The 144,179-nt window shown below is 41.2% G+C and overlaps 3 protein-coding genes and 2 pseudogenes across 3 annotated transcripts; 2 read left to right on the forward strand and 3 right to left on the reverse strand.

The window, feature by feature from the left end:
* Window positions 1-31,662: 31,662 nt before the first annotated feature.
* Window positions 31,663-32,065, reverse strand: LOC147465056 (uncharacterized). Its single transcript, XM_086510791.1, has 2 exons — window positions 31,925-32,065; window positions 31,663-31,854 (listed from the first exon to the last, which is right to left on the reverse strand). The coding sequence occupies exons 1-2, from the start codon at window positions 32,063-32,065 to the stop codon at window positions 31,663-31,665; spliced, it is 333 nt and encodes a 110-aa protein (XP_086366917.1).
* Window positions 32,066-32,136: 71 nt separating this feature from the next.
* On the reverse strand, window positions 32,137-70,321 carry LOC147465057 (uncharacterized; annotated as a pseudogene).
* Window positions 70,322-78,316: 7,995 nt separating this feature from the next.
* LOC147465058 (uncharacterized) lies at window positions 78,317-79,859 on the forward strand. Its single transcript, XM_086510803.1, has one exon. It carries the CDS (start codon window positions 78,351-78,353, stop codon window positions 79,059-79,061), a length of 711 nt encoding a protein of 236 aa, XP_086366929.1. The 5' UTR covers window positions 78,317-78,350; the 3' UTR covers window positions 79,062-79,859.
* A 1,475-nt stretch (window positions 79,860-81,334) lies between these two features.
* On the reverse strand, window positions 81,335-82,327 carry LOC147465059 (uncharacterized). Its single transcript, XM_086528461.1, has one exon. The coding sequence runs from the start codon at window positions 82,316-82,318 to the stop codon at window positions 81,335-81,337; it is 984 nt and encodes a 327-aa protein (XP_086384587.1). The 5' UTR covers window positions 82,319-82,327.
* Window positions 82,328-87,182: 4,855 nt separating this feature from the next.
* Window positions 87,183-89,315, forward strand: LOC147465060 (uncharacterized; annotated as a pseudogene).
* Window positions 89,316-144,179: the final 54,864 nt, after the last annotated feature.

Here is a 144,179-nt window from a genome sequence, read left to right on the forward strand (position 1 = left end):
AAATCCCTTGGGTTGGTGATCCCTCGTAGACGCATGTGTCCAAACATGAAAACATGTTGAACGATTGTCACCGTACCCTTGTATCTTACTTACTTGAAGCCTATTAGTCTTCCCTTCCAATGGAGATCAACGTTTGTTCTTTCACGAACACGATGGGGACCGATTGCAAAAGGCTGCATGTAGACCCACGCACCTTCTTGCAAAACCTGAGGTTCCCATTGTTGCTCCTCATTCTTCGAGTTGTGGAGAACCATACTTTGAATGATGGGTTTGGGGCGTCTATTTTGACCATTGTTTGCCATGGATGCTTAAGTGGGAGCTTGAAATTGCAATGGAGAGCTTGGGGAAGGAGGAGGGAGACAAAGTTTAAAGAGAGAGTGGGAGCTTACAGTTGCAATGGAGAGCTTGAGGAAGGAGGAGGGAGACAGAGTTTAGAGAGAGAGTGGGAGCTTAAAGTTGCAATGAAGAGCTTGAGGAAGGAGGAGGGAGACAGTTTAGAGAGAGAGAGTGGGAGCTTAAAGTTGCAATGGAGAGCTTGAGGAAGGAGGAGGGAGACAGTTTAGAGAGAGAGAGTGGGAGCTTAAAGTTGCAATGGAGAGCTTGAAGAAGGAGGAAGGTGTAAGAGTTTAGAGAGAGAGTGAGAGCTTTGTGTTATCGAAAGGGGCTATGGGGGAAGGGAGTCTTGGAAAAAAGGTTCTAGAGTGAGAAAATGACTTTTTGATCATAGGGTAGGTCTGGGGGGAGTTTTGGATGGAATATTTTGAATTTAAATTTTTTTTGAAAATTTTAAAATTTTAGGGTTTTTGCAAAAACGTATCTGTGGACCCATCACTCTCCCCCTCCCTTTTTCCCCCTCCCTCTTTTACCCATCCATCTCCCTCTAGGATACAAAGCAATAAATGAGTGGACAACCCTATTATTCTCTCTACTTTCTTAGGTTCTATACTTATATACATTGCTCTCTTCCTATTGGCTGGAGCCTAATTAACCTTAATCCTATATGGCCCAAGGAGAGTCCACATTTTTCCTAATGAGCACATGTAAAAGCCATGAAAAATCTAAAGGAGTTGCTCCAATCAGCACCAACTTTGAGAAAGGTAGACTATGAGCGTCAAAGGTCAGTAATTGTAACAGTAGACACCAATCCTACATGAATTGGATAGGCAATAGGGCAAGATGACAAAGAAGGACACACGTATGTGGTGAGATTTGGAGCAAAGGTACTAACTTCTCACCAAAGAAACTATCCACAACTAGTCCTTAAATCCCGAGTTTAATCATATTGTAGGTAAAGACAATACAGTGGTAGATATTCTATCAAGGGCAAGGTATGAAGATGAGTCACAGATGATTGACGAGGGAGATGATGTAGGCACAAAATTCTATTCTATCTCTCATGTCAAAGGTAACAATGTTTGCATGACTAATCCACTTGAATTGTTCTTGAAAGAGCTTTATGAAGGTGATTGGCTTGTTATTGGAAGCTACTTGAGTACTCTAGCAAAATAGGATGATTGGTCTGAACAAGAATTCAAGAGGATACGCAGGAAAGCATATGGGTACTTTTTGAAGGATGATTACATGTGGAAGCATCCTAAACAAAAGGGTGCTACACCACAAAGGATTATATGTAAAAAAGAGACTCAAGTTAAGATCATGCAAGAGTTTCATGAGAGTCTATGGGCTGGACACAGCGGTGTGTGGGCAACCTTCTCCAAATTCAAAGAAAAATACTTGTGGAAGGGTATGTGTAAAGATGTATCTCAATTTGTAGAGTCATGTGTAACTTGTCAAATGTATTCAAATGTTCGACATCATGATGGATTGCACCCTACATATCCACTAGCCATGCACTATAAATGGTTTGTGGATCTAGTCACAATTCCTTTAGGACTCTGGCAGATAAGATACTTGGTTCTCGCATGAGAGGACATTGGCTCAGGAGTAGAGAAATTGACAAAGGTGACTGGGTTTTAGTGTATGATAGTGAGGCGGTCCGGGCCGGGCAACAAGAGAGGCGACCTCTAAACACCCCTCAAGGCTCCCGTGCTGCTCAATTGGGGCTGGGGCAACCACAAGCACAACAAAACAACAAACCCACAACCAAACCCAAACAAGATAGGGGCACCACCTAGTTATGGTATGCGAACTAGGACGCAAGAGAGATTTTGGCACAACCAAGAAGATGCACCACACAACACACACAAGAAACCTCACACCAAGACACGCACAAAATGGACCAGAGAGAGCTAGAGCAAAGGGAAGAGAGAGAAGAATGGATCTTGCGTAATACCTTATTTGTGACTTGCAAATGGAGATGGTTCGTTATGATGCTATCGTAGAACTTGTACAAAACTCACTCGATGCTTAGTGATTGCTAAACATTGCCAACACACATACACTGTCTTAGGGTGTGGGAGACCTCTCACCACAATACCCTCTTACAATGGACAAAAAACTGGCAATGAAAAACACATTAAAACACTTTCTAAAATCAAGATCAACCGATAAAAACCCAAAATACACAAGTCACCTTGAATTCACCAAACCGTATTGCACAAATGGAAGGACGAAGATTTGAACGTCGAATCATGCCTTTGATGCACCAAACCTCAATTTATTGATGATGAAGGAGCATATACAATAGTGGTTTTGAGATTTGTGGAGCTCACGCTCTCTCACTTGCAATGTGTAGCTCGAAGGCTTCTCTCACACCAAGAGTGAAGCTCACAAGTGGTTGCTACACCTAAGTCTCTCCTCACGCATAGAGTGTTGGGGTGCTATGTGAGATATTGGAGGTTGTTTTACAAGAAGGAGAGGGGCCTATTTATAGGTTGGAGATCCCTCATTAAGATTATTGGAAATCCTAATTTACAAGCTAACAAATCAGGATTATGATTTTTTTGAATATCAAAACATTGTGGGCCTTCTTTGTCTGCTTGAGTCATGCGTGTGGGCTCAAAAGAGAGCATTATTGATGGTAGATAAGGTGAAAGTAAGTAAGGAGAGAGAGAGAGAGTTACTTTGTACATGTTTTGAGGTGAAGTGTCTTTTATGGTTAGGTCAATGCTATTTTGTGTTAGTATGTTAGTGGTTAGTGTTAGTAATCACTAGAAATTTAATTATATATTTACAATGGGTAGAATGGGGTGGATGGTTGGAGTAAGATGGTTGAATGAAGTGAGCAAATCCTTGTGATGGTGAAGCTTGAAGAATTTTTGGACTTACTTGTGTAGGTTCTCAAAATGACTATCGATCTTCTTCTTCGTCTTCCCTTCTTTACGCCACCGCCGCCAAGGTTGATTATCGTGATGAAAATGGTAATTCCGTTGATAAGATATCTTGATTTGCAGAGGTTAAGCATGGTACACATGCTGAATTTATATATATATATATATATATATATATATATATATATATATATATATATATATATATATATATATATATATATATATATATATATATATATATAATATATATAGGGTTAAGATGGAATTGTACTTTGGAGATAATAGAGAGAGGCATAGAGATGGTGTATGTACATGTGGAGCTCATATGAGAGCTATGGAAGTAAGTGGGGAGGTTAATGGTGAAGAAGGTGAGGGAAACCATTGAAGGTGCAGGTTTGAGTGAGGGATTGAGAGGAATGTGTGTGTGTGTAGAAGTGTGGAAAGAGGTGAGAGAAGACTATGGGCTACTTGTGAGAAAAGTGGGCAGACTGGGGTCCACTCAAAAAATCATATCTCACCGCTGATAGCTCCAAAAATCATGAAAACATTTGAGGTCATTATTCAAAGCGTGGGCTACATTTTCTCTTTTGACCATCGCTCTAAATTCGGAGTGGAGATGGATATTAAAAATCCCACCAAAAGACCTGTTTTTTCTTCACAAAAAGTCTTCAGTGGCCCCCTCTTTCGTTGAATTTGTACAATGCATCCAAGAGTGAGCCCCTCCTTTGTCATATCATAATACAAAGCATCCAAGTTTCCCTTGACACATGCATGGAGGAGGATTATTGGTGAATAAAGAAATATATACATGGTGGGACTAGTGTATGGACTATTCATGGACTTTAGCTCAATGAGCACATGGTGTTGGAATACTGAGTAAAAATACTAATAAAAATATGGAGGAGTTATGGATATAGAAAGATATTGGAATCATATGATATGGTCCCTCTTTGAATTATTTTGGGTGAAAGAGAAAAAGGTATGCAAGTAAATAATATAATAACCGTGACCAATGAGTAGAAATCAATTTTTTGTTTTCACGAGAGTGAGGGTGAAAATGTGGGAGTGATTTGTATAAAGGAAAAATATAAGGTTAGAGTATGTACATATTGGAAAAAAATATACTTATGGTGTAAGAGGATGAAAGAAGGTGTACATAGGTTTAGTAAAACACACACCTAAGTATAAATATTTAAATAAAATACAAGAATAATTATAAAAATCCCTATATTTAGGCCATATATATAATGCAATATTTACATACAAATGGGCCATAATATATTTTATTTTTTTGATTTTATTTATTTTTTTGACTCAACTAGCCCAGTGACTAGCTAATTGAGGGTTTTTTAAGAAAATATGGGGAAATCCCCCTAACTCACACACGCCTATGTACAGTGAAATGGTAGGGATAGCCATAGTGTTTGGGTGAATTTGGTAGGGTGAGGTAGCTTACTATGGCAATTATGGAAAGCCGAAAAACGGCTATCAATAGTAGCCTTGATAACCAACACACAGTCATGCGTAAGTTTTCAAAAAGATGGTTTGGACCGTATGTTATAAAGCATGTGCATGAAAATGCTACGTACAACTTGTCTGAACTAGATGGTACAGAATTAAAGATTCCCATTGAGGAAAAATGATCAAAATGTTTAAGAGAAGAGGAGACAATGATCTAGAAGATGTTGATGAGGAGGAAGAGCAAAACACAGGTGAAGATCAAAGTGAAGATGAAGCTTTGGAATCATCCAGTGAAGAAGAAAGCAAGGAAGATGTACAAGAGGGCTGATCTTACAAAGAGAAAATGTGGCACATACCGGAGGTTGTGCAGGTTTAGAGGGGGTGGATGTCGTGCGTTGTGACATGTACATACTGGGAATACATGCTACAAGATCTATCTTGTAACTTTTTAGATACTTAATTATATTTCCTATAATGTACATATGCATATCTAAGTATAATAATAGGCTTTCTATCTCATCCTATTATTTATCTCAAGGGTAACATATTCTTACTTTACTGCCAGAAAATACTATGGGAAAAGCGTTAATAGCTCCACCTCTTTAACTTTTGGGGCAAAAAGCATTGGTTATTTTCTTTCTACTATCTCATTATCATATCACACCCTAGGTAGATCCTATATCTAGGGTAACTTCCAATATATATATATTCTATGTATTTTTCATATATTTCTTATATTCCTTTGTAATAGCTACTAGTAAGAAATCATATCCTAGTGGGACACTAGCTTGTATGATTCTGAAAGATACACATATTTTAATGCATTATTGCAAGTATGATTACAAAACTTTGTCAAGTAGAAATGTCATGCTTTCATATTGCATGAGGTGTCCATTGGAATCAAATGAAAGTCTAGGCCAAGGGGACCACAAGAAGACTTTTGCTGCCAAAACTGTACCCTATTTTGATGATTTTTTTACACAAGGTTCCAATCCGAATTGGAAAAAGTATCTAAAATGGGAGTCGTAGCTTATGAGCTGAAATTTTGCCCATGTTTTTACTGTTTTTTTTTGGAGCCACGATTGAGGAGATATGATCAAAATATTGGACCCCAATCTGCCCACATCATGCAGGGACAACCCATTTCAAACTTTTCCAGTTTCTATTCACACTGACACTTCTCTTCTTGTGTAAACCCTTGGGGGTTCCTTCCACCTATAAAAGGAGACCTCTTCTTCCTTGAAAACCATTCAAGCCATTCATGAGATGAATTCATGAGGGAGTGAGAGGATGATGCCTAATTATACTTAGCCTTAAACATAAGCCTAAGCCTAAACTTGCTCTTAGAGGAAGACTAGCCATTCTTATAATCTATCCTTGGAAGATCAACTCTAATCAACTTGGTGCATCAATCAAAGCTAAAGTCTTCCCTCTTCTTCTCTCTCCATCATAATGGTGAATAACTCCCGAAGGGTTTGTCAAGTAAGATGTGTTCTACTTTGATATTTTTGTTGATTTCTTGTTGTTTTCTTTTTCATCTCTAATCCAACATATATCTCTAATTTCTTCTCCCTCTCTAACTAAACCTATCTCTCTCACTCTATAAATTTATTCTCTCTATAAATTCTAGGTTCTCCTTGCTATAGATACATCTCTCCCCGTAGTATCCTTATTGCATACGGACAAGAATAGGGCTTGAGTGGGAAACTTCTCATCTCTTCACTTCTCTCATATCTACATTTGTCACATACTATCCTAAATGAATAATCCAAATGATGTGAATTTCTATCGCTTCCACTCTCTGCGATCTATTAGAATTAACGTACGGATTAGCCATAAAATACACTTTCAACAACGTATAGTGTTTTTCTTTGGTCCAAAAAAGCTCAATGAAATACTTCTTTCATCGGATTCCATCATACTACCTCATAGACTATAAATTTTCTTTTTATGAAACTATAGTTATCTTGCTATGAACCAAGTGGATTTGTACACATAATTAATCCAAATCACTAGACAAAACATATATATTATGTAAGCACAAAACTACAATCCCAAAGAACAATTCCTAGCCTGTTTGGTCGGCAAAGATTGAACGCCATTAACTCATCTATTAACCCTTTCATATTACCCATGATATGATATAACCGTAGCCTTGATGTTTTCATCTTTGTGTTGTTTTGATATTCTCTTTTGTGTTCTTTCTTTGTGTGTGTGAGTGCAAGAGAGAAAGAGTGGGGCTTCTTTGATTGCACTTCCTCCCAAACCCTAGACATCATGGAATCTATGGTTTTAACTCTTGCATATAGTTTTTTGGAGTTCTCTCACAAACTCTCACAACCAGAAGCCCGATGCTTTCTGGCAAGATCGCAGATTTCTCAAGAACGTATACACGTTATCTCATTATACATGCTATGACAAAAGAAAACTAATGCTATCTGGCTATGGCTAGACTGACGTCGTCTGATCAGACGTCTCATCGCATCCAAGCGGCGTATCTGTCAGATTTTGCAAAAAGAAAAACAATAAGACTTTCTGTAAGTATAAACATATAATTACAAAACAATCTATTTTCTTAGCTTATCATTAAAATACAACAAATGTAAAAGAGTAAAGTGAAATACTAACCATGCCGTCGCAAGAACTAAGAATGTCGATCTGGACGTTTAAGACCTTTCTGCCTGCGTACTCGCGCTCGTACTGTGTGGGGTCACATCTTGTCATTGACCACTATTCAAAACATACAAGAATCCATTATGTTAGAATTTAAAAGTACAAACAGACGTAACTACCAAACCTAAAGAGAAATACAAAAAAATTTACAAAATTGGCCTCAAATGATGCCCACCCGCTGCTCCCCAAGTGGTGCGAGCTCCCTGCCTCTACTGGCACTTTGGCTGCCTCCTTTTGTTGCTTCCAGTACTTGTCAGGATTCTCGTGTGCTGCTGGCTTTGCATTCTTCCAATCTTCTTTGGCCAGCCAATCTGGTCTATTCCACCCATAATTTATTGCTTTTTGTACTTGAGAACGCTTGTGCTTGCAGTATTTGTGCATTCAAACCTTCATCAGTCCTTCATTGAAGCACTCATCTTGATTTGACATGGGAAACTCGTCATGCAACATGCTAATACTCTTTCTTTTAATACATTTGGCACTTCACTCTAGGTGTTTAGTATGTAGTGTCGAAACACCTGAGAGCAAAGACCGCGCATACGCGAGATCACCTTCTTGCCTTCGTCATACAAGATGATGTCGTCGCTAATGTTGACCAACTACGACAAGCCCTCTCGCTTGTGACACGTGAATCTGGGTGTCTTAGAGGGTCTCTAGCGGCGTCTCGATGGGGGTATGGAGAAAGATGGTAAACGTGCTATTCAATGGACAAAAAGGCACGTGAATACAATATATATTATAAAACGGATCAAAATTGTTCAAATACAATGTTTATGGCTTTAAGAGGTCTCTCTCTCATCCTCGCATAGCCAACATAACTCCCTATGTATATATAGAGCTCTTCATTCAGGCAGATGTCCTCCGTTTCATTTTGTAGATCCTCTGAATGCACTGCATAGAGAGTAGCATCTTGATGCTCGTCTGGCACCGCCTCAACGAATTCTGACTGAGCATCTTCTTTGATCTCCTCCATTGATGCCACTGTGATTGGCACATGGTAGCCCTCATACATCCATGCACTACGAGGGGCTACCTCTATGATGTACCACCAGTTTGATGCAGACTTTGTAGGATGAAATATCACCTGCCAGAGCCACACAGCTTACATGAGAGCTTCCAAGCACATAAATTCTAAAATTGGATGTTAAATATTTACAGACTTACTTGTTCACAATGCTTGGGTAGTACGGAAGTGTCTCTTAGGTCGGTCCATTTTTTAGTTGAATCCACCTCAAGGAAACCAGACTCCCTCTACGCACAGTAACATTGCGACCCTCCATGTTTATCTTGAACCATTGCACGTTGAACAAGTTGACAAAAAATCCTCTATAATAGATCCTCAAAATATCTTTTAGCGTGCCAAAGTAAGTGAGTTCCACCACCACAGAATCTGCATCAAAGGACCGTCATCGACTAGATTGTTCAAATTTTGCCATGATTCCACAATCTTGTTCAATGAGGTCGACAAGCAGTTGGCACAAGTGAGGAGTGACGACATGATGCCGTCTGTGCTTTAGCAAATACGGACTTAGTGAGGAAATCAGCCCAATTGTGTGCAGTGGGCACATATTGCATCCTCAAAAGTCCATTGGCCACCAATTCCTTGATGAAGGGATAGCTAATTTTAATGTGCTTAAGTTTCCTGGAGAAACTTGGGGAAGCAGCTAGGGCAATTGCAAATTGGTTGTCATAGTAGAGGATTATTGGTTCTTTTGAGATAGGGTATGGGAGCTGAAATTCGTGAATGAGCTTAGAAATCCATAATTATTCCCTAAAAGCAAGGGTGGCAACAACATATTCTGCTTCACTCAAGGAAGAGGCAATTGAAGATTGTCATTTTGTTTGCCAAGATATGGGTGTACCTGAAATAGAGAAGATATATCCACCTGTCAAGAAGCAATGGGGATCGCCCCCGACCCAATTGGCATTGACATAGCCACTGAGGGAGATGGGTGAAGTGGGATCATAAGCATAAGTGAGAGCACAGTGTTTGGTGGTGAGTAGATAGAAAAGTGTGCATTTTGCGGCTTGTTTGTGTGCTTTGCATGGCTGTGACATTAACTCTAGATAAAATGTGGACGGTGTAACAGAGATCAAAACGAGTGCATGATATGAGGTACCGACGCTGGCGACAGAACTTGGGATAATGAAGGAAGGGCCAATAGAGCTCATTAGTGGGAGTGTAAGCATGGAACTCATGTGCTAAGTTGTGCTTCAAAGGAAGGGGGCTTAACTCAAAAGAACAAGTGCTCATGCCATATTAATTGAGAAGATCTTCCACGTATTTTACCTAAGTGAACTTTATCCATTTTCCATAGGGGTCACGAAGGATTTGAATGCCAAGAAAGTACATCATGGGTCCCTTGTCGTTGACAGGGAATTCTTGTTGAAGACAGTCGATAGCGCGTAGTAGCATGGTTTTGATGGTGCCGATAAGCAGGATATCATCCACAAAAAAACCCAAAATTGCAAGGCCATCACTTGTATGCCAGATATAGATATTGAAGTTGACAGTGAGTTTCTCTTAGACACATGCAATGAGTAATCTTCACAAATGATCACGTGTGAACACCGCTAGTAGAAGCCGCCTGGTCGAGATGTGTTGCAAATGGCGATGAGTCTGAGGATGTGCAGGTTGTGGGAGATGTCGCCGAGGTTGATATAAGGGGTGTTACCTCATCGATACCGAACGAAATAGGCTGATTTGAGGGGGTGGCATGAGAACCATCCACTGGAGATCAAACCGCCGGTGAGGTTATTGGAGCTGGAGGTGACTCAAGGGTAGGATCTGCCAGCAATGAGGCGGCAGGGGGGGAGTTGTACTATTGTGGGCGGTTTGTAAGTGCGAACCATTGTGGGCGAGGCTGGGGTTAACAATGTTGGTGGTCGAGGGTGGGAAGTGCCTCCAAGAGGTGGGGAAATTGAGGTGATGGTATGCTGATTGCGAGCTGGGAGAGATGTGGGTCAGATGATGGCGCAATAGGTCAGTTGACTCTATGATAGTGCAAGTTGATGGTGGAGGGTGAGTGGGTCCCAAGAGGTGGATATGAAGAATAGATGGTTGCATGATGGTAATACCTAAAGAGGTGAGCTCGCTAGAGCAGAAATAATATTTTTCTTTAGGCCAGGTATATAATAAACTTCAGAGATAGTAGTTCATAAGACATTGGGTAGATTGATGGTTGCATCACCATAGGCTATAGCGAGTTGGAGGATATTATCCCTGAGACAGACTTCTAGAGGAGTATTTAGATAGGTTAAATTTAAAAGCCAATGAAATTAGTAGGTCATATGGTGGGTGGCACCAATGTCAAGTAGCCAAAGAACAGGGGATGAAGTATGGATAGTAGCGGCATATAATTGTATAGGGTAAGAAGGATTATTATCATATGGAGAGATATCGACATAATGAGCTTTTGGCCATGAGAAGAAGGTGCGGGCAGAAGGGGTCTAGCCCCCCCTTGAGGGTATGAGGGATAAAAATGAGAATATGCAGCAGAAGGGCAAAAATTACCTTGACTACGAGGTTGCAAACAATCCTTGGCAATATGACCAAACCTATGGAATTGGTGCATTGCTTGTGGCTTTGATGATGCTTCCTGCCATGGTTGTGATGCTAACAAGGAGGGCTAGAGTGGTTGTACGTCTTCTTGCGGGGTGAGGTTCGTGAGGTTTAGCCATAGTGACTAATGCTGTGGACTTTTGCGAGCCGTTAGTGTGGTTGCGAAGGGTTTCTTCATGTTGAATCTTTGATACTACATTTTGTATCTATAGATTTTTTGTTGTGGATTTTATGGTGATGAAGTCCCACCATAATGCGGGAAGGGAGGCCAACAAGAGCATAGACTACAGCTCTTCAGGGATTGCTAGCCCTGATATAAGCACTTTGTCTAGAAGTATCTGCCAAGTTTCTAAGAACTTGGATGAGGACTGACCTTCATGCATAGTGGTTTTAACAGTTTGTTCATCAATGAAACTTGGTAAGGGAGGTCGGTATGCTTGTAGTTCTTCTAAAAAAACTTTCAAATGGAGTTGGCGGTGGTGAGTTTCTTCACCATTTGGAAGGCTCTGGATTCCTTGATGTGAACAAGCGAACCTACGAGTGCTTGGAAGGTAATGGAGAGGGGCTCTATGTGCTAGCATTGACTGAGAGATGTAAGGGGATAAATCATGTTCCTAAGCTCTACGACGCTCTGATACCATGTGAAGCAAGAGGAATTAACACTAAATAACAACCTAAACTAATCAATCTTGAATAAAACATTGCAGTGTACTTAAAGACAGAGACTCAAAAACTCAATGTATTGGCAACAGAAAAGACTTGCACACACTTAGCATATCAACATATCCTTATATACATTGTAGTCAAGACATGCTATTTAGGTAGGTGCTAGATTGAAGGGTAAATGAGCTAAGTTAGGGGCTCGTTGATTGGGGCTAGTGTTTGAGAGAATTCAAGGCTTATGGAGTGTGCACCGTTATACCAAAAAGGTATTTCATGCAAAGCACTAGGGGCTGCTAGCGCATAGCTTATAGATTGATGCCGTTGCTTAATATGCTATGACATCATAATGTCCAAAGACATGGAAACATTTGCAGTTTGCTTGACGGGTTGTAGGATTTGCGTTACAAATGTAAAACCCATTTCTTCACGATTAATATATTGCCTCTTCAAAATCACACACGGCGATCGGGCGCCTTGAAAAGAAAAAGCACATGGCAATCTTTCCCTGCAGGCTGCAACATTTCAACAACAGCTAAAAGATGTACGCAGATTAATCACACACCCGTGGCCGTGAAATCATGACACCCTTATCTTTGAACCATACTTACTCACGTTCTGTTAACCCTTGAAAACCTATTGAAAAAGCAAGCGAGAGCCTTTATCATTTTGTACCATTGCAATACCACTTCACAATGGTACATGGCCAATATCCCCATCTCCCTTTAGTCCTTGAACTCTTGTTGCTACAAATGTCTTCTTGTTGATAAAACCCATTTCTTTACGTTAAATATATAGCCTCTTGAAAAGCATGTGCTCTAAGGCACCCCTAAAAAGCAAAAAGCACACGAAAATCTTCTCCTGACTGGAATATTCCAACAATAGTAAAAAAAGTGGGGTTAATCTTAGATTAGCAGATTAATCACACATGTGCAGCTGCAAGATCAAAATGAAAATGGTCATTTTCAGCGGGGAAAATTTTCACTGGGGATAAACAATGAGCTTAAGAGAACACTTTAATACCCATATAGAACCACGTTCTCTATTTAATCATACCCCTTATTTGACTATTTATTTACAACTGCCTTCTCAAAACGTATCACAAGAACTTCATGACCAATTCCGTGTTGGAAAAGTAACCCATTTTCCTATTGACATTTCTAGTTTCAAGTGGAAATATATAGGGGTATTCCGATTTCCGTTATGAGAAAATAATGGTGTTTTCATTTCCATGTTGGAATGTTTTCCATTATCTAAAACACTTCTATGAATCTTTGCCATAAGGAAATCAAGATTTTTCCTCATAGGTTTCTTTGTGGCATGTAGGAATCTAGTTTTCCTAATGTAGAAAAATCTTTCCCTCCCAACTTGAAAACGTTTCCACTTGACATATTTAAATTTCCACATGAAAAACTAAGTTCCCATATGGAGAAATTAAATGTGCTCATACACTTCAAATCATATAAGAAGAGTTACCGTTAATTTTTGATACCGCCTTTGTCCTTCACTTTTTTAGTGTTTTCCATTGCTATAACTCAACAATATTACCCCAAAATTGTACAACAAAGAGCAAACATGGCTAGAGTTTATTTAGTGACCACTAGACCATATCCATACCTCATCCCCTCATGCATCTACATGTCATTTTCTTAACTTTATTTAGTGAAATACAAGTGATGTGTTTCTTTTACTAACCTACATGACACACATATGAAAGATTATACTTCTAATTTATAAACAAGTTGGTCTCATAAATGCTAAATGCTAGAAAAAAATCACATGATCACTTTGAAACAACTCTTTAAACAACCATTTTTGTTTCCTTAAAATTATTTTGAAATATTTAAGAGACAATAAAAGAAGAGACTTACCAACGCTTCATTCTTGAAGTGATTGAAATTAAGTAAAGCCTTCAAAAAGCTTTAGTGGAAGCAGTCCACTCTACATAACATCTCAAAAGTGTTCTTGATTTAATTTGCTAGTATAATGTTTGAATGTGCTTTGTGTGTGATCTTGAACACTAGAATGGTAACCTAACAGGACATAAAAGTGTCCTTTCAGGGTTTTGGGAAAAAATTCCAAAACCATAGTAGATCCACTCATTTTGAAAAATCCTTTCATGAGCTTATAGTTCAATAACTACTACATATGGAAAAAATGAGAAACTTGTAATTTTTCTCATCCCTTGGTCACTACAAGTCTCCAAAGTTGATGGACCAGTGCATTTTGCCCAAAACTGCAATTTCTTACAGTTGACTGCATATAAATAAGAGTGGGGATTTTTGTAGGACATGAGATAAAATGCACTGTTAACTTCAATGGGTTGGTGACCAAACCATATGGTTGCTTTTACCTCACTAATTTGTTTTTGGGAAAGAAAAATAGTTACAAAAAAGTTGCATTTTTGCCATTCTGCGGACCCATCATCAAAGTTTCTATAGTCACGCTCAATACAGATACTATATACATGTTTTATTAGTTCCCTTTGGGCCTTTGGATTCAAAAGGAGCCATGGAGCATGTCAAAAGGATAATGGATCTCTTACAATTGGAACCTTGGGGGCAATGATAAAGTGCTAAATACAGCAAACATGAAAAAACTGGGTTTAGCATTATGACCTCTAGAAACCCATAGAAACTACTCAATATCTAGCTAAGTTTGTAGTCTATGATTAGATATGGTTAATACCTACAAAATACACACAATTGGCTTAAGAAACTAGCAATATTGAGAAAGTTATACTTGCTACTCTAAAATGTATCGTATTCTTCAGCAATCAAAAAACTCAACCATCATCATATACTATGCTATATAGCATATTAGGTCCCCCAAAACTCAAGGAAGATTAGCTTTATGTTATACATTACACTTACACAATAAAAATTGAATTTGGATATCAAGAAAGCCACCAAAAAAATAATAAAAGTGCTAATTTTGGCAAAAAAATAGGATTAAGCAATTCTTGTAAATTGGTCATAACTTTCAATTTTAACACTTAGCTCTCCCTACAAGCATCAAAACATGTTGAGAACTATGAAGGCCTAACCTCTAGCCATTTAAACCTCACAAACATGAAGTTTAGAGTGGTATAGTTGCCAACAATTGAAAAAAGGCCAAAAACAGGACCCATTTTTTCACACAGTTTACGTTCAAAAATGTTGTGCAAGAGTAAGGTTAATGGTGAGATCGATACTCCAAAAAAAATGCTAAGTTTTTTTCAGCTCATAAGGCAACTTTGTGGATATATAGCACCTAGAAATTCATTTTCATACTCTTCAAATAATTCGAGCAAAATGGTCACTTAACAGGACACAAAAGTGTCCAAGGACATAAAAGTGTTCTGTTACCATTCTAGTGTTAAAACCCTTATGGTTGGCCAAAGTGATCCATAAATCTCATCTACATCATTTAGTCCAAGTACAACCATTGCAATTTCCTCCATGCGATCAATGCTCAAGAGCTCCACCACAACCTTAACACTAGGTTGGTAACCTAACAGGACATAAAAGTGTCCTTTCAGGGTTTTGAAAAAAACCTCCAAAACCATAGTAGATCCACTCATTTTGTAAAATGCTTTCATGAGGTTATAGTTCAAGGCCTACTACACATGGAAAAAATAAGAAACTTGTAAAATTTCTCATCTTTTGGTCACACCAAGCCTCCAAAGTTGATGGACCAGTGCATTTGCATCAAAACAGTCATTTCTTACGTTTTGTTGCATAAAAATAAGATTAGGGATTTTTGTAGGACTTGAGATAAATTCCCTAGTTAACTTCATTGGGTTGGTGATCAGAACATATGATTGCTTCTCACTCACTATTTTTTGTTTTGCCAAAATAAATAGGTACAAAAAAGTTGAATTTTTACCATTCTGCAAACCTATCATCAAAGTTTCTATAGCCACGCTCAATACAAATAATATATGCATGTTTTCTTAGTTCCCTATTGTCCTTTATGTTCATAAGGAGCCATGGAGCATGTCAAAAGAATAATACATTTCTTACCAAGGGGAATCTTAGGGACAAAGATGAAGTGTTAAATATAGCAAACATGAAAAAAATGGGTTCAACATTATGAGTTGTAGAATCCCATAGAAACTATTCAATATCTAGCCAAATTTGATCCTTAGGACTAGATATGGTTACTACCTACAAAATGCATGTAGTTGTCACACGAAACTAACAATATTGAAAAAGCTATACTTGATATACTAGAATGTTTCGTTTTCTTCTATAATTGAAAAAAATCAACCATCATTGTGTACTATGAAAAATAGGGTATTAGGTGCCCCAAAACTCAAGGAATATTAGCTTTATGTTACAATATGCGACATAGAAAATCAAAAATGCATTTGGATATCATGAAATCCACCAAAAAAATCATAGAAGAGCTAAAATTGGCTAAAAGACAGGATTTGACAATTTTTGTAATTTGGTCATAACTTACAAGTATAATATTTATTTCTCCCTAGAAGCATCAGGACATGTTGAGGACTACTAAAGATAGTTCTCTAGCAATATAGACCTCACAAACATGAATTCTAGAGTGGTATAGTTACAAAAAGTTGAAAAAAGCCAAAAACAAGACCCGTTTTTTCACACAGTTTAGGTTGTGAAATGTTGTGCAAGGACAATGTTAAAGATGGAATTGATATTCCAAAAAAATGTCGAGTTTTTTTCAGCTCACGAGACAACTTTCTAGATAGATAGCACCTCAAAATCCATTTTGAAACTCTTGACATAACTCAAGGAAAATGGTCACTTCACAGGACATAAAAGTGTCCCATTACCAACCTAGTGTTAAACATCCCATAACACAATAGTTAATGATTTGAGCAAGACACTAGTTTTCAATAATTGGTTGATTGTACTTTGAAATTCACATTTTTTAATTCCCACTTCTTCTTCATAGCTTTCATTGAACCTTGGTGGCTTTTCAATAATTCTACATGACCTAGTTGCCTTAGGCATCTACACAAGAGGAAACCACTAATCAAAGGGTAGCATTAGCTTAAGTGAAAACATCTTCACATATTCAAACATGAGTTTAATTTCACACTCAACTACTGGATGATTTTCATTGCACATGGAAGGTAGAATTTGATTGGAGAGGTCACATAGTGCCTACACAAGATAGAGAATATTGACATTTCATGTATAATCTTGAAATATAAGTTTATCGCACAAGCGCACTTTCCGGACTTTCACTTGGAGGTGGTACCTTATTTCTATTTTTAATAAGCTCCAAGGTGATCTAAGATAAAAATTTATTGTTAAGTGCAAGGCATACATCTCCTACAAGCATATCTAAACAAACATAAAATTAGATCAACTCAAGGTGCCAATGGTTACCATCACTGAAGATAGGCTTGCGATTTTTTTTTGTCTTCTTCTTGGTATTGATTGATTTTTCCTACGAATCATAACTACAATTTAACAAATAGCTCATAACATTTATGTAAATGGAGAGAGAGAGAGAGAGAGAGAGAGAGAGAGAGAGAGAGATGGGGAAAGAAGTAAAGAAATTTCCATACTCATATTACTTAAAAAAGTTTCTGACTGTATGCTACAAATCTTTTGTTGAGAAAAATCATCCCTCACACTTGAATGCTCATTACCACCCAAACATTGCACATTGGAATCGTCGCTTGGCTCATTAAGCTCTTGCAAGGCACTTGTGTGAGAGGGAAGTATGGTTTCCTACACATGTTTGCAATGAATTACTTATAAAATAAGTTTTTAAATATTTTAGTTTTCAGAGTTTATTAGAACTTAGTTTACTTTTAACTACAAATAAGCCACTTAAGGAAGAGAGAGAGAGAGAGAGAGAGAGAGAGATGTAAGAGGATAGTGCTTTTATTTTGGTAGGAGGTGTCGAGTGAACATATCCCTAAGTAAATAAAAAGAAATGGTGAAGGGAAAGAATTGTTTAGTCTAATTGATATGAAAAGAAGTAAAAGGGTCACGACGGCTTTCAAAAACAATAAGAAAGTGATACAGTTGTTAGGTTGAATAAAACTAGTATCAGTGTTTGGGAAAGGATTGCCTCAGCTTAGTCTTGAGCCGATTGAAAATTCAGACTAGCTAGCTGCAAACCATGATAAACAGAAGAAAAACCGATGAAATATATGAGAAAGTCGTCCACAAATTTTGCAAATCTCAAAATTTTTGCTAGTATTTCCGGTTTTCTTCTTTGTTAGGAAGAAACTCGATTAGCAGTCAATCGCTTAATAAAAGAGACTTTCTTGAACATTAACACTGACTGGAATCAAGCAATAAAAATGCAAGAAATGTAATTGTGAAGTTGTGAAATGAAAGGTGAAATAAAAAGAACTAATTAATATATGTGTATGTGTGTGTACAGAATTTATTAGAATTATGGAAGGTGAAGCTTCACTATAGGAGTCTAAAACAATAGAATGCAAAAAAGACATGTGTGTGTGTGTGTGTGTGTGTAATTTATTAAATTATGCAAGGTGAAACTTCACTTTAGCAAGAAAATTAAAGACATGTCAAGATGTGAAAGTTTCACTTTAACATTCTAAAACAATAGAATGCAAGAAAATTAAAGACATGTCAGGATGTGAAATGAAAGGTAAGTCTCCATCGTGCACTGAAAACTATGAAAGTCTCCCTAGCCCAACCCAACACTAAGGGTTTTTTTTAGAAAGATGAAAAAAAGATTGTTGCCTTTTCCTATTGTACTAATGCATATTGATAAAGGCATAAACATGGACATACACTTTGCAAAAAAGAACTTGTGGAAAAGAGAGAAGACGCCCTTTCCTATTTTACAATAGCATGAAGTCATAAAGCATGAACATTGTTGAAAGGACGCCCTTTCAACAATGTTTCCACAAAGATTCCATTAAGATCCCTCAAAGATTCTGTAAAGATTTCACATGAAGATGGTGATGAAGTAATGAAGATGAAGATGGACGCTGTAACATGAAGATACGAGTTCATGGACGTCATCGAATATCCCGTTATTATTATTTTGAGCCATTACGACCACTTTTGTAATGTTTACGGGAACCTCATATTTTAAATCGACACTTGTATTTTGGCCGCAGATGCTTGTATAATGAGTAAAGCCAACTCAGTTTCTTGTAATTAAGCTCTGTAGAAGCCTAGGGACAATTCAGGTCATTTGGCCGGACATTAGGTTTGAAGGCTTTGTATATAAGCTAAAACCTAAGGCTTTGTAAAAAAGACATTACGTTATCTCAAATAATATACAGTCGTGGGTTCTGCAGCACACAGTAGTGAGCTTCACACACACACACACTATCGTGCACACTAATCACATTGCAGATATGAGAGTAGGAGCGTGTTAGCATCAAGGAGCTCTCTGCGTCGACGCAAGCAATGCAAGCCAAGGACCACATCGCGAGCCCGCCTGCTACGAGCTATATTTGGTCATAAGTACCTCAAACGACATCCGTTCTGAATGATCAGGTAGTCGTTAGAATCAGGGCGAGAATCTCTTCGTGTTGATGTCTTTGTAGATCAGTTTCGGACACTTTGGAAATTTTTGTTTTGAGTCTATCGCGACAGCGATTAGAGGTCTTACAGTTATGGTTTTCAGGGTTTAGGTGTTTGACCATATAGGATATGTCCTTGTGAGTCTTGCCCTCCGATTTTGAGTCATTCCGATATGATCTGAGACTGTTTCGAGCTTGTAGTGTTTCATAGGATGCGTTGTCTGTTTCTTTGCTTTATGGTAGTGTTGTGGTAGGATCAGTGGCTGTAGAGTGTTGTTCGTGTCTAACTCAGGGTTGACAACCCAGAGATTGCCTCCATGCCCTAGTCGGGTCAGCTGCGTCCTCGGATTGACAGTTTGTTGGTCTGTGTTCTCGCTGTGCTCCATCGTCCGTCGCGGCGTACCCGCTAACATTGGCGCCGTTGCCGGGGACGAAGCGCCTAAACTAGCGTAGACCGCATCACTTGTGTTTGATAGTATAGAGTTTCTCTAGAGTTTTCTAGAGTGTTGTCACCATTTGCCTTCTTAGTGGGAAGTCAGAGAGCGGATCTCTTGACTGAGGGATAGCCAGGGAGCCTGCGTCTCGCCGAGGTGGTCCACCATGAGGTTGAGGTATGGTTATATTATTTTGTTGTGTGTTTAGATTATGTTTTATGGTTAGTATGTTTGGTTGTGACTTATGGTTGTGAGGAACTTGAAAGAGAAAAAATCGCAAAGAAAAACGCAAAAGGTAAGCAGGAGGCTGTTTGCTTGCCAGAAAGCAATAAAAACCATTCAACCATCCAAAGTAGGACTTTAGGTAGTGTAGGACATCTGATGTTGATCTAGAGCAATTTTGACATAAAAATGTGCTTGAAAACACAAAAGGCGGAATTGTGCTGATTATGGTAAAAGTGCTCTAAAATGGTCATTTGAAAGCCGATTTGAGTGCTTGTTTTTGCATTGGAGACCTTAAGGTAGGGGGAAAACATAGATTTGGTCCAATCCAAAAAATAAAAAAAACTCTAAAAAACCCAAAAAATAAAAATCTGAAACCAAATCTGCAATTTTCAAAAAAGGTTTTACCTCAAGACCTTGTTTGGCATATGCTCTAGAGCTTGTATGTGAAATTTCAAAGCGTTTGCATTAGTGCTTGTGCATCTAAGTGGGAATTTGCTTTTTCTGAGTGTAAGGAGTATTTGGGTAAAAAACTTGAATCCAACGGAAAAGAAGTCCAAATTGAATGAAACTTTGGGGATAGGCTTCTAAGGGCATTGGGAACCAAATTGTCCAAAAACAGAGAAAAAAATCACTTCCCAGTGGATCTCTGCTTAGTCTATCACGATAGAATGATGAATTGGAGATAAACTCACAATCAGGCAAAATCCCTCATACCACAGGTAAAACACATCAATACAAGGTTGCTCCCAAAAATTGAGTGTACTTGGACACCTACTTGACCACTAAACCTCAAGTCTGGTGTTTAGAGTCTAAGTTCAGAGACACAGTGGTAAAAAGACCTTGACCAATAGCCCAAACATTGCACAACTTTGTGTATTCACTATACAGAGGATAAGGAAACTAGTTGTGAAGAGAACTTTGTAAAAAGACCAAAACTAGGAAACTTTATGAGCCTATCGCGATAGGTTGGGGATATTTAGATGTGGACCTTATTCTGCAAATCCCTCCTAGGGATAGCTTAAGCAGGGCCTACATAGCATACACACAAATTTCAAGGTGTTTGGATCACTAGAAGTGAATCTAAAGCCCAGATAGAGATTCAGGTTCTGACAAAAACACTAAAAATGGCCCAAAACACAAACCAAGTGTCCAAATTGCATGAAATTTGAGGGATAGACACAAGAGAGTAAGGGGAATCTAAAAGTGAAGTCACAATTTTGAGTTGACTTTTCCTGCACAATCTGCTGTGTCTATCGCGATAGACTCATGACATTTTGAGTGGGACAGTTTTTGGAAATTGTGACTAGATAGCTTGAATCCACTCCTCACCTAGACCTTAACCATCATTTCAAATTTGAAATTGGACATCAAGAAGACCACCAAAGCACTTGTCTGGTGTTTTGAGTCAGACTTCAGAGACAAATTGGGTAAAGGGACTTGACCAAATTTCCAAACCTTGTGAAACTTGGTATACATGATCTACAGTGGGTAAGGAACACATCTGTGAAGAGAAAATTTGAAAAAAGTGTCATTTTAGCATACTTGGTGAGTCTATCGCGATAGACTAAGAATCCAGTGATAGAAACTAAAATTTTCAAAAACCTCTGTGGCATAGCTTCGAAAGGTGCTATCAAGGACACATAAAAAATTTGAAGTCATTTGGACAGCAGAAAGTGGGTCTAAGACCATTTGAGAGGATTCAGCTTGTAGAAAACACCAGATCTGGTCTAACTGACAAAGTAAAAGTCCAAACCACTTGAAAATTGGCAGGAGGACTAAGGAGAGGTGCTGGAACACAGTGGTATAGTCAAAATTCAAGTTTGACCTATAAAAGGGGTACTTGCTGAGTCTATCGCGATAGACTCAAAGCAGGGCCAAAGAAATTGAAATTTTCAAAACCCTTTGGAGCATAGCTTGTTTAGCCTCTCAGGAGGTTACACACAAAATTTGGTGGATTTTGGACATTGGGAAGTCATCTTATGTCTATTTTCTAGTGATCAGATAGACTCAGAATTCTAGAGTTGGAGTTAGAGACCTAAGTAAAAGTCCAAAACAAGTAAAAATTGGTGAGCAAGGTGTACAGAGCATAGGGAACACAATGGTGAAGAGAAATCTGGAAAATTTTCGAAACTGAAGAATTTACTGAGTCTATCATGATAGACTAGGGTTTTTTCACAAAAAATTGAAAATTTTGAAAACTGACCTTAGGGCCTTGTTCTACATATTGTTGTGAGCCTATGGTTAAAATTTGAGTAAATTTGGAGCATTGGAAGTGCACCTAAGTGGATTACTTCATAAGATCAGAAAAGAGACTGTTGTTTGATGCAAGTTACAAAGGAAAAGTATTCCAAATTGGTTGAAACTTGGTGAGTAGTATCTCAAGAGAAGGGGGAACTCAAATCTGTGAAAATAGTTGAAAAACTGTATCCCAGTAACACTCTGGTGAGTCTATCGCAATAGACTCAAAAATTCATTGTAGAAAAATCAAAATTCAAATCTGACTTCATATTTGGGTTCAGAAGGCCCATTATACCCTGTACACAAAGTTTGAGTACATTTGGACATCTGCAAGGGGTACTTGGTGAGTCTATCGCGATAGACAAGTGAGGAAAAAATTTTGAGAAATTTTTGGAAACCAAGTATACCACTAGGTCTATCATTGCCTAAGGAGTGCACACACCAATTTTGGGCTCAAACTGACCACTTGCAAAAACATTAGATAGAGCAACTTTCCAAATTACATCTCACTGTTTTGGTCATAACTTTCACATACAGACTCCGATTCCAAAACTTTTTTTATAAAAACGTAGCTTGAGAGCAACACTACAGATTTTAGAGTAAAATGACCAAAATGGTTGCCACCGGCATGCATTTTGGTCAGTTTTGAAAAAAACGCCGTTTAAGGACTCAAAATGCATCCGGAAGTCAGGGGTGTCTAAAACCGACAATTTGAGAGAATTGTAAGAAAACGCTCACGGTTTTGGACATAGTTTTGGATTTTCCCTGACCAAAACACTTGAACACATTAAGAGAGGTATTACTACAGCAAGCTAGAGCTATTAAGCCTAGAATTCATGTCTACATCAGACTCAGACTCAGCTTATAGAAGCACATGGATTGCAGGGATAGATGAGCACCCGCCCAGAATAGATCTTCCAAACCTACAGTACATAAAGACCAATTTTGTGGAGAGATTTTGGACGTATAACCATGAAAGTGAAGGACTATATAGATATATTAATGGAGATCAATTCAACCTTTACAGTTGCTTAGAGCCTTACCTAGATGAGCTGACAGAGTACAAGCTCTTATATGTCTGTACATACGAGGTCGACCGACAGTGGACATCTTTATTTGTTGACAAGTATGGACGAGAATATAGAGCTGTAGAAAGCACAAATCCGCGAACCAAATTAGAGATGAGTGGATATTTGGTCAATGAAGGACCTCAGATACATCCACCAAACATAGGAACCTCTAAGAGAATTCCAAAGAGGGGACCACCACCTGGATTTCCTCCCTGAGCGATAATGAGAGATGAAACGATACCAGAGAGGAGTATGGTTCCATACTTTGCACCCCAAAGTATAAGACCATCTCAGCTAAGAAAATGGGTAAATAGAAAGTACAATGGCATAGGAGACCCATACGCCCATGTCTCAGCTTTCAAGCAAGTCCTACGAGCAGAACAAGTAGAGGAATTCCACACGCAGTATGAGGGTTTTGGACTTACATTGGAGGACAATGCACAAGCATGGTTTGAACTATTGAACCGAAGAGAGTTCACAACCATTGAGAAAATGTTGGATGAATTTGTTCAAGAATTCACCAAGAGGGGCATAAAACATAACACCCTTCCTAAGATTCAGGAATTTAAACAAAGAGAAACAGAAACGTTGCGACATGTAATACTGCGTTTCAAGCAATATGTTGCTAGATGTCCTACCCAAGAGTTACCCATGCCAGAATGTCAGATCCTATGCTTTATCAGAGGGCTTAGGAACGAGAATCTCCAAAAGGACTTATACATGAAAAGATACCAAACCTTAGAAGAGGTGACCAAAGCAGCAGTTGACCTAGTTGACAATTTCAAATTCTATGATGATGGTCAGAAGAAGATGAATGATGCGAGTGAGAAAAAGAAAACCGCTGATCTTGAGGATCAAAGAGGGAATCTAGGACAAAACCAAGTAAATGTTGAGGAGCAAATCATAGAGAATGTGATGCAACGCATCAACCACTCTGACAGAGTACCAGTCTATAGAGTTCCTCAACGACGCAGGTGCATGACATGTGGAGGGGACCATTTGATGCAACATTGTCCAGACTATAGACCTAAGACTCCACCAGGGTTTGAGCATGTTATGCTTAGATATCATCCTGTAGCGGAACAAGTGTTCTTAAGTGAAAGATCCATAGCTGCTAGAAATGCATATGTGAGTCATGAGATTCAAATAGAAAGAAATGTGGTAGATCAGAGGCCACTTCTAGGTCAACATCAAGTATTGCCACAACAACCAATACGTCCATGTGACAGATGTGGTAGTAGTGATCACTTGATTAAGGATTTTCCACACCATGATATCATGATAAATGTATATTGTAATGAGTGTGCAATCACACATATGATTTTGGATTGTCCTAAGCATCCAAGAAAGAAAGTTAAAATGCAACCACATGTTACCTTTACTTCTACCAGCGAATCAGAGAAAGAACGAGCTGCAACAAAAGGAGAGACGACGGCAACAATAGAGCAAGAAACAATTGCAAAATAACAGGTTCTTAAACAACAAGAACAGGTGCTCCAGTAAACGTTGTCACAAGAGCACAAGCAAAAGTGCAAGAGCAGAATCCTACAGATGGAGAGACTAGTAAGAGTTCCAAAAGCCGTAGAAACTCTAGACGAGCAAGAAGGACTAGAATGAAAGCGGGACTAGAAAGGGAGAAAGGAGAAGAAAAGGCTGTTACAGCTGAGTTGGAAACAACTCAAGAGCAACAAACACAGCAAAGGGAAGTTGAAACCCTTAAACCAGCTTAAGCACCCAAGAGTGCTAGTTCAGGAGGATCTGTCCTAGTGGACAAAGTGAATGAGCCTTTAGATGCGATTTTACAGGCTTATGAGGCTAGATTGGCAAATAGACAGAACTTAGAACAAAGATGGAAGACTTATCCTTATCCTGAACTAGAGAAGCAGACGCTAGAAATGTGTAAGCAACTCATTGAAACTACTCAAGCATTGCTAGAACCACCTCCACCAGAATTGAAGGATAGGATAGTCACCCCAGTGCACAAAGATGAGAGCATTAAAGTAGATGAATTTCCTAGAGAAGAGATGGATCATAGGGAAGAACCACTGCCAAGGTCGCAAGGCTCGAGGGTAGTCCAAAATACAACAGATGAATCAATGAGGGATTTCCCACCCTATGTTCCTATAGTTGAGGATCAGTGGCCAGAGGAGTTATGGAAGGCTGTCCGAGATGCCCAAAAAGGAGAAGAGGAAGCTCGACCAGCACCATTTCCTGAAATCACATTAGATAGACCACAAATGAGTGTTGATGCAAGGTCATATCATGGTGACGTAGGATCAATAGCCTCCGAAGACAGTAGACCTGCATTGTTAAGAATTTTGCCACAGTACATGGGAGATTTTGAGGCAAAGTCTAAGATTGTGAGAGTTCCATCACAGAGGCTAGGAGGGACAAACGAATTGGACACAAAAATTTTGACTGACTTACTATCCACGCCAGTGAAGGGCACAATTACGTTGGCAGAACTTTTGAAAATCAGGCCAAGTATGTGGACGGATATAGAAAAATGCTTGGAAAAAATTGGGATCAAAAGCCCGTTAAGGTTCCTAGAAAAAGAGCTAGATGAGATCGAGAAGCCTAGATCAAATGTAAGACCTATACCTCTGAACAAAGTAGGAGAGTACTGTGAAGGAGAAGATGGTAATGCCACTTTGCCTATCGAGTACAATGGGATTGAAACAAAAGCTATACTTGACAGCGGAGTAGGAATTTCCATAGCAACAAAAGAAATATGGGAGAAATGGGGTAGGCCCACCTTTAGAACAACCAGAATAAAATTGAAGTTAGCGGATGGGCATGTGGAAAGACCCATGGGATTGCTAGAAGCGATAGTGGTGTCTTCTTGTGGTATAGAGTATGCGCATACTTGTGCCATAGTTGACTTTGGCAAGAAAAATAACTATGAAATCATCCTTGGAAGACCATTCATGAGGTAGCTCAAGATGGTACAAGATTGGGGTTATGATTATCTATACTTGAGACATGTTGAAACCACAACACGTGTAAATATGAGAAATCATAGTTACCAGGATGTAACTAGAACGCCCGTGGAAGATTTTGATTCTGCAACACAAAGTGGATCAACAGACCATCCGTGGATGGGCAAAAAGAAAGAAATCTGGATGTGCGGAGCATCGGAGTGTAGTGACTTTGGGAGAAATGAGAATTCCTTAGAGAGGGTCTTAGAAGATGATGCTTACATAAGAGAACCTTTTCCGGAACAGGCGTTAGAACCGCTAGAGTGGACTCAGATATTGGCTACTTTGGATGTCTGTGTTAATGAGAACACACCAACAAAATTTTGCGATGAGAATGGGTATGACATAGTCCCCTACTACATGCTAAGGGTTATGGGTGAGACAGATGACGAATCTGAGTATGAGTTCGAAACAAGGTTATCAGCTATGGGGATAGCACAAAACCAGATACCTAGCCCGAATACTGGTCATATAGAAATAGGTGCTCTTTGTGATCAATGTGCGATAACACACTTGATTACAAACTGTCCAACTCGAATGCATATTACAAAGGAGGAGCCGCAAGTCAATGAAGCAAAGTTGCAGGAAGAAGGGCTAAGATCCAAAGAAGATGCTTCAGGTCCGGCGCCTACAAATGAGCAATATGAAGACTAGGAATCAATCAAAGAAGAGGTGCAGCAAGTGACAGGAAGTTCAGACACTATTGGTGACATTTCAACAGCTGAAGTCGAGGCAGAAGAGCGTATGACTCTACAGGAACCAAATGCTGATTTTGTCTCTCCAAAAGACATATCAGAGGAAATGGTGGTCAAGTAGGATCTAGAACACACAGATGAACTCAAAAGTGTGAACAATGAAGAAGAAGAAGATAAGGAGTCCAGGCCAAAGATTGCTCAAGTCACTCAAGAGAACACAGGCAATCTAGTACCAAAGAAGATCAACGTTTTGCTAAGTGCACAAGACGGAGTCAAGATGAATTTTATGACAGAAATTGATACAAATTCCACGACTAATGTCATGTCATATGGCATGTGGTTACTTCTACGTAAGCCAAAGCTTTATGATATTCAGATAAAGGTAAATCTCTCACCTGAAGTAGATGTTATAAGTATGGGGATTGCAGAAGCTACTCTCCAACTACACTCACAGAATGTCAAAGAAAAATTCTTGGTGGTAGATTCTCGAAAAATGGGAACACACTTGATTTTGTCCAAACCATGGGCACAAGTCTTTGAAAACGAGCCCGAATCTTCAACAATGGTCATCACAACAAGCTATCAATTGGCAACAGAGGTCAAGCCTACAACAACTCAAAGATTCTTGGCTATTGAAAAAGGAAAACCTAAAGTAAGCCCACAGTCTCTAGCCCAGCCAATGCAAGTGCAAGACAAAGCCTCTACATCAAAATCCAAACCATCAACAAAACAATGGAAACCCAAGTAAAAAGTCTATCAACTGAAGTTTCCATCTCCCAAAAGTCTCCAAAGGAAGTCAAAACAGGTCAACCAAGTACTAGTATCCAAGGCACATATTAGAGTTAATGATCCAATTTGGATACAATCACAGGAACAACCTCAACAAGCAAAGGTAACAGGATGGATCACATCAAGCGAGTCAATTATTGCACAAGGCTACAATAAAGGAAATTCAGATGTTTGGGTCAACAAGCCCAAGATAACAGCCTGGCAATATCCATCCCATGACAACCACTCAGTCAGGAATCAACAAAGCCGTCAACGTCAATCACATAACTCAACCAAGAGAAAGGACAGGTACAAAAAGAAAAAGAGAAGGTCTTCCACTATACAAAACATACGACAAGTCTGGGTAATGAAATCAGAATTCTACCAGACTACCCAACAAAGTCAAGTGAAGATCACCTCCAAGCAAGTCCAAAGATTCATTCCAGTCGAGTTACTCGAAGCACAAGGATTCTATGAGGGTAACTTTCAAATCTTGTTACCTAAGGTAGTAGCTTATCAAGGAATCACCCAGGAAAAGCAAGAAACATCAAGAAATCAAGAGCAGCCACCCGCTACACCCAAGAGTACTACAATCTATAGATGGATCCCTCGTCAATTACTACAAGAGAACGGCTTTTACAAAAGTAACAGCCATATTTGGAAATTAAAGACAAGGTACCATCAAGTCAAAGAAGAAACAAGGCAAGTGGCAAAGGAGATCACACCAGGCAAAAGAACAATGTGGGTTCCAAAATCCGCGATTGAGGCTCAACAACAAGAAAGATACACAACTCATTTATAGCCTCTTAACAACAAAAAGAAAGCAACGGTAAATGCGGAGGTCACAGTTTTGAAGAACACTATCTGGAAGAAGAAGACTTCATCAACCATTGCTTCAACATCAATACGTGTCTCATCAAGCGACCACAATTTGCTACCAAGGAATGAAGAGCAGATATATGCGAATGTATTGGACAAAATGGCATCTCAAACAAAAACTAACAAGAAAGTCCTAAACATCAAAAGCATATGGAATTGGATTTCAGGCCGCGATCACGTAAGTCCAAGTCGCCATTAAACTTACATGGCATAAGAGTCTAGAGTCGGGCAGCTAAGCCACTAAATGAGCAAAGTGTCAGACCCAAGCTTCAAGTTAATATTTTTATGTGGTCTATGAGTCTAGCTAATAGGTATAAGCTCAAGCTGGAGAGTTGAGCATACATAAAGTCATGTCTCTCATGTTGGAAGAGGTGAGCATAAGAGTCAAAGTCCATATAATATATAAGGTGGAGAAGGCGGAGTAGTCAAAAAATAAACACTCACGCACTTGACACGGTGAGGAAGAGTGGAGAAACCTTGACAGCAAAAACCCTTCTTGTGAGTAGTGAAAGATTTTGAAGCACTCATGCTATATGTTTTTCTCGCTACACTAACTCCATGAAGAACCCATCAATACTCTTCTCTCGCACCGCATCTTGTTTAACATGCATAACTCTGTGCAAGCATATATATGTCCCATCATTGGACATATGCATTAGGCACTCTTTTTTATTCCACCCATGCACTTACACAAACAAATGACGATGACCAAGCGAAAATAGGTTTTATGAGCCTTTGCTCAACAAAAACGACTCTGACTTCAAGCTACTAACACTTATCCATGTATATCAAGCTCATACTAGTAGCCATATAGCCATATGTACTTTAACTCGGCATAACTCTATAACATCAGAACCTAAGTACATATAGCCTCGCATTTAATTATGACTAAAGACATTTTTTCCCACTGGGTTTTTCCCTTTAGTCTTATCTAGGTATCCAAGACCTTCATTTTGTATATACGCTGCATTTTACTTTTACTCTTTTATTTTTTCTAACAACAAAAACAAGAAGAACCACGATATCCCCACACTACTAATTGCAAATCTATAGACAAGTCAAAAGGGAGAAGCCAAAAAACAGCTTGACAAAGCTTCAAGTCAACTTACAGGTACAACTGCCAGATAACAACCATAGGAAAAGCAAACTAGAGCTACAATGACAACGACCTGCTACACCAACAAGTCGATACAACCTCATGCAATTCAAGACACAACAACCAATTGAAGGGGGAGAGTTCCAAGCTTTAGATACACTACAAGTACAACTTCGAGGCAGCTTTAACATCACACAAAGCAACCAACTACAGAAGAGGCTGCCACAACAACTTCAACCAACACCAAGACATCAAGAACTCGTTAAGGCCAGCAAAGACATAGGGTCTTGTCGGGGATGACAAGAATTCGGAGGGGGAGAGTGTTGAAAGGACGCCCTTTCAACAACGTTTTCACAAAGATTCCATTAAGATCCCTCAAAGATTGTGTGAAGATTCCATATGAAGATGGTGATGAAGTAATGAAGATGAAGATGGACGCTGTAACATGAAGATACGAGTTCATGGACGTCATCGAATATCCCGTTATTATTATTTTGAGCCATTACGGCCACTTTTGTAATGTTTACGGGAACCTCATATTTTAAATCGGCACTTGTATTTTGGCCGCAGATGCTTGTATAATGAGAAAAGCCAACTCAGTTTCTTGTAATTAAGCTCTGTAGAAGCCTAGGGACAATTCAGGTCATTTGGTCGGACATTAGGTTTGAAGGCTTTGTATATAAGCTAAAACCTAAGGCTTTGTAAAAAAGACATTACGTTATCTCAAATAATATACAGTCGTGGGTTTTGCAGCACACACTACTGAGCTTCACGCACACACACTATCGCGCACACTAATCACATTGCAGATATGAGAGTAGGAGCGTGTTAGCATCGAGGAGCTCTCCGCGTCGACGCAAGCAATGCAAGCCGATGACCACATCGCGAGCCCGCCTGCTACGAGCTATATTTGGTCGTACGTACCTCAAAGGACATCCGTTCTGAATGATCAGGTAGTCGTTAGAATCAGGGCGAGAAGCTCTTCGTGTTGATGTCTTTGTAGATCAGTTTCGGACACTTTGGAAATTGCTGATTTGAGTCTATCGCGACAGCAATTAGAGGTCTTACAGTTATGGTTTTCAAGGTTTAGGTGTTTGACCATATAGGATATGTCCTTGTGAGTCTTGCCCTCCGATTTCGAGTCATTCTGATATGATTTGAGACTGTTTCGAGCTTGTAGTGTTTCATAGGATGCGTTGTCTGTTTCTTTGCTTTATGGTAGTGTTGTGGTAGGATCAGTGACTGTAGAGTGTTGTTCGTGTCTAGCTCAGGGTTGACAGCCAGAGATTGCCTCCATGCCCTAGTCGGGTCAGCTACGTCCTCGGATTGACAGTTTGTTGGTCTGTGTTTTCGCTGTGCTCCATCGTCCGTCACGGCGTACCCGCTAACAAATATACACTTTCACAAAGCAGACAAGACCTCTTCCATTTGAAGGCATAAAGCATGAACATACACTTTACAAAATAATACTTGTGAAAAAGGAGAAAAGAAACCCTTTCCTATTTTACCATAGCTTGAGTAACATTAAGGATAGACTTATACTTTACAAAACAAAAGAAGGTAAAAAACCTTGCCTTAGAGTTTTTGAACCTATAAACAAAAGATTAGAGCTTAAACACACACATGCTATCCTACATTCATGTAAAAGTATATGACAGTGTAAGAAAAGCCATCAAATTGACTTACAAAAAACACATTTTCCAAATCTATTGAAATTTTCTTATCTTTGCAAGAAGAATGACTTATTGTGCAATCTTCAAAGTTAATTTTAGATAAGTGTTCCTCCACAATATCCACCGTATTGGTGATAGGCAATTCCTTTCAACATAACCAACAAAGGAACTATGAGTGTAAGATATAAGACAATAGACTTATACTTTACAAAACAAAAGAAGGTAAAAAACCTTGCCTTAGAGTTTTTGAACCTATAAACAAAAGATTAGAGCTTAAACACACACATGCTATCCTACATTCATGTAAACACACACATGCTATCCTACATTCATGTAAAAGTATATGACAGTGTAAGAAAAGCCATCAAATTGACTTACAAAAAACACATTTTCCAAATCTATTGAAATTTTCTTATCTTTGCAAGAAGAATGACTTATTGTGCAATCTTCAAAGTTAATTTTAGATAAGTGTTCCTCCACAATATCCACCGTATTGGTGATAGGCAATTCCTTTCAACATAACCAACAAAGGAACTATGAGTGTAAGATATAAGACAATAGCACAAAATCAAACGAATACTTAAAACTTTCTTGAATAACGAGCTCTTTCAAACTTACCGGTCGATAATGACTACTACGATAATCTTGAGTATCCAAGATATCTTCATCAATACAAGGGTGGAGGGTTTCATAGCTTGCTTGTAATTCTCCTTGCAACCAAGCCTCCTACAATGTATATAATGCATAATTATTATGATAATATGATAGGTTTTCAATAAAATTTTCCAGCAATTACCTCATCATTGTTATCAAGGGCAATGACCCCTTGGACGAGACCCCTGTAGAATGAACTTTGAGGCTGCCCCTCTTCGAGCAATGTATTAGATCTATTGCTTACATCATAACCATGGGTGCTCTTAATAGGAGTGTCATTCATGAATGCCTCGTTCTAAAAGATTGACAAATTGAGATCAAAATTAGAATAAGAAGCAAGAAATACATAAAACACTAAGATATATACGATATCATTTGTTTTTCGGTGTGGTTAGGAGTGACACTTTGATCAATGTTGTTGCCTTGTGCGTAACACTCTTCTCTTTGCATCGAGCACCCCTTGCCACGTTTCCTAATGTAGTTCCTATGTTCCAAGACCTTTATGTACACATCTTCGACTCGCCACGGCAAGGGGGCAAGTTTTCCAAAGTCGAGAGGTGGAATTTGCTTCATATTTTCCTCAATAAAATTGAGAATTTGATACGATTTTTCTCGACTATTGCATATATTAATGTAAGAAAATCCTCCTTGTCGTGCCCGCAAAAGCCATTTTTGAACAATTCTCTAATTTTCACCATGCCCTTATTAAAGGACACCCATGCCTCACGATAATGTTTTACAAGAAAGGCTTTCCCCACAATGGTGTACATTTCCTTAACCTTCCTAGGATAGAATATTCTATCATATGTTATTGGGTGTGCATCATTTGTATGGGTACCAATATTACTTACATTAGGAACATTGACAACATCGGGCAAAGTAGGTTTTTCTTGAGATTGGAGATTGTATTCTAGAGCTTTGTTCCCTAAGTTCGTACTCATATCTTGTGATGAATGGAGACTCGATGATGTTTGAGGCTTTGGAACAAAAGTGTGACTGCCCTCTAATACCCTATTGGACCAACCTACCAAAGCATGTCTATGGGCCACTGACCTTATACCTATTTCATTCGAGCCTTCAATGGTCATGTATAGGAAAAGCTTGCCATTAATTAATTGGTTAAAATTGCTTCAGAGTAATGAGATGCACCCAAAAACTTTTCAACAAATTCAATCACTGCTGGAGTGTCCCATGCCACCACCGCGAACTAGTGTCAATGTTCACATTTCAAGAACTGCACATTGCACAATTCACAAGAGTAAAAGGGAATAATTAAAACACTTCAGCTAAAGACAAGACAGGAGTGAAATGTTTTATGTTAAAACGCTAAAAGCATTGGTAAAGGTAGAGGTATCCAGTAGCAAAAATTAAGTCTTAAATGAAACTTCGAAGTTGGAGACAAGGGTGGCCCGATCGAGTAGAGTGAGTTTATGTTGGCGCAATTTAAGAGCATGATGTACGTGATGAAGTGCCAAATTCTTGAGAAGCATCTTTTCAATGCGTTGTTGAGGAGAAGGTAGCGAGTTGATATTGTGCTCCAGTCGAGACAAAATTGGTTACAGCCTGAGTTTAGGACCAGCGTGAGAATCACCCTCTTGTCAAATATTTTGGGTGAATGCAGATTGTAGAGAGCCTGAAGTGCAGAAAATCGGTGGTCCAATATATGTGACATGTGTGTGTGTGTGTGTGTCTGTGTGTGTGTGTGTGTGTGTGTGTGTGTGTGTGTGTGTGTGTGTGTGTGTGTGTGTGTGTGAGTGTGTGTGTGTGTGTTGAGGTGGGAACCTAGAGAACTTTAAGTTTCCCCAAATTTTGTAGCCCTGGCCAGCGGGTTCTCTTCATGCTTCATCCACGTCATACAAAGAGTGTGCGCACTATGTGGGGGGGGGGGCCTGGAGGCTGGGGGTGGACATCGAGCCCGCTATTAGTTGGCAAGGGAAGGTGCTTGGAAGTAGCACCATAAGGTAGCGAGTAGCACCATTAAGGCTCCAGACTCACATTCAACAAGTTGGCTACAAACGTGGGGCCCTTGAGCCTGTAGTCGAATAAAGTTGATAGCTATGATAGAAACTTTCCGTTTTTTAGTAGTCTGCAAGTGACACCCAGGAGTTCTAGACTGCGTGATTTGAGAGCGTGCCATTGTGCAGTGCCACATGTGTATCACTGTGCACGTGCAGTGTTCTGGAAAAAATGTGTCTGAGCTTAATAATATCATTCCGTTTTCAATTTCAAACATGCCCATTGAGGGCAAGAAGAAAAGGAGAAATTCCTCCCCAAAGTAGTGAAAAATAGTGTAGAAACTTGAAAACATTAGGCTAATTTTCTAAAATTTCCTCTAGGTTAATTCAAAGAAAGTAGTTTTGTATTTTTTTAAAAGGGTTTTTCTCGAACAGTGTGTGTGAGAGAGTCTAGAGAGAGAGAGAGAGAGAGAGAGAGAGAGAGAGAGAGAGAGAGAGAGAGAGAGAGAGAGAGAGAGAGAGAGAGAGAGAGAGAGAGAGAGAGAGAGAGAGAGAGGAGGGAGGGAGGGAGAGAGCGGTTCAGCATTGCATAGTGCACAAATTACAATGTTTGGAAAAAATGGGAGAGAGAGAGAGAGAGAGAGAGAGAGAGAGAGAGAGAGAGAGAGAGAGAGAGAGAGAGAGAGAGAGAGAGAGAGAGAGAGAGAGAGAGAGAGAGAGAGAGAGAGAGAGAGAGAGGTAGGTATGGATCATACAAAAGCTGCCAGTGTGACAACAAATTGTAAATTATTGTAATATAAAGAGCAAGTTTTCCCCAAGAGAGAGAGAGAGAGAGAGAGAGAGAGAGAGAGAGAGAGAGAGGATGAAATGAAATGTTATATTGAACGTATTTAAAAGGACATAATGACCTACGACACCAAACTGATACAATCTTGGTGGATGAACATACTTAAAACTGACTTGGATAGGAGAGGAGTGAAGTGTATTCGTTGCAAGAGCTCTGGAATAGTGGATGGCTCATTCAAGAAGCAAATGGTTTTCATGTCCCGGGTAACCACTAGGACAACTAGTTGGGTACTCATGAATGAGAGCCTACTGGTGTAGCCCTTCCCCTCTTAGTTATGTAGCTTGTCCATTCTATATCGAGAATAGAATTATCTCAAGATTAGAAACATATATGTTGAGAGTTATAGGACTTGTAGCATTTCCATGCATGTGTATGCAAGGTCCATTTCATACTATCTCCTTCCACACATCTATGACTTAGGATATGAAATGTGCACAATAAAGATGTTATACCCCTATATAGATGGCTAGAAGATTAACAATTACGCATGATAATAATACTATCTTTGAGCTACAATATTAATATTGCATGATAATAATTATGGTATTCCTAAGGTAGCTGTTAGAATATAGTGATACACAATATAAACAAGAATCTACGAGAACTTATTGTGGGTGTGTGTGTCTGTGTGTTGGAGAGAGAGAGAGAGAGAGAGAGAGAGAGAGAGAGAGAGAGAGAGAGAGAAATGAAATGTTATATTGAATGCCTTTAAAAGGCATAACGACCTACGAGACCAAACTAATACAATCTTGGTGGACCAAAAAGACTTAAAACTTACTTGGAGAGGAGAGGAATGAATGAATGTGTCGTAGAAGGTTTGGAGTAGTGGATGGCTCATTCAAGAAGCAAATGGTTTTCATCGCTTGCGTAGTAACGACTAGGACAGCTAGTTGGGTACTCATGAATGAGCGGCTACTGGTGTAGCCCTTCCCCTCTCAATTATATAGCTTGTCCATTGTATATATATATCGAGCATTGAGATATCTTCAGATTATAAATATATATGTTGAGAGTTATAGGACTTGTAGTATTGCCATGCATGTTTATGCAAGGTCCATTGATATTATCTCCTTCCACATATTTACGATTTAGGATATGAAATGTGCACAGCAGACATATGATACCCCTATATAGATGGCTAGAAAAATAACGATTACGCATGATAATTATAATATTAACTCGAGCTACAATATTCATATTACATGATAATAATTATGGTATTCCTAAGGTAGCTGCTAGAATATAGTGATATACGATATAAACAAGAATCTACAAGAGCTTATTTTGTGTGTGTGTGTGTGTGTGTGTGTGTGTGTGTGTTGGAGAGAGAGAGAGAGAGAGAGAGAGAGAGAGAGAGAGAGAGAGAGAGAGAGAGAGAGAGAGATGAAATGAAATGTTATAGTGAATGTCTTTAAAAGGCAAAAATGACCTATGAGACAAACTCATACAATCTTGGTGGATTGAAGCATATGCATAAAATATAGGAATTGATACTGCATAGAACCATATGAAGAAAATAATTCAAGATTAGAAATATACTTGCAACAAGAAACGGGAAAAGAGTATCTAGACAAGGGTTGAAAGTGTAATCCTTGAATTATTGCAAGTACATTTCTATACATACCTAGAATATTAATGATTATGCCTGAAAATAATAATATACATTGTCTAGATGGATAGTGATGTAAAAATATATAACATAGAAACCATTTGATGATAATATATAATAATATCCATGAGCTACGACATCAATATTGCATGATCATAATTATGTTATCCCTAAGATAGTTAGAATATAGTGATGGAGATGTTATGATATAAACATAGACCTATGAGAGGTATCTAAATAATTAAGATATCATTGCTTATTTAGATATCCATTCCTGTAAATCATCAGATTAGTTGTATATATATCCCAAATTTTAAAAGAGGTATGATACCCCTTGACTCAAGGATAGTGAGGATACCCTTTCTCTGAGAGCCATAATGATTCTAATCCTCTTGCCTCGATGGCTCTCTACATGTATGTAATAATAAATATTGAGAGCTCTAATGGCTATATATAGCATATTTTTAAATATACTAGATATCCATATGTGTATTTGAGAACTTATTGTGGATGTGTGTGTGCTGGAGAGAGAGAGAGAGAGAGAGAGAGAGAGAGAGAGAGATGAATTGAAATGCTATATTAAATGTCTTTAAAAGGCCAAAATGATTTGTGAGACCAAACTAATACAATCTTGGTGGATAGAAGCATATATATAAAATATAAGAACTAATATTTTAGAGAATCATATTCATAAAATATCTCAAGATTAGAAATATACTTGTGACGATTAACTGTATAAGAGTATCTAAACAGGGGACGAAAGTATAATCCTTGATCTGCAAGTACATTTCTATACATACCTAGAATATTAATGATTATATGTGATAATAATAATATACGTTTTCTAGATGGATAGTGATGTACCAATATATAGCTGAGAAACCATTGGCGTATGTACCTAGAATATTAACAATTAGGCATGATAGTATATAATAATATCCACGAGGTACGATATCAATATTGCATGATAATAATTATGTTATCCCTAAGGTAGTTAGAATATAGTGATGGAGATGTTATTAACATAGAGCTATGAGAGGCATCTACATAATTAGAATATCATTGCTTATTTAGATAGCCATTCATGTAAATCCTTAGATTAGTTGGATATTTATATAGAATTTAAACTCTACTTTTCTAGAGTTATGAAGAACCTTGTCTAGATGGATAGTGACATAGGATATACCCCTTGTTTCAACGATAGTCTAGAGAATAATCTCATTGGTATTGTCAATAAACTTGTTCTCTCGCCAAAGGCTAGATTGTACATTTCTTTAAAAAAAGGTCAATTTTTATATATATCTCTAATATTAATGATTATGCATGATAATAATAATACTTCGAGCTATGATATCAATAATGCATGATAATGATTAATAATGGGAACCCTAGGCAGTTGGAATATAGTGAGGCATGAAACCATATTTAAAATTGAACAATTAGAAAGATGATAGGATAGGACAATATCTCCCAAACAATATCAAAACAGTAACCTATAGGAGTTATGGTACCCCTAACCTAGATGAATAGTGACATAGGACTATATATCTTAGCAACCATTTTCATTATATGTACCAAGAATATTAACGACTATGTGTGATAATAATAATGGTACCACTAGTATCAATAAATGGTAGCACTAGTCTAGTTGGATAGGGACATTGGAATATATAACCTGAATTTTAAAAGAGATATGACACCCCTTGATTCAAGGATAGTGATGATACCCTTTCTCTGAGAGCCATAATGATTCTAATCATCTTGCCTCGATGGATCACTACATGTATGAAATAATAAATATTGAGAGCTCTAACAGCTACATGGCATATTTATAAATATACTAGATATCCATATGTGTATCTAAGAACTTATTATGTGTAGCATGTGTGCGTGTTTCAGCTGGAGAGAGAGAGAGAGAGAGAGAGAGAGAGAGAGAGAGAGAGAGAGAGATAGAGATAGAATTTATTATCGTCCTCGGAGGTCAAATATGACCTATGGGACCAAAGTTACATGTGATGTAGTATGTGTATGGCTGATGAGTGACTCTCGATGCTCCAAAATTGTAGTGATGAGAGTCGCAATGGAGAGCCCACACTTTGGCTGGGAGAGGAAAGTGTGTAGGTCTAAGTTATGGCTGAAAATGTGAGAGAAGCAAGTTCGGATGTGATCAAAAGCTGAGCACTCTAGTAGTGTGTGGTACTCAGACTCTCGAACTTGCAGTGAGCATAATGTGCACAATCGATTTGACTCTTCTCCATTTCCCCAACGCCCTATCTGGCATCGAAGGAAATGGGAGCTAAGCCAAATTGCTGCGATAGTGCGTATCGCGGACAAGGGAATAGGCTCAAGCATGTAAGTGTGAGTACGGTTTCCTCTCTCAGCGAAGAACATGGTTTTGTAGTTGGGGGCAATATAGGTGGTGTAATGTATGAAGCGTGACCCACCGGATTTCTCCCAAGCCGTAATACATTGGCGTTGTAGAAAAGCTTCATTCACTTGAGAGTCAATTGAAGCATCATGTAGCAAGTGTAATGCATCCCATCTCCCAAACCACTTCTTTATGTCTTGCATCCATCCCGTGCTCAAGATCTTGCTTTTATGCGTCTTTTGAACTTTTTTGCTTGCTTCCCATGCAATTGTAGGAAGTCGATGTGAGGGGTTTTGACGTATCTTTATCATGTACTCCACAACCCTTTCCATGTCCATAACCTCAATTGGAAGAGATCCGACTCAAGAAGTAGGAGCATATATGGTGTTTGTGTCTTAACTTGGAGAAAGTTTGTAAGAAAACGCTTTTGGACATTCTCAAACTCTTTCCAAGTAGACTTTGAGATGCTCCCGCCCCACACTTCAACTCCATAAAAAAGAACCGGTGTCACCAATGCATCAAAAAGATACTTCTTGAGAACCCAACACTTGATGTTTCCCACATTACACATGTTCTCAAATGCATAATATGCTCTCTTTCCCGCTTCCAAACGACGCATAGCACATTCATGCCACTTGTGATTGGATGGAACCTCAAGGCCAAGGTACTTAAAGCTCTCAACAAGTTCAAGTGTCTCGTTGTTGTACACAATGCATGGCTTCTCCTTATGGTTGGTTTTCACAAGCATAACCTTTGTTTTGGATTCATTTACAATCAGCCCACTATGCAAGCAAAAGTTCTCAAGGAAAACCATAAGCTTTTGTGCATCTTCTAAAGTGTGTGCTAGAAGCACTATATCATCCGCATACAACAAAAGCATGATTACCGCATAGCAAATAGTGACCTCTTCAATGACTTCTTCTCGCATAAATTCAAGTACCATTTGTTCCAATTGATCGATGCATAGACCAAAGAGAGTTGGTGACAATAGACATCCTTGTTTAACCCCAATAGTGCTTACAAAAATTTCTGAAATTTCTCTTCCCATGTGCAATTGACAAATCACCTTCTCATAGATTCGAGAAACCGCAAGCATAAACTCACTTGGCACTTGGAGTTCTTCCATCCTTCTCCACAAATTGTTATGTGGAATCATATCAAAGGCTTTATTAAAACTAGGTTGGTAACCTAACAGGACATAAAAGTGTCCTTTCAGGGTTTTGAAAAAAACCTCCAAAACCATAGTAGATCCACTCATTTTGTAAAATCCTTTCATGCGGTTATAGTTCAAGGCCTACTACACATGGAAAAAATAAGAAACGTGTAAAATTTTTGATCTTTTGGTCACACCAAGCCTCCAAAGTTGATGGACCAGTACATTTTCATCAAAACAGTCATTTCTTACGTATTGTTGCATAAAAATAAGATTAGGGATTTTTGTAGGACTTGAGATAAATTCCCTAGTTAACTTCAATGGGTTGGTGATCAGAACATATGATTGCTTCTCACTCACTATTTTTTGTTTTTCCAAAAGAAATAGGTACAAAAAAATTGAATTTTTACCATTCTGCAAACCTATCATCAAAGTTTCTATAGCCACGCTCAATACAAATAATATATTCATGTTTTCTTAGTTCCCTATTGTCCTTTAGGTTCATAAGGAGCCATGGAGCATGTCAAAAGAATAATACATCTCTTACCAAGGGGAATCTTGGGGACAAAGATGAAGTGCTAAATACAGCAAACATGAAAAAACTGGGTTTAACATTATGAGTTGTAGAATCCCATAGAAACTATTCAATATCTATCCAAATTTGATCCTTATGACTAGATATGGTTACTACCTACAAAATGCATGTAGTTGTCACAAGAAACTAACAATATTGAAAAAGCTATACTTGATATACTAGAATGTTTCGTTTTCTTCTATAATTGAAAAAATCAACCATCGTTGTCTACTATGCAAAATAGGGTATTAGGTGCCCCAAAACTCAAGGAATATTAGCTTTATGCTACAATATGCGTCATACCAAATCAAAACTGCATTTGGGTATCATGAAAGCCACCAAAAAAATCATAGAAGAGCTGAAATTGGCTAAAAAACAGGATTTGACAATTTTTGTAATTTGGTCATAACTTACAACTTTAACATTTATTTCTCCCTAGAAGCCTCAGTACACGTTGAGGACTACTAAAGATAACTCTCTAGCATTACAGACCTCACAAACATGAATTCTATAGTGGTATAGTTGCAAAAAGTTGAAAAAAGCCAAAAACAGGACCCGTTTTTTCACACAGTTTAGGTTGTGAAATGTTGTGCAAGGACAAGGTTAAAGATGGAATTGATGTTCCAAAAAATTTCGAGTTTTTTTCAGCTCATGAGACAACTTTCTAGACAGATAGCACCTCAAAATCCATTTTGAAACTCTTGACATAATTCAAGGAAAATGGTCACTTAACAGGACATAAAAGTGTCCCAGGACATAAAAGTGTCCCATTACCAACCTAGTGTTAAAGTCCACAAAACAACAATACAATCGCTTGCCTTTCAACCAACTTTCCTCCATGAGAACACGAAGAGTGAAAAGATGATCAATGGTGCTATGGCACCGACAAAAACCCGCTTGTCCCTTTGCACAGCCCAATCACTCAATTTCATCTCCATTATACACCCAAACAACTTTTCCATAAGAGACCCAATCATTATAGTCCGGTAGTTGCTTACATTCTTTACATCCCCTCCTTTATGCAAAGGCTTAACCCAATTAGTACTCCAATCATAAGGCATACCATGTTGAAGTGCAAGGTTGAACATATCACACATCCACTCATGGGTAAAATCTCCCGTCCATTTGATCATCTCCGGCTTGATACCTTGAAGATCTCCCGCTTTGCGAGTGGCCAACTTTTCAAGCCCACCGCATACATCCTCAATAGTAAAAAAAGACGGCATACATGGGAATGAAACATAAAATGGCATTTTTTCAGTATTTGCTTGCTCATATAATTGCCTACAATGTGTGTACATATCCACTAGACTCAAGTTACCAAAATTCTCAACCCGCTTGCCTCTCAAGTTTCTCCAAAATCTTCCACATGCATGTGCCTTTTCTTGGACTTGAAATTCTTGTTTCTTTACTTCCCATCTTCTTCTCTTCTTTTGAATCAATGCCATTGTCTAGATGGATAGTGAAAATAATAATATCCATTGTCTAGATGGATAGTGATGTACAAATATATAACTTAGAAACCATTTGTTGATGTACCTAGAATATTAACAATTAGGCATCAAAATTTATAATAATATCCTTGAGCTATGATATAATGTATAATAATTTCCACGAGCTACGATATCGATATTGCATGATCATAATTATGTTATCCCTAGGGTAGTTAGAATATAGTGATGGAGAGGGTATACTATAAACATATACCTATGAGAGGTATCTACATTATTAAAATAGCATTGATTATTTAGATAGCCATTCCTATAAATCATTAGATTAGTTGGATATTTATAAAGCATTTAAACTCTAACTATGTACAGTTATGAAGCCGCTTGTCTAGATGGATAGTGACATAGAATATACCCCTTGTTTCAATGACATTTATAACTATATTCCAACTACATAGGATTACCATAATTACTATCACACATTATTGATATCATAGCTCGAGGACATTATTATTAGTATCATACAAGCTATAGGACAATATCATCCTGAAAAATATCAAAATGCTAATATAACCTAGAATGTATCAAAACACAAGATGATTGGATAGGAAGTTAGTATTGGCAAGATAGTCATATATATATCGGGACACCATATCTAAAATGGATATCCACTTGGTAGTATACATGGGATGATCATGAGATAAGATCAGAAGATGGGACAAAACCTCCCAGACATTCTCGATACACAAGATAATACGATATGACTATATCTACCAGGTGGTCATATATGTACCAGGTAGTACTATGCATGAGATGATGAGATGCGATAAGAAGATGGATAATCAACATGCTCTAATATCCATTGGATTGATTAGAGAGGTAAGAATTATGACGATGATGATACCCATTGTGTAAATGGATAGTTATGATTGTGTAGTTTTTTAACTGGATAGTGCTTATATCAATCCAAACATGTGTTTACAATATCAACTTATTTTATTTTTTGATATAATTATTGTATAGAAAATGAGATATACATTTATGATCCTAGTTTGTGCACATGTATATGTATAAGTCTCTATATGTGTGTTCAATACCAACTTGTGCTATTGTTGTATTATAAGTAATGTATAGCAAATGAGCTATACGATTATGATACTAGTTCTCTCTCTCTCTCTCTCTCTCTCTCTCTCTCTCTCTCTCTCTCTCTCTCTCTCTCTCTCTCTCTCTCTCTCTCTCTCTCTCTCTCTCTCTCTCTCTCTCTCTCTCTCTCTCGCACGCAAAAGAGGGCCACTTTAAATCCAAAATCGTCGAGGCTCGTTTGTTACCAATGTAGAGATTGTGTTGGTTGTTTCTATGTAGCGTGCACACGCACAGAGACGTGCAAGTGCTCGTGGAGGAGAGGGTTACACACAGATGCACATATAGATAGATACAATCGCTCGCATTATTCGAGTTGGAGACCTCTATTAATAGAGGTCGGATTCAGATTACAAACGACAAATAACGTGTCAAAGCCTTGCAGTTTATTTCCAACAATCCCCCATAAGCAAAAGGATTTGATAATAGGAGAGAAGATGCATTGCAGGTTTCATTCTATATGCACATTGTATTACAGACATGCTCAACTAGTTTGCTTTAAGCTCTTGAAATCCTTGAGAAAGTTGAGTTGTTTGGCTGCATTCTTCATCTTGGCAGGTTCGGGTGTTGGTAAGGATCTTTTGGCCTCCAGGAAGGAGCATCGGATGCTCGAGCTTGATCTGCTACATTTTTCCCCCTCAAGGGAGTGCATCCGAATGCGGACGGAGCACTATGAGGTGAATGTGGGGATTGCCCACAAAGAAAGCAACAATAGTTTGTGTTCTTCATGGTGAGACATCCCTATAGTTCTTGGGAATGACCAGAAAGCTGGAGTGGTAAGAGGGGTGTTGGGATAGGCGATTTGTGTTCTTCATGGTGAGACATCCCTGTAGTTCTTGGGAATGACTAGAAGGATGGAGTGGTAAGAGGGGTGTTGGGATGTCGCCTACCAATATATAGAGAAAGGAATATTCAGTTGGTTGCCATCATGAAGATGCCGTGGGGCTTGAGGCTTGGATGGTTTGAAAGTTGCTAACGAGGCTGAAGTTGATGGAGCCGTAGTTGATGCGGGCTTTTGTGTAAGCTTCGTGGGCTTCAGATTACAAACGGAAAATAACATGTCAAAACCTTCCGACTTATTTCTAACAACCAATAACTAGAAACTAAAGCTCGTGTGACCACCCTCTTACCGGCAAAAGCTTCAAATTTTTACCTTGCTTTCATCGATTAGGTAAAATGTATTTTTCTAGCCCTGATCAAAGTCCGGAGTCTCTTCTCTCTCTCTCTCTCTCTCTCTCTCTCTCTCTCTCTCTCTCTCCACATGGGCCCACAGCAAGGTGCTCACTCCTAGTTGTTGCCAACATATAGCAGCTAGTAAGAACCATCAAGAACCCACTAGCCCTAGCATTTTGCTTCATCGCCAACCTCTCCGCTCCAATAATTACTGAGCACTCGATGGCCGAATTAATTCCATGGATGGTTCCACTGGCCACGACCACCCTAAATGGAAATTTGTAAGCTTGCAAAGACTTTCCCTCTCTCTCTCTCTCTCTCTCTCTCTCTCTCTCTCTCTCTCACACACACACACACACACACACACACACACAGAGCAGTAAATTCAATTCCTAACAACTGTCTCCAGCTTCTTCCTCTCTCCCTCTATTTCTCTCTCTAAGGGTGAGTTTAGACTAGGCGGCAAAAGAAAAATGCAGGGGTGTCGATCCTCCATGGAAAAATTTGATTGGTTGGAGTTGAGGAACTCTTTTGTTGGGCCCTCCATTTTACTTCCGACCGCCCCCCTCGAAAGAGTTGATGGCCTCTCGCAGCCCCCTTCACTTTTTTACTTTTCCTCCTCCACACTGTTCACACTAGGCGTCTGTGGAGCAAGAAGGATTTGCCATTGTGTTTTTCACACTCGAGGACATTGTGGAAATCTTTGATGGTATTGATGATGTTTCTAGAATGTTCATCCTACACAAAAGTAAGAGGAATCATTGTGTCTCAGTGATACTACCAGTCCACTGTATTTGCTGGAAGTTTTTTTTTATTCAAGGAGCAAGAGTTGATATGGACATCTTGCATGAAGTTAGTGGATTTGATGGACATCATCGTCTAGTGCTTCCAATGGGGCTAGGCTATGTTCCTCCTTGGCCAGAGGAGGGTAAAATTTTAATTGCTAAGGGACTTGAAGCTATGACAATAGAAGCTTTGGTGCACAATGTTGATGTAACTAATAAGAAAGCATTGCTATATTGGAAAGGTGATCATCATGAAGAAACATTTTGGGTTGATTAGTGATTCATCTACTCTACTCTGATACCTAGAACTAGCTAAGTAAGTCTTGGTAAATACTACTTAAGTGATTCATGGAAATTCTTTTACTAATGTATGACTTGTCTTGCAGGTATCCTAAAGCATGGAGCAAGTATCCAAAAGCATGTACGGGTGATACATTGCATCACATATGGATTGATGGGACTTATTACAAGTTTTCAAATTATTTTGTTGAGAATGAAAGAAATAAGGATTTCAATTATATGTAGATGTGTCCTTTTGTTGTATAGGAATTCAAATTTCTCTTTTAAGGATTATTGATCAAAGCTTGTATTTGATGACACAAACTATTTAAAAGTTAATTGAAGCTTCTTCATATGGTGTTTTTTTATTGTCTTTTTGTCTAATACTAGTCAGCTTTGAATCATTGTGAAGCTCTTTTATAGTAGTCATGTTTTTTGTGTGATGAGCGTCCCTCACACTCCTGGCATGTTCACCTCTCTCCATCTCTCTCTTTGTGTATTCTCCTCTCCATTGTATATTGTATGTATTGCAATCATAATTTATCATTGTTTGCTATAGATTATGTCAATTGTGTATGGATTAGGATCATGACATGATTTTGAGAGTTTCCCCTCCCCTCTGACAACGTTTATGTTTTAAAATTATATCTTGCAGCTATGACATACATTAAGCTGGCAAAACATCAATAAAAATTTGCCTTTGAAGTGATATTATATCACTTTTATCACATGCCAAATCATGAACTTTTTTGTTGCCTAAACCCCTCTACATCGGAACATTATTACCAGTTCATAGAGGCCTTAGCGAAGTCTGTATTTGAGCAGCTTCAGTACGCATTTATGCCCACTACTTTTGACATATCTCTAATGACATCAGGCTCATTATTGAACATGGTCAAGCAGTATATTGGACAGATTGCAAAGATTTTTAGGATCTTAAAAATTCCTAAAATCATTACTTTGCCAGACATAGCTACTCGCATACAACTTGTGCAACAGCTCTATACTGAAATTCAAGAGCAAGGGAAAGCTAGAAAGAGCAGCAAAGCGCACGAGAGTGGAAGTCGGCTCTTTCGATGCTACAGAAGATCCAGAAACTATTGTTAGAATAGAGTTTGTTGCTAGTGCCACTCTCGCTCTCGATCAGTCTCAGCTCCCCCCTGTATTATATCTTTTTCTAGAAACGGCCATCTTCAACATACAGGCTCCGCAGCTGGGAGAAGGCATATGGGCACTCATGACGCGTGTAGGTGTCTCGCATTCTATGTTTAAAGAGCCACTATGCGGAAAAGATCTTCAAAGTCCACTTGCATGGACCGACAGTGGATCAGTAGGTCATGGACAAAGCCACAATTTTGGACATAGCTCATCGCGGCATTATTTATCCTCTTTCCATGGTCAGCCATATAGAGCATCCAATGCTCATTTCACGTTTTTCACTATGAAAATATCTGGTTGTTTACCGTGGTCTTTTACCACATTTTGTAGAGAGAAGATCCACACTCGGGGGATTTTTTTTGTATTTAAACTATTACTATGACTATTTCGGTTGTTATTACCACGTTTATTACCTTAGTTATTACCATTGATATTATCACGCTTATTTTTTAGGAGAAATTTAGCACCTAAACTTTCAAATTATGGCTTAAACATCCCCCCCCCCCCCAAAAAAAAAAAAGATTGGTGTTTCCCTCCTCTCAATAAAAATTAAAAGAATATTGTATGAAAGTTTCAAATTTAAAAAAGAAAAGAGAAAGAAAGAGAAAGAGGGAGAGAGGGATAGAGGGGGGGGGGGGGGGGGGGGACATAATAAGATTACACTTGGTTACAGCTAAAATAATCACTCTCACTTGATTAACATAATTGAAGATGCTCACAAAATTAGAGAGAGGAAGAGAAGGAGAGAGAGATGAATGGATTACACGACCAAAAATCTACATAACTTAAAGTATGGAAAATGTTTATGAATCATCTTCCAAAGGATCTCTACATGAAGCATAATCCAATTCTAAGCCCATGGCTCCTAAATCAATAAAGAGCGAAATAGAATTATCGTTTGTGGATGCGTTAGCTTCATCATCTTCAAATTCGTCATCCTCCATCTCATCATCTTCATCATCATGAAAATCATCCTCACTAAGACTTTCCATCGCCAGACTTGATTCATTGACCTCCCTCTCCTCTGTCTCCATCTCATCCAAAGTTGGAGGTGGAAGAGGGTCGAACATGGTCTCCACCTCATTAGTGGAAAACATGGTTCTCCCCTGAGGTGGTGTTACAAGAATCATGAACCAAAGTTTTGGTTGGTGGATTGCTGGGATATAGATGACCTATAAAAGAGAAGCTCAAAGTGAGCAACATTGGTATAATTAATGCTACAAGCAAATAAGAATAAAAAAGGTAGTTGTCACTCACCTACTCACAATTGCGTGATAAAACTAAATTGTCATACCTTTTTGTGTGATGCACACTAGATTCCACCAACGGTAGAGGTCATTCTCATGTCGTCTTGACATATTTTCAAACAACTTGCACTCAAAGATGAAGATGTGAAAGGTTCTAAAATTAACCTTTAGTATCCATTCAATAGTTTCACAGTACCTGGCTTCATCACCATCTGTGTCAAAGTTGCCCATGATGGCACAATCCATGCTGGTTCTATGCTCGTCAATGCAGCACGTACGAAAGTGATGATCCTTTGACCACATAGAGTTAAAGGAAAGGCACTACAAAATAGAAAAATATCTTTTATCAAATACAAAGATAAAATCAAGAAAAACATTACAATATGGTTTATGTATATGAGTACTCTACCTTTGGTATGCAGCCTCGTGGATTCTCCCATTCTTTGTAGGTGATGTCTTCTCTGTGCGCTTTTGCTTCGGTCATTCTCTCATGAATCCACTCCGCACTAATGAGATCTAGGAAACATGCAAAGTTTGTAGGCACTAGGGGTGCCCTCCTTCCTCCATGATTCTCTCTCTTGCAAACACCTTGCCTTTGCCACTGTCCAGAAGTCCACCCACTTGGTCATAATCTTTGCATTGAGAATACAAAAGTTATTGACCGCTCGGGATAGATTCATATCCATGTTAAGTAGTTTTCCCTTTCCACTTGGCAAGTGTGAAGTCATCCTTGCATCTTCCTTGTCTGACCACATGTGAGGAATTGAAGGATCAACTTGTGCCAAATACTCTGAGATGTAAAAAAATGCCTCTTGCATGATCCACCCTTCAGCCATAGATGCCTTTGGTTGAGACCATAGCCACAAAAAATCTTTGAGAGTCTTTAAAAACCTCTCTAACAAGAACATCCATCGTGCATGCACTAGTCCGCATATAGCAATCTCCTCTACCATGTAAACCAAGAGGTGGATTTGACTTAGAAGAACCGATCGAGGAAATGCCTTCTGGATGGCGTGCACACAATTTCTCTTGCAAGTGTTTGAAGAGCAGGGATACCATCTATTTCAATTTCTTTGGAGCTCACAAATCTGCAAGAAAACACACAAGGATACACTAAGTGCTAGTTGAGATTATTGTGTACATAAAAACGTGTAGTTCAGTGGAGTCTTGTGCTGTACCTTACTAGCTCTCCAAGTTTGAAAATAACATCCCTGGCTTTCTTGTCCTGACATATACACATACTCACCGACATAATGAACTACAATGTAAATTAGGGAGAGGAAAAGTGAGAGAAAGTCATACACACAAACTACATATAGAATAGGGAGATGGACATTACTTGAAGCATCTTGTGCCAATCATGGGACTTCAGACCATACAATAGAACACTTCCACCTTTCTTCGCTTTTGTGAAAGCTCCCTTTAGCGACCTCATGTATCTTGTTGGTGTGCGAATAGAAGAAATGGTACCCTTCACATTCTCTAATTCTTCTTTGGCAAACATCCGTGGTGCTTTATGAATCATAATCTTTCCATTGGGGGCACGGTTTGGGGTAGCATAGACTGTAGGGAGACATTTCAAAATCCTCAAATCCTCCCTCACCTAAAGAGTCCTTGCCAATAATGTGGTCCCATAGTGTTTGGGCTACATTCTTGAATATGTGCATGGGATCCAAGAGATGTTGTATTATTAGTCCTTCCAATATGGAAGCCTTAAAAATATGGAGTACCTTGACATACCTTTTGGTGGAGGACATGGAGTTGGATACGGTTGTTGTAGTGCTCTTCCCAAATGGTTGCCCAATATGCAATTGTGAGCTTTAGAGGGGTCTTCCCATTTGTTGGAGAATTATGTTTGCTATGTCTTTGGGGTAAGAAATGATGGTTGTTTGGATGGATTACCTTGGCATGCAAAGTATCACGCCTCTCTATCACCAATGATGGCCCGCAAGTGGGACATGCATTGTGACCTGATGTGGACAACCCTGCATACATATCATATCGTTAGAGAGAGACAAAACTAAAAGGAGAGAGATAGAGAGAGTGATAGAGAAAAAGGGAGATACCAAAAATCTCTCCAAGCCCAGGATAGTCGTGCATAGTCCACATAAGGATTCCCCTCACAATGGCTTCTCTTCCCCCCTTTGAAAAAGTGAGACATCTACAACAAGAATGCCTCTTCATAACTCCTCCAACTCCTCAATGAGGGGCTCGAGGTGCACCACCCTCAAACACAGACCAATGGGACACCTCCTCAAGCGATGGCTGAGTGACGCTCTCATCTCTCTGAGTGATTTTTCGAGGATGCCAAAGCCCTTCGTTCTCCACATGCTCCAATGCAATGCGTCTCAAACGAGGGATTACTTTTTTGCACTTGACGCAAGGACAATGGAGTTTTTCCTCGAGCCACCGATCGCGCTCATGGCCTCCACGGGAGTCACAATCATCCCAGGCGATGTCTTGTACATGCAATAAATTTTTAATTTAGTCATATATGCCCTAAAAAATAAACTATTAATTAATTTTTTTTCTAAATTTCAATAAAAAAAAGAAACGACGTTAAAGTCAAAGAGAATAAAGTGTAATGAGTGCTATAAATATTTTAAAATAAAAGTGGACTTAAAAATGCAATTAAAAAACATTTAAAAGTATTACAAAAAAAAGTACTCATAAAAAATTAAAAATCTTCATTAAAAAACTCAAAAGGCTAAGAAATGGAAAAATTGATATCTAAGGGTAGAGGGAGTGGTTTGTAACACCCCCCCCCCCCCCCCCCCCCCCCCCCCCCCCCCCCCCCCCCCTTCTGCAACCTCGGATACTCTTGTATCATGATGGGTCGCGGAAATAAGCACGGTAATACCACCGGAGATGCTCGTGGTAATATTCTTGGTAAATCCTGGCACCTAAAGAAGGAAGGAGGGGAGAGTATGCCACATTTTTGTTGCATACCCTGTCCTCTTCCTCTCCACCATTACCTCACCTTCAAGCTCCTTCCCCACCTCTCCACCTCCCACACCCTCACTCCCTCACTCCCTCTCTCCCTAGTCCATCTCTCTCCACCTTCTCCCTCCCACAAAACAACAACAACATACACACACACATGCACGTTCGGGTCAATAAGGAGCTTCATTTTTCTTTTGGAAAATTCATCCAAGGGGGTTTACTGCTATCAAGAAGTGCGCAATGTGACTAGGAAAGCGCCGGACCTCTGACAGTGAGGATTTGTAGCAAAATCAAGCAAGGCGGTGATGATTCGAAGCCAAAAATACACTCAAATAGAACAAAACTTCAGCCATGCAAGCACCACTTTGAAAAAGATCCAATACTAACTCAAAAGTCTTGTCTGTGTGAAGATTAGTGTAGCCTCGCTCCCAATTGCACAGACGCAGTGCTCATTCGACCTGTTAAAAACCCTAAAATGACTCTTCGATTCCTTGTTTGACCATTTCATGGAAGCTTCAGTACTTCACTGGAGAAGCCCAAGTAGTTATTTGAGGAGGTGAAAACCTAATTAGAGGCCTCACAACCTCAACCAAGTGGAACCAACACGGGACTACACTAGCACCATGTAATGGAATGACTGTATCCCCTTGCTTATATGCCAAAATGAGGTCATTATTGCCTCTAAAACTTCCCTCTCTACTTAGGCAACACAAGCATCATCGTTGATGTGGCATATTGAGCTATTTTTTACCATTTTATGGCCATTTTTAGTCCAAAAATGCCCCTTTTTGTCCGTTTTGTAAAAAGCCCAAACGAGCTGAGGAAAATCCAAAAATTTGTGTAAAAATACCATTGGGCTCAAATTTCATGGCGAACCTCATTTTTCCACTTGGTAAGCACTTTGGACACGTCTTTTACGCCCGCGCATGAAACTTGCTATTTTTGGTCAACATCATCCTTATTGAACTTTCTAGGCAAAACGAGCGTGCCACTTCGAAACACCTGACATTTGTACATTCCTAAAGAAAATTAAGCATATATTTATGTGAAAAAGTATGCCAAAGTACCACATTTAGGGCCTCGCCTGCCCAGCAAGGTATGTACACGACTGCAAATGTGGCATCGATTTTCACATATATCACACTATGTACATTATAGCATTTGATCCCACATAACAAAAGCATTGAGAGTGAGCTAGATATTTTAGTTCCATACTATGAACGTGCCATGAAATGACACTGCGCTCGTCCTTGAAAGCTCAACCTAACGGGTAACTGTGCTACAACCTAAGGTAAACACTCCCCCTTCCCCCCTTCCGTCCCTATTATATTCTACTCCACAAACACACACATAGAAACATGTACACACACATACACACACACACACGTACACATACATGCATAAATGAAAAAACAAAATGAGAAAGATAGAGATAGAGAGACATACCTCGTTCACTTGATAAAGGTTGCGTTGTGACATAGACGAAATCTCTTCATGCGTGGTAGATTTGCTAGATTTATTTGCAAATGTTAGATTTGTTAGAATCTCTTCTTGTTAGATTTTCTTGCAAATGAATGTGCAAAATGGATTATGAGAGAGAGAGAGAGAGAGAGAGAGAGAGAGAGAGAGAGAAGAGGGAGAAATAGATGAAAAGTGATAGAGAGAGGAGATAGAGAGAGAGGGGGAGAGAGATAGAGAAAGATAGAGGAGGAGAGAGAGAGAGAGAGAGAGAGAGAGAGAGAGAGAGAGAGAGAGAGAGAGAGAGAGAGAGAGAAATAGAGAATGAAAAAGAGAGAGGGAGAGAGAGAAGAGAGAGAGCAAAGAGAGAGAGAGAGAGAGAGAGAGAGAGAGAGAGAGAGAGAGGGGATAGATAGAGAGAGGGAGAAAGAAAGAGATAGATAGATAGATAGATAGAGGGAGAGAGGGAGAGAGGGAAAGAGAGAGGGAGAAAGAAAGAGAGAGATAGATAGAGAGAGGGAGAAAGAAAGAGAGAGAGAGATAGATAGATAGAGGGAGAGAGAGAGAGAGAGAGAGAGAGAGAGAGAGATAAAGAGAGGAAAGAGGGAGAGAAAGAGAAAATGAGGGATAGAGAGAGAGAGAGAGAGAGAGAGAGAGAGAGAGAAGAGGAGGACCTTGCATCTTTCAATAGTGCTACTGCATTCTCAATATCTTGAGGCCTTCTTTCTAGTTGCTGTATGCACAAAGCAAGAAGGCCTTCCCTACTCATTTCATCTTCCCAAGGTAATACATTCCATGTGGGAATTACATCTTCAATTGGCATTATACATTTTTGACCATACATCAACTTAAAAGGAATATAACTAGTAATTGAGCTATAAGTTGTACGATCAACCCATAAAGCATAAGGCAATAACCTAGGCCACTCTCCCATTTTATCTTTGCAGGCCTTAGCCAAAGCTTAAATGATAGGAGGATGCCCACACTTTGATTTACCATTTCCCTCAGGATTATATGCAATAGTGAGAGCAAGTTTAATGACCAACTTAGAGACAAACTTCCTTGCTTTGTCAGCATCCAATTCACCCCTGTCCGCTGTTATTTTCCCAACATAGAAATAGCTGCTAATTACATCATCCAAGAACTTACATACCCCTTCTGTGCTTTTTGTTCTTAGAGCACGACCTTCAACTTGGTTGGTTAAATATTCCCGTGCAAGCACTATGTATCTCATTTTCCATAAGCCCAATGCCATTGTAACCAGATCTACTACCCACTTATAGTGCATTGCCGATGGTAAGTAGGGTGCAACCCATCACGATGACTTACATTTGAATACATTTGGCAGGTTTCACAAGAGTCCACAAAGTGAGATACATCTTTATACATACCTTTCCACCAATACCTCTCTTTCATTTTAGTAAAGGTGGCCCATACACCTCTATGTCCAGCATAAAGACTCTCATGAAACTTTTTCATAAGCTTATTGTGAGCGTCCTTATCATTCACAACTCTCAACGACATTCCATTTCTTTGTTTTGGACGCTTCCATAAATACCCATATTTCAAAAAGTATCCAAAGGCCTTTCTCCATATTCTTTTGAACTCTTGATCAATCGACCCTTCTTCCCTTATCAAAGTGCTCAGATAGCATCCAGTGAGCAAATAGTCACCTTGATATAGTTCCTCTGTACATGACTCAAGTGCATTTGATAGGCAAACATGATCACCCTTGGCATGAGAGATACTATAGAACTGTGTGCCTACATCATCCCCCTCGACAACGATGTCTTCTTTATTTTCATACCTTGCTCTTGAAAGCATATCCACAACTGGATTATCTTTCCCTGCAATATGCTTAAATTTTTGATTGAACGACTTTATGTAGGCAATCCATCTCAACATAGCAATGTCAGGAGTTGAGCTGCTTGTGATCATTCCAAGAAGGGGTAGACAATCAATCTCCACTATTACATTTACTCCTATCAAATACTCTTTGTTACATTTCAATGTTGTGACTACTCCCCATAACTCTCTTTTTACCCGTGGATAACTACATTGACAAGCACTTATGACTTTTGCTCCAAATCTCACCACATATCGCTTGCCATCATCATCATCTTGCCCAATCACACATCCAATTCTATGGGGCAAATATCCACTTTCACAATTACATATTTTCCACATTCATAGTTTGCTTTCCTCAAAGTTGGAGACATAAGTAGCAACTTCTTTAATTTCTCATGGCATGGGTATGCATTTCTTCCCATTGAAACTTTTGGTTCTTTCTCAAAAGTTGATACAAAGGTTCTGCCACATGTGCCTAATGTGGAATCCAAATAACATAGAATACACATGCACCCAAGAACCTTCCAGACTTATTTATATTATTACATGTCTCTATCATTCTTTGAATCACATCAGTCTCTGCTAGACAACGCTTTCTACCATATGGCCCGCACATATGTCCCACAATAAGAACTCGCTCACACCAAATACCGACTTTTTCCCAGACAAGGTAAGGTTTACTTCTTCCAATCTTGACAAGATCTCATCACAATCATTGATATGATTTTCCACATACTTGCGGAACCCCCTTGAGTCCAGAGCCACATCTATATCACTTACATTACATCCTTTGATTGGCACATCATCAAGGAAAGGCATTGTAGTTTGCGGTATGAAGTCACATAGGACTTTTTTCATACCAATCATCATATGTGCAACTGAGTTAGTTGCTCCCTGAGGTCAGGTGCACAACCTTACCAGACCCAAAGGTGGCCTCATGGTAGTTATATCCCTGCTTTCCATTGCTAGTTGGAACTGATCATACCCTGAGTACAAATCCCCCATAGAATATATTGTCCTTCCTGTGAATGCCTCTACAAATTCATCTACAATTGGCCTTGTACCCACATTTCTAAGTGCAACCTTGTTGACAGGTTGCATATCCTGGATAAAGCGTAAAGAACCATTTTTCTTCAGAACTTTGAACCATCTGTTTGAATATGGAGCACAAGAAGGTTCCAAAATACCCATGTTGATCGTTTCATTAAGCAACTCAATGAGTTTTGGAAAATGGGACTTTGGAACCGGAATAGGCCTCAAGTTTCAAGGTACATGAGGGATAGTGAAGATCACCATAGGAGAAACAATGGATGGATCAACACACCCTATCTCATGCGACTCAAATGCAAAAGTCTTTCCATGTTTGGCAAGCATTTCTTTGAAGCATACTCTTTCAACATCTGTCAAACTATACTTGCAACCAATCTTTAACTGCTTCAAAGTATCAGGTGTAAACTTATGTCCAATCTTGCTCGGCTCACAAAGACTAGGTTGCAAAGCAGCTCAATCCATCTTATCCGTACAATCTTTTGGTAGAGGTAATGCCACTGATTTCACTTTGTTTTCCACAAACTTGTACTTGGTCTCCACTCGTACATAAACACCTTGAGCATTTTTGAAATCCTCAATGACTTTGTACATTTCTATTGAGCATACTTTCATGACCTCACTTCCCATATGCAAATTATATGTAGAAAATGTTTCTGTTACATATACATCATGCAAGAACTTATCTCTTCTTGTATCACTGCAATGCTGCTCTACAATGGTACATGGCCAAAACCCCTCATATCTCTGTAGTCCTTGAATTCTTTGTTTGTCTTTGGCAAGGGTTGCTCTCTAAGACTTTCACGGTTCCTCTCATGGTCCACACAAACATTAAGGAACTGTACTACACACTTCCCATCTTTACCCCTTATTCTTGCATAAGTTGACCCATCATCCATCACCTTGGTTTCCATGTGAGTAGTAGTGATGTATGGTTGCCCAAGGATAAGAGGGTATGTAGAAATCTCCTGCACAAAGATATTTTGGTCATCTTTCACTTCCCCTATAGTAACATTTACATTTGGAAAAGCTCCATGCAGCTCCCGTGATGAGTTTTTTTCTGCACGAATCATCCATACATGATTTATATCAATTGTCCATTTTCCTTTTTGATAAAGACTCTTTGACATGAGGTTAATTTCTGACCCATGATCTATCAACACAATGTATGGCTCTTCTAAGTCTCCCACTTTTACCACAGTCTGAGTAGTTGCTCTTGCTTAGTGGCTCTTCAAGTAGTAACTCTTGTGAGTGGTCTCCACTTCATCTTCATCATCCAAGAAGCGAACGTGTTTTACTTCTCTCCTAGACTTGTAGAATCAAACAACAATTTCTTCACCTTGCTTGCCATAGACCTATACACCCTTTGCATTTAAAGTCTCTCCTTCATCTTGTACATGGGTAGAATCAGTAAGAGACTGTCGCTTCCTCTTTATGATATGAATTATTTCTTCATGAAACTCCCTCTTTTCTATTACAAGGACCTCATCGAAGGCCCTCCATCCTCATTCTTGCACCCGCTGTCAGAATGTGTGCGGTCTAGCTAGGAAGGTGCAGAACCTCTGGCTGTGAGAGTTCGTGATGAGAGTCACAAACACTTTGTGAAAAAGCGGTTGTGGAGAATCACCAACCCTCTTTCTAAGGGTGACAGAAAAACTAAGAGCGTTCGTGACAACAAAGCCACAAACCCTCTTTCCTATCGTGCTTGGAGTCTACTTGTTCTCGTAGTCGAGATTATGATGAGAGGTTCTCCAAATCACATTCAATTTCCCTTAAAAATACCATTGAAAAATACTAATGTTTCAGCCATGAAACCTTGATGCTCATACAAGCACAATTCTCAATCAAAACCCAAACCTCTTTCATGGTATCATGTAGCCTCGCCCCCAATTTCATAGTCGTAATATCAAACAATTGAAAGGAATGCTAGAGCTTCCACCTTCACGATTTTTTTTTTCTGATTTTGCAGAGATTTATGAGCTTCTAAAGTGAATCCCACACACCATTTTGATAAGGGGAAACCCTAATTCACTCCCTTACAAGCTTAGATACAAGATTGCGAAGAGGCGGGACTGCAACACACATAGCTTGGGCAACCATGGAAGCTATTACACAGTAGTGATAAATTGCAGGTTTTTTCTATAAAAAGCAGCCCTCTCTCTCTTACCCATGGAATTTTCAGCTGATGTGTCAATTTTTGGGCCATTTTGCCACTTGGGACCAAAACTAGGTCATTTTCTGCTCATTTGTGACCCAAAAATGCCATTTTTTATGCGAAAAATCCCAAATGGAGTCAAAAAAATCCCTAAATTTGTGGGATCACTTGCATAAGCATAAAAATAATAGATAATCATCATTTTTCATCAATATACCAGTTTGGGTCACTTTTCATGCAATTTTGCAACGGCGCCTGTTAGCTGCTGCTTTTGGCAATTTTTACCCGCATCAGACTTTATAGGCGAGATGAGTGTGCCACCATGAAACACTTGGACTATGTACATTTTCAAACCAAATTAATAATCTTATCAAGTGGAAAAGCATGCAAATGCGCCACATCCACGGCCACAACTCCCCGGATAGGTATGTACATGATAATGACCGCAATAGACGCTTCAACATATATCACAATATGTACATGATTGCTTTTATTTGCATACATTGAGAAGTGTCAAGAGTGAGGTGAATGTTTTTATTTTACACTATGTACGTGCCACGGTAGGACATCCACCCCCTCTGAACCTCCACATTCTCCAGTATGTGCCAGAACAACATTTGTAGAGCATTAAAACTCATGGTCAGACGCCATATTCTCACTTTCATCCTGAATTTGCATATAGTTGGCTTCATCATCCTCTTCACTTGGTTGTGGATCAAATGGATCATCATCCCCTCTTCTTTTGAATAATTTAATTCTTTTTCCTACAATGGGAATTTTCAATTCTGTCCCATCCAGGTCACACAAGGTGTAAGTTGCATTTCCATGCACATGTTTGACAACATAAGGACCAAACCATCTCTTTGCAAGCTTCCTTATTGTAGAGTGCTGGTTTTCAAGGCTACTATCATACACCAACACCCAATCACCTTCTTCAATGTCTTTTGGTCTGAGCCTATGCATCTTGTCAAATCTGTCTTTGTTTTTCAACCTTGCATTCTTTAGTCGAGTTTTTGCAAGCTCAATGTCTTCAGGCCTTCTTGCTAATTGCCGTATGCACAATGAAATAAGGTCTTCTCTACTCATTCCATCTTCCCATGGCAATAAATTCCATGTAAGAACTACATCCTCAATTGGCATCACAGGTTTCTAACCATACATGGATTCAACAGGTATATAGCCAGTGACTGAACTATGTGTTGTACGATCAACCCACAATGCAAATGGCAGTAACCTTGGCCACTCTCCAAGATTACCTTCACAAGCCTTAGCTAAAGCTTTGATTATTGGAGGATTCCCTCTTTCACTTTTTCCATTTCCCTCTGGGTTATAAGCACAAGTTAAAGATAGTTTGATGCCCATTCTAGAGAAGAACTCCCTTGCTTCATCAACATCCAATTCTCCTCTATCTGCAGTTATCTTTCCCACACACCCATAGAGACATATCACATCTTCAATAAGAAATTTACATGCAACTTGTCTACTCTTTGTCCTCAATGCATGCCCTTCAACTTAATTAGACAAATCTTCTCTTGCAAGCACCAAATACCTCATTTGCCAAAGTCCCAGAGGCATTGTGACCAAGTCCACAACCCATTTGTAATGCATGGCTAATGGATAAGTAGGATGTAGTCCATCACAATGCTGTACATTTGAATACATTTGGCATGTCACACAAGACTCCACAAACTCAGACACATCCTTATACATCCCTTTCCACCAATACCTTTCTTTTACCTTGGCAAAGGTTGCCCATACACCTCAATGTCCTGCCCATAAACTTTCATGGAACTCCTTGATGATTTGTTGATGAGTAACCTTATCGCATACTACGCGCAATGGTGTTCCATCTCTTCGTTTAGGATGCTTCCATATGTAGCCATCCCTCAAGAAGTATCCATATACTTTTCTTATTATCCTCTTAAATTCCTGCTCAGTCCAATCATCCTGCTTCTATAGAGTACTTAAGTAGCGACCTATCAAGAGCCATTCATCCTCATATAGTTCCTCTAAAAAGGACTCAAGTGAAGACACAAAACATGCATGACTACTCTTTGCATGATCAATAGTGTAAAACTTTGTGCCTACATCATCTCCCTCAATAATAATGTCTTGTTCCTCTTCATACCTTGCCCTAGATAGCATATCTGCCATTAGATTCTCTTTTCCTGCAATATGCTTGAACTCAGGATTCAAGGACTTTATGTAGGCTTTCCATTGCAGCCTTGCAATATCAGGAGTCGAACATTTTGTGATCATTCCAAGAAGAGGCAAAAAATCAGTTTCCACAACCACTGATGCCCCTATCAAGTACTCCTTGTGACACCTCAATGCTATAACCACCCCCCATAGTTCCCTTTTTACTTATGCATAATCGCGTTGGTGAGAACTCAGAATCCTAGCTCCAAATCTCACCACATACCTTTTTCCTTCATCATCATCTTGCCCTGCTGCCCATCCTATCCCTGTAGGACTCGTGTCCACTATCACAATGACAGGTGTCTCACATGCATAGTCTACCTTTCTCAAGGTTGGTGATGAAATAAGTAGACTCTTTAGCTTTCTCATGGCTTTTGTCTGCTCTTCTTCCCATCAAAACTTCAGATTTTTTCTCAACAACCTATACAGGGGATCTACTACATGTGCATAATGTGGTATCCAAATAAGATAGAAGACCCAAGCACCAAGAAATCTTCGAACTTCAGTTATTATTGTAAATGTTTCTTTCATGTTTTTGATTGCATCCATATTTTTTGGACAAGGCCTTCTACCATAAGGACCACACATATACCCCACAATCAACACTTCATTAACACCAAATACAAACTTTTTCCATGACAGGGTAAGGTTAACTTCTTCCACCTTTGAAAAAATCTTCTCACAATCTTTGATATGGTCTCCAACAAACTTACGGCACCCCCTTGAATCCATAGCTTCATCTTTATCTTTGTCTTCACATCCTTTGATGGGCACATAATCAAGAAATGGCATTGTGATTTGAGGTATGAAGTCACGTAGAACCTTGTTCATCCCATTCATCATATGTGCAACTGAATTTGTTGCTCCTTGAGGTAAGGTATACATCCTTACCAGTCCCAAAGGTGTTTTCATAGTTTTCAGATCTCTACTCTCAGCATCTAGCTGAAATTGATCGTACCCTGAATAGAGATTTCCCATTGAGTAAATTGACGTTCCTGCAAACGCCTCTGTAAATTCATCCACTATAGGTCCTGTACCCACATTCCTGATGGTAACCTTGTTTACAGGTTGCATATCTTGTATGAACCGCAAAGCTCCATTCTTCTTAGGCACAGTGAACCACGTGTTTGAATATGGCGCATAAGAAGGCTCCAAGATACCCATGCTAATCTTTTCATTAAGTAGTTCTATTAACTTTGGCAAATGTGCTTTGGGAACTGGAATTGGGCGTAGATTCCAAGGTACATGAGGGATAGTGAAGATCACCTAGGTGCAACAACATTAGGATCAACACACCCTATCTCATGTGGCTGGAAAGCAAAAGCCTTACCATGTATTGAAAGCATTTCTTTAAAACTCTTCTTCTCTTCTTCTATTAAAAACTCTTCACAGCCAAATTTTATCTCTTTTAGGGATTCCATTGTGAACTTGTGTCCAATTCTTTTTGGATCTCTGAGACTTGGCTGCAAAGAAGATGGCTCTAGCTTTTTCTTGCAATCTGATGGTAAAGGTAAGGCCACTGGTCTCACTTTCTTTGCCACAATTTTGTACTTGGTCTCCACACGCACTTCCGGTCCTTCATTAGCTTTGAAATATTTTTGATCTTCAAAAGCCTCAATCACATCATACATTTCCATAGAACATACTTCCACAATGTGGGTTCCATCCCCGGGGAGGTCACCTAATAAAAATGTAACCTATCACGTGAGTTCAATAGAAGGGTATTTAAAGTTCTTGAAACTTATAAAAACATACATACAAAAGGGCATTATTTTTTCAAATTTGAAAAAAACTTACAGATTCTAAAAGAAAAGGGTACATTATATTCTTAACAAAATTTATAGATAAGGGGTTTTAAAAACATGTCTTGAACGCAGGTGATATGGTAGTTTTACACATAGTGAACCCCCCGAGGTTCCATCTTGCATGCTAGAATCCATTATAGCTTCAAGCTCAAGCATAGTATCTACATGAGAAACTTGTTCAAAGAAACCTGAAATGTATTCACTATCCTCTATGATACCATTTTCTTTCATGTATTTATGTACACTATATACATATTGTCGCGCACTTCTTTTCATATCCTCAAGCTTCAAAAAACATATTGACCCATGTTCTGTTAATCCTTGGAAACCTGTAGAAAAAGATTCTTCTCGCTTTGGGTCAGGCAAGAATCTTTTTCTTCTTGTACCATTGCAATCCCGCTTCACAATGGTACATGGCCAAAACCCCTTGTCTCCCTATACTCTTTGAACTCTTTGTTCGCTTTTGGTAGAGGATACTCATGAAGACTGTTGCGGTTCCTCTTGTGACTCACACACAGTGAAAAATTGCACAGCTCTCTTCCCATCCTTGCTCTTTACCCTAGCATAAGCAGAACCATCATCCAAGACCTTGTTTCCATGCGAACGACTGTGATGTATGGCTGCCCAAGGATAAGAGGATAGGTAGAAATCTTCTGCACAAAGAAATTTTTCTCATCCTTCACATTACCAATCGTCACTTTCACATTTGGACAAGCCCCATGTAGCTCTCCTGATGGGTTATTTGCAGCTCTAATCATCCACCCATGGTCTGTGTCTATCGACCACTTACCTTTCATGTAAAGACTCTTGGACATAAGATTGATCTGAGAGCCATGATCTCACAATGCAACATATGACTCCTCAAGATCACCCACCTTGACTGAGGTTTCTGTTGTAGCTCTTTCCCAATGACTTTTGGAGTAGTGGATTTTTTTGGAGGCTTCATCATCATCATCATCATCATCTGCAAATGTAGCATGTGCATCTCTTCGAGAAGATTGGTAGCATCCTACCACACTATCATCACAATCACTCTCTTGGACATGTATTCCATGTGACATAAGAGACTCCCCTTCACCCTCAGACTGTGGAGGAATAGACTCAGTGAGATTTTGCCTCTTTCTTTTTATGATGTCTATAATTTCTTCATGAAACTCGCGTTTAGCAATACCAAGAACCTCACCCAAGGTAAACTCAACTTTGCTATACAAAATCCTTTCCTACAATACCTGATTTAATTTTGTGGCAGCTTCAATGTCAGATTGTAGTTTGTATGCAGGGCCTTTTCCTTTAGCTTTTCCTTGCTCTTTCTTGCTCCCTATAGATGCCTCCTCCATAAGAATCTCAGGAGGAGGAGGCACATGTGGTGGAGCCTCATAAGAAGGTCCTAGATCCTTTCTTCCACAAGATCTTGTAACTCTCTTTGAAGTAGAAGGACCTGCATCTCCATTCTCCTCTCTCCGCTTCTCTTCCACAATTGCTTCATTGTTATATCATTTTGTAAGATATCCATGCACTGATAAAGAGTCCACAAGGTCATCCCAGCCTATTGTATGGCGTATGCAATCACTAGCTTCATGTAATACATGTTTAGTTACCTTCCCTTTTTCGACTGAGGCTACTGCATATGGCCACAAGCTATCAACCTCCTCAAAATCATTTGGAGTATACTTTAACACTTTCTTTGGAATTAGCTCTATCTTTGCCCCATAGATAGCAGTCTCCTCTGTAGAAATAGCATGACTAGTCGCTATATCCTCCACTAACTTCCGCATACCTCCTTTTCCAAAGTTAGTTCCTAATGGCATACATGTCTCCCTTAGATGGATCTTGCCATCCTTAAAATACACAAGATCTCCTTTTAAGGAATCACTAAATCTACCATGGTCTGTGCCATCACACCATATGCATATGTGCATAAATCCTTCTTTGCTTTGGGATTTTTTTCCTGCAGCAACAGGTTGTCCTTTCTCTTCAAGGCTTGTTAGCTTTAACTTCATTTCTTGCATGCCCTTAACAAGATCATCAAGCATTGAATTATCACCTTTTGGACTCACATCAGTAGGCTTTGGTGGAATCTCTAACGTGCTAGGAGGAGAGGTAGTACCATTCACCACCATCTTGTCCCTACGATGTTGCCTGTTAGCAAGCAATGAGACTGCATCTTCAACCTCTTTCCACTCAGCCTTTAGACCCTGTTTTGTATTCTTGTCTTCAAGGAGTAGCTCTAGATTTTCTTGAAGCTCATGACCTGCAACTTGAAGGAACAATTCGGTCTTTTCACTATCCAAAGTAGCCGGTCTATTCCCGACAGTTGAGCATAGCGCCGCTCAAACTCTCTCAATAGTTGAGTGATGGAAAGTCCTTCTTTTGGCTTTGCAACCCATTCCAAGAAGGTCCTTTTTGTAACCCTTTTAGAGTCCTCCATGAAGTATTCCTCCTTTAGGGCTAGTTTGAATTTCTCCCAGCCTTCTCCATGCTCCTCCTTGAATCCCCTTACATGGTCTCTAATCTCAGGAACCACAACAAGCTCAAAACTACAAATCATGTTCACCTCTGGAACCCGTTGTAGCTCCATCTCCTTTACATAACCACGAAGAAACTTTGTGACATCCTTCCCTTCAAATTGGTCCATTTTGTTCACAATAGCTTGAAGGGCTTTTGTTGCTGACATATCCCTTCTTTCTAGCCTGTTGTTGTTGCATAAACATGGCGAATGCTTGAAACATTTGCATTGTGCCTTGATCAAAATGCATGACTTGTTGCTCTTGTTGATCCATATCTTTAATTATTTGTAATTAAATCTTTTGAAACAATTATTTGAACCCCCACCCCAGCTGCTTCGCGTCGGGTTCACCAGAAATGTCGTAATGTGTGCGGTCTAGCTCGGAAGGTGCAGAACCTCTGGCTGTGAGAGTTCGTGATGAGAGTCACAAACACTTTGTGAAAAGAGTTTGTGGAGAATCACCAACCCTCTTTATAGGGGTGAAAAAAAAACTAAGAGCGTTCGTGACAGCAAAGTCACAAACCCTCTTTCCTATCGTGCTTGGAGTCTGCTTGTTCTCGTAGTCGAGATTATGATGAGAGGATCACCAAATCACATTCAATTTCACTTAAAAAGACCATTGAAAAACACTAGCGTTTCATCCATGAAACCTTGATGCTCATACAAGCACAATTCTCAATCAAAACCCAAACCTCTTTCATGGTATCATGTAGCCTCGTCCCCATTTTCATAGTCGTAACATCAAACAATTGAAAGGAATGCTCGAGCTTCCACCTTCACGATGAAAATTTTCTGATTTTGCAGAGATTTATGAGCTTATAAAGTGAATCCTACCCACCATTTTGATAAGGGGAAACCCTAATTCACTCCCTCACAAGCTCAGATACAAGATTGCGAAGAGGCGGGACTGCAACACACATAGATTGGGCAACCATGGAAGCTATTACAGAGTAGTGATAAATTGCAGGTTTTTCTATAAAAATCAGCCCTCTCTCTCTTACCCGCTGAATTTTCAGCTGATGTGTCAATTTTTGGGCCATTTTTCCACTTTGGACCAAAACGAGGTCATTTTCAGTTCATTTTTGACCCAAAAAATTGCCATTTTTGATGCGAAAAATCCTAGACGGAGTCAGAAAAATCCCTAAATTTGTGGGATCACTTGCATAAGCATAAAAATCATAGATAAGCATCAATTTTTTTATCAATATACCATTTTGGGTCACTTTTCATGCAATTCTACAACGGCACCTGTAGCTGCTATTTTTGGCAGTTTTTGCCCGCCTCAGTCTTTATAGGCGAGATGAGTGTGCCACCATGAAACACTTGGACTATGTACATTGTCAAACCAAATTAAGCACCTTATTAAGTGGAAAAGCATGCAAATGCGCCACATCCAGGGCCACGGCTCCTCGGATAGGTATCTACATGTTAATGACCGCAGTAGACGCTTCAACATATATCACAATATGTATATGATTGCTTTCATTTGCATACATTGAGAAGTGTCAAGAGTGAGGAGAATGTTTTTATTTCACACTATGTACGTGCCACGTCACGAAACCGCGTTTCTCTTTGACAAACGAATGCAACTGTACCCATTGCTTGTTACCATAGATATTGTTGAACTACAGGGAGAGACAGTAGGTAGACAAGAGGAGAGAAAGACAACACCATCATATGCAATCCCCAAAGTGTACGTAGAACACACACTGAGTACACATATATAGTGGGGACTCCTAGCTATATATAGCACAAGTGTGGGCTCTCTATATAGCTCTCTATATAGCACAAGTGTGGGCTCTCTGTACACATATATAGTGGGGACTCCTAGCCACTCAAATAGGAGTCCCTAGCTGTGGATGAAAAAACCCTTGGGGGTACAAGGGAAAAACCCACATCACCATATACATGCATTTCTATATTAACAATTACGAAAGTTTACAAAATCCATTTATGGGGAGCTACATCACTCCATAATATACAATGTGTGCTCTCAAGTGTCTTTGGAAGTTTAACAACCCTATATATACAATTAAATTGATGCAAAGTCTTCAATATCTTTGATCAGCTTCAATATTTTTGAGCCCATGTACATGTTGCTTGATGTGACTTTTACCCTATAAACAACATTAAGTCAAGAAACATATCATGATGTGAAGATTAGAAATAATCACATCACATTTTCCTTAGAGATGGTTCGCGACACCTCTCTAAAGATGACAGAGAAACAAATAATGATGATACGGGTACATATAACAAGAATGCAATACGTGTACAAATAATGATGATACGGGTACATATAACAAGAATGCAATACATGTGTACACATAAACACAAGCCGTCACAAAATGGTATGAAAACATTAGTGCTGCATAATCACATTTGACAAATCCTTGATGACAAGCATGACAACAACGGTGTAATAAGACGATAACAACCATAGCAACCATTTTGCTGCATAATCAAAGCTACCAAATCCTTGATGACGAGCATGACAACGATGATGAAAAATAAAAACCATAGCACCAATGACGAGGAGGATGCAGTAAGCTAATAACAACCATAACACCACAACGAGGGTGCAATAAGATGAAACAAACATAACACCAAAGGTGAGTATGAGGCACCGAGCTCTCAAGCACACATAGAAGGTCTCTGCCGTAAAACAAGACGCCAGGCTCCCAAGTAGGCATAAAATTTTTCACCTCCCTCATCTATCACATCATCAAGAAAGAAATTAGTAAAGTCATGACGTAGAATTATAAATTGACCGAGAATAAGTGAAAAACTCCACCAATGACAACCATATAATCAAGAGGATTTGTATAGTAAGCTTTCTTCTCTGAATGCTATTTTACATGCCACCTAATCATAAACATGTCGCAAGTCGACTACAAATCACCAGGTTTCATCAACAATTTATTTATTTGAAATCTTGATAATGTAAACTATTAAGCCAAATATTTGGAAAAGCAAATTGGAGTTGAACAGAAGATAAGGCTAGCTGTTGTGTTGCATGATAAATAATTCTAAGCCATTAATTTAATGCCCAAGCAAGCAAAGAAATCCTGAGCTTCATCTGCATCCAACTCTCCTCTATGTGCAGTAATTACCAACACATCCATACATTGAAATAACATCCTCAAGAAAAAACTTGCATACAGAACTGGTGGCTTTGGTACGCAAAGCTCTACCTTCTACCTGATTAGTAAGATCTTCTCTGGCAAGAACAATATACCGCATCTGCCAAAAACCTATTGGCATAGTAATTAGGTCCAACACCCACTTGTAGTGCATGTCCAGTGGATAGGTGGGATGCAATCCATCTCGATGTCGCACATTAGAATACTGTTGGCATATTAAGCATGTCTCCACAAACTGAGCCACATCTTTATACATACCTTTCCACCAGTAGCGATCCTTAATTTTGACAAAAGTTGCACAAACTCCTCTGTGTCCAACCCATAAACTTTTATGAAATTCTTTGATAACCTGCTGTTGAGCCTCTTTATCACAAACAATCCGTTGTGATACCCCTATAGAGAGCTTTGGTTGCTTCCATAAATGTCCATCCTTCAGAAAATAGCCATAAGCCTTCTTTCTGATCCTTTTATACTCTTGGTCCATCCACCCTTCATGCTTAGTAAGAGTGCTAAGGTAGCGACCGATCAAAATCCATTCTCCATCATAGAAATCCTCAAAAAATACCTCAAAAATATGAGCAAAATTACCACAATTTTCATGTAGATAAGAAGACGTATAGAACTTCAAGCCAACATCATCACTTGTGGTTAGCATCTCTTCTTCATCTTCAAACCTATCTCTTGATAACATATCTGCAACAGGATTATCTCTACCTACAATATGACAAAATTCAAGGTTAAGAGACTTAACATAGGCTATCCATCATAGGATAACAATATCTGGAGTAAAGAAATTTGCAATCGTCCCTATCAGTGGCAAGCAATCTGTCTCTACCACGACTGAAGCTCCAATAAAGTATTCTTTATCAGATCTTAGAGTAGTAGCAATGCCCCAAATTTCTCTCTTAACCTGTGGGTAGCCTCTTTGGTGAGCATTGAGCACTTTTGCTCCAAATCGAACCGCATACCTGTTCCCTTCTTCATCATATTAACCTATAGCCCATCCAATACTTGTCGGGCTAGTGTCAATTGTTAAAATTACTGGCCTTCCGCATTTGTAGTCAACTTTCCTCAAGGTCGGAGCCTCAAGAAGCAGCTTCTTTAATTTCTTGATAGCATCTGTGTGAACTTCTTCCCAAACAAATCTTTTGCCTTTTCTCAACAGTTGATAAAGCACTTCCGCAATGTTAGCAAAATGTGGCAGCCAAATAAGATAGAATACACATGCACCCAAAAATCGACGAACTTCAGTAATCAAAGAGCACGTTTCCTTCATCTTGAATAGCTTCAACTTTAGGTGGACCTGGTCTTCTACCTTCTAGACTACACATATGCCCCACAACTAGAACCTCTTTAGCACCAAAAGTTGATTTGCCCTGAAAGTGTTAAGTTAACTTCTTCAAGCCTGGATAAAATAGCATCACAGTCAGCAATATGTTGAGCAACAAACTGTCGGCACCTCCTTTGATCTTTTACCTCATCTTTTGAGCCTTCCTCACAGCCTTTAATTGGTAGATCATCAATGAAAGTCATAGTAACATGGGAAATAAAGTCCCTTGATACCTTATTCATGCCGCTCATCATATGAGCTACAGAATTAGTAGCACCTTGTGGTGGCAGAGTGCACATCCTTACCAACCCAAGAGGTGTACGCATCATAGTAAGATCCCTACTCTCCAAAGCTAACTGAAATTGATTATATCCAGAGTAAAGATCACCCATAGAGTAAATTGATCTACCTGCAAAGGCCTCATGAAATTCATCCACAATTGGGCCAGTACCCACATCGGATTGTTACTCTATTAACCGGTTGCATATCCTGTATGAACCTTAAAGTACCATTTTTCTTTGGAATAATGAGCCATTGGTTAGAGTATGGCACACATGATGGCTCCAAAATTCCCATTTGTATCTTCTCATTAAGCAAGTTGATAAGCTTTGGCAAGTGAGCTTTAGGAACTGGAATGGGACGTAAGCTCCATGGCATATGAGGAAGAGTGAATATAACCATAGGTGAATCAACCATAGGTGAAACAACACTTGGATCCACACACCCAATCTCACTTGGCTCAAAAGCAAAAGCTTTACCGTGTTTTTTGAGCATACCTTGAAAGCACTTGATTTCGTTGAGAAAATCATCTTCTCCAACCTTCAGCTGCTGTAATGTCTCCTCAGTGAATTTGTGCCCAATGTTCTTAGGATTCCTGAGCATAGGCTATCGAGAAGCTTCTTTAATCACCCATCACTTCCCTTTGGTAGAGGTGTAGCCACTGGTCTCACTTTCTTTGCAATTGTCTTATACTTTGTCTCTACCTGTGCTTCAACTTCTTTACCCAAGTCATCCTCAATATGCATAAGTGCTTCGTATATGTACAACTCCTCGTACATGTCCATTGAGTGCACCTTAACAACTTCAGTTCCACTTTCTAACCTGTTTTGCATGATATCCTCAAGCTTTGACATAGTGTCAACATAAGAGATCTCTTTGAAGATTCCTGAAATCACATCATTTGGTTCCAGCACATCACATCCTTGCAATTCACTTTGAATAATTGAAACATATTGTTTCTCCCACTTAGGTAAATCATTAAATTTTCTGCAAGATACTGAACCCTTAGATGTCGATTCCAGAAATCCTGAAGAGAATGTTTCTCTTTGCGAGAACTTCTCCTCACTTGTACAACCATAGTCCCGCTTTATAGTGGCACCCCAAGAAAATCCTAAGCAAATCTTTGTTCTTTGAACTCTTTGCGTATCTTTTGCATTGGACGATCACATAAACTGTCTTTGTTTTTGGCATGGTCAACACATACAGATAAAAATTGAACTGCTTTCTTACCATCTTGGTTCCTAACCCTAGCAGAGGCCGAGCCATCATCTAGCACCTTAGTTTCCATCTACACAGTCATAATGTATGGCTATCCCAGAATCAGTGGGTAGGAGGAATGCTCCTGTATAAAAAAGGTTTACTCATCACAAACATCCCCAATAGTTACCTTAACATTTTCACATGCACCATAAAGATCTCCGGGAAGCATGTTGGCAGCTCGAATCTGCCACCCATGGTCCACATCAATAGGCCACTTCCCCTTTTGGTGCAAATTCTTTGCCATAAGATTGATTTCTAAACCATGGTCTATAAGGGCTAAGATCGGCTCCTCAATGTCGCCAAGCTTTACCATTGTTTCTGTCGTTGCTCTTGCCCAATGAGTCCTTGAAAAGTGACTCTTGGGTATAGTTTCTTCATCTTCCCCGTCATTAAAATGCATGTTTCTTACCTCGGGTACAATCGGGTTTGAAACCACCATAGGCTTTGACTCTTCTTCTTCTTCAAGATGTGCCAAATATTCTTCATAATCATCCAAAATTGCTTCAATGTGATGAACCACTTGGCTCTTAACTGATTCTAGCTCTTTCTTACTCGATATCTGTCGCTTACTTTTTATAATGTTGATGATCTCCTCATGGAACTCACGCTTAGCAATTCCCAAAAAATCTCGCAATGTGAGCTCCACTTTACTATTCAGGATACGCTCTTCAAAACCTTCTTCAGATCTATAGCCATTCAATATCAGATTTAAGTTTATACGAGGGTCCCTTAGGCTTACCTTGCTTTTTGTTCTTCGGAGCTTCCTCCATAATCACATCAGGAGCAAGCTTAGGAGCAGGCCCTTCTTCTTTCTTGTTGCTGGATCTCATTGTCCTATCTGACGTCCCAGCAACCTCTTCATCCCTTTTTTACGCTTCTCTTCCACCATAGCTTCATTGGCTTGAGCTCTAGCAATATATGCATATATTGAAAGAGAATCTACTGGATCGATCCACCCTGTAGTTTCCCGAATTGAATTCCCCACCTGTCGTAACTTCCCATATGTTACCTTTCCTGCTTCTGCTGTCTTTAACGCATACGACAATAGTTGTGCCTTTGCACTTGTACCTTCATCATCTCCCTTACCACAAACCTGCTGCCCATATGTAGCCGCTTCCACAAGAGCAACATTATGCTGTATTTCTTCCACTAGCTTCTTCATACCACCCCTGCCAAAGTTTGAGTGGAGCATCTCACCTGTTGCCCTGAGAAGAATCTTTCTGTCTTTCTAGAAAACCACATTCTTTTAAAGCTTTATCAAACTCATCACACTCTTTCACATACCTATGGTCTTCACTATCGCACCACATGCATCGATTATCCAATTTCTACGTGGTTTCTATTGCTGCTTAGGGTCAGAAGTAGATGCTTTTGCAGCTAGCCCTTCAAACTTAATAGTTTTGAAAATTAAATTTAGCTCTTGAATACCTTTTACCAGATCATCGGGACAGGCCCTTCCACCTTGGGTACTGTCGAGAGTGATTTCTCTTTAATCTCTTCTTCAGCATCATCTATTACCTCAGCCATGACCTGTTTGTCAACTCGCTTCTGTCGTTTTACAATCATATTCACCGCTTCAAAGACTATTTTCCAATTTGATGTCAACCCCAGTTCTCCTGCCGAGTCCTCCAATAATTGTACCAAATTCTTTTGAAGTCGTGGATCAACAGCTTGAATAAACAATTCCACCTTTTGATCCTTCAAAGAACGTTGTTCTGCTGATGACAACTCATCAAACTTCTTTTCAAAATGTCGTAACAGTGAGGGCCGCCTTTTGAAATCAACCCATATCTCTCTATGGAAACCCCCCCTTCTCAAAAAAAATAAAAAATCTGAAGCACAGGGCGTGTGAATGACCACTTGAGAATCAAGATAAACAGAATCTCCAATAAAAGCTTTCATTGAAGCAGAAAAGCTTGGTAAGGAGCCTTTGTCCCCAAGTACCGGCGGAGCCATTGATAATCATTTTTCTCCCTCATTTATTTTCTCCTCAAAGGGCTCCACTTTCAAAATAATTGATGACTATATTAGTACAATAAGAAGGCACTCAATGGTTTATACAACCATGGCCACCACCTTCTTACAAAAGAAAATAAGGGGGGGGGGGGGGGGGGGGGGGGGGGGGGGGCTCCTTCTCATTATCACCTCTTTCCAACTTGTCCTCTTCCATCCATGGAGCCCTCCCTCTCCTTGTCTTCTTTCTCCCTCTCACTCTCTCTCTTGGAAGAAATTTTCACTTTTTTGTCCCTTCTCTCTCTCTCTCTCTCTCTCTCTCTCTCTCTCTGTGACCAACAAAAAAAACTTTATCTCCCTCCACACACACACACACACACGAAGCTGAAAACAAGCAATTTTCAGCACACATAGAGTACATGCACACACACACACACACACTCTTCTCTCTCACTCTCATGTATTTCCCAAGCTCTCCATAGCTGAAAATTGATGTTTTTCAGTCATACACACACACACACACACACACACACACACTCACATATACATACACATACACACACAACTTACTGTCAACATGCACCCCACTCTCATAATCACCACCAAACACTCTCACAAATCAGCCCATAAGCCGGGTGGTATAGAACCAGCCCTCGCTGAATCTTTAACGGCCAATATCTTGGCAACCAAAACTCTGATCACTAATTTGAAAAGACCTACGCGCCCCACAAAATGAGCACCTTAGGCCCGTGCATTCACTTCATTTTTGTCCCTTCAGCTGCAGTTGCCCAATTCGGTATGGATTTGCAATTGACTTAAACTTCTAACTGCCATAACTTTTGCACCGTAGCTCCAATCGACGAGCCGATAGAGCATTTCAAGCACTACAGTTCTAGATCACAATCTCCCATCTGTGATCACTTTAACCATACTCTTTTTTAGCATCATTCAGGCATGTGTTGGCCCTTTTTGCCGCATTTGACATACATTCAACATTAAACTTGGCTTGTTACCAGGCCCTGAACATTGTTCATTAATCATGTAAGCTTCAAACAAGCTCGACGGACATTTTTCTGGTATCTTTCTTGGCATGGGAGTGGAGCTACATGATAACGTGATAATAGTAGCGGTAATATCCTTGCTGCTATTACTGCGACTGTTGCCGCTGCTATTACCACACTTATTGCTGCTAAACGACCACTCAAAAATAAAGGTGCTCATTTGGGCCACCCAAAATTAGGTAGCCCAAATGAGCACCTTTATTTTTGACCTACATAAAGCAATGAAACATCAATTCTTCTTTGGAAGAGTATACAAAAAAATGAAAGAATTAAAATTGAATTTACTTTACCTTGACAATTTAATATGCAAAAGATCAACTATTTAAAAGGTTACAAATAAAATGTAAATTGTTGTATATACATTGTGCTACATTGGGACTTTACAAAATTTTGGACAAATATTTTTCTATCTAATCCTCCTCGATCTCGTCCTCATTCCAAAGGCACGTACGTTTGATCACCTTGACTCTACACAAACCCAAACCAAATTAAACAATTATCAACAACTCAAAACAATTGATACAAGATTATTTGTTTAAACTTACTGCTTGTAGTGATCCAACCGCTACGTCAAATTGCCTATGAGAGATGTGGTTGTTCTCAAACAACCATCGCCAAGTATCAAATTTTGTATGGCGCTCCGGATACTTGACCATCTCTTTGGTTGTTCAAGTAAGAGTGATATTTTCCTAAGTTAGCAATAACAAAACAAATCATCACCTACAATCTTTAAAATCACCGATCAATGTTATAATTTAATCAATCTTACATATTTGTCCTTCCACGCTGCCTTGCCTCCTGAGCCATAGTGTGTGGGTATTTGCCCGGCACGAACTTCGTGTTGTTGTTCGTAGGATGAGCCCGTCGCCGCCTGATTGCTCGTTTCTTACATTTCCCACTCCACTCTGCGTTTGTCGTGTTCCCCCCGTGATAGCTCTGTCTGGATCTCTAACTTGGTTGGCTGATGCGCGCCGCACACTAGACTGCTTGTTTTTTTTAAAAAAAAAATTGTAGCCCTCCAACCATTGTTGTGAAAAATGTTGATCGGGCACATTAGGAAATCTAGCAGCGCATCCTCAATGTAGCGTGCATGATCAAGCAGTTGGTTTCTAAACTTTACAAAACAATTCTTATACATTGAATGTATAAGAATTTGTAGATGGCATGCCCTGCCCTCTGCTGTGCCGAAGTCCACCTCACCGCCATATTTAACCTTGTAGTAGTGCCCATGCATGTCTGGCATCGGTGCATCAGTATCCTTGTCCTCTGCATCAGGGGCGACATGCTCTCAAAGTGGGGACCATGTTCCCCCACCACTACCAAAACACACAAAGCCACAAGATCCGCCGTCTCTGCATCTCTCATGGCACTGGCTGCCTTGAGACGAGCGTCAACGCGCGTTGCTAGAGGAAGCTCGTCGACGGTGTTTTGGTGAAGCACGAGTGGAATGGAGTGACGTAGGACACTGTGATGTGATGGGAGTGGGACCCTGTGATTCCATGGGAGTGGGACCCTGCAATGATAGGGGAGTAGGACGATAAGAAGGGGCCATTGAGTGAGGTGTGGTCGATGCGAGGCTCTACACAGGGCTCACACTATGGCCAAATGATCATGAACTTGATGATGCTGATTCAGAGGGGGTGCATAGTGAAGTGCAATCTCTTGACGTTGAATATGATTGGTTTCATTGTGATGATGATACAGGACAGTAGATGAAATTTTCAATGTGCATGCTGAACTTTGTGCTACAGAAGTGCAAAGATATTTGGATGAGGGTAAAAGACTTGAAGAGAAGTTTACAACAAATGTATTTATTATGCATGTCACACGTGGAAATCTTAGTTTACAGCAGCTTGAGATGTGGAAGATGGAGAAACCTTCTGAAGCGGAGGACCTAGATCTTATGTGCTTATTGGACGAAGCGTTGGAAGGGTACATATGCTAAGGATACCAAACAATTCAGAATCATGCATGAGCAAGTTTATTTAGCTGTAGTTGATGAGGATCGTATGTAGCTGTTAGATGATCCACTACTTGATTTTGAGCCTCTACGAGATAGAGAACTGTTTTCAGATGCATCTTTTGAGCCTAATGAAGAGGATTTTACTAGAGACTTGATGTATTCAGATATGCATGATTGGGATTCTAACACTAGTGAGAGTGAAGGTGAACTGCCAATGCTTTTACCTGTGATTGATGATCGACAGTTGGATGAGCCAGTTTCACAGGGGATATGGCAGTACCTGATGCTATATGGAATCTGATATTACCCTATGATGTAGGGGATTTTGAGCTAGCTTTTGACCCAGGAGGTGACAGATATATGCATGGTCCGGGGCAATTGACTTATATGCCATATGATCCAGGCGGTTTTTATGAAGGTTTGTGGGTTAATGTATGTTTATGCTATACTGATTGGAAATTCTTGTATTTTCCCTATGATCCTGGAGGATGGTGCAAATTTTTTAAAGGAATGCTCACATTGGGGCAAATGATTGAGTTCCCGTTTGATCCTGGGGGCTACTGAAGTGCAAGTTCCAGATTTGAAGAGTACCAGATATCTGTTGTAGTAGGTTTCATGCATGGTACGAAGTTTTATTTTCTAGATTTATACTAAGTCAGAAGAGTTTTGGTTATGCGTTCAATAGGATCACATGGCTGGCTTTCAGTTGACTTCTTTAGACAGTCGATGAAGTATCTTCACATCTTTTGAGTTGGTTTTGCTAACAGAACTTGAAGTAAAGTACTTGACGGCCATTCCGTGTGCAGACAAAGTAAGGCATACTTGCACAAAAAGTGCTTGAAGAGCTTCGTGATCGAAATGTCATCTCTTGGAATGCAATGATTGCAGGAAAAAGCCAACATGGCTATGGCTTGCTGGAGAAAAATGGTATGCTTGGTATTGCTTTAGTCGGCATGTATGTCAGTGCCGTCTTATGTGGTCGTCCAATGAAGGAGTGCTGAAGAAAGATTTAGTGCTTGATAATGCTTTGTCGATATGTATACGAAGTGTGGCCACCCAAGGACTATGGCCGCCTAAGAGCAACCAAAGAACTGCCGCCCACCCAAAAGCAAAGGCAAGACCGCCCACTATGAATGAATGGCCACCCTAATGGAAAAAAGTGTGAAGCCAAGAGTAAAAAGGACATGGCGAGGCGTGCAGGCAGAAAACGGTGCAGGAAGAAGAAAAGGCAAGCTCGCGCAGGGCGGGGAAGCTCTCCGCTGAAGTCTGCCATGTGACGAAAACTTCTTAGCTCGCCATGGCGCGGATATTCGGCACCATTTCCGTTGGATTCCGGGCAGGTTTGACTCCGCAATGCCATGTCAGCAGGGGAGGCTTCATGTGCCACATCATCGACGGCGCCGTCGGTGGGTAAAAGAGGGAGAAGCAGGGGCATAGGAGAGTAGGGTTACGAAGAGGAGTGGAGAAAGTAGGTTGTGAGAGAATTGGAGTGTGAGGGCAGAAGGAGGAAGGCTCTCTCTCTTCGTGGAGGGTCTCTCTCTCTCTCTCTCTCTCTCTCTGGACTTTGAAGCAATAAGGAAGAAAAGAGGCAAGGAAGGATCTCTCTCTCGATCTCCGGCTCAGGCAAGGAGGTAAGGGCCAAGAAGGGCGAGCCCTCTATCTCAATCTCTAATCTAAGCAAGGCGAGGAGAAACGAGGAGGATAAGCAAGGGAGATCTCTCTCTCTCTCTCTCTCTCTCTCTCTCTCTCTCTCTCTCTCTCTCTCTCTCTCTCTCTCTCTATGTCGACCTCAAGGAGGATAATTGAAAGCACTCGAAGGGTCTACGGGACGAGCAAGAAAGCAACAAGGGTATCAAGCAAGGTATTTTGCCGGATACTTACGTACTAATCAGCTTATAAAGACTCTAATGGCGAGGATAAGTGGAAATTTTACAGTCTTGATCTAATTTGAGAGCATTAAACTCTCGTAACTCCATCAGTGCCGTTAATGGCAACCATTTGTAATCGAAATCCACTTCGGCTAATCATTAGCAGTTTAAACCATTTCGGTTGTGAAGTTTAAGTATTAAAGTGTTGACAGAATCTTTTGCCTTGTGTCGTGCGGCTTGCCTCTCTTTCACACCTCCCACAGCCAGAGGCCCGGCGCCTGCCCGGCTCACGTAGCGAACACATATCCCCCGACAACATGCCACCGCGCGCAGCGCCCGGAGGTCCGCCATCGCCAACTCATCAAGAGACCATGCCCCCACTGCGATGCCTTTAGAGGGCGCTTTGCGCAGCCCATATACTCTACGCCTTCGTCTTGTGTCCTCGCATGTGGGACCATCTGCTCGCCACGTGGCGGCCCCACGTCAGCCTCAAAAACCTTCACAAAAACCTTTTTAAAAAACCATTTTTTCTAAGTCTTGCTTTAACCCCTTGCCATAGTGTGCTCGGTGATCCGACTGCCAGACTGTAAAGTCCAACCAAAGAGTTTCTTGCCCGCCTCGGACTTCAAATATTATTCCACACCTCAGCTTTACCGTGTCCTCAAACAACGCCATCTAAAAACTGGAGAAAATCATTTGCTACCACCTGATCGGCGACTGCCACCATTTTCAAATTTTAATATCCGATAGACCTGATGTCCGATTCGCAAGCCGTAACTTTTCGTGGCCTTTGCTTGTTGCACACAACACATGCAATTCCTGATGGAGCTCCAAAATAATCACATGTCATGTCTTTCGAGGCGGCCAAAAAAATTGAGCCTCCGATTCAACCTGGCCCCCGACAAAAATTCATCTGGAAATAACCTAGTATCCGTAGCTCTGATGGACGATCTGAAAGGTTCGACACGCTCCAAAAATTGAGCACTACACATCCATAGTCCCAAACTGGCTTCGATCACTTGGAATCACTTGGCATGTCCGTATGAGATCTGCAACCACCAAAGCCATGTATCTTGCACACTATGGCTCCGTTTGATGAGCTGTCTGGACCTATTGCTTTAGTCTTCAAGCTCTACATGTCCGGGCCAAGAAACGGCACTTTGACCACCCTTCATCTGCCACCCTGTCAGGCCCTATTTGGAGCCTTTTTGGCCTAGAAAACCTCATAAAGCATTCATCTCCGCTGTCACTTGCCTGCTCAAGCTCTTCCCATCTGCTCTAGCTCTCTGCTATGTATCTATAACATACGCATCACTGCCTGTGCCCTCTGTCAGGATTGACACACTTTGGTTCCACCAACGTTTTGAGAAGACAGTTGTAGATAAGTAGTCAAATAAGGGGTATGATTAAATAGAGAACGGGGTGCTATATGGGTATTAAAGTGTTCTCTTAACCTCATTGTTTATCCCGAGTGAAAAATTTTCCCGCTGAAAAAGACCATTTTCATTTTGATCTCGCAGCTACACGTGTGATTAATCTGCTAATCTAACCCCACTTTTTTTTTACTATCGTTGGAATGTTCCAGCCAAGAGAAGATTGTTGTGTGTTTTTTGCTTTTTAGGGGTGCCTTAGAGCACATGCTTTTCAAGAGGCTATATATTAAACGTGAAAAAAATGGGTTTTATCAACGAGAAGACATTTGTAGCAACAAGAGTTTGGGGACTATAGGGAGATAGGGAGATGGGGCTTTTGGCCATGTACCATTGTGAAGTGGTATTGCAATGGATAAAGGCTCTCGCTTACTTTTTCAATAGGTTTTCAAGGGTTAACAGAGCGTGAGTGACTCATGATTTCACGGTCGCGGGTGTGTGAAAGATTGCCACGTGCTTTTTGCTTTTCAAGGCGCGTGCTTTCGAAGAGGCTATATATTAAACGTGAAGAATTGGGTTTTACATTTGTAACGCAAAGACAACCCGTCAAGCAAACTGCAAACGTTGCCGTGTCTTTGGAGATTATGATGACACAGCATGTTAATCAATGGCACCGGTCTATAAGCTCTGCGCCAGCAGCCCCTAGTGCTCAGGATCATGGCGCAGTAGAGGAAACAGCCAATATTCTGGATATGGAAAAACTAGAGCGCACTGTGTTGATCCTGAAGAAGTCCATGCTGCATGCCAAGGCGCACCCTCAAGCTGTTTTGGAGGCCCTCCAAGACATTGCTGTTGCGGTTGCCTCTCAACTTTGCCCTCCGCCGCAGCGCCGCTGGAAATACCAGAAGCTCCTCACCCTCTTACAGTCCACAGAGATCGGCAAGGTCGTCAATGGCCTGCGCAGGTACCCTAACTCGCGCCGCGTGGTCGCCCTAGCCAAGCAGGTCTTCCACACCTGGAAACATGCCATGATCTCCATGAAGGAGGGGAAGGCCGGCCTTCCGCTTCCGCCTGCCGCAAACACTTATACGTGCGAGGAATATTCTGCATCACCAACACGCCCTCCTTTGCCCTATGTGTATGTCATTGTTGACGATCCTACAGCTGACGAAGTCCTCATTGCACCACGTCCATCAGGATCAGCAGGATGTCGACGCAGCATTAAATCAGCGGTGCCGACATCTGCCCGGATGGCGGCCAATTGCAGCCGGCCCTTACATGACTCTGGTACTGGTCGTGCGTTGACACGATCCAAGAAGCGCCCAATTAGTGATTTAGGTACAAGTAATTATTGAATTATTGCAATATCCCAATGTTTATATCCCGTTCATTAAGTGTCAACATTCGAGCATATTTACAATAATGTGCAATGTCAAAAGCATCCTCCTGCTCCTGTAATCCTTAATGGGAATGTTGCTATTGATAATTAGAATTGCTCCTATAATCCTTAATGGGAATGTTGATAATTAGAATCGACAGACTTCTCCCCTGTGTTGGAGGAGCAAGTGTTGGACTACCTGGCCTATTGCAACTGCTCATTGTTGTAATTTCACAAGAAAAATTTCAGACTTGAGGAGTCGACATTTTTTATACATCCTCTGGACCAAGGCTGTTTTCATATACCTATAAGATCTTAGCATGCTAGCACCCTACCATCCCCAAGCCACGAGTATAATTTAAGTTTATGTCGTCACTTGCATCTTCCTCTTGCAGTCATAGGGGTCCAAATGGTCACACGTGCATCCTAGTTGGCTAGAAAAAGGTTTACAACTCTACCGCACTAAGCATGAAATAAAATATATATATTGATTGACTTCAGAAAAGTATATGTCCTAATACACACAAGCAACACCGTACTAGGAAAGATTTCTTGATGCATTATCAAATAAAAGGGAAGGAGCTTTTGATCGACTACCGATTATAGGATCTAGTGTGGATGTGACAAAGTCGCATTCACACAAGTGATGGACTCATGAGCTAAAAGGAAATAAATCAGATTGAGTAGTATTACTCACTCAAAAGAGTACATGGTCAATACCTCCTACATAGATGTGCCCCATGAAATGCTATTTTTGTGACATAATGTACAAGATATAATCCAAAGATCAAGACCTCATTTCTTGTGATTTTAAAAGCAGGAGCTAAGCCTCGTCTGAGTTTGTAACTAAACTGTAACTTGCTATGTACAAGATATCATCCAATGATTGGGACCCCATTGCTTCTGATTTTAAAAGAACGAGCTAAGCCTCGTTTGAGTTTGTAACTAAACTGAAACTTGAAATTGATGAATCTAAAAATTGTTATCTAATTTATCAGTTTGCTGATGAGAAAGATATACAAAACGCACAAAAATTAACATCGACACATTGTAGAGGGACGAATTTCTTGAGATTGACCCCCCTCGAAAGGAGTTTCCATTATGAATTACAAATGTATGCCAAAAACCATGAATCTTTTGAGCTGTTCCGTAACTATCATGCTCTAACAAGACTTAGAACTTCAAAAACGGAAAATTGTTATCTCTTTTTTGCCCAATCTTCTATACTACTAGCCATAGGGGGGGTTTGCGAGGGACTAATAATTGACGGGCGTCGTTTAATCGATGATGAACGCGTCGCATAGACGAGGTTTCAGTCGTATAAGCAAGGATATATTTTAAAAAAAAAACGCCCGTCGCATAAACAACCACTGCCGTTGCATAATCGATGTCTTGAATTTGTAGCAGTGGCATAATCGACGCTTCAAATTGGGCCTTGCTTAAACGACGCCTCGAAACGAGGCTCCTAGCGACGCCTGCACACTGCCCCTTCTCTCATGCGACGAGGCACTTCTATATTATTGTTGCAAAGCCTTTGAAATGTGACTCGCGGGAAATTATACACAGTAGTGAGCTCCACGGCAGCGCTATAGCAAAATATGCAAAAGAAGAGCTGGTACTCTCCCCCCCCTCCGTCTTCTTCATCACTTGCCTCTTTAGTGAAAAATGCAATACCGCGAGTTTATGTAATTCAAAGGTGTGACCAAACGGGTAGGAGAGATAGGAATTTCTATTAACGATAGTGAGAGGGAGAGGATTCTGTAGCGCTGAGTGTATGTGTGTGTCCTAAGAGGCTCCCGGAGAGCGAGAGGAAGTTATCACATGGACTACGTGCATCCGTGCTACGTGTGTGTGTGTGTGCGTGCGCGCGTTTATGGATGTGGGCATGCACAGAGAGAGAGAGAGAGAGAGAGAGAGAGAGAGAGAGAGAGAGAGAGAGAGAGAGAGAGGCACAACAAGCTCCTGCGACATGGATACAAGAAGAGAGGAAAAGAACCCAAAGAATGGCCATGCCTCTCAACCTCCGCTTCAATTCATGGGGTTAACATGTGAAAATTGAGGCACAAAAATGGAGTCTCCAAGCTTGGGTTTGAATATTGCACTTTGTTAGTGCCTGCAAAATAGGTTCAGAGCTATGTTTCAAAAAAACAGTTCAATGTGTGAGTGTGCATGTGTGTAGGCGTGCAGGTTGTGTGTGAAGGAGACCTTAATACTGCGTGCATGTACAAGAGTGTGTGTGTGTGCGCGCGCTCATATGCAATGACAACTCAAAAGCAAACCTCTATCATCAGATAGATTCACCAACATATAAGTAAGAGTGCGCATTGATACAGAGAGAAGAAGCAGAACGCAATATATAAAGCGGCAAAATCTAGCTTCAAGCAGTGTATGTGTATACACTGCGTGCAGCTTGGCAACAACTAAGTTGCATGTGTTGCTGTGGTGGAAGGATACACCCACATCTTGAGCTTGAGACGACTGGTTTTCCTCTGTTTTGGTAGGGAAGACCTCCTTCTTATCTTTAATAGGCTCCTTTGAAGCCTCCGTTTTTGGCACATGGTAGAGGCTCGTCTTGCTATCAAAGCGAAGAATGTATGCCTGATTACATCCCTCATAAAGCCTCTCCCTCAGTGTGTCAATAATGTAGTAAGCTTCTTTGCATACCTTCAATAGGAAAAAATGATCATTCCAGCTCACAATGTAGAGCTGAAATCCCCCATTGGGCTGCAAGCCTACACTCTGCTGATCTATTGTTGCCCAAATCTCTTCAAAAGACTTCGCACATTGCAAGAAATTGTTGTAGGTGTCATCTAGCCCCTTAGGTTGGAAAAAGCCAATGAAGGAACGCTCATGATCCACTTCTAGTGGTTGTATTCTTGCGTTTATGATAGTCTCAAGGTCAAAGTGGCCATCCACAAACTTGCTTCTGTAGGCCTCAACATCAAATAGCTTCCGCCACTCTGCAGAACCTTCTCGGATGAGGGTGTCATATTCGGCCTTGATGGGCATACAATTTAGGTTCTTGTGTAGCCAATCAACGATCACTACAATAAGGGCCGTGCACGCACTCTCGTCGGCTGCTCTTTCGCTCCTCTCATCAATAGAGGCAAAAAATACAGATGTAGAGAACTTCATGTTACCATCCCTACTCACCAAATCTTTATGTTCCCAGCTTCCTATAGTGGAAAGCTCCTCTCCAAAGTCCAAGCATTCAGATATCGCTGAAGAAAGCATTGCTTTCTTCTCATTCTAACAAACACAAAAAAAACTTATTTCCATATACAAGAGCTTTTGGAAAAATTCCTAAGAATTCTCACATTGTGACCTACCATAACATCACGGGCTTCTATTAGCAAGGGCGCCGCATACCTAGTTAGGTGCGGTTGGGGGCAGGGGATCGCCGGCCTAGTGGGCAGGCCGGTGGTCCCCAAGCGCACTAGCTAGGTATGTGGTGCCTCCTGAGTGGAAGCTCGTGATGTTAAACAGTACATGCAAACAATGAGAAAGAGCCCATTTTCCTACATAAGAAAATGTCAAAACCTTCTTGTGATAAATTAGGTTAAGTTAGCAAAGATTTTGTGCATTTTTTACATTAGGCTAGCCTTGGCTTTGCATTATTCAAGGTACCTCATCCATCAAAACAGATATAATCGATCCAGGCATATGACTCAGATGACATGATGGTGTATGGCATTCTTAAAGAAGTTGTGAACAAGACACGCTGGGTTCGGTGCACCCCAAAATGCGAAGATGCATCGACGGAGAGTCACCTTGCACCCAGATCATCAACACCGCAAAATACAACTCCTCCAAAGAAAGGCATAGAAAATGGTGCTGCCTCTACATTGTGCTCTGCCCCTTCAAGCTCATCATTAACACCCGTAGAGCTCCAACAAGAAGCATTACTGAGGAGTACGGCGTCGGCCGTGGGGCAAATATGTAGCCGACATCTGAGACTCTGCAAGGCAAGGGGCCCGTGTTTGGCTATGGACCTTTGACAGGGCTGAGGAGGTAGCTTTGACATATGATCAAGCGGCATTGAAGATGCGCGGGGTGTGCGCATTGCTGAACTTTTCCGTCAATGTCGTGGCTCCAATGCTAGAGAAAGAGGTGGAAACAAAGAGAAGAAGAGACTGAAACGAGAAGCATAAGTCGAAGATGGAGTTGCAAGCATCGAGCAACAACGTCACCAACGCAAGCGCATGCAAGAGCCATCATCATCTTCACCACCATCAAGTTTGGTAGTGAGATTTGAAGGAGAAGGGGTGAAGATAGAAGAGCTAGATGATGTGTTTTCTTTGCATGAGTTGCACGAGTGTTTCTTGCCTTTCATCACCTCCTCATTTGCTAGCGCCATGGCTACCCTGGTCAACTGCGCTGCAGCCTCTCATTTGGCAGCCTCTCATGTGATAGCAGCGTGCTTGTGCCTGTGTGTGTGTGTGTGTGTGTGTGTGTGTGTGTGTGTGTGAGAGAGAGAGAGAGAGAGAGAGAGAGAGAGAGAGAGAGAGAGAGAGAGAGAGAGAGAGAGAGAGAGAGAGAGAGAGAGCTCAGTACGTGTTGATGGGCGAGAGTCCGACCATCATGAAGGACATGGTGGCAGTCCATGAGAATTAGGCGTTGGTTCTTGTTGGGGGAGTTAGTGAGAGCCTGCAGCCTCTCATTTGGCTGACAAAGAGTCGAAACTCATCGGCGAGCTCATCTATAGAGTCGACCTTGAAGGCATATGGTATTGCACAAGATGCTGATATGGACAAAAGAATTCACTTGATATTGTTAGTCAATGGTTGTGCTTGGAACTACCTTGATCGATATGTATGCCTAATGTGGTGCACTTCCTCGATCACAAAAAGTACTTTAAGAGCTTCCTGTCGCGGATGTCGCCTGATTGCGGGATATGCCTAACTTGGACAGGGCTCAGGAGCTCTAGGATGTTTTCAATGGAATGGGATGTCGTGCTTGCCACTACCTTGGTCGACATGTATGCCATATGTAGTGCACTTCATGAAGCACACGAAGTGCTTGAGGAGATTTCTGTCTGAAATGTTGTCTCTTGAGATGCACTGATTGGGGGATATGCCCAACTTGGGCAGGGCCAAGGAGCTCTGGTCGTTTGTTAGTGGATGAAGTGAGGGTGTCTCTCTAGACACAATCACATATGCTCTAGCCTATTTTCAGCTAATGTGAAGTGAGGGTCTCTCTCTAGATGCAATGTTATTTCAAGCAGTGCATTGATTGCTACAAGGTTAGGTCAGGAAGAGAGAGAGAGAGAGAGAGAGAGAGAGAGAGAGAGAGAGAGATTTTTTAAGCAGATGCAGAGAGACTGCATCTCTCCAAATGCAATCATGTACAGTGGCACCTTGAGGGCATGTGGTAGTACACAAGATGCTGATATGGGCAAAAGAAGTTACGATGATATTGTTAGTGAGTGGTTGTTGAAAGAAAACGTTGTGCTTGGCACTACCTTGGTCGACATGTATGCCAAAGGTGGTGCACTTCATAAAGTTGAAAAAGTTCTTGATGAGCTTCCTGTCCAGGATGTCGTCTTTTGAAATGCACTGATTTTAAATGCATGGCTACCACGCACAAACCCTCTCGATCTGAGCCACTAGAAGAACCTCTTGGATGCTAAGGAGCCAATCCCATCTTCAAACCAAAACATGGATCTAAGAGTGCCACTCAAATGGGGCTCCCCTGCCACCACTGGAGCCACACCCCCTCCCAAACCCAACAGAATGCTAGGAACCGAGGCTCACATGTTGATCTCCGAAGGAGAAAGGAGCGCAAGCCAACTCCTTCTGTCAAAAAATGAATAGCCAGGGCAGTCGAAGAGGATTCTGCAGCCAGGTGCCCCCACCCAGGGCTGTCCTCCGCATCAGCCTCAGCCCACAATCCACCTTACCTCCACTACAAGCCCACGTGCCGTCCGTCAACCCACCCCAGCGAGCCTTCCCTGCTCTTAGTGGTGGGCGAAACGAGTAGAACGAGCATGTAGGCGAAGGCTCTTGAACCCTTGTCTTGACCTCAGCCCACAATCCACGCTGCCTCCACTGCAAGCCCATGTGCTGTCCGTCAACCCACCCCAGCAAGCCTTCCCAAATCTTAGTGGGCGAAACGAGTAGAACGAGCTTGTAAGCGAAGTCTCTTGAACCCTTGTCTTGACCTCTTACTTTCAGTATACTTTTTGTGATCTATGGACTGCACCACATTAGGCATACATGTTGACCAAGGTAGTGCCAAGCACAACCACTGACTAACAATATCAAAATAAATTCTTTTCTCCATATCAGCATCTTGTGCAATACCATATGCCTTCAAGGTGCAAGTGTACTTGATTGCATTTAAAGAAGAAGAAAAATAAGAAGAGGATTTTAATGTCATAGGAAACTTCCCAAGAGACCTCAAAGATCTATTCGACGAGTTAAACTCAAGATTTGTTATTGAAGAGAGATGCCCGCTCTCTGCATCTATTGAAAACAATCCCTCCCTTCCTGACCTGACACTACTGCAATCAATGCACTCCTTGAGATAACATTGCATTTCGAGAGATGCCCTCTCTCCGCATCAGCTGAAAACATTCTAGAGCATATGTGATTGCATCTGGAAGAGAGTAGGAGCGTAGGCTATCATAAGCTGGCAGTTGTATGTGAGACAATGAGGGAGACGGCCTAGCCACTTGTCCTAAAAGCTCGAGTTGATCTGCTCGATGGCCTCTGATTGCTATTGCTCATATGTGACTGCTTCCAGAGAGATATCCTCGCTTCGTCCAGTGAAAAACAACCAGAGCTCCTTGGCCTTGCCCACGTTGGGCATATCCTGCAGTCACTGCATTTCAAGAGACATCTCAGACATAAAGCTCTTGTTAGGTGCAGCGGAATGATTGTTTGGCGCATTTTTCTCAAGATAAGTGATCTGAACTGTGCTCAAGATTCCTTTTGTTTTTATGGAAGGTAGAGTCTTCCGTTCTTAATGAGAAAATGCTATGATCACAAAAAAAGTGAATGGACACTGTGCGTGCAAGTGAATGAGACTGAGAGATAGAGAGAAGAGAGATACGACACCAGAGACATTGTAAAACCCTCCTCCGAAGGCCGCCCCACTCTCGTCGGCGAGAGTGGTCTACTTTTTGATTGCACAAAGTGGTACAATGCGTATGCAATGGACTGATGCAACCTGGGACCTGCCAATGACGACAACGGCTGTGACGATGACGACTTTAGGGTTGAAATCTATGGTCTTCTAACTGCTGAAATTCTGCAAATCTTTGGGTTGTTTCGGGTGGCTGAAAATGACTGTTTTGCTGCGTTTGTATGGCTGAAAATGGGGGTTCTCTGCAATGCTTCAAGGGGTTGATCTGGTATTGTGTCTAATGCTGAAAACGCTGATGCAAGTGCTTTATCGACGGCTGATCTGGGGTAATCCCTTCAGGTGAGAGAGAAGGGAGTAGCGATGGCTGGGGTAATCCCTTCAGGGCTGAGAGAGAAGGGAGTAGCGATGGCTGATTTGGCTCCATAGCACAGAAAACGCAGCCTGAGAGGTGAAAACGCTGCTGTTTGTAGAAAACACAGCCACCAAGGGGGAGCAATCTCAGTTTTGAGGGAGTTTTTTGTGACGGAAGCAATCAACAAGGGATCGTCGGCTTGGGAGAAGAACCTCAGCGTCTGATACCATGTGAGAGTAGGCAGCGAAAGCGAAAGCGAAAGCGCTGCCAACAACAACATATAGCTCAGGTTGAGTCCTTTCCAGGAATACATCCAGGTCTGCTTCATTTTGTCCACATCTGCCATATGGTTATAAGCTCGTGTTGCATTCGACCACAAACCATCAAATCTCTCATGTAGCTTACTCTTGCATTGAATTTTTTACTGAGCGTGTTTCTCTTTTAGTTTTGCTACCTGATCTTGCATTTGATTCATAACCTTTTGAAGCATCTGTAGCATTTTTGTTTGATCTATTTTGTTGTAGTCCACTCCATTCATGGTTGCTTCGACCTCATCTGTAGATTCTTGATCTATTAATATTTTTACTTGCATTGATGTTACATGCAGATACGATGTTTGTGTTAGTTTGACATATGGTTTGTTTTAAATATACAGATACGATGAGTGACCAGGGTCATAGAGTGAAGTTGACGTTGTCAGGAGTTTTTTGGAGCAAGGAATTGCGCATATGTACATATCCATGCATGGTGCATCAAATAAAGAATTGCCCATTTTTCAGAGCCAGGTGGTTATGCGGGGCCCACATGTGTACAGGTAGGACAGTGTGTACATAGTGCATCGATTTTCACTATCACCAGTATGTTTTTTCTACAATAATGAGGAGTTTATAGCGCGTAAAACTTCTCGAGGAAGCTATCCGCGGCCCGACGACGTGAGGTCAGCAGGTGCGTCAGATGGCATCTAGTGGCGTCAGGAGGGCGAACGAGGTCAATATTTGCACGCAGATGAGGACGAACACAACGTGGGTGTTTTCTTGTGAGAGTTATGCAGAAAGGTCATCATTAGGACTACTTTTTGGGGCCACTTCTCATGGTGGCGAGATGCATTATTGGAAAAAAGCTGAGTGCCAGGTGTGCGAATGATGCAAAAAGGTGACAACTATGCACTGCGAGGTCAGTTTTTGGCTTGTTCGGGGTCCGTTTGAGGTCATCTAAAAGGCCAAGGGTGCCAAAGTAATAAAGCTAAGTGTGGGAACTGAAAAAACAGAGAGAAGACCAGAAAAAACGTGGAGAAGAGAGGAAGAACAGCCGCAGGTGTGTTTTTTGGGTTTTTGGAGCCTGTTTTGGCGGTAAACTGCTCATCCGAGGTCAGATTTGAGCACTTTGACATTGTAGACTGAGGTTTTAGGCCGTTCCGGACGCGATGGCGCTGTCCATTTTGCCAAATTCCTCACTCTTTTCCTGCTATTTTTCTGTGTAAGTTTCTCCTATGAGCGAAGTTTCTGCTCTAGTTTGTGATTGTATCTGGCTTATTTTACCCATGTTGTGTGAGCTATTTGCCCCATTGGTGTTGGCCCAAGCTCAATTGTATCTAAACATCAGAAATTATCCTCTTTTGAGCTGAGTTTTTTGGGTGTGTGTGTGTGTGTGTGTCTATGTGGAGTGGGCAAGTGGATAGTCTCTCTCCTCTCACTCCAGAGGTGTGTTCCCTGTCTCGGCCAGGTGTGTTGTGTAAGCCGAGTGGTGCCCCATAGTTTGTGTGTGTGTATCTTCCCAAGAGTGTGTTCCGGGTCGTTATAGAAGCGCTGTGTGTGTTTTCATCCCGCTCACAACGTTCATCAAGACTTTGCTACGTACCACTGGACTATCAGGAGAGGCTTTGACGGAGGCAATGTCAGATTATATGGAGATGGATGATGCCAGTTTAGATAGCTCCATCAAGTTTCTTGGGTGATTCAGTTTTCCCGTATGTCCTGGAGAGGGTACATCCTCCCAGCCACACGCACGAGTGGAGACTTCCTCTCATGCAGATCAGACCATAGCACATCGGTAATCTTCTCGATTGATAAAGTAGTAATGTCATTCTTTTTTTTAATATAGAAATCTTAATATATGTATTCCCTTGATGTCTTTGTTTGCTTAGGACTCCTATTCCAGGTACATCACATCATGAGAGTCAGCGGCTTACTCCTAATGTACCTCCTAGTACTCAGTTGACACTTGATTCACAAGCTAGTGGCTATGAGTCTCGGAGGTATATCTATTATGGTGATTATGAATTAAATATCAAGTAGTTTTTAAGAACTCTCATCTAATCTGCCGTATGTTTACATTGCATGTAGGCATCACCGGCAGAGTAGCACGCCACCAGGCCGATCGACTCGTGAGACATCGCCTCAGCCGCCAGCTCCCCCATCAGTGCCTCCACCTCCACCAATGCGCATGTGCATTGGCAGCTTGGGTGTCACATGCGACATCTTGCTTGAAGGGGCTATCCTCCAGCTCGGAGCCGGCATCGCCCTCAAACGTCAGATGGGAGACCTCTGCTCGTCTTATCTAAAGCAGGTTCATATACCATGGGAGTAAGTATTAATTAACATAAAAAAATTAAATTTTAGTTTGTTAGTTGAATTACTAATCGGCTTTATTTTGCACTGTAGTGATGAGCATGAGGATGACAAGAAATATGTTCTCAACACACTAGAGACGGAGTATGGGACAGGATGGAGTCCCAAGTGGATGGTCAAGAAAATGTGCAAACTCATGGGTCATCGACGTGACGTAGCACGGTAAGTAGAAAGAAAGAAATATTTTTAACATTTATGTCTCTCTCTCTCTCTCTCGTCTCTTGACTCTCGATCTGTCAAGGTGGAAATCGGTCGGAGCTGCTCTCTGAGTAGGTGTAGCGTATAGTAGAGGCAGGCTGTAGGCAACTCTCGCAAGGGTGCACCATGCACTATTGGGGTGCATGATTTTTCCTCTCTTCTATCATGCTCGCCGCTTGGGACCATATGAGACAAATCAAATGTACATGGTGTCCAGCCAAATGAGCATCCTCAACGCTTCCAGCTGTCCCATAATTTTCGTGTGTTGATGGCACAAGGTCTAGAAAAGGTGCATTCGTTGCAGCAGCCACTCCTCATAGATCAAAATCTTTATCTTCCCAATGGTCAGGTCCTTGAACTATGGCACCTCCTCCAAAGACGCTGCAAGTGCTTCTTCAGTTCATTTTTCCTCACTTGTTTCACAAGAAAGTCCACAGCTCCCTTTGACAAGCATTTGAAAATGGAATTCATGGAGTCATGAGAGGACATCATGATAACCGGAATGTGCTTGAGGGCCCCATGGTTCATAATTCACCCCAATAGACCTATGCCTGATAAACAGGGCATCACGACCTCCGTCAGAACAAGATCGACTTGGTTTCTCTGGTCCATCAAAATCTCCCATGCTAGTAACCCAATGGAGGCAGGTGTAGCTTCATAGCTGCAATTGCGTAAGAGAGCACCAACTGGATCAAGCTGAATGCATGGAACTGATGCAAGTCTAGGCTATGTCGGCAATGACAAAGGGGATGATGACACCGTCCTAAGGGCTGAAATCTGCAATCTCGTATCTGCTGTCCAAAAACGCAATGGGCTGAAATCTATGACTATGTCCAAAAACGATGATTCTGGGATTGTTTTGTAGGTCTTTGACGATGAAAATCTACAGGTTTAGGATTGAAAACTGAGGTTTCTTGGGGCTGAATGTGCTACTCTTTAGGGGCTCAATCCGCTGGTCTTTCATTGCTGAAAAACGCCATGCTGAAAATTGTCAAAAACGCTAGGTGATGGGTCTCCAAAAACGCTAGGCTGCTGAGCTTCTTCTGTCGATGGTTGCTGAGCTTCTGCTGTCGATGGATATGCATCTACACTAAGTGACTTCATAGCTGCAATTGTGTAGGAGAAGTGGCGTGACTGATTGTACTGTTTTAAGGGCCAATCTGTTTTTTCAAGATTTTGATATGGCCTCACTGAAGGCATGGTTCAATGTGGAGGTTGCCCTCTTATGCTTTGAAAGAGCGACACGACGCGTGAGGGAACGCTTTGCTGGATGGAGAGAAGGATAACTAGGATATGACTGGGATGCGGTGCAAAAGGCTATGTAGACCTCGACTCAGACACTATCGAGGACGTCTGAGAGTTACTACAAGGATGTAGAGGCGATGCAGCTGGAAAGTAGAAGAACGAGAAAAGAGCTCGAGAGAAAGAAAATGCTTATGGATGCCGAGTTCCGTCGGCAAGAGCAAGTGATGACCTGGTTTTTTGAAAAGGTGTCGATGATGCATGCCAAGCTGAGCGAAGAGGAAAAACAAGCAAAAGAAGAGAAGGAGACGGATGCCCCGTGTATGGACGAAGGCGAAGAATGTATGGATGTCCCTGTTAGGAAATAAGACGTAGCTAAATAGATAATTGAGTAGATTAGAGACAGATTTACATACACGAGATAATAGAGTAGAGAGAGAGAGAGAGAGACAGAGAGTACACACGATATACGTGGTTCACCCAATGTGGGCTACGTCCATGGGAAAGCAGCCACTCAATGGCTTTAGTACTTCAAAACAAGAAGTACTTTACAAAGGGATTATACCCTTAATGGAGCTCCCGCCTTGCTTCACTCTCACCACCTCACACTCACCTTGTTGCATCAACTTCACACTCTGAAATGTGTGTAGAAATGGCCTCCTTTTATAGGCCAAAAGGGTTGCCCTCTCTCATGAGAGGGAGCCATGTGTAGCCGTCGTTGTGTAGATAAGTCCAAATCAGACCCTCCAATCCGCCCATGTGTGGCCGCCCTTGAGAAGACAAGTCTGCTTTTGAATTCGGCCACCGGCCACCGGCCATTGACTACCGGCCAACCGACGGTTGTTTTCCGACCACTTTCCGGCCACCGGCCGGCCATAATATTCCAGCGAGGGAAAAAAAAAAGTATCGGGGGCTTCCGCCCCCGAGGCCCCAAAAGTTGCCCCTGGTTTTTGACTATGTGAAAATTTTGGTTTCCGGTGAGTGATTTACCTTTACGCACGATGGCTTCTCCTCATAATGGGGGCCTTACAAATGTGCGCTTTTACCACAGAAAAATACAAGGGTAAATCAGGCTCCATACTTAACAGTCCCGTGTGTGGACGAAGGAGAAGAATGCATGAGTGAGGAAGAGTTGACGAAGAAATTGGATGCGATGTTTCCCTGCTATGTTGATGCCCATCATGAGGAAAAACTATTGCATGAAACCGGAAGTAGTGCTAGTCATACCCTGTTGGATGGGGAGTTGTTGGCTTGCGAGCCATACTTAAATGGTGGGTATTGTACCAGTGAAGAAATTGAGGAGCACCAGGTGAACCCTGCGGACTCCCATCCCCCACACGAGAGGGGAGAGCTGGAGCATGCGACACGCAGCGACCTATAGGTTGCTACCTTCGAATTGCCCGAGAAGGGGATTGTGGAAATCCATGGCAATAAGCCATTCGTATGCGAAAAATTGAGAGGAGATGTGGCGAACTTGGAATGTGGCACTGTGGTCGTGATGCTTGATTGTGAAGTGAAGATAAAGGATGTGAGCCAGACAGGGTCTGCTGATATGCGTATAACCTACGGTATACCGCTAAGTTGGGTGTGTGCATGAGGCCGAACCCCTTAGCAAATGGTGTTCACAGTATGGATGCGAATAGCTTGGACCAGATGGTGGTCGGGAAAACAGGAAGGTCAACAACAAGCCTACTGGCTTGGATGGAGCACACATGGGAAGGATGATTGTGGGATTACCCGGAAAAGGTGGTCAGCAAGGTGTGACTAGGGTTATGAATTGACAGTGGTGCAAGGTCATTGGGTAACGAAAGAGGTCATGCAGCCAAGGACTAGATCACATAATCGGGGATGTACCACAACTAGGAGGTATTGGGCTGAGTCGGAGGGCCAGCAAACAACTAAGGTGCAGGGTGAGATATGCAGGTACGAGAAGAACAGCAATGCTGGGGCAGGTTATGTCTGGCCGATGTGTTTCCCCTCGAAGAGACGGGCGAGCCATTGAGTGCGAATGCAACACGACTACGCATTGCAAGAGGGCGGGCTCCGATCAGCACCAGCCCACCTTTCATTTGGGGAGCTGTGCTGTGCGAGTGATTAGGCACATGCTATTATACCTTAACCGGTACTGGCCCGAATGGGGTTATTCCACACCGGGCAGCGGGCTGTATGCCAGGCCATTTTGGATGAGATTACTAGCAGGCCTACGGACGTGGGGTCTCCAAGTAAGTAGTGGGGGCACACTAATGATGGTTATGCTACTGGTATGGTTGGCACTTCATGGAGGTTACAATCAACGGCGATGCAAAGGGAGGAATTCCAATGGGAAGAATCTTGAGGCGGATTTTCTTTGGAGCTTAGGAGCTTGGTGTGGTCAAGCTTGGTCGAGGAGGCGGTTGCGGCTTCCTTGGTGAGAGGAGCTTTGAGCTCAGTGGAGCTCGATAGAGAAGTGCTCGGCGGAGGAGAGCTTGACATTCGAGTGCTTGGATGCTATTGTGGCAGAGCTCTTGCATTGGAGCTTGCATTGAGAGGACATTGCATCACGCAGAGTGAAGCAGGAGCAGGTTCAAGACTATGTGCAACTCGATTTTTGCCATTTTCGGGCTCTAAAACGCAGTTTTTTGCGTAGCTCCGTCTTACAGAATCAGACCTACATGATCGAGGAGTCTAGGTCAAGGTTTTGGCACGATCCGGAAGCGATGGCGATGTCTATTTTCTGAAATTCTGCTTTAAATTATAGTAGGTACAGCAGCAGGTTTGTTTGTGCCCTTTCGGGTCCCAAAAACACTGCTTTTGGTATATCTCACACACACGGAGTATTTTCTGCAGCAACCAGCAGATTCATAGGTATACACAGGTTTTTGGATATGCATTTGTCCAGAGAGCCACTCATGTGAGAGTGAGCTATGTTGCCATGGTCTTGGCATTTTATGTATGCCATATATGGATTTGTGTATTTGTTTATGGCTGAGATTATTTGAGATTTGGCTCAATTTATAGAAGAAACTCTGTTGGATTTTATTCAAGTTCTCGCCATAGCTTCTACGTACTCATAGGTTGCTCTTTGACAGTTTAGTGGTTGAGTTTACTCCCACTTTGATACGTGATTTTCAGCCATCATTTGATTGGAGTTTGGAGTCACTTGTGTATGACCTTGTGTGCCGTATTTCGCGTTGCGCATAGCGACAGATCTTGCAAGGTTTTGCGAAATGTTGCTAAAGTTATCTGGCAGACATTTGGTCATCGATTGGAAGGTATTTTGGCAGCAATCATCACTCACATGTATGTCATTTGAGGTGCCGTTGAGTGGTACTCCGGCAAGAGCGGGTATGCTCATATGTATGACTTTGTGAGGTGATTCCGGTCGAGTTTATTCCCGGATTGGCCATTGTGGCATATATTATTGTCTCTTTAAGGTTTACTGTTGAGACTTTGCTCCAGTTACAAAGGAGACTCTGCCAAAATTTTGTCAGATATTTATGCGCAATTGAGTCATATTGACTTGTGATTTTGTGCAAGGTTTTGCACGGTTATTGGTGCAATTTTGCATCAGGTTTTGAGCCATATTTGCAGACTTTTGTTGATGCGATTCGAGCTAGTTTAGGGCTGATTTGGTTGACATTTGCTAGTCATTGTTGGTTTCTCTTTTGCGAGCATTATGGCTGATTTTTCATTTGACTTCCAGCGTTATGGTCTGACACACTTTGATGGTGCAGATTATGCTTGTTGCATTGGAGGATTTGGGGCAGGATAAACCCTTGCGTGGTTTATCGGCGAAGCCCAAGTCTATGCGTGATGATGATTGGCAGGATCTTGATGAGTTAGCAATGTCTACGATTCGTTTGCATCTAGTTGAGTCTGTTTACTGGCAGGTTTCGAGGGAGACTACAACTCATGCTTTATGGCATAGTTTACATGCTATGTACGTGACATCCATGTCTACAGGGGAGTGGGCAGCCTGCTTGGTTGAAGCAGACAGTAGGGACAAGGCTACATGAGGACATCGTGCTCTCTCGTAGGCGAGGAGAGTGTTATGGGTCTCTATGCATCGGCGGGTTCCGAGACCCTCCACAGTCACTCGTCCTCTTGAGTCAACTTTGTGAGACGCGACCTCGAGGGCCCTTGGCCGATGAGAGGTCTTTACCTCGGGTGATCACCCTTGCGGAGGAAAGATATACAAGCCACACTTGAGAAGGGAAGCTATACAAGCAGTAGAAAAACGCAAATTCAACAGTATAAAAACGCAGAAGATCAGCGTTTTTAACAGCCCCAAATCAGCCCTAGTTGGTTGCACAAGATCTCTATTTTTAGCCCTCGAAAACGCAGCCAAAACAGTCATTTTCAGCCACCGAAACAGTCCCGAAATTTAGCAAATACAAGACCACATATTGCAGCCCTAAAGTCGTCGTCGTCATCACCGGCATAGTCCCAAGTTGCATCGGTCCATTGCATTCGCATTGTACCACTTTGTGCAATCAATAGTAGATCACTCTCGCCGACGAGAGTGGGGCCTTCGGAGGAGGGTTTTACAACGTCTCTGGTGTCGTATCTCTCTTCTCTCTCTATCTCTCAGTCTCTACACTTGCACGCACAGTGTCCATTCACTTTGTTTGTGATCATAGCACTTTCCATTAAGAACGGAAGGCTCTCCCTTCCATAAGAACTAAAAGGAACCTTGAGCACAGTGCGGAGCAGTTATCTTAAGCAAAGCGCAAACAATCATATGATATGGACTTGCCGACAACATCGACGAAGATCAGGACGACAACGAGACAGGCCGGAATCTGAAAAATGCTATGGCTGAAATCTGTGAATCTTTATCCACTGAATTTTGACTCTATGTCGATAACGACGATGCAACGACGATGCGCTGAAAACGCAGATGCTGAAATCTACATTTTTTGGGTTGAAACTACAAACGCTCGTGGATCTGACCATGCGATGAGGAACTGCTGCGGGAAGGTGAGGTCTGTGAGGTTCGTGATTCTACGGCGGAGTCTGATTGCTGAAAACTGAAAACACTGGTCTAGATCTGGGTTTTGTCGTGGTAGATCTACAAAATGCTGGATGGTTATGCTGATGCAAAAACGCTAGGGCTGATGTGTTATCTTGCTGTGGAATCTGCTAATGCTAGGGCTGATCTGTCTTCTGCTGCTATCGGGACTGATCTGCAGTGCAAAAATGCCAGGACTGATCTGTCATGCAAAATGCTAGGCTTTTCAGACGGGCTTCACTGTCGGTGGCAGCGTCCTCGTATCTTGAGCAGCAGCGTGTTTTGATTACCTTGTACATAGCTACAAGAAGAAAAACGAGTCTGAAGAGAATCCAACCCTGACACTAGCCATATGAGGCTATCACCACGAGACTCCCCACCACCCACCCTTATTAGTAAGATTTCAAAAGAATCAATATTATTACTTAACAAAATGAATTACTGCGAGATTAAATCTTACCCAATATAGGTTGATTTGTGAGTTGATACGCACGGCTAATAGTCCTCATCGTCATCTCTGAGATTAACCGTCAATAAAATCTCATCTTCATTATCTTTGTTTACTTCTTCAAACTCCTCTACCATTAAATATGTGTTGACGTTCATTTCCTCCGTGTGCTCGACATCCACTATTTCTTCCTCTTCGGTGTTTGTAGTGTCAGAGTACAGATGGTTGTCGTTCTCATCATGATCTACAATGTCATCATGATCGGCAAGGAAAATTCTACACGTCTCTAACATGGATGTGTCTAGATTCGAGGATGTTACCAATTCATCCCGATTTGCTTCCTCAGGGTCAATGCTATCAAACAACTGACGACCTCTAGGTTGGACATGCACAACTTGCCACCATGGATGAGAATCTGGGTTCTTGTAAAAGAACACTCGCTCAACATGAGTTGGTAGAATGTAAGGCTCTCTTGTTGCACGCATTAACTTTGCGGAGTCGACGGACCAAAATTTGGATGGTTCTCTTCTCATTGTGACACTATTGCCTTTATACTCGGCACGAAACCAATCCACCTTCAGAATCACATGTCAAAATGCACGAATCAAAAATTTAGAATTATGTATAACTTCAAGAAATCTACATGTCATTGTTGTATGAAGAGGGATTTCATTCACCTGTTTGAAGATCCGATACGATATTTCATAAATGCCGACTATGGTTCCCACATAACCCAGTTCACTATCAACAAGATTTGTGTCTCTTGAACTTGCACGTGATAATTGCTTGAAAGAGGCAACAAAGGAAGAATCTTGAGTTAGACGTAAGTCGTCAATAGCTTTTATTCGAAGATGTTGACCATAAGCCCACATGTTTGTATACATTTGAGCCTAGGTCAATATATAAACGATATAAGAAAAAAAGGAATATTGCTTGTTTAGTTTAAAGTTTTCAAAACCCAAAAGTTACCTTTCTTTCACATCCGATCATAAACTCTCTCTGTTCCCTTGAGATTGTCTCATGATCTCTATCTGTCCGTTGCATACGGGTGTATAACCAATCCATGAAAGTAGGTACGTCTTCGATGTTATTTACGTTGGTTTGACGTCTGGATCTCCTGTTTTTATGTCTGCCAACTCGTTGGTTCACAAGTTTCTCCTCATACTCCTCAACAAATTGTTGCATGCATTCACTATTATAGACAATGAAAGTAGAAATATCCAAATTATCTTGGATCTTGAGTCGAAAAGGGACTCCCTTAAAAGACTCATTTGTCCATACGCGTGGAGCTTCAAAATCGGTTTGCTCAAGATATTCATAAACATAATACATGCATTCTATAATGGAATTTGCCTATTCAATTTGAGAATAGCGGAATTTAATGAGAGTACTTTCAAGAAATGATTTTGTGAGCATAGCGGGTAGACATAATTGAAGATAGCAACATAATCATAGCAATTAGTTAACTTGGCATAGACAATACTTTTGCAAGAGAGAGAGTTTAGAGAACATGAAAACAATTGAGGACCGGATTTATGTGGAGCCGGTCCCCCCTCCAATAGGCATTTGTATTATGATTTCTCCCATAAAGAGAGACTTGTTACAATACAGTCTTTGTGTTCCTTGTGACCTAGGTGATGCCATGAAGATGGAAGGCTTCATGCACCACAAACATAACATAAACTTGAAGAAAGCTTTAACTATCCCAAGCCTCAGTCCCAAGACCTCAAACACCTTCGAAGGTGGAGAGAGCTAGCAGGGAATGAGGGTAGGGAAGAGGAAGAAGAAACATTTCGTAGGAGAAAGAATAAGTTACTCACTTATCATACTCTTGTTGCTAGCATACATAATAGCATAGTAATGAAGAAGAAGGAGATGGAAAGCTTAAGCATTGAAGCATGGCTCTTGGTTGGATTTGCACTCCATAGCCAAGAGTGTTGGTGTAGGCTCTCAACCTCTACTTGCTTGGAGAGGGAGCTCTTGCACTTTGCATAGCACACCATGAGAGTGATTGTGAGTGTGTGTGGGTGAGTATACCCCCTAGGCACCCCCCTAGCTTGCTTGGGTCGACCCCCCCTTGTAGCTCATGCCTGAAGCTCATTGGACCCCTCCAGGCCTAGCCAATCACAAGCAGGAGCCATTACAAGCAACATGGGTAGCCTTGGGACAAGTGTCCCCCTTTCCCCTTTGAGAGAGAGGACTTGATAAATGCTAAAACAATTAGATAATTCATGTAATTTATCATTGGACCCCTTTGAAGCTTAGCCAATAGGCTTCAAGCAACACATGAAGGTAACATGGGTAGGGGCCTGACATGTGTCCTTGCTGCCTCTTCAAGTTGGGGCTTCCCTTGTGTGTGTGAGTGGGTGTTCTCTCTCTAGCTCCTAGGAAAAGGGCTCGCCCCCCCTCTTGTAGGAATGATTTTGACTTTAGGTGATCAAGCACCTTACTCATCAAGCATGACAAAGCACTTGAACTAGGGGGTGTTCCCACAAGCATCTCAGGCAAGCTTCTCAAGGCACCTCAAGTACCTTAATCATGCAGCAAGTCAAGCACCTCAAGCATGGAGCCAGTCAAGCACCTCAAGCATCTTAATCAAGCACCTCAAGCATGAAAAACACCTCAAGCATGACAAGCACCTCAAGCAGGACAAGCACCTCGAGCTTGGGCCGGGTTCCCACCTCAAGCTCAGCCCTAGCTTGCTTAAGGTCAAAAGGAATTTTACACACATTTATTGGAGGTCTTCAATGAAGCTAACCCTAAGGTCTTATGCTCCATTGGTTAGCCTTGCTCTTTGATAGACCATCTCCCTTTTGGGCCCCTTTACATTGGCCCCGTGTTGAGATAGATCTAAAAGCACATACCTATATCTTAACACTTGTTCCCGTTTATTCTCCCACATTAAGTGATCAATTTAATATGAGAAAATCATTTGGGTTAGTTAGATATTAGATTTTATGACATTACCTCTCTCTTGAAATCATAGTCGTCCTTGACTATGAGGTAGAAGAGATAAAGTCTTAGTCATTAGTCAATCGTACTTAGCGGGTAAAGGATCCCTTTTTACCCTACGACATCTTTCCAAGATGGATGACTAATCCATTTGGTGCTTGGGAGACATAGCTGCCGCAAGCATGTCTGCTCTTTAGTCCATTTCATTCTCCCAAAGTAGAGTGACAAATTCTACTTGGTGTTTGAGAGACGTCATCATCACAAACATGATTCTAAGCATGCATACTAGTTAAATTTGTGCACAATTAAAAAGAGGACTAGTCATATAAGACAAAAACATGAGTTATTTAAAAGAAATTTGTACATTTGCTTACTCTAATGTAGCATTGTAAGCATTGACAAGGTTCATACTATCCTTAAGTTGTACTCCTTGCATCCATTTAGCATCTTCAAAAGGATAATTTTTGAACTTAATAAGATACCGTCGGATAATCTTACCATGTCGTAGTACCTTGTCTTCATGCCGAAGGATAGCTTCGGGTTGTAGCACCTCTTCTTGGTCTTCAACTTCGGGAGGGTCTTCAATAATTGGTTCAATTGGTGGCTCTCCTTTGTAGGGCTTAAGTAAGCTTACATGAAAGGCATTGTGTATAAGCCAATGGTTGGGCAACTTGAGTTGATAAGCCGTCTCATTGATAGGCTTCAAGATTTGGAAAGGACCATAGTATCTTTTTGCTAGTTTAGCATAATACTTTTGATGGCCCGTAGGATTTTTGCCCGTCGTTTGCCTTAATCGAGCCTTAGGAAACTTAAGTAAGACCCAATCATTTTCTTTGAACATTAAGGCTCTTCTGTGTTTATCAGCAGCAGCTTTTTGCCTTTGTTGAGAGATGGCTATAGCCTCCCTAATCTTTTGAAAAGATTCTTGTAGGTCACGGCTATACTCATCGGCGGCGAAGATCTTCCCATGTACTTTCAGTAGCAAGGGACTTTTAGGTCTTCCTTCTATGATCTCGAAAGGTGCTTTGCCCATAGAAGTATGTATAGTATTATTGTAGGCATACTCTACTAGCGATAAATACTTTTCCCATTGTGAGCGTTGATCTACTTCGGTAACATAAGTCTTGAGTAGATCGAGTATCGTAAGATTGGCTATCTCACTTTGGCCATCCGTTTGTGGGTGATAGGCCGAAGAGAAATTCAATCTTGTTCCTAGATTTTCAAAGAGACCTTTCCAGAAATTACTGGTCATTCTAGGATCTCTATCTGACACGATGGATGTGGGTAATCCATGGTGTTTGAAAATCTGAGATATGAAGAGAGTTGCCATTTGATGTGCCTTAATAGTCTTTTTGACAGGAATAAAATGTGCTTGCTTGCTAAACCTGTCGACTATTGTCCATATTCCTATATTCCCATGGATAGACTTGGGTAATCCAAAGATGAAATCCATGGATATACTCTCCCATGGTGAATTTGGAATAGGCAATGGCTGGAGTAATCCAGGTTGCTTCCCTCTATCATACTTGGTCTTTTGGCATACTACACATTTTGAAACATACTCTTGTATGTCCACTTTCATGGTAGGCCAATAGAAATACGTCTCTACTCCTCGGAGAGTAGGTTGAATACCTCTATGCCCTACATATGGAGGAGCATGGGATTCATACATAACCTTCTCACGAAGGGAATGGGTAACACATAGCCTATTGTCGTGGAGAAGATAACCATCCTGCAAGGTGAATGGTTCCTCTTTCTTCCCCAAAGCAAGGGCTGACATTATGTCTCTAAAGTCAGGGTCAGTAGCATACTCATCTATCATAGAGGATAGATCATTGTGAGTAGCTATAGACGCCGCATTAACTTTTGGTCGTCGTGAAAGTGCATCGGCAACTTGATTGTGCTTACCAGCTATGTGAGCAATATGGAAATTAAATTGCGAAAGAAAATTTGCCCACCTCATTTGTTTGTCGGAAAGCTTGGTTTGCGTCATGAAATACTTGAGACTTTGGTGGTCGGTTCGTAGGATAAATGGAGTCCCCAATAGGTAGTGCTTCCATGTGTCTAGGGCATGTAGAACAGCTAAAAGCTCTTTCTCATAAATGCCCAAGACTCGTTCATCACCATTGAGCCTTCGGCTCTCATATGCTATGGCATGCCCTTCTTGAAGCAAAACTGCTCCAAGGCAATCACCACAAGCATCACATTGGACCTCAAATGGCTTTGAGAGATCCGGAAGCACGAGGACTGGTTGGGAAGTAAGCTTCTCTTTGAGTTTTTGAAAAGCATTTTGCTCCTTAGCAAACCATACAAACTTAACGTTCTTCTTGGTTAAGTCGTGTAGTGGTCCTGCTACTTGAGAGAATTTTGCTATGAAGCGTCTATAGTATGCACACATACCAATAAAGCTTCTTAGCTCATGTAGATTCCTTGGGTTAGGCCATGATTTTATTACCTCTAACTTTGATGGATCCATACGAATACCATCGTGAGAGATAATATGGCCTAGATATTGAATCTCTTGAAGGAAGAATTCACTTTTCTTTTGGTTGAGAAAAAGTTTGTTCTCCCTCAAGGCTTGAAAAATCACTTGGAGATGTTGCTTATGTTCCTCCAAAGACTTGGAGTAGATGATGATATCATCGAAGAACACTCCAGTGAATTTTCGATATGGTCTAAAAATTTTCTCCATCAAACGATTGAACGTAGCTGGTGCATTAGTCAAGCCAAAAGGCATGACTAGATATTCATAAAGACCAAATGTTGTGCGAAACGCGGTCTTTAAGATATCCTCATCCACTATCCTTATTTGATGATAGCCACTCTTAAGGTCAATCCTACTGAAGTAGGTAGAGCATTGTAGCTTATCAAACAGATCTTCTACCCGAGGTACGGGAAATCTGTTTTTGATAGTGATATGGTTTAGTGCTCGATAGTCCACACACATACGATATGTACCATCTTTCTTTTGCACTAAAAGGACTGGAGAACAAAAGGGAGAGGAACTAGGCCTCACCATCCCTTTTTCTACCAGCTCTTGTACTTGCCTCATGATCTCCTCTTGTTGAGCTTGTGAGACTCGATAAGGAGGTTTGTTAGGCGGTGAGCTTCTTGGAAGGAGCTCAATACGATGGTCATCATCCCCTCGTTTTGGAGGTAGGTCCATAGGGATATCATCGATGAACACATCTTGGAATCCTTTTAGAAAAGTAGACAAGTCTAACTCTTCTTGATTCCTATCATTTTCATTTGATGAAACATTATTAGCTTTTAGAGACTCTTTGACATAAATCATGTACGCAGAAACTGAGCTCTTCATTGATTTATCAAAAGAAAGAGGATTTACAAGTGGAATAGTGCAACCACGCTCACTAGCATCTATATACATGTTCTTTCCCCTGTAGGTGAAGTAAATTCTCCTTTCAGGGAACTTCATGTTGGCAGCCATGCGATCAAACCATGGTGCCCCTAGGATAACATCCTGATGTTGGAGGGGAGAGATGAAGAAGTCTTCTTTGTCGACATAGCTTTGGACATGAAGCCTCAACTTCCCAATCAAGGGAGTAATGGAGGCTTGTTGTCCCTTGAAAGCTGCATCAGCTGTTACTATATCTCCCATCTCAAAAGCTTGAATGCCCAACTTGGTGGCCAACTCTATTGATATGAAGTTGAGAGTAGAGCCAGGATCAAACAAGATGAAGGCATCATGCTCTCTTACCTTTCCCCAAGCATAGGAGAGTGATGATCCTTTGCAATGAGCATCCTCTTTTGGAGCTTCGATGGTGGAAGCCCTAGGAGTCTCATTGCGAGTATTCTTCTTGGGGCAAGAACGATAGCCATGTCCTTGCTCCCCACACTTGAAACACTTATGGTCCTTACGAAAAGCTTCAAGCTCTTCAGGAGAGAGTTTGTTTTTACCTTTGTAAACTCCCTTCTCCTTGGACCGATTGTTGTTGTTGTTGTTGGAAGTGCCTTGGGAATTATTTTGAGCATTGGATTTCCCCTTTGCATCATTTTTATCTTTGTTTTCCATGGGCTTGACATTACGTCTAGCCCCTTGATGGAAATTGATGCGTGAAGCAACCATGGTGTGGTGGATTACTTCGGTAATAGTACCGGGCCGTTGAGAGTTGATATATTCGGCCATCTCTTCAGGTAATCCCGCACAGAATTGTTGTCTTTGCTCGGCAAAGTCTATCTTTTGAAAGACAGTAGCTTTGAGATGTAAATCCCAAAACTTATCTACATACTTGTTGATAGACTCATGAGAGAGGAGCTTCAAGCCGCGCCATTCGGTAAGAACTTTATCTTTAGTATCGCTTGGAAGAAATTGCTTCATGATGGAAACTCGTAGAGTTTTCCATGTCTTTGGGGCTTCTCCATTGCCACGAAGGCTAGCCCACCATTGACGAGCTGATTTTTGGAAGTGCATAGCTACATGGTGTAGCTTGGAGGACTCTGTGAAGCCCTCGTCCCCAAAGGCCGCATCAAATTGCTGGATGAAGGCCAACACTTTGTCGGTAGCACCAAAGGTGCCATCGTAGGTGAGAAAAGAGATACTCTTTCCTCCCTCCTTGAACTTCTTTAGCTTTTGTGACCTTCGCCATGCAGGAAATGATTTGCGATGTCCTCCCCTCTTGTATTCTCTAGGAGAATAGCCATAACTTTCATCGGAAGAGAAGGAAGGTGAAGAAGAAGGAGAAGAGGGTGACCTCTTCCTAGCCCTTTTCTTCCTTTGTTTCCTCTCTTGCCTTTGAGAGTGATGAGGAGAAGGACTATGGGTTGCCCTTTTCCTCTTGGGAGGAGTAGGCGATCGTCTAGATCGCCTTCTTCGTGGAGCCACATCTTCAGAAGAACTTAGACTTTCATTGCTTTCTTTCTCTTTGGATTCCTCCTCTCGAATGGGAGAGAGTCTTCTTTTGGGGGTCTCTTCAAGAGGCCTCCTAAGCTCTCTCTCCTCTTGGAGAGGAAGGGAAATTCCATAAGCACGAAGTTGTTGAGTAACTTCGGCTTGCAAGGTAGGGTTGCCCATAGCTTGTTGCAACCTAGTCACAAGATAATTCACAAACATGGGAGCATCATCATTAGCACCTTCATGTACAAAATCAAAGCTATCAATGTTCATTCTACTCTCTTGATTATTGTCAGCCATGATAACAAAATTTTATGTATGTATTTAGTGTATGCTTTGGCAATTCAAAACCTTAGTTGCCACTCCTCTTAGCCTTTTGAAAATCGGCTCTTAAGTATCTACACCCACGGCTCAAAGTGGTTAATTATAGAGAGTAGAGGAGTAGGTCTAACATAGCAGAGTTGCCAAGGGCTAGCTCCTTTCGGACTTCTTATGGCTCAATAATGGTAAAGCCGTAGGCAAGTCTAAAAAGACTCCATTATTAAGTCCAAAGCTCCCGAGGTGTGCACCATCCCCCACATAGTGGGCTTAACAAAACCGGTATTAGATCCCAGTTCCACTTACTCTATTATAATTAACAACATCAACCATTTATAGGCTACTTAAGGACCTCTCTTCTTAAGCAAGAAAAGAGAAACCTGGCTCTGATACCAATGTAATGGAATTTGCCTATTCAATTTGAGAATAGCGGAATTTAATGAGAGTACTTTCAAGAAATGATTTTGTGAGCATAGCGGGTAGACATAATTGAAGATAGCAACATAATCATAGCAATTAGTTAACTTGGCATAGACAATACTTTTGCAAGAGAGAGAGTTTAGAGAACATGACAACAATTGAGGACCGGATTTATGTGGAGCCGGTCCCCCCTCCAATAGGCATTTGTATTATGATTTCTCCCATAAAGAGAGACTTGTTACAATACAGTCTTTGTGTTCCTTGTGACCTAGGTGATGCCATGAAGATGGAAGGCTTCATGCACCACAAGCATAACATAAACTTGAAGAAAGCTTTAACTATCCCAAGCCTCAGTCCCAAGACCTCAAACACCTTCGAAGGTGGAGAGAGCTAGCAGGGAATGAGGGTAGGGAAGAGGAAGAAGAAACATTTCGTAGGAGAAAGAATTAGTTACTCACTTATCATACTCTTGTTGCTAGCATACATAATAGCATAGTAATGAAGAAGAAGGAGATGGAAAGCTTAAGCATTGAAGCATGGCTCTTGGTTGGATTTGCACTCCATAGCCAAGAGTGTTGGTGTAGGCTCTCAACCTCTACTTGCTTGGAGAGGGAGCTCTTGCACTTTGCATAGCACACCATGAGAGTGATTGTGAGTGTGTGTGGGTGAGTATACCCCCTAGGCACCCCCCTAGCTTGCTTGGGTCGACCCCCCCTTGTAGCTCATGCCTGAAGCTCATTGGACCCCTCCAGGCCTAGCCAATCACAAGCAGGAGCCATTACAAGCAACATGGGTAGCCTTGGGACAAGTGTCCCCCTTTCCCCTTTGAGAGAGAGGACTTGATAAATGCTAAAACAATTAGATAATTCATGTAATTTATCATTGGACCCCTTTGAAGCTTAGCCAATAGGCTTCAAGCAACACATGAAGGTAACATGGGTAGGGGCCTGACATGTGTCCTTGCTGCCTCTTCAAGTTGGGGCTTCCCTTGTGTGTGTGAGTGGGTGTTCTCTCTCTAGCTCCTAGGAAAAGGGCTCGCCCCCCCTCTTGTAGGAATGATTTTGACTTTAGGTGATCAAGCACCTTACTCATCAAGCATGACAAAGCACTTGAACTAGGGGGTGTTCCCACAAGCATCTCAGGCAAGCTTCTCAAGGCACCTCAAGTACCTTAATCATGCAGCAAGTCAAGCACCTCAAGCATGGAGCCAGTCAAGCACCTCAAGCATCTTAATCAAGCACCTCAAGCATGAAAAACACCTCAAGCATGACAAGCACCTCAAGCAGGACAAGCACCTCGAGCTTGGGCCGGGTTCCCACCTCAAGCTCAGCCCTAGCTTGCTTAAGGTCAAAAGGAATTTTACACACATTTATTGGAGGTCTTCAATGAAGCTAACCCTAAGGTCTTATGCTCCATTGGTTAGCCTTGCTCTTTGATAGACCATCTCCCTTTTGGGCCCCTTTACATTGGCCCCGTGTTGAGATAGATCTAAAAGCACATACCTATATCTTAACACTTGTTCCCGTTTATTCTCCCACATTAAGTGATCAATTTAATATGAGAAAATCATTTGGGTTAGTTAGATATTAGATTTTATGACATTACCTCTCTCTTGAAATCATAGTCGTCCTTGACTATGAGGTAGAAGAGATAAAGTCTTAGTCATTAGTCAATCGTACTTAGCGGGTAAAGGATCCCCTTTTACCCTACGACATCTTTCCAAGATGGATGACTAATCCATTTGGTGCTTGGGAGACATAGCTGCCGCAAGCATGTCTGCTCTTTAGTCCATTTCATTCTCCCAAAGTAGAGTGACAAATTCTACTTGGTGTTTGAGAGACGTCATCATCACAAACATGATTCTAAGCATGCATACTAGTTAAATTTGTGCACAATTAAAAAGAGGACTAGTCATATAAGACAAAAACATGAGTTATTTAAAAGAAATTTGTACATTTGCTTACTCTAATGTAGCATTGTAAGCATTGACAAGGTTCATACTATCCTTAAGTTGTACTCCTTGCATCCATTTAGCATCTTCAAAAGGATAATTTTTGAACTTAATAAGATACCGTCGGATAATCTTACCATGTCGTAGTACCTTGTCTTCATGCCGAAGGATAGCTTCGGGTTGTAGCACCTCTTCTTGGTCTTCAACTTCGGGAGGGTCTTCAATAATTGGTTCAATTGGTGGCTCTCCTTTGTAGGGCTTAAGTAAGCTTACATGAAAGGCATTGTGTATAAGCCAATGGTTGGGCAACTTGAGTTGATAAGCCGTCTCATTGATAGGCTTCAAGATTTGGAAAGGACCATAGTATCTTTTTGCTAGTTTAGCATAATACTTTTGATGGCCCGTAGGATTTTTGCCCGTCGTTTGCCTTAATCGAGCCTTAGGAAACTTAAGTAAGACCCAATCATTTTCTTTGAACATTAAGGCTCTTCTGTGTTTATCAGCAGCAGCTTTTTGCCTTTGTTGAGAGATGGCTATAGCCTCCCTAATCTTTTGAAAAGATTCTTGTAGGTCACGGCTATACTCATCGGCGGCGAAGATCTTCCCATGTACTTTCAGTAGCAAGGGACTTTTAGGTCTTCCTTCTATGATCTCGAAAGGTGCTTTGCCCGTAGAAGTATGTATAGTATTATTGTAGGCATACTCTACTAGCGATAAATACTTTTCCCATTGTGAGCGTTGATCTACTTCGGTAACATAAGTCTTGAGTAGATCGAGTATCGTAAGATTGGCTATCTCACTTTGGCCATCCGTTTGTGGGTGATAGGCCGAAGAGAAATTCAATCTTGTTCCTAGATTTTCAAAGAGACCTTTCCAGAAATTACTGGTCATTCTAGGATCTCTATCTGACACGATGGATGTGGGTAATCCATGGTGTTTGAAAATCTGAGATATGAAGAGAGTTGCCATTTGATGTGCCTTAATAGTCTTTTTGACAGGAATAAAATGTGCTTGCTTGCTAAACCTGTCGACTATTGTCCATATTCCTATATTCCCATGGATAGACTTGGGTAATCCAAAGATGAAATCCATGGATATACTCTCCCATGGTGAATTTGGAATAGGCAATGGCTGGAGTAATCCAGGTTGCTTCCCTCTATCATACTTGGTCTTTTGGCATACTACACATTTTGAAACATACTCTTGTATGTCCACTTTCATGGTAGGCCAATAGAAATACGTCTCTACTCCTCGGAGAGTAGGTTGAATACCTCTATGCCCTACATATGGAGGAGCATGGGATTCATACATAACCTTCTCACGAAGGGAATGGGTAACACATAGCCTATTGTCGTGGAGAAGATAACCATCCTGCAAGGTGAATGGTTCCTCTTTCTTCCCCAAAGCAAGGGCTGACATTATGTCTCTAAAGTCAGGGTCAGTAGCATACTCATCTATCATAGAGGATAGATCATTGTGAGTAGCTATAGACGCCGCATTAACTTTTGGTCGTCGTGAAAGTGCATCGGCAACTTGATTGTGCTTACCAGCTATGTGAGCAATATGGAAATTAAATTGCGAAAGAAAATTTGCCCACCTCATTTGTTTGTCGGAAAGCTTGGTTTGCGTCATGAAATACTTGAGACTTTGGTGGTCGGTTCGTAGGATAAATGGAGTCCCCAATAGGTAGTGCTTCCATGTGTCTAGGGCATGTAGAACAGCTAAAAGCTCTTTCTCATAAATGCCCAAGACTCGTTCATCACCATTGAGCCTTCGGCTCTCATATGCTATGGCATGCCCTTCTTGAAGCAAAACTGCTCCAAGGCAATCACCACAAGCATCACATTGGACCTCAAATGGCTTTGAGAGATCCGGAAGCACGAGGACTGGTTGGGAAGTAAGCTTCTCTTTGAGTTTTTGAAAAGCATTTTGCTCCTTAGCAAACCATACAAACTTAACGTTCTTCTTGGTTAAGTCGTGTAGTGGTCCTGCTACTTGAGAGAATTTTGCTATGAAGCGTCTATAGTATGCACACATACCAATAAAGCTTCTTAGCTCATGTAGATTCCTTGGGTTAGGCCATGATTTTATTACCTCTAACTTTGATGGATCCATACGAATACCATCGTGAGAGATAATATGGCCTAGATATTGAATCTCTTGAAGGAAGAATTCACTTTTCTTTTGGTTGAGAAAAAGTTTGTTCTCCCTCAAGGCTTGAAAAATCACTTGGAGATGTTGCTTATGTTCCTCCAAATACTTGGAGTAGATGATGATATCATCGAAGAACACTCCAGTGAATTTTCGATATGGTCTAAAAATTTTCTCCATCAAACGATTGAACGTAGCTGGTGCATTAGTCAAGCCAAAAGGCATGACTAGATATTCATAAAGACCAAATGTTGTGCGAAACGCGGTCTTTAAGATATCCTCATCCACTATCCTTATTTGATGATAGCCACTCTTAAGGTCAATCCTACTGAAGTAGGTAGAGCATTGTAGCTTATCAAACAGATCTTCTACCCGAGGTACGGGAAATCTGTTTTTGATAGTGATATGGTTTAGTGCTCGATAGTCCACACACATACGATATGTACCATCTTTCTTTTGCACTAAAAGGACTGGAGAACAAAAGGGAGAGGAACTAGGCCTCACCATCCCTTTTTCTACCAGCTCTTGTACTTGCCTCATGATCTCCTCTTGTTGAGCTTGTGAGACTCGATAAGGAGGTTTGTTAGGCGGTGAGCTTCTTGGAAGGAGCTCAATACGATGGTCATCATCCCCTCGTTTTGGAGGTAGGTCCATAGGGATATCATCGATGAACACATCTTGGAATCCTTTTAGAAAAGTAGACAAGTCTAACTCTTCTTGATTCCTATCATTTTCATTTGATGAAACATTATTAGCTTTTAGAGACTCTTTGACATAAATCATGTACGCAGAAACTGAGCTCTTCATTGATTTATCAAAAGAAAGAGGATTTACAAGTGGAATAGTGCAACCACGCTCACTAGCATCTATATACATGTTCTTTCCCCTGTAGGTGAAGTAAATTCTCCTTTCAGGGAACTTCATGCTGGCAGCCATGCGATCAAACCATGGTGCCCCTAGGATAACATCCTGATGTTGGAGGGGAGAGATGAAGAAGTCTTCTTTGTCGACATAGCTTTGGACATGAAGCCTCAACTTCCCAATCAAGGGAGTAATGGAGGCTTGTTGTCCCTTGAAAGCTGCATCAGCTGTTACTATATCTCCCATCTCAAAAGCTTGAATGCCCAACTTGGTGGCCAACTCTATTGATATGAAGTTGAGAGTAGAGCCAGGATCAAACAAGATGAAGGCATCATGCTCTCTTACCTTTCCCCAAGCATAGGAGAGTGATGATCCTTTGCAATGAGCATCCTCTTTTGGAGCTTCGATGGTGGAAGCCCTAGGAGTCTCATTGCGAGTATTCTTCTTGGGGCAAGAACGATAGCCATGTCCTTGCTCCCCACACTTGAAACACTTATGGTCCTTACGAAAAGCTTCAAGCTCTTCAGGAGAGAGTTTGTTTTTACCTTTGTAAACTCCCTTCTCCTTGGACCGATTGTTGTTGTTGTTGTTGGAAGTGCCTTGGGAATTATTTTGAGCATTGGATTTCCCCTTTGCATCATTTTTATCTTTGTTTTCCATGGGCTTGACATTACGTCTAGCCCCTTGATGGAAATTGATGCGTGAAGCAACCATGGTGTGGTGGATTACTTCGGTAATAGTACCGGGCCGTTGAGAGTTGATATATTCGGCCATCTCTTCAGGTAATCCCGCACAGAATTGTTGTCTTTGCTCGGCAAAGTCTATCTTTTGAAAGACAGTAGCTTTGAGATGTAAATCCCAAAACTTATCTACATACTTGTTGATAGACTCATGAGAGAGGAGCTTCAAGCCGCGCCATTCGGTAAGAACTTTATCTTTAGTATCGCTTGGAAGAAATTGCTTCATGATGGAAACTCGTAGAGTTTTCCATGTCTTTGGGGCTTCTCCATTGCCACGAAGGCTAGCCCACCATTGACGAGCTGATTTTTGGAAGTGCATAGCTACATGGTGTAGCTTGGAGGACTCTGTGAAGCCCTCGTCCCCAAAGGCCGCATCAAATTGCTGGATGAAGGCCAACACTTTGTCGGTAGCACCAAAGGTGCCATCGTAGGTGAGAAAAGAGATACTCTTTCCTCCCTCCTTGAACTTCTTTAGCTTTTGTGACCTTCGCCATGCAGGAAATGATTTGCGATGTCCTCCCCTCTTGTATTCTCTAGGAGAATAGCCATAACTTTCATCGGAAGAGAAGGAAGGTGAAGAAGAAGGAGAAGAGGGTGACCTCTTCCTAGCCCTTTTCTTCCTTTGTTTCCTCTCTTGCCTTTGAGAGTGATGAGGAGAAGGACTATGGGTTGCCCTTTTCCTCTTGGGAGGAGTAGGCGATCGTCTAGATCGCCTTCTTCGTGGAGCCACATCTTCAGAAGAACTTAGACTTTCATTGCTTTCTTTCTCTTTGGATTCCTCCTCTCGAATGGGAGAGAGTCTTCTTTTGGGGGTCTCTTCAAGAGGCCTCCTAAGCTCTCTCTCCTCTTGGAGAGGAAGGGAAATTCCATAAGCACGAAGTTGTTGAGTAACTTCGGCTTGCAAGGTAGGGTTGCCCATAGCTTGTTGCAACCTAGTCACAAGATAATTCACAAACATGGGAGCATCATCATTAGCACCTTCATGTGCAAAATCAAAGCTATCAATGTTCATTCTACTCTCTTGATTATTGTCAGCCATGATAACAAAATTTTATGTATGTATTTAGTGTATGCTTTGGCAATTCAAAACCTTAGTTTCCACTCCTCTTAGCCTTTGAAAATCGGCTCTTAAGTATCTACACCCACGGCTCAAAGTGGTTAATTATAGAGAGTAGAGGAGTAGGTCTAACATAGCAGAGTTGCCAAGGGCTAGCTCCTTTCGGACTTCTTATGGCTCAATAATGGTAAAGCCGTAGGCAAGTCTAAAAAGACTCCATTATTAAGTCCAAAGCTCCCGAGGTGTGCACCATCCCCCACATAGTGGGCTTAACAAAACCGGTATTAGATCCCAGTTCCACTTACTCTATTATAATTAACAACATCAACCATTTATAGGCTACTTAAGGACCTCTCTTCTTAAGCAAGAAAAGAGAAACCTGGCTCTGATACCAATGTAATGGAATTTGCCTATTCAATTTGAGAATAGCGGAATTTAATGAGAGTACTTTCAAGAAATGATTTTGTGAGCATAGCGGGTAGACATAATTGAAGATAGCAACATAATCATAGCAATTAGTTAACTTGGCATAGACAATACTTTTGCAAGAGAGAGAGTTTAGAGAACATGACAACAATTGAGGACCGGATTTATGTGGAGCCGGTCCCCCCTCCAATAGGCATTTGTATTATGATTTCTCCCATAAAGAGAGACTTGTTACAATACAGTCTTTGTGTTCCTTGTGACCTAGGTGATGCCATGAAGATGGAAGGCTTCATGCACCACAAGCATAACATAAACTTGAAGAAAGCTTTAACTATCCCAAGCCTCAGTCCCAAGACCTCAAACACCTTCGAAGGTGGAGAGAGCTAGCAGGGAATGAGGGTAGGGAAGAGGAAGAAGAAACATTTCGTAGGAGAAAGAATTAGTTACTCACTTATCATACTCTTGTTGCTAGCATACATAATAGCATAGTAATGAAGAAGAAGGAGATGGAAAGCTTAAGCATTGAAGCATGGCTCTTGGTTGGATTTGCACTCCATAGCCAAGAGTGTTGGTGTAGGCTCTCAACCTCTACTTGCTTGGAGAGGGAGCTCTTGCACTTTGCATAGCACACCATGAGAGTGATTGTGAGTGTGTGTGGGTGAGTATACCCCCTAGGCACCCCCCTAGCTTGCTTGGGTCGACCCCCCCTTGTAGCTCATGCCTGAAGCTCATTGGACCCCTCCAGGCCTAGCCAATCACAAGCAGGAGCCATTACAAGCAACATGGGTAGCCTTGGGACAAGTGTCCCCCTTTCCCCTTTGAGAGAGAGGACTTGATAAATGCTAAAACAATTAGATAATTCATGTAATTTATCATTGGACCCCTTTGAAGCTTAGCCAATAGGCTTCAAGCAACACATGAAGGTAACATGGGTAGGGGCCTGACATGTGTCCTTGCTGCCTCTTCAAGTTGGGGCTTCCCTTGTGTGTGTGAGTGGGTGTTCTCTCTCTAGCTCCTAGGAAAAGGGCTCGCCCCCCCTCTTGTAGGAATGATTTTGACTTTAGGTGATCAAGCACCTTACTCATCAAGCATGACAAAGCACTTGAACTAGGGGGTGTTCCCACAAGCATCTCAGGCAAGCTTCTCAAGGCACCTCAAGTACCTTAATCATGCAGCAAGTCAAGCACCTCAAGCATGGAGCCAGTCAAGCACCTCAAGCATCTTAATCAAGCACCTCAAGCATGAAAAACACCTCAAGCATGACAAGCACCTCAAGCAGGACAAGCACCTCGAGCTTGGGCCGGGTTCCCACCTCAAGCTCAGCCCTAGCTTGCTTAAGGTCAAAAGGAATTTTACACACATTTATTGGAGGTCTTCAATGAAGCTAACCCTAAGGTCTTATGCTCCATTGGTTAGCCTTGCTCTTTGATAGACCATCTCCCTTTTGGGCCCCTTTACATTGGCCCCGTGTTGAGATAGATCTAAAAGCACATACCTATATCTTAACACTTGTTCCCGTTTATTCTCCCACATTAAGTGATCAATTTAATATGAGAAAATCATTTGGGTTAGTTAGATACTAGATTTTATGACACATTCTTTAAGCATCCATCCTTCCACCATAGAACCCTCTGGTCTTGCTTTTTGACGTACATAACCTTTTAGTACTCCCATAAATCTTTCGGCCCAAAACATCCATTGAGTACAAACAACACCATCTAGCTCTTACTCGTCCACTAGATGGATTAGCAGATGAACTTGGATATCAAAAAAGGAGGTTGGAAGTTCCTTCTCCATTAGCAAAGAAGCTCTATACATTCACGCTTCTTTTGTGTAATTAACCCTTTGCCAATTTCTTTAGATGTAATCTATCTATCAATAAAAGAAAGAAAATATTAAAGCTATATTTGGGATCGTTATATATGTATTTTTCAGTGTGCATTGCTACATCGTATGTGATGATGAGATTTGTTTTGTATATGTGAGGATTGATCACCACACATTTTGGACACATTTACATAAACTTACTGATGATATATACTGACATGTGTTTGTTGCATCACTGAATTTGTCTATTGTCAAACAATTAATTATTTGTCGATAAGATAATTAACCTAAGTAACCATATCAATGTTATTTATTTGTCTTTATATATATTTTTAAAAAAGATGGATTGAAATCATGGTCATTGTGCTACCAAATGATGATGTGGCATGTGAAACCTAGTCCTAAGTTTTCTGTTAGTTGCTCTACTTCTCAAAATGAAGGCATTTTGATCTTATAGCACTCTTGTGCAAGTATTTAAGAATATAAAAGAAATATCGCTAGGGACGTTAGTCTTTCTGTTCAGTTGTTGTTGTCCTGGTTTGGGTCACCGCCTGTGGCTTTTCGCCTGGTCGGTTTACACATTGTTAAAAAGGCTTCCAATGTTCTTTTTAAGATGAAGATTTGAATTAGTTTCAAAGTACCAAGCATCATACGCTCCAAGTTTCAAGTTACGTACCATGTACCATGCACCAACTACAAGCATCATATGCTCCAAGTTTCAAGTTACGTACCATGTACCATGCACCAACTACAAGCATCATATGCTCCAAGTTTCAAGTTACGTACCATGTACCATGTACCATGCACCAACGACAACTATCAAGTTTCATTATGGAACCTGATACCAAACTTTAAATCAACTACCAAATCTAACACTAACAAGTTTTCTTGGTTTCTATGTCAGGCTTTAGTATTAACAAGCTTCTGATTTTCATATTTTTTGTAAAGGTAGCAGATTTTACGCTAAGTGTCAGATTCTACATATCTTGTACCAAGTTTCAAGTTGCAAGTACTAAGTACCAAATCAAGTACCAAATCAAGTACCAAGTACCAAGTACCAAATCTAACACTAAAGAGGTTTTATTGTTTTCATGTTAATTTATTACAGTACCACAAAGTTACATTGACCAATTAATACCGTGGACCATGTACCAATTGCAAGTACGAAGTTTCATTATGGAACCTACAACCAAATTAAAGCAAGGACCAAGTACCAAGTATCGACATGTACCAAGTACCAAGTATCAACAGGTACCAAGTACCAAGTACCGACATGTACCAAGTTTTCTTTATTTTCATGTTAAACCCACATGTCCTGAGTTGTATGAAATAGGGACAAGTTTTTTTTTTTGTGGACTCTAGAAATGGTCCATCGGCGAGCCGTTGGAGCTCTTGTGAGCCCACATGGAATGTCCATGTACCAATGAGGCATATGGGCAAGCTATACGGCTCGCTAAGAGCTCAAACAACTCGTTGATATATGGATCGTTCTCAAAATCCTCGAGAAAAAAACGCTCAAAAACAATACATTTGTCAGCTGTTTGAGCTCTCGGTGAGCCCTATAGCTTGCCCACATGCCTCTTTGGCACGCGAAGAAGCTATGTGGGTTCGCAGAATCTTAAATGGTTCGCCAATGGGCCGTTTCCAAAGTAGTCCGTCCAAAGTAGTTCGCGATCATTTTTCGATCATGGACTTCAGAACTGGTCGATCGGCGAGCTTTAACGCATGGAGCCCACGTGCCAATGAGGCATGTAAACAACTTATACAGCTTGTTTGAACTTTGAAAATGGCCCATTTGCGAGCCGTTTGAGATCTCGTGAGCCCACATAGCTTGTCCACGTGCCAACGAGGCATCTTGGCAAGCTATATGGCTCACGAGATCTGAAGCGGCTGGCCAATGGATCATTTTAGAAGCTCGCAAGAATTATTTCTGTTATACATCAAGAACGTTTTTCTTAACTAAATAAAGGGATTCGATTTAGAACTTATAGAAACTTCTGCTACATGATAGAAATCATGGGTTTGAGATTTATTATTGGCTTGAGGGCCTGCTATTTTATTTTAATATATATTTTTAATAAACAAACATGATCGTCTATTTTTATTTAATTTAAAGTTATAACTTAAAAAATTAGCAAAGAGAGAGAGAGAGAGAGAGAGAGAGAGAGAGAGAGAGCTGTTTACCATAATTCATCTTGAAGCCGAAATTGTAAATTTATATCGCTTACGTACGCACCGGTCCGATCAACGTCCGCACTACTATGCGAAATGCCAACAAATATATGAGCAACGAGAGCAATCACAATTGCAAGAACACCGGCGCGCGAGAGAGAGAGAGTTAGAGTTTGTGGGTGTGTGTGTTTCACTTGAGAGATAGAGTTTGTATGTGTGTGTAGAAGAGCTAGAGAGAGAGAGAGAGAGAGAGAGAGAGAGAGAGAGAGAGAGAGCATTAGAGCTAGATTGCACGAGAGAGAGAGAGAGTTAGAGTTTGTGGGTGTGTGTGTTTCACTCGAGAGATAGAGTTTGTATGTGTGTGTAGAAGAGCTAGAGAGAGAGAGAGAGAGAGAGAGCATTAGAGCTAGATTGTTGTATGTACTGTGTGTGTGTGTGAGAGAGAGAGAGGGAGCTAGGAGAGATCACTTATGAAACCCTGCACGTCATATAGTTGTTGCGTGTTCAGAGCGTCACTGATGCGGTCTTAAAAAAAAAAAAAAACAACTCGTCGCTTATGCCACGCGTCGCTTATACCACGCATTTTACCACGCGTCGCTTATGCCACACACCGCTTATGAGACAAAAAGTAAACATCTTATTTTTGTTGCTTATGCGACGGTAACTCGTCGCTTTAGCCCTCGTAAAATGCCTCGTTTATGCGACGTATAGTAGCGACGGCTACATCGACGCCTTTTTCCCTCGCTAATGCGACAAAAATTTGTCGCTGTAGCCGTTGCTATAGGGGGCCAAATGTAGTAGTGCTAGCCTCCATCTCAGAAGAGCTCTTGGGCAAGACTGGCTATAGGCATGCAAGTTAAGGACCTCCACAGATAGGGAAATAGGACAACTATAGGCATGCAAGTTAAGGGAGGTTATAGGTATGCAATTAGTTAAGGGGCTTCTAAAGATAGGGCAAGAGATCAGCTATAAGAGAAGGTGGTTGGGTGTATATGAGCATGCATAGTCCCTTATCCTCTTAGTGGTATAAAAGCTAGTGGAGAGGTATAAGTTGTGCATGACATGATGGTCATGTTAAAGCTATAGTATCTCAAGTGAATAGCTCAATATGATCGACCCAATATTTATTTTGGCTTTGCATATTTATTTTACGTATTTGGCAAAGATCTGGGTAGGTCAATTTACTGAGGGGGTTACTTAAAGGCCCTAGGCTAGTATAAACACCATCAAGCCCCCACTATATAATAACTAACTCATTGCCTAGCTGGTTGGCTCAACTCTCTCTCTCTCTCTCTCTCTCTCTCTCTCTCTCTCTCTCTCTCTCTCTCTCTCTCTCTCTCTCTCTCTCTCTCTCTCTCTCGTATTCTCGTATTCTCCCTATTGCTCTACACTTTTGCTTCATCTATTTTGACATGGTATCAAAACTTTATGGTGATTAATTAATCATGTGAGGAACTACACATGCTAAGAAGAGGAGATATGGGAAAGATGTTGAGGCATTTAATACGTGCAGGCAAGAAGCCTGGCGTTCAAAAATTCTCATAGCAGAGTCTTAATGGACAGTGGGGAGGACGAAAGTTAAGTGCATCAATTACTAGATATTACCGAGATGCTCTACACTTTTGCTTCATCTACTTTGACATGGTATCAGAACTTTATGGTGATTAATCATGTGAGGAACTGCACATGCTAAGAAGAGGAGATCTGGGAAAGATGTTGAGGCATTTAATACCTGCAGGCAAGAAGCATGGAATTAAAAAATTCTCATAGCAGAGTCTTAACGGACAGTGGGGAGGAGGAAAGTTAAGTGTATCAAGTACTAGAGATTACCGAGATGATTTTTTTGGGAGAGTTAGTTGAGTTTTGAAGAGAGGCAGATGCATTTTAAAACTGTTATTATGTTTATTATGGGAGGATACAAAGTTATGTGCATCAAATAATAGAGATTGATATTGGAAATCACCGTGTTGTTGGTTTAAATAAAATTGTAATTATCTTAACAATGAACCAATCTACTTGATGTGAATTTTGCAAATGAGCTATGGTCACAATAATTGACAAAACAAAGAAAGAGGATGTTGTGTTAGCAGACAAAACAATAGCTTTCAATGAGACATGTACGACAGTGGCAAGCGGAACTTACATAAGCCATGTCTACACTACGCACACATCTCCGTTGGTTCCTCATACATCTAAAATAACGGCGTCTAATGTGCCCTATGTGACCGCAATGCCAACAACGCAAGTATCGGCAAGAATGAGACCGTCGTCTCTCAAATGTCACCATAGTGGACTCTACACTATTACACACATCATCAACCATAAGTGCATGGATAAGAACCAAAGTATGGCGAAAAATCTCAAAAACATTTGGCAGAATCTCCCCTGCACAGGGCCAATCTCAACCATATGCAATGCCAAACTGGCAACAAAAGTGGCCGGGAGGTGACTCGACCACTACACAATCAAATTGAGCAAAACCTCAAGTACAATCTCAACCATATGCAATGCCAAACTGGCAACAAAAGTGGTAGGGAGGTGACTCGACCACTACACAATCATCAAATTCATGATCAAACGCATCAAAACTGACGCTCACATATGCCTAAAACCAACTCCACAATTTGTAAACTCTACAAGCATATACTGGGACAAACTGCTCAGCCAGGCATAAAGCGCATAACCATATATGCAAGTAGAGAGCAAACTAGCTCAAAACACATCCCATAAGACTACTTGCAAAAATCTTGAAAAACCTGTGAAACCTGTCACACGCAAAGTCTGTAGCCACACAAACATACATAATCCACACTCCTGGGGAAGGTGGGTACACGAACACCAAACTTGGTCCAAACTGACAAAAGTTGTCAAAATTAATATCTGGCAAGGTTTCCCCTAGAAACTGAGAAAAAGCTCAAAAAATATCACCAAATCGAATAAAGAACAGACACTCATTGTCTCAATAAACAGATCCACAAATGGTCTACATGCAATGCCAAAAGCTTGGCAAATTGGCTCACTCCGAACCGACTGGCGCTATGGATGTGTACTTATCCAAAAACACTGCAAACCTATAAACCTGCTACTTGCAAGCTATATGAAGCTCAAACTCTATCCTCATAATGCAAACATAGCTTGAAATTGCACCAAACTGTGCAAAAACTGCTCTCTAGTGCTCCACAACAACTGGAAATCTGACAACTACTACCTCATCCGTCGGTTAATACATCAATCAAAAACCCACACCTGTGTGCACTCAAGGAAAAACTCGCTCCGGAATGGGCTGCAAATCAATGTTGAAACCGATACGCCGAGCTATCAATGCTCAAAGCCGATGTTGAGCCATTGATGCCAAGGAAACGCGAAAATCGGTGTTGAAACCAATGCAGAGGATGCCTCCCGTCGTCAGAAGGGAGTCTCCGATGCCAAGGAGAGCATCAAAAAATGGGTCGATACCAGGTAATGTTCCGGCTTACTCGTTGAAGCTCACTCTCACTCTTATTGCTCTCGTGCCAATGATGAGCTTCCAAAGCTCTGCAATCACCGAAAGTCGGCGTCTTCTATAGCTTTATCTTTCACTATGGGATGATCTCTCTCTATCTTGATCTCTCACACTCGCTCTCTTTTGCTCTCAAGCTGCACTCATTCTTTCAGCACTGCTTCAAAGAATCTCTCTCCGAGGGTGGGAGAGTTCGGGATGTGAAAGAATGTAGGGAGTCGCAAAGGGGCAAGGGGGGGGGGGGGGGGGGGGGGGGGGTCCGCGGGAATGGACCCTTGCACATAAGAAAATTGTGTTAAGTCAAACTCAATTTTTAAGAGAAAAATTGAATTCAAGTTCCTTGCACTGTCGAACTGTAGTGCTCTAACAAAACCTAACGCGTTCTGACGAGCGGTGCTCTAACGCTACCCGATTCTGCCCACTGCTTGCTTGCCTTCAACTGAGCTCAATTGACTGCAGCGCTGTCCGAAATGGCGACTCTTGCTTTGCTTGTTATTAAGTGTGTGTGAGTACATACCACCACCAGATGCTCTCCGAGCCCGATTGTCTGCAACTCCAAATGGCTGCTCCTCTCCTTGCTTGTAATTGCTCAGCTTGGCTTCTCTCCCGCTTTTCTGAGTTCGCCACTGCAGCTTGACTATGTACTCAAAATTACCCCAAATTTCCATGCTCTACCAAGCCTTACTTTGCTTTACTAAGCTTTCAACTGCCTACTCAATTGCTCGACTATGCACTATGGCTTTGTCTTGCCTTTGATTGCTTGCACCTCAAAGCCTTTGCACACACACGCTTCGACTGTTTTTCCAAGCTCTCAAGGTCGAGGGTGAGCTTCCCTTCCGGGGCGTCCACTAGGAAATATGTAAGATAGCATGTGCAGACAAAATAAGGGATTTATAATTAGGTTCATTTACAAAAAAATGTACTTACATAAAGGGTTTTTTAATTAAAAAAGTGAAAATTTTCATACATAAGGGCTTTTTTTTTTTACAAAAATGCATACATGGGTACCTATAATACTTGAAAATATAAAGGCAAGAGATTATTTAAATACCTCTTGTTTGCACGACATTTTTACAATATAGTGGACTCCCCGGGGCTTCCCCCATTTCACACCATAAAATCCTGATTCTGCCCTCTTCACTGCTTGATTTACAAATTTTCACATCCCTTTGCTTGCCTTCCAATCTCTGGAATTCAGTTTGTGTGTGTGCGCGCACGCCCGAGCACGTGCTACCACCATACACAGGGACTGTCCGGTAATGTCTACCATGTTCCCTTGCAATGCATCTCTATGCTCCTTGCCGGGACCCTGCTACCCAAGTCTTTGCTTGCCTTGGCGAGCTTCCCAAAGATCTTCTAAGCTCACTCAATTTGCCCTTCAACCTGTAGATCTAATTTTTTTGTTGCAGCCCTATATCTTGCTTGATTTCTCAAGAATCTCCAAGATCTCTCACACGCATGAGAGGGGTTGCGTGCACCGGGTGGAATTTGCTCCATGTGCTCCAATCCGTGTTAGATCTGCTACCACCGAGCTCAAGCCTCCATGACCAAGCTCCATCGCTCATGTGCCTGTCGCCGGGAAGCGATCATGCGCACATCGTTGGCCGCCGTAGCTCTGATACCAATTGTGAGTCTGCGTGTGCATGTATGCATGCGTGTGTGTGCGGTGTGGTGTGTGTGAGGAAGGGGAAGAGCATGAGCCATTATGGGTGGAGCATCCTCACGAAAAATCTGACTCAATGTATGAATAAGGTGCTTCTTATTCTTATGTATAGAAAGAATAAGGAAGTGTGTACACACATTGGGCGGGCGACCGACCCGGGAAAAAGGCGGCGCGCCTTTACCCCAACAAAAGCAATGCCATGTTCTACATAGATTCATCGCCTCCAGAACTCAGACAACATATCATGTCCAAAGCACACAATGTTGTGAGGCACCCTGTTGATTTGTATTGTGCTAAACCAACTGCCCTTGAAAACCTCACATTCTTCGAGTACCATAAAACCCACATTATCAAAAAATGGTCATTGTAAAATGCACAATCCATACCTTTGGCGGAAAACTATGGCAATGCTATCAAACATCATAAAATATTGATTAGGTTCATTGAATACCATCCAAGACACCACAAAGAGGCCTTCTTCTATAACATCTTGCTGCGTAATGTATGCTTTCAAAGAGAGGGCGAGCTTCTATCCCCTTATAATACAGCAAACTTTTACTTTGTAGAGTGTCAGATGAGGGATCTAATCCAAATCAACGTGGACTTGGAGATGTATATTATAGAGTATACAAAACAAATTATGCTAGTCAATGAACACATCAATCAGCTTGACCATTTGATACTTCAGAAGACCGCATTGCAAAGAGAAAATGAAACAATGATGTTTTCGACAAACAATGACAAAATCATGGACTAACATCAACTTAAGTCACTAGCCGTATTAAAGGAGTTCGCTATTGTGAACCACTCAAAACTCTTAACTGAACAATTGAATGAATACAACAAACTGTTGACTACCAAGAATGGCTTGCACGTTGTCACAACACACCAGCCATATCACAAGCTCAGTCCATTGGCTACATGCAATGTTCTACAGGATTTCATATTGTGTATGACATGCAACGGACCTTGAATTGATTTAGTTCTTAACCATTATTTTGAAAGAAATCCAATTGCAGATGAGATCAATTGTACCTTGGGTGCATGTAGATGAAGCACATGTGCATGACTACATCAATAATTCCATTATGATAATCTGTACTCATAGAGCAAACGTCCAACACTACAACAACCTTTCCTTGAATAAGTTGTACAATCAAACTGAAATTACAAAAGATGACATAAAGACAAACGTGCGTAACATAAATGTACTTCAACAGTGGCTCATAGAGCCTAAGTTCAACAAGCTAGATTCAATCGCAATTGGTGCTCGTTGCATGATCACTGAAAACATGGACTTGACAATCGGTGTAGCAAATGATGTAACATACATTGTCGATGCCATAACACAGAACATAGAAGGTCAAGCTTCATGTATCAATATTGTCATTCATTGTACTGGAAAAAGATGGCACTTCATCCAATGAAGCACAAGAAAACTTTGGTCAATGGGTCATGCTTCCATAAATCCACATTCCCCTTTACACTTGTATATGCCATGAATGGACACAAGGCATATGGTGCAACCATTTCTAGAAAAGTTTTTCTTATCTTCAAAGATGTATTTGCACCAAGGCTTGCGTATGTCATGTTGTCATGAATCACAGACCGTCAAAATATCAAAATTCTCAACCTACCAACTCTTGTTCCATTTCATATTGTGCACAAAATTCATTAGAAACATTTGAGTAGCCAATTGAATATGTATTCAGATAGTTCATGAAATTTCTACATGACTTTGCTTTGCAGCATCTGTGCAACAATACCTCTATAACTAGCTGATGTCTCAAGAGTTCTTTCTCTATGTTTATTTTTTGAAATCTTCATTTACACTCCACTCTTTATAACATTGTCCTCCTTTGATTTCGTCTCCATTCTTACGACCACTTTCTCAGTGCTTTTGCACATTCCACTATTGATTTTCTCAGTACAAAATCTAATCATGTCACTATTGTAGGCAACGTAGACAGCCAACGTAACAAAACGTGCAATTCAAAGGTAGACCGGTCTATAAAACATAATATATTATGTTTCCTCAGTGCACACAAATGTACATACTGATAAAATTTGTATAACCTTTGCAAAGACGTGTTACCCTTTTCAAGCAAAAATTTTCCTCAAAGATTCACCCCCAACTCGAGCCATGTCAGTATCCATCAGAGAAGCAAATGTAGCTACTTAACGTAGCAGGTTGCCGCCCGGACGCTTACATCAAGGGTTTTGCAAACAATTGTTAATAGAGAGATCCGTGAAACACCTCAAGCAAAACAAAAGCATGGGCATCAAAAGAGAAACAGGTTAGTTCTACACACACATCAACATGAGTGCAATTTTCTTTTTTTCCGTCCGTCATTGCTTTGCTATCTACAGTAAACAAGCTTTAAAAGAAAATATTTCTTTGTTTATCCTTTCCATTACTCTTTTTTACTAGGTCTAATGAAAGAGATCATTTACAAACTAAAAATAGAAATTGACATGCAAATTAAGGATCTCATGACTGTCTAGGATGGTAGTCGTTTGCTTCAAATAAAGACACCAATAAAGGCCTACATTCTTGAGATGTTGCACTATGGCTACAATGTCGTGCTTGAAAACCTGCTAGATACAAAGAACAGTGACTCAAGTGAGATCCTAGTAAGCTTTAGGAAACAATACAATGACGAGCCACCATCAATCATAGAGAGAAAACTGACATGGCAACATGACAAGGATATTCACAAAGCATAATTTGGATGTTCGTATTTGTATGCCTTCATCAACATTGACAACCAGCCCATAGGTCACAACACTTGTAAAAAATTTCCACCAAATATCTCACTCAAATATATACTCCAATATTCTTAAGCTCTAGCATGCAATCTTTTGGTAATCTTGTTTTCTTTTTTCTCATTTTGTTGTGCAGAACAAGACAACAAGAGTCAAACTCTGTTGCTTGAGCAGGACAATCAACCCAGCAAAAAACAACAAATATCGGATACATTGTCTACTCCATCACATGCTACCAAAAGGGACGCAAGTACATAGGTGTCACAAATAATTACAAACAAAGAAAGACAGAACACAGTCGACATCCACCTTAAAAAATGCAAGCCGACATTTTGTGCTACCAACCATTCAATGAAAACCTTTTATTTGAAATACTTTTTTGTATGCAAGAATTACCAGGCCACTGTGGGCTCCTCTGGAAATCACTAATGAACCGCAATGCATCTAGAAAGACTCCTCTCTAAGAACTGTCTAGCATTCAAAATCTACTAGCTCTCTCACTGAGATCAAGCTCTATCTGAGCTGAGGAACATAGCGCACATGTCTTAATGTGTATGTTGCACCATTGGGCAAACACAAACAAACGTCTCTTGCACCCTCTATGTCAAACGCCGAACCATCAGCCAAGTGCACACAATCAAGTCTCCCACTAGAAAATGTGCTTAACCACTCACAATATGGTGTGACGTGGAAAGTAGCATCGCTACCTAGTAACCACTGTGGAGAAAGTATGCTATCCATAGACAAATCTGTAGGAGGTACACTTGAGGCAAGAATGAGATGACGGTCACTAGCATAAACTACCACTGGAACTGCCTCTCTAACCTATGTCAAAGCCGTGTATGCACTATGCATGCATCTTCATTAGTGCCTCATATGTTTGAAACAACGGCATCAAATGTCTCCTCTGTGACCTCAATGTAAACAACGCAAGTATCGACAAAAGCGAGACCATCGTCTCTCAAAAGTCAACATAATGGACTCTACACTGTCACAGGTATTTCCAACCATAAGTGAATGGCTAAAATCCAAAGTATGGCAAGAAATCTGGGCGACATTTGGTAGAATCTCCCCTATAAACTGAGAGAAACCTCAAGTACAATCTCAATCATATGCCGTGTCAAATTGTCAACAAAAGTGGGAGGTGACTCAAACACTACACAATCATGATCAAACGCATCAAAACTGACACTCACATATGCCTAAAACCAACTCTACAATCTACAAACTCTGTGAGCATAAACAAGGCCCAAACTGCTCAGTCAAGCATAAAGTGCATAACCATATATGCAAGTAGAGAGAAAACTAGCTCAAAATGCATCCCACAAGACTGCTTGCAAAAATTTGCAAAACTTTTGAAACCTGTGACTAGCAAAGTTTGTAGCCACACAAGTATATATAATCCTTACTCTTGCAGGAGTGGGTACAAGAACACCAAACTCGGTTCAAACTGGCAAAACCTGTCAAAAGTGAGAGTGAACACTTGATCACTGTCAAGGTGGAAACGTATTGACTATTAAACGAATACGCATAAACCATGGTGAGAGATTTTTGGAAAAATCCGGTAGAGTTTCCTCTAGAAATTGAGCAAAAACTCAAAAAAGTCTCACCAAATCGAATAAAGAATAGACACTCAGTTTCTCAGTAAACAGATTCACAAATGGTCTACATGCAATGCCAAAAGCTTGGCAAACTGGCTCACTCCTAATCGAGTGGCCCTATGGACGTGTACCTATCCAAAAGAGCTACAAACCTATACACCTACTACCTGCAAGCTATACCAAGCTCAAGTTGTATCCGCATAATGCATACATAGCCTGAAACTACACCAAACTGTGTAAAAACTACTCTCTAGGCTCCACACAAGCTACATTGCAACCTGTGAGCAAAACTACTGGAAAACTGGTAGCTACTACCTCATCGGTCGATTAACACGTCAACTAGAAAAACCTGCTAGCAGCTGTGTGCGCTCAAGGAAAAACTCGCTCCGGAATGGGCCATCGGAGCTGAAATATCGATATGTGTCGACAAAGTCAAAACAGGAAAAATTCATCAAATTCAGAAAGCCGTGGATGGCCGTTGGAGCCGTCTTTCGCCGCCAGGTGGAAGCGCCAAAATTATGGTTTTCTGTGCTCAAAGTCAAGAAAACGCTCGATGTCGGCTTTCACCACCGACGAAAGCGCACTAGTCGAATAGCGGCAAATCAGTGTCGAAACCAATGCGCCGAGCCGTGAATGCTCAAAGCCGTTGTTCAGCCATCGGTACCAAGGAAACGCCAAAATCGGGCCGTCGGACAGGAGTCTATGATGTCGAGGACATCGGGAAAAAATGGGCACACAAACAAATTGTGTTAAGTCAAACTCAATTTTTAAGAAAAAAATCAAATTCCAATTCCTTGCACTGTCAAGCTGTAGTGCTTTGACAAAACCTGATGGGTTCTGACAAGTGGTGCTCTGACGACAACCTCGAATGCTCCAAGCCTTCCAAAAACGCTTTGCTAATGCTGCTTGATTATGCCCACTACTTGCTTGCCTTCGACTACGAGCTCAATTGACTGCAACGCTGCCCAAATGGTGACTCTTACTTTGCTTTGTATTAAGTGTGTGTGAGTACACACCACCACTAGATGCTCTCCGAGCTCGATTGTCTGCTGCTCCGAAATGGCTGATCCTCTCCTTGCTTGCCACTACTCGGCTTGGCTTCTCTCTCGCTTTTTTGAGTTTGACAACTGTGTATTGCAAATAGCCCCCAATTCCCATGATGTACCAAGCCTCACTTTGCTCTGCTAAGCTTTCAACTACCTACTAAATTGCGTGACTGTGCACTATAGCTCTTTCTTACCTTTGATTGCTTGCACCTCAAAGCCTTTGCACACACAAGGTTTGACCGTTTTGCCAAGCTCTCAAGGTCGAGGGTGAGCTTACCCCCCATGGCATCCACTAGGAAATATGTAAGATAGCATGTGCAAACAAAATAAGGGATTTATAATTAGGTACATTTGTAGAAAAATGTGCTTACATAAAGGGTCTTTTAGTTGAGAAAGTGAAAATTTTCATACGTAAGGGCTAGTTGTTTTACAAAAATGCATACATAAGGGGTACATATAATAATTGAAAATATAAAGGTGAGAGATTATTTAAATACCTCTTGTTCACACATACTATATGACATTTTTACATAGTGGACTCCCTAGGGCTTCCCCCAATTCACAGCATAAAATCCCGATTCTGCCCGCTTCACAGCTGGATTTGCAAATTTTCACAGCCCTTTGCTTGCCTTCCAATCTCTACAATTGAGTTTCTGTGTGTGTGTGTGTGTGTGTTTTATGTTTAATCCTAATCACAATTGGAATCATATGCTTAAGTACAATTTAGATTGAAGTTTCAATACAAAATAAATTATCTTTATGATCATAAATTACAAAATAACATAGCATTAATCAGCTTTACAAAGATAAATTCACAAAGAAATTGGATTTTGTAGGAGATGCTTTCTGCCAAACAACACATAGTGTTGAGCCAACAGAGGATCACACCCGCATTTTTGCTCACACCCATCATTTTGTAACCATTGATTGTAATAAATGTCTTTCCGACATTAATTTTGATTTGAGCCATTCATTAAGTAACGGGACTCAATTGAGTTTCCAGCTTGTAATCCCGAAGTAATTTCATCTGTTGATGTAAATAATTAGAGATGTTCTCACCTCCAAGGCTGAGGTATATAAGCCAAAGTTTTGTAACCTAAGGGAGATTCAATTATTAATCAAAGGGAGTTTTTGAGCGCCGTGACTGTGTCTGAGAGAGAGAGAGAGAGAGAGAGAGAGAGAGAGAGAGAGAGAGAGAGACTCTTATCTTCTTGCTACGCGAGCTACGGGGCCGCCATTGGAGAAGCGTCACCGCCATTGTGTTAGCAACGGTGAGAGCTACACACAGATACCAAGAGTGCACGCTATCGGCTTCTACGTGTGGTAAGTTCCTACGAGCTTCGGTGTGAGTTTTCTTTCAACTCGTGTGTCGGAATAGAGCGTGCAGCATATCTATAGAACCACAACGAGTAGAGCTACACATTAGTACCATCTGGGTCAAGTTTCGATCACCTGTATTTTTCGGCCTGTCTTCATACGCGTTTGCCGCACGGAGTGGTTATAGGTTGATTTTGCAGTTCAAGTCTTTAGGGTGTTGTTCTTACCTAGTGTATAGACTTCCCCTTGAGTTTGAGATCGATTCGATGATTCTAGATCCTGTTTCGTATAGCATTCGTTCGTAGTACGGATTTCAGTCACTTGCGTATTTTAGAACTTAGATTTGATTTCCTTAGTAGTGATTGTCATTAGAAGGTCGAGTAGGTGATTTGACACCCACCTAGTTGTTTCCATGCGCCTGCGGGTCAAGCTCCGTCCTCGTCTGACAAATTCTGTTGTTGGTTGAGTTCTCGCTATTTAGCTTCCGCTAGCGGCGTAACCGCCATAACATTTGGCGCCGTTGCCGGGGACGAGAGCCCTAAGTAGGTGACCTTAGACTAATCCTACGAGGTGAGTCGTATAAACTACTTTGTATACTTTAGTTAGAAAAGATCTAGGAGTGGTGGACTCCGAAGGTCTCGAGAGATACTAGGAAGTGGGGTATTCCTGGGTCTTCCGTGTTGACAGTATTTTTAGTTTAGCTTAGATTAGATTGTTTTTTATGGTGTTTAAGTGGTTGTTGACATAAAAATCATTTGCTACTCCTTGTGTGGTAGTAAATCTCTTTATATTTTCAATTGCAAAAAATCCATTTTATGATTAGAAGTAGCTTAGGTAGGGCCTGATTTGATCCTGATCTAGAGCTATCAATTGGTGTTCTATTTGCTTGATGTGTTTGATTGCATGTTAGATCACTGAAAAAGTCGCTTTGGTAGTGAAATATGCAATAAACAAAGTTCAGAAAAATTTTCTGTGTAACTGATTGTTGCTGAGCACTTAAAAGAGCTATTGGAAGAGTTCTGTGCTGAAAAACTGGAAATCTGCAACTTTAGACATCATACGCGTATGATGTCTTAGGACCTAAACAGAGACTAAAATGGAAAATTTGACATTGCCAGAGTGTTTAGAAGGGGGGTTTTACCCTAAGATCAACTTAAAACAAGAGCATTAACACTCAAAGAAACCCAAAAAGACAAGTCGGAGTCCAAGAAATGCAAAGAATAGGAAATTTTGGATTCAAATCTTGTTTTTACATTCAAACCTGACAAAAACACTTGAAACTCAATTATAAACATTGGAGAAGGCTTAAAACCAAAAATAGTCAAAATCTGGGACAAAAGACATCAGACGCGTATAATGTCTTTTGGCACAACCACTGCTTATTTTTGATATCTGACCTGACAAGATTGTTACAGGCACTGTTGGAAGCATAAATATCAAGTTTAGACCCAAATTGATGAAAAAGACATCATACGCGTATGATGTCTTTGACCTAATTTTGGACATATTTTGATACTTTGCTAACACAGATCCATTGTAATAGCTGTCTAGAGGTTATATTTCAAGTTTCATCCCATTTGGATCACAATTGACCCAAAAAACAAGTCAAAAGCGGAAAATTGCCAAGAAAAGCCTAAATTAGCCATAACTTGCTCAAACAGAGTTCAAACTGAATTTTGTGAGTGAACAGAGCATAAAGGGGCCACTGAGAGTGAGCATAACCAAAATAGTCAAAATCTGTGAAAAAAGACATCATACGCGTATAATGTCTTTTTCAGCATAACTGCGACAAAATTCTCACTTGATGAAACAGAAGTTGTCCAACTGACAAGATTAAACAATTGACCAAGTATCAATCAGTTTGGATCAATTCTGACCACAAAAACTTGAGGAAAACAAATTGCCGAGACGGAAAAGTTAAAGTCCTTCAGGGGAATTGATGAATTTGAGATCGGGCAGGAATCTCCGGAATAATCAACCAAAACAAGGGGAACCAGCAAGTGTCATATCAACCGAGGGAAGTGTAAACCAAAGTTGGGTGCAACCATTAGAGCCGATCTTTGAAGGAAGTGTCTCTGATACTTCTTCGGAGAGATCTTACGAGATTTTCACCGAAAACATGGAACACTTGAACCTGAACAACAGAGAAAATATGGCAGCAGGATCATCAAACCCTTCCGCCACAATGAAGCTATTGTTCATAAAATACCAGTACGACAATGAGCAAGGTGCAAAGATCTACAAAGATGGAATGGACCGCTATTGTGTAAAGATAGAAGATAGACCTAGTGAGTTCAAGGACTTAGTGCCTGTGAGCTATAGCGGAGATAGATATCTAGATGACGAGGGTACCATGTACTTGGTAGTCCTAAACCCTAACATTGTGGACAAGTGGGGAATGATGGGCACCAAAGCCAAAATAGATGAAGAACTCGAGGAGAAAGCACCAATAATGAACTTCCCTAATGCGAGGTTAAGAAGAGAGAATGAAACTACAAGGATCAACACTGATAACATCTATGTGGGGCTATACAAATATAATAATGGGGAGCAAGATCTCTATTATAGATGTGAAGAACCCTACACCGGAGAGTTGACAGACCAAAAAAGACTCTATGTCTTTACCTACACAGAGGGATCAGAAGTGAAAATTGCCGCTTACGATAAGTATGGCAGGCAATACTCAACAATGGGCAAGAAAGAATTAGAAGGATATACATACTTTGGGGGACCACTACATCAGTATTATGTTACTTCTAGCTCACATAGACCAGCACCAACAACTGGAGTGCAAAACTCAATGACAATAGGAGGACAAAGAACTCAGGTTGCTGACTCTTTCAGCCAACCTTGGGACTCGAAGCTCGGACCAATGGGATCATTACATTCCAGAGAGTCAATGGAGACGAATCGAGGTAGTGCAGTTCCAATCCCCACCTATACCACTCCAGGTCCAAGGTTTGAAGTGGAACCATCACATTTACCTCCCAGTAGTAGATTCAGGGCAGAGGAACCGACAAGGGTAACCCATGAAGTCCTTGATGCTAGAGAAAGCTTTAGCCGAGACACAGGAACAATGAGATTGGTAGCAGATCATAGACGTATGAGACCATCTCAAGTAGCCAAGTGTATGCCAAAGAAGTATGGTGGTTCAGAAGATCCGTATGCACATGTGTCACTCTTTAAGCAAGTCTTAAGAGCTGAGCAGATAACAGATTTCCATACACAATACGAGGGATTTGGTCTTACTCTAGAAGGTAGTGCATTGACATGGTTTCAACCAATGAACATAGGGGGATTCCATGACATTGACCATTTGCTAAGAGAGTTTGCTGAGGAATTCTCAAAACGAGGGATTAAGCACAATACGGTCTCACAAATATATGCTTTTAAACATAGAGAACACGAAAAAGTGAAGGAAGCTTCACTTCGCTTCAAACAATACATTGAGAGATGTCCAGTACGTGAACGACCACAAGATGACAGACTATCTATTCTCTTTATTGAGGGACTGAGGAACGACACTCTCAAGAAGGACTTGCACTTGAAAGCTTGTACAAGTTTCGAGCAAGTAACGAGAGAGGCATTGTACTTAGTGGATAACTGTACGGTTTATGGAGAGGTGTCAGCGGATACAGATTTTGCATCCAGTAGCTCCTCCTCCGTAGCGAGCGAGACTACCACTAAAAAGAATGTTCAAACAACAACCATGCCAAATGTAGAGCAAATGATAGAAGATGCTCTAAAAAGGATGGCACCATACCAAAAACCATTGCCAAAAACACTGAAATGGTGTGCTATTGAACAAAAATGGACAAATCATCCAACAGAGGAGTGTTATTACAACAAAGGTTATGTAAGGGAGCGCCAGTATGCACCTCCTGCTCAATTAGCACCACCTCAGATACATCCAGTACCTCGATACCCAACGGGAAGTGTACCAGGACCTATGGGGATAGAAAGACCGCAACCGGTATTGGGACAACAACCACCTTTACCAGGAGCAAGACCAGTGGGCATTAGATATGTACCAACCTTAGAGAATCAGGAAGAACAAGCCTTAGTGCCTGTTCAAGCCTATTACGAAGAATCGGGTGCACACATGTCTCCGACAGTGTATTACCCACCAGAAGAACCAAAACAACCAGAACCATGGGGCATGATGGGGAATGTTGGAACACCAACAATTACAAGTGCTTCGGATGAAGAGAGATACAATATGGACGCAAGAACATTGATGTTCATAGCTCATGGAGGGTTAACAGGACAAAGACCATCCTATCCACAAAGGACGAATCAAATGGGACCAAGACCAGCACTAGGACCCTGTTACAAGTGTGGGGGTGACCATCTGATGAATGTTTGCCCACATACGGAAATCATTAGAATTAACGCTTATTGCACTGAGTGTGGGGTTACTCACTTCATTGAGGATTGTTCAAAGAATCCAAACAAAGTGCAAAAGACGACATTGAATATGCTAGAAACTATTCCTACCAGCAGTGGGTCTGAAAATGAAACTCTGATACCAACGCAAGTTGTTACTAGAGCTCAAGCTAAGAAAACCACTAGAGAACCTGAGAATGGAAAGTTAACGACTGAAGTGGTTAGTCAAGGACCGCGGAGTCAGAAAAACACATGGAAAGCTAGAAAATCACGCATGAAGTTGAGAAAAGAACGTGAAGACGCTATTCTAGCTGAGGAACTAAAGCAAACTAAAGCTAGATTAGAAAAACTTGAGAGTCAAAACGGGAAACGAGAGATGAGCCCGGAAAGAACGAAACAAAAGAGTATCAAAGAAACAACGAGCTTAAGCTCAGGGGGATCAATGCTAGTCGACAAAGTACACGAACCATTGGACGCACTGATGAGAGCTTACGAAGCTAGGTTAAAGAACAACCAAACACAAGAACAGAGGTGGATGACATACCCAAACGCGGAATTGGAAAAGCAGAGACTTGAAATGTGCCAGAGAATGATCGAGACTGCACAAGCCTTATTAGAACCACCAAAAGAAACAATGAATTGTGGAAAGGAAAACCCAATTCAACAAGAGACTATCGTTTCACGGGTAGCTGAAAAGACTTCTAGTGCACAAAAGCCTGAAAATACACAAAAGGATGACCGCATAGTATTGAACACAACCGATCAGGAGATAGAGAGTTTTCATCCAGTCATACAGAGGAGTTACGAAAAAGATGAGGATTACAATGAATTTTGGAAACAAGTGAGAGAGGCAAACTTTGCAAACGAGCTAAGTTGCCAAGCTAATCAGACAAATTGGGAAAAGGACATCAGGAATCCTCCCATAGTGGAATTTGAGGCAGGATCTCAAGTGGACTTGGATCTGCAATCTTACTGGGGAGATGGGGGCTCTGTTAGAACAATGGAGAGCAAACCTCATTCACTGAAAACCTTACCTTCATACTTAGGAGAGTATGAAGCAAAATCCGAGATTAGAGCACTTCCCTCACGAAAAATCTCATCAGAAAAAGTCATGGACTCGCAAGGATTGATAGAGATTTTGTCAACACTAGTGACATGCACTATCACTCTAGCTGAGCTTTTGAGGCTAAGACCACATATGTGGACCACTGTAGGAAAATTCTTGGAGAAATTCGGGATAAAAGATCCAACATCGAGATTGCAAGAGAGCATAGAGGAGCTGAGCAAGCCACAAAAGAACGCTAAGCCTGTACCCTTAAACAAGGTCGGAGAGTATTGCGAAGGTGAAGAGGGGAATACAACCTTACCAGTTGAATTCCACGGAGTGAAGACGATGGGAATACTAGACAGCGGAGCAGGGGTAGCCATTGCTACAAAAGAAATCTGGAAAAAATGGGGGAAACCAGCAATAAGGAAGACTAGGTTGAAACTCCAATTAGCAGATGGACACATGGAGAAACCTATGGGGTTATTAGAGAAAGTTGTAGTGACTTCTTGCGGCATTGAATACGAACATACTTTTGCTATTGTCGATTTTGGCAAGGAGAATAACTATGATATCATACTGGGAAGACCATTCATGAGATAGTTGAAAATGGTCCAAGATTGGGGCTACGATCATATATACCTGACAAATATGGAAACCACTACACGTGTGAACCTCAAAGACCATAGCTACAAAGATGTGAACCGAACACCGGTAGAGGAGTTTGATTCAGCTACTTTGGCGGGATCCGAATTTCCAGCTTGGTTAGGTAAACCCAAGGAGTTATGGATGTGTGGAGCTTCGAAATGTGGAAGTCTGAAACGAGAAGAATGTGTTTTAGAAAGGGCTATCGAAGACGAAACTTATGTAGGAGAACCCTTTCCAGAGGACACGTTTGAACCATTAGAATGGACACACATTCTAGCAACCCTAGATGTTTGTGCAATTCCGGATGGTCCCACAACGAAATTTTGCGACAAGGACGGGTACGACGTGGTTCCGTATTTCATGTTGCGAACTATACTCGAAAAAGAAACTGAAAAGAACGATACACTGGAAAAGGAAGATGAAGAAGAGGTGTTTCACGACATTCCCAATCATCCAGAGTGGGGAAATGAAGCAGACAACGAGTCAACGGACAATTCAAGCGGAAACGAAGAAACTATAATGGATGTCCGATTTTATGATTTTCCGAACCAAACTAAACAACGCCAGAAACACTACAGAGCAAAGAAAAAAACAAAAGGGGTTAGAACCAATCCGATGCCTAGAATAAGAGGAAAAAATCAATTCCTAATGCTAGTAAAGGCTAAAGATTGTGTTAAGGATAAGATTTCTGGAAGAATGAGAGGCAGTGATCAAAAGAGCTTACGAAAAGACAAAAGAGGCTCAAGAAATCAAGTTCAAAAGAATGGAACGAAAACTGAAACAGAAAAATCAGAAAAGAACAAGCGCAACAGAGAATACACGGAGTCCAAGTTAGAACGTAGAAACAAGTACAGAGAGCTCAAGAAAACTCTGAAGGAAGTTTGGACGACAGAAATTGAGAGTGGAGAGGACGAAAACGTCAAAATCAAGGAAAACATGGATGTTCCCTCTCACTATAGGAAATTCACAATAGAGGATAGGAAGGTGATATTAACCCCACCTATTCGAGAGAGGAAGGAGAACGAATCTTATGACGGACCGGAGGATGCAAAAAAAGTTGATTTAGCAGCTCCAGGTGAGCCACCTAGACCGGTCTACATAGCCACATATTTGTCTCCAGGCGAGGAAGAGAGACTTTTGAGTCTTCTCAGAGAGTATAGGGATGTGTTTGCATGGTCTTATAAGGACTTAAAGGGAGTTGACCCATCGATATGCCAACACTCAATCCCACTGAAACAAGACGCAAAGCCTAGCAGACAGAGACCATACACATATAATGATACTTTTGCTAAGCGAATCAAGGAAGAGATAGATAAGCTAATGGAAGCTGAATTCATATACGAGATTGAACACACCAATTGGGTATCTCCGATTGTGGTAGTACCTAAGAAGAACGGAAAACTCCGAGTGTGTGTCAACTTAAAGAAAGTGAATGCTGCAACAATCAGGGACAATTATCCCCTGCCGATAACTGATCATGTTCTAGAGCGTGTATCAGGGAAAACAGCATACTCCTTTCTTGATGGTTTTTCAGGATATAACCAGCTAGCCATAGCACCAGAAGATCAACATAAAACAGCTTTTGCAACGGAGTGGGGAATTTATGCTTATCGGGTTATGCCTTTTGGTCTAACCAATGCTCCCGCAACCTTCCAGAGGCTGATGACACATGCTTTCAAAGCATACTTAAGGCTGTTTCTAGAAATCTACATGGATGACTTATGTGTACATTCTCTACTGAGAGATGAGCATCTAGAACACCTAAGAAAAGTATTTGAGAAATGTAGGACATGTCGCATTTGTCTCAATCCTGAGAAATGTGTGTTTATGGTCCGACAGGGCAGAATTCTGGGACATATTGTCTCACAAAACGGAATATCCACGGATTTAGAGAAGATAAAGGTTATAGTGGATATGCCTAGACCAACCAATGCGAAACAAGTGCAGAGCTTTATGGGACATTGCGGATATTATAGACGATTCATTTACATGTACGCTATAATAGGCCAACCACTTTACAGGCTAATAGTGAACTTTGAATGGACAGAGGAGTGTGAGGAATCGTTCAAGAAATTGAAAGAGGCACTCATTACTGCTCCAGTCTTGAAATCACCAGATTGGGAGAAGATATTCCATGTGCATATTCGGCATATGCAATAGGATGTATTCTGGCTCAATCAGAAGAAGGAAACATGGATTTTCCTATCTGTTACGCCAGTCGACAGCTCAACAATGCAGAGAAGAATTACACCACAACAGAGCGAGAAGGATTAGGAATGATCTATGCTGTGAAGAAATTTCGGCATTATCTTCTAGCCAACAAGTTTGTGTTTTTTACGGATCACCAAGCCTTGCTCTACCTAGTGAATAAACCATGCAATACCGGGAGAATAGTGAGATGGTTCATTATCTTATTGGAATTCGACTTCACGGTAGTAGTAAAGAAAGGAAAAACACATCTTAGAGCTGATCATCTTTTGCGATTGACGAATGGAGAAGACCCTATAGGAGTAGATGATGACATGCCAGACGCGTACTTGTTCAACATAGAGATGATACCGAGGTGGTCTCAAAATGTCGTTAACCTATTAACCTATGGAGGAGAGTTCGATAGAAGAGAATACAACCTGAAACATATTGCTATTCAGCAATCCAAGAATCTTCAATTGGTTGCAGGAAGGTTGTATCAATTGGGAAATGATCATGTTTTACGACTATGCATCAATCCTGAGGAATATAGTATATATCTGCGCGAAGCACATGTTCAGGAATGTGCATTTCATTGTTCACGAAGGAACACATATAGGAATTTGTTACAATTGGGAATCTATTGGCCAGGAATGAAAGAAAGCGTACATGAATATGTCACTGTATGTATTGTATGTTCATCAAAACCGCCAGCCGAGTATTCGACATTATATCAGATAATGATCGCTCCAGAATGGAGTCAGTATATTGTTGAATATCTCACAAATAGAACTTTCTCAGAAGGAACGTCAAAAGCTCCTCAGAAATCTGTAGAGACAGAAGCTAGAGAGTACGCTTTAATAGGAGATCACCTCTATAAGAGAGGTAAAGACAACCAGCTTAGGATTTGCGCATCCTCTATCCATGACACTGAGCCGCAACTCCTGCATTTGCTCGGACAAATCTTGTCCCGTGCGCACCCAATTTTGCGGCACAATAGCTAGACCTCAGTTTCCATGATTATCTTCGTATGCAGTCTCTCTCAGACTCTGCGGTTGAACGTGGCCCAACGTCTCATAGCATGACACGCCCTACTCTATCTTCTTCTTTATCTTTCTGCTCTTCGAACGTGCAATGGCTACCGCACCATTGTAATTCTCTAGACTCTCGAAATCAACTTTCTCTCTCACCTTGCGATGCAGACACGCCATGAATTTGTCTAGCTTGAAGTAATCCCCATTAGCCAATTGCATGACTGCCGCTAGTTCTGCCCAACACTCTGCAAAATGACCCAAAAATAGATTGAATTCTTCACTTACATCTTGCTTAAGAGCCTTTAGCTTTGCATCCATCTCGACTGGGGAAGTCTCCTTGCGGAAGTCGTGAAGAAACCTCGCTCGTAGACCGGCCATGCTTGCTTCAGCTCACCTTCGAATGAGTCCTACCATGCTTTAACTCTACCATCATCACCAAAGGAAAAGTCTACATTTTGCTATCCTCGTTCGGCATACGCAACGATAGCATGTACATCTCTAAATTTGACATCCACTCGCTAAGGCTCTCTTCTCCTGTGACAATCGGTCCATAGCTTCTAGCTGCCATGCTTCCAATGCGAAAAACCATTTCTTTTCAATTAACTCGGAGTAACCAGAAGATGGAGAGGGGGAATGTGGGAACACGCCAAGCACAAACACAAGGGCCTCTCTATAGCTTAGGGTATTCACAACACCCTTATCCTCTCAGAAAACACCTTCAAATACGCAACTCACACTAGCAGACCACTGCCTGCTCAATTTCCACTACTCACACACTCTAAAAAACCACCACACAAGGTATACCTACTACCACTGCCTGTCTCCACCCTTACACACGCACATAGACACTCAATCTCACTCTCTCACTCAGAACACCCTCGGTCCGGGGGGCACATACTTCCACACCGCCGGCATCGAGGAGAACCATGAAAGCAGGAGAAAGAGAAGGGGGGAAGGGGAAACAATGGCACGGGAGGCAACTGTAGCTTGATTGCACTTCAAAAAACACATACACCGGCTTGCACTGCCATCACCATGGCCATTTTCAAGCAAAAGTTACAAAGGGGCTAGATTGCTAGAGAAGTCCACTTTGCAGGCTTCAAATGGCACACCAATAGGCCAAGAAAAAATCCCCTAATTTGATCCAATTTTGACTTTTATAGGGGGGGCCTTTAATTTGGGAATTTACAATTTAATAGGTCCACTTGGCATCTTGAATTGGTATCTTTTGGAAAGGGGGGCACTGCCTTGCTCTACTCTCTCTTCTTCACTCTTTGAACTTGAGAGGGGGCATTAGCGATGTCGCTATTGCCCCCTAGCTCTTTTATTTTTTATTTTTTACCTTTCATTTTTACCCCTTTTGGAGCTTAACCTTGCATTGCCCTTGCCTGGCTTTGACTTTAACTCACCTGTCCGTCTCCTCTTGTCCTCGTTTGGCCTTGCATTTTCTTTGTCCACTTGGCCCTCACCTTGGTCGGCCTTGGCTTTGCTTTGCACCATTTGGAGGCCACCGGATTCTCTCTCTCTCTCTCTCTCTCTCTCTCTCTCTCTCTCTCTCTCTCTCTCTCTCTCTCTCTCTCTCTCTCTCTCTCTATGCTTCCTACCACGGGATCCTTCTCTTACCTGAGGGGGGGAGGCAATAGCGATATCGCTATTGCCCCCCCTCTCTCTCCTTTAAAATTTCGGGGCCCCATGGGCCGTGGGAACTACCCCTTGCCGGCCACCGCAAAAACCTTCGGCGTCTCCGCCTGCGCAGCGCCGCCTTTAGCCAACGCAACGCTCACGGCTGCCAACACCATAGCCACCGCAGCTCAGGGGCTCTCCTTGTGGTGCTAATGGGAGCTCACGGCCTAGCTCAAGTACCCGATCACCCGGCTTCAGTCCTGCGCATGTGGGGTTTGTCCCGGCACCACGTGGCAGCATTTGAGTGACCCCCCCTTGCAATAGCCTCCAAGTCCCTAAAATTAAAAAAAAACCTTCCCTTAAAAAATCCACTTTTCTCCCCTCCTTGTCTTGTCTGCCAATTGGCACCTGGTGATCCAATCATCGAGTCGTAAATTGTGTTGGAATTAGGGTTGCGGAGAAACACACACAACTTGGAGAAGACGAAGGAAGCTCAAGGCACACAATAGAGAGTGTGTTACTTAGTGTGCAATGGAAAGATAGATAGCCCTAGAGTGATGGCCGTATATACAATGCACGGGGGAAAAAACCTCCTACAGAGGGAAAAAATGCCCAGGCGGTCCTAGTGTGTTCACACACATCACTAACATGTATATGGTAATAAATCCCCCCTGGAGTGATGTGGTGAACGAGAGCTGGCACATGAGTAAAGGGAAGTGCCATGCCCTGAGGACAGGATCAGTCCACAAAGGGGAGTAAGCCCAAAGCTTTGCGGAAAGCTTCAAGCTTGACAATGCCTTTGTGAAAAGATCTGCAAGGTTGTCCTGTGTTGGCACATAAGCCAAGCTGATCTCTCCTGTTGAGAGCCTCTCCCTAACATAGTGGTAATGCACCTCAATGTGCTTTGTGCGAGCATGAAAAACTGGGTTCCTCGCAACTGCCAATGCGCTCTGGATATCAGTGTAGATAGTGTTGGCAGTGTCCTGTCCAACACCCAAATCAGCCATAAGGCGTCTGAGCCATACACACTCAACCGTAGCTGTGAATACTCCCCTGTACTCAGCCTCACAACTCGAAGTGGCCACAGTAGGTTGCTTCTTGCTCAACCATGATATACATGAATTGCCAAGCATGAAACAAAAACCACTTGTGGACACTCGCGTGTCAAAACAACCAGCCTAATCTGAGTCCGAAAAAGCATGTAAGTCTGGCAGCAATGATCCCCCCTTGGGATAAAACAAGCCAAGATGTAAAGTGCCACTAAGGTAGCGGAAAATCCTCTTGACAGCCTGCCAATGCTTAGACCCTGGGCTATGCATAAATCTGCTGACCTGTGAGACTGCAAACTGAATATCCGGCCTCGTGTTGCATACATAAATGAGGCAGCCAACAACAGTTTGGTAAAGAGTGACATCAGCAGGATCGCCAGCATCATGTAGACTCAACTTCAAACCTGTTTCCATGGGAGTGGCAATAGGTTTGCAATCCTCAAGTCCAAACTTACATAGCAATGAATGTCTCTATGTAACTTTTCTGACACAAGGCAATACCATCATCACATTGCTTAAACTGTATACCCAAGTAATGATGCAACATCCCCAAATCTTTCATCTTGAAAGTAGCATTCAAATCAGCCTTAAATTCAGCAATATGTCTCTCATTTGGTCGAGTGATCAGCAAATCATCAACATAAAGAACCACGATGAGAAATACATCACCCTCACGCTTTACATACAATGTGCTTTCTGTTCGACTGTTACAAAAGCCTTGTTTGACCAAATGAGTGTCAGCTTTCTCATACCAAGCACGAGGAGATTGCTTCAACCCATACAAAGCCTTGTTACATTTGCACACTTTTTCCTCTTGTCCTTTTCTGACAAAACCGCGAGGCTGCGTTACATAAACTTACTCAAATATGTCACCATTCAAGAAAGCAGTAACAATGTCTGATTGACGTACATCCCAACCAAAATGAGATGCCAATGCACATAGAAAACGCACAGTAGTCATACGACAAGTGGGAGCAAAAGTCTCTTCATAATCTTTGCCTTTTTGCTGTGCATAACCTTTTGCAACAAGTCGAGCCTTATGGCGATCGATCTCACCATCCGGCTTGCGTTTCAACTTGTAAACCCACTTCGTACCAATGGCCTTTTTTCCAGGAGGCAAATCACATAAAGTCCATGTGTCATTTTCTATAAGTGCATCGTATTCTGATTGCATGGCAGCCATCCAATTCTCTGAATTCTGTGCTTCATCAAAAGACAGAGGCTCCTCAACATCATGTAAGCTAGATACAGCCAAAGCATAACAATCTGATGCATATGATGCATGGCGAGAGCCTGAACGAGTACGACTAGACAAAGGTGAATCCAATTTACTGTCACGCAAAGTGTGCACCAGCCATTTTGGCATACCTCTATCCTGCTCATTTTCATCCCTTTCCTCATCAAGTACATCATGTACATCTGCATCAGTAATAGGCTGATCTGTAACATTTTCAGAAACCCCCATAGGCTGTACATTTTCCTCATTGGAACTTACATTCGTATTTCCACCACTGAAAAGAGGCAACAAAGTGTCATAAATGTCCTGTGAGCTTACATTACTGTCTATATTACATGACAGCAAGGGCTGAACAGAATCTTCCACAAACACTACATCCCGTGAAACCAGAATACGTTTTGGTTGCGGATGATACAACTTGTAACCTTTGCTTTCAGCACTATAACCAACAAAAATACATTTGACAGCCTTATCATCCAATTTTCTGCGCTGCACTTGTGGCACCAAAGCATATGCCAAATAGCCAAAAACACGCATGTGCTCAATAGAAGGCTTTCTATCATGCCATGCTTCATATGGAGTAATAGACTGCAAAGATTTCGTAGGACACTTGTTAAGTACATAAGTGGCACACATGATGGCCTCAAGCCAAAAAGAATGCGGTAAAGCTTGACTTTTGACCATACATCATGCCATTTCCGTCAGTGACCTGTTTTTCCTCTCAGCAACACCATTTTGCTGAGGTGTATAAGGCACTGTACATTGGTGTTTTATCCCATGACTAGCCAGAAATGCATTAAATTCATGAGACATATACTGCCCCCCTCGATCGGAACGGAGGGTGCCCATAGTACATTTCGAGACATTTTCAGCCATAGCCAGAAATTGTTTGAAGCACATAAAAACTTCGGACTTCGCTTTAAGCGGAAATACCCATGCATGCCTGGAGTAATCATCAATCAAAGTCACAAAGTACAGGTAATTGCCCAAGGACGGAGTTTGCATGGGCCCACAAACATCACTATGCACAAGCTGCAACCTACATGTGGCCTGAACTGAACCATCCTTTGGAAACTTAGAACGCTGCATCTTACCCAAAATATAGCCTTCACAAACATGTTTGATAGGTGCTTCAAGAGGCGGCAAAGAAGCAACCATATCAGATTTCTGCAAACGCAGCAAACTGGCAAAATTCAGATGACCAAAACGTGCATGCCAAAGTTTTGCATCTGAAATAGCCCTTGAATCTGCAACAGCATTTGCAAAATTTTGTCCACACTTGTCATACAAAGTGAGCTTATACAGCCCACGACACAAAAGGCCAGATGCAACAATTTCATCACCAAAACTGAGATCATGAACTGTACATCTGTCATCCACAAATTTGACTACAAGTCCAAGTCTAGCAAGTGCGGATATAGACAAGAGATTCTTCTTGATCCCAGGTACATAAAGTGCATCAACAAGTGTGAAGGAACTGCCATTAGCAGTAGTGAGCACAATCTTTCCAACTCCCTGAACTGGATAAGAGGCGTTGTTGGCACAAGTGACTGAATTCCCATGAGGGACAGACTCCAGAGAGGTAAACAATTCACGATGTGAGGTAATGTACTTTGTAGCACCACTGTCGAAATACCACACATGTGAATCTGCAGCAACTGACAAGAATTCATCATGGACAGCAAGATTGTAAGTGCACTCTACGCTAAAAGCCCATTCTGCATCAACATTAGCAACACAGTCTCCTTTCACAGAAGACTCAACAATGGCTGCATTTGTAGTGGAACCAGCATTTGCAGTGGAACCACCCTCTTTCTTCTTAGCCTCTTTGGCCTTCAACTTAGGACATGACTTGATCAAGTGATCATTGGCTTACAATAATGGCAACGCATCTTCTTTTTGCCCTTATCACCAGAATTGCCAGACGAAGTACTGCCAGCAGAAGCATTAGGAACATAATTTTTTCCACTCGCAGCAGAACCATAAGAAGTGGCTGCATTGCTATTACCACCCTTTCTTTGAGAAGCAATAAAAGCCTATTCAACTGCACGTTGCCTAGTCCTGTTTTTTCTGGAAAGTGACTCTTGCAACAGCAATGTGCATAATGCATCAAACTTGACAACTTCAGGATTTCCTTGGGTCATCAGTCTCCAAGTACTAGCAAAAGTCTGGTAGGAGTCTGGTAAGGCATCAAGATCAGTCTGCACAAGGGAACTGTCTGAAATGACTTCACCTGCAGAAATAAGCTGCTCATTGATATCATTGACATTAGCAAGGAAAGTGTCCATATCATGTTCCTCATGCATAATCTTCGACTCCAGCTCTTTACGCAGCATAACAATCTTAGCCTCATTGCGGCTTGCATAAAGACCTGCTAAAATATCCCAAGCCTGTTTTGTAGATTTTGCTGAACGGATGTGAGGAACAATGGTGCGCTTCACAAACAACGCAATCAATGCATGAGCTTACGCATCCTTAACATCCCAACAAGCTTGTTCTGCCGTAGGCAAAACAACTCTAACAGCTGCAATCCTTGCAACAAGACCTGCAACATCCTCAACATCACCTACATCCTCAAAACCAGGACGTACATCAATGCCCTGCACAATGTTCCAGACACCTTTTGACACAAGAACATGTTGCATCATATAAGCCCACATAGGGTAGTTGTCCCCATCCAACCTGTCCTCAGCAGTAAACATCTTGAACACATCTGTGTTGTTGTTGTCAGCCATGGTAAATGTTGCACCTGATGTGAAAACTGCCCGAAAATAGGAGAAATGGAGCGGGAACAACCTGTGCTATATAGCACAAACCGTAGAAGACTATAAGGCACCTGTCATGCAAAAAACGGCACTGACAAAAATTCTACACAAAATGACGAAATAGCCTGTGCAGTACTGCCTGTAGTGGAAACGGAGGTCGAAATGAGCCCAAATCAAAATTCTGAGCAGACCATGCTCTTTGAGCTCTCCCAAAAAATTTGTCGACCTGCGAACGCTCACCAAAGCTCACTGAAATTGGAGAAAGTGAGCAGGCGTGTGCTGGAGCAGCTGGCGACTAATGCCAGGAGGACGTTACCTGCTCTGATACCAATTGTTGGAATTAGGGTTGCAGAGAAACACACACAGCTTGGAGAAGATGAAGGAAGCTCAAGGCACACAATAGAGAGTGTCTTACTTAGTGTGCAAGGGAAAGATAGATAGCCCTAGAGTGATGGGCGTATATACAATGCACGGGGAAAAAAACCTCCTAAAGAGGGAAAAAATGCCCCGGCGGTCCTAGTGTGTTCACACACATCACTACCACATGTATATGGTAACA

This window comes from Adiantum capillus-veneris, chromosome 1 (genome assembly GCF_014529385.1).
Source record: "Adiantum capillus-veneris isolate H3 chromosome 1, ASM1452938v2, whole genome shotgun sequence".
Classification (NCBI taxonomy): domain Eukaryota; kingdom Viridiplantae; phylum Streptophyta; class Polypodiopsida; order Polypodiales; family Pteridaceae; genus Adiantum; species Adiantum capillus-veneris.

Bases quoted from the DNA above. Each gene is read 5' to 3' on its own strand.
- LOC147465058 (XM_086510803.1), top strand. From the start codon at position 78,351: ATGATGACACAGCATGTTAATCAATGGCACCGGTCTATAAGCTCTGCG.
- LOC147465059 (XM_086528461.1), bottom strand. From the start codon at position 82,318: ATGCTTTCTTCAGCGATATCTGAATGCTTGGACTTTGGAGAGGAGCTT.
- LOC147465056 (XM_086510791.1), bottom strand. From the start codon at position 32,065: ATGAATGACACTCCTATTAAGAGCACCCATGGTTATGATGTAAGCAAT. The intron at 31,855-31,924 runs GTAATTGCTGGA...TATACATTGTAG, and splicing joins CCCTTGATAACAATGATGAG to GAGGCTTGGTTGCAAGGAGA.